General features: G+C 47.6%; 2 protein-coding genes, 1 long non-coding RNA gene and 1 other non-coding gene across 4 annotated transcripts in view; 2 read left to right on the forward strand and 2 right to left on the reverse strand.

The window, feature by feature from the left end:
- Window positions 1-26,484: 26,484 nt before the first annotated feature.
- LOC144138748 (putative cytochrome P450 12a5, mitochondrial) lies at window positions 26,485-85,587 on the reverse strand. Its single transcript, XM_077671162.1, has 9 exons — window positions 85,381-85,587; window positions 60,355-60,592; window positions 52,341-52,531; window positions 44,114-44,315; window positions 40,837-40,993; window positions 35,092-35,261; window positions 29,601-29,679; window positions 28,645-28,884; window positions 26,485-26,698 (listed from the first exon to the last, which is right to left on the reverse strand). The coding sequence occupies exons 1-9, from the start codon at window positions 85,562-85,564 to the stop codon at window positions 26,585-26,587; spliced, it is 1,575 nt and encodes a 524-aa protein (XP_077527288.1). The 5' UTR covers window positions 85,565-85,587; the 3' UTR covers window positions 26,485-26,584.
- On the forward strand, window positions 33,890-33,962 carry Trnaa-ggc (transfer RNA alanine (anticodon GGC)). Its single transcript has one exon. It is a non-coding gene; the product is annotated as a tRNA-Ala (tRNA).
- An 8,827-nt stretch (window positions 85,588-94,414) lies between the features above and the next one.
- Window positions 94,415-105,372, forward strand: LOC144139454 (uncharacterized). The gene is made up of 5 exons (XR_013316214.1): window positions 94,415-94,603; window positions 95,684-95,801; window positions 96,345-96,416; window positions 97,983-98,041; window positions 104,537-105,372. It is a non-coding gene; the product is annotated as an uncharacterized LOC144139454 (long non-coding RNA).
- A 22,943-nt stretch (window positions 105,373-128,315) lies between these two features.
- Window positions 128,316-144,179, reverse strand: part of LOC144138747 (putative cytochrome P450 301a1, mitochondrial) — a 114,811-nt gene continuing 98,947 nt past the window's right edge. Inside the window, exons 6-9 of the mRNA XM_077671161.1 lie at window positions 135,532-135,701; window positions 130,972-131,050; window positions 130,009-130,257; window positions 128,316-128,533 (exon numbers count right to left, since the gene is read on the reverse strand). Coding sequence (XP_077527287.1) covers window positions 128,420-128,533; window positions 130,009-130,257; window positions 130,972-131,050; window positions 135,532-135,701 — 612 coding nt within the window. The 3' untranslated portion in view covers window positions 128,316-128,419. The remainder of the gene's footprint in view (window positions 128,534-130,008; window positions 130,258-130,971; window positions 131,051-135,531; window positions 135,702-144,179) is intronic.

Consider the following 144,179-nt stretch of genomic DNA (forward strand, 5'->3'; position numbering starts at 1 on the left):
AAGTGTGAAGGGGAGCGCGCCCCTCGGCGGCGATGCATGGGCACGGTGTGAGGGTATAGGTAGTGAGAGAGATGATGCCATAGCAGCGCGTGCCGCCTCCACCTCAAGCTTACGCCACACGCTCCTTTCCGTTTTCTTTCTGCCTTCGGTGCCTCGTTCGCTTACATGGTTACGTGGATATCGACGCCGCGAAGCCAAACCACGGTACCGGGCGCAAACTGCTGCACACTAACTGCGCACGGGGAACTGTTTCACACTGTTAAGGACTGGCGCTGATTTGCCTCAATAGGATTTTCTAATCTCGTTTTCTTTGTGCGCTGACAACTCACCAACGCAACAAGAGACTAGCACTATAGACGTTCCGATAATGATTACCCTTACCTCAGCATCGTTATCTTTACCCTCACACTATTATCAGAAATTGCCAATATGACCGAATCACCAACGCTGATGCGGTTCCACTTGTTGAGCGTAGTGCAGGTTGGCGAACATGTTTAGCCAATCTCGGATGTTTATTTCTCGATACATCTGCAATATCCATATCGACGGCACTGAGTGACTGATCGGAAATGTCGACGCTGGGGCTTGGATGCCTCGGACGGTGAGGAATTCGCAGGCGGTCTATACAGACGGCTTTTGAGGCCCACGAGCTAAATGAAGCAATACAAGATCACCGGCCTCTACACAAAAATATCAGCCTCTAAACAGCAGCATAGATTTGAAATCCAAAACTTGGGGACCAGATCACGCGCAGTAGTATAACCGTTCTTATTTCCTCCTTGTCATCCTCTAAGAGGAAAGGACGGGATGGTCCCACATCTTTCTATGACGACAGACACAGCGTAACCAAAGCGTAACCAAAAACATTTGCTAAACTGGAACTTTCCGTCGACAGCTGACTACTTACAATTACGGGCTATATATGGAGATGAAGCCATTAGATTCGAAGGCCTTCTTATGGCCTTCGAAACAGCCATGTATCGCACCTAACAGAGGGTAAAACTCGCAAAAAGTCGTTATAGCAAACAAGCGAGGGCGTCGTAAGTAAACAAGAATAATCAGTAGTTTGAAAGCGAAAAATTGAAATCCTACAGTAACAAAATATAGGAGCACGAAAGAAAAATTAAAGGCTCAGGTTTAAATGAAGTGAAATGAGGCTTATTCTTCCTTTGCTGCGGTAGAGTAAAATAGAGAACGCATGGGAGAAAGCTGCAAACAACGCAGCTTGAAGGCGCCGTACGCCCTAACCAACAGCATGACTTAAATACATTTCAGTTTGTACAATGGACAAACCACAAACTGCCTCATATACTTAATACACCGTTCACTCCGAAAGATAAAAGAAAGTCACGAGAACCCGCTCTAAAAAAAAACAAAAGTAGCGCAATCACAAAAAGAGCACAACATAGAGCACAAGGGGTTTGTTTGCAGTCCGTAGAAACTGGTACCACACACACAGTCTAATGCCGTATCACCTTGACGATTCAAGGCGGTCCGAAAAGGTGGACACTGGTCACTTAGCTTTCTGCCCCTACCAGCCAATGGTTCTTTCGTGCCGTGCGGAACGAGAAAATCCCCACGCGGCTGGGGAGGCGAAGGACGATTTTCACTCACGGAGCACAGTGTAGATGGCGCGGTGATAGGGCGCTATTACCCAGCGTTCCCCGTGCTCACCCCGGCGGGTGCGTCGGCGGGACCCTTCCATCGGCTTTGTCGTCTGCTTTTAGCGACGGTGTTGGGCCTGTTTTGGCGCAGCTTCGCGTCTATTGCGCGGTTACTTCGGACGGCTCGAGTAACTTGTTCGACAGAACCTCCTGGGTAACCCGGACCCGACGAAAGTAAGTAGCCGTATGACAAATATCACGGAGTGTGCAGTAGAAGTCGGGGGAACTATGGCTAGACAGGATACTGGTAAACGTTCACAGGAGACGAAAGATCTAATTAAAAAACGGCAAACCATGACAATCTCTACCGCAGCTGACAGAATAGAACTAGCGGAGCTTTCGAAGTTAATCAATAAGCGTAAGACAGCGGACATAGGGAAGTGTAATATGGAGAGGATCGAATACGCTGTAAAGAAAGGAGGTAGCCTAAAAGCAGTGAAGAGGTGTCTTGGCGCAGGGAAAAATCAGACGTATGCACTTAAAGATAAGCAAGGCAATTTCATCACAAATAGGGAGAAAATAGTCACAGTGGCCGAGGAGTTCTATAGGGACCTGTAAAGTAGCCGGGACATCCAGGATAATTCCGAACGAGACAGTAGTTCAGAGGAGATAGACATCCCACCAGTAACGACCGAAGAAGTAAGGAAGGCTTTGAAAGAAATGAAAGTGGGCAAAGCACCTGGTGAGGATCAGATAACAGCAGACCTCTTGAAGGATGGCGGAGAAATTGTACTTGAAAAACTGGCAAACCTGTATACGCACTGCCTAATGACCGCAAGTGTACCGGAATCTTGGAAGAACGCGAACATCATCCTAATTCATAAGAAAGGCGACATGAAGCACTTGGAAAATTACAGGCCGATCAGCTTACTGTCAGTCGTCTACAAGGTACTTACCAAGGTAATCGCTAACACAATTTCTGCTTTCCCACTCCTATCTCTTCCTCTTCTCCCCCCCTTTTTATTCCCTGAGCCCCATTCCCCCAGTGCAGGTTATCAAACCGGGCTCTACATCTGGTTGACCTCCCGGCCTTTCCTTTCTTTTTTCTTCTTCTTCTCTTCTGCAACCTTAGATTTCAGTCAACCTAAGAACAAGCAGGATTCCGTAAAGGTTATTCAACAATGGACCATATTCACACGATCAATCAGGTGATAGAGAAGTGCGCTGAGTATGCTGAACCCCTATATATAGCCTTCATAGATTATGAGAAAGCATTTGACTCGGTAGAAACCCTAGCAGTCATTCAGGCATTTCGGAACCAGGGGGTAGATGAGCATTATGTAAGAATACTAGAGGATATCTACAATGGGTCTACAGCTACCATCATCCTCCATAAGGAGAGCAGGAAAATACCTATAAGGAAGGGTGTCAGACAAGGAGACACAATTTCTCCAATGTTATTCACAGCATGTTTACAAGAAGTATACAGAACGTTGGATTGGGAACAGGTGGGAGTAAGGGTTAATGGAGAATACCTCATTAACCTCAGATTTGCTGATGACGTTGCCTTGCTAAGTACCTCGGGCGACGAATTGCAAAACATGCTTTCCGCACTGGACGAACAGAGTAGAACCGAGGGCCTGAAAATTAATATGCAGAAAACTAAAGTAATGATCGATAACCTCGGGGCAGCACAGCGGTTTGAGATAGGTGGCGAGGCAGTGGAAGTGGTAAGCGAATATATCTACTTAGGCCAAGTTGTGACCCCAGATCCCAACCATGAGGAAGAGATAATTAGAAGGATAAGAATGGGGTGGGGTGCATATGGCAGACATTCTCAGATAATGAATAGCAGCCTACCATTGTCGCTGAAGAAGAAAGTGTATGACAGCTGCATCTTACCGGTACTCACCTACGGGGCAGAAACCTGGAGGCTCACTAAGAGGGTTCAACTTAAATTGAGAACGACTCAGCGTGCAATGGAGCGGAAAATGATAGGTGTAACATTAAGGGACAAGAAGAGAGCGGAGTGGGTCAGGGAACAAACACGTGTTAAGGACATATTAGTAGAGATTAAGAAAAAGAAATGGACGTGGGCAGGGCATGTAATGCGAAGGCAAGATAACCGCTGGTCATTAAGGGTAACAGAGTGGATCCCTAGTGAAGGCAAGCGTTGCAGGGGGTGGCAGAAAGTTAGATGGGCAGATGAGATCAAGAAGTTTGCGGGGGTAAATTGGTCACAGTTGGCACAGGACCGAGGTAATTGGAGAATAATGGAAGAGGCATTTGCCCTGCAGTGGGGGTAGATAGGCTGCTGCTGCTGCTGCTGCTGATGATGATGATGATGATGACAAATATACGTTAGGGATTGGTTTACAGGGCGGGAAAACAAACTGTAGAGATCACTGAATGACATCTAACCGCTTGAGAAACGCCACCTTTTATGCACGGCTTGATACGAATGGGACTGTGAATACCAATTGGGTTGTTTTAACGGGCATTAGGAAATACAAATGGAGCAACTAGTTCTGATAAATAGCGATTATAAAATTTCCGTCAGCTTTCTCGCAGTTCTCAAAAATGCAAAACTATTTTGTGTAAATCTGAATAAATGGGAATCACTAAGCTCACATGCCGGATTGTTTCCGTGTCTGCGCTTGTGTCGCGCGGTGGTGAATCCACGAGCTAGCACATCCGGATGGCTAGGTTCCAGTGTCTAGGTCGGAATATATACCCCGAGAGAATGATGGTTTGTCTCGAACGTTCTAATTAAAGTTCCCTTTAGTTTCAACTGGGCCGTCAATGCCGATCTCGGTTTCCTAAAATCGAACTGGCGCTCTGACAGCACGGAGTCCTTAGATCAGAAATTGGCCATTATGATGTAAATGACATTTTCCAAGCAATTTGATATTACTATGAAGATAAAAAATGTTCTATATCTAGAAAAAAATCAGAAATGCTTCTATCTTTCTGTATGGCAACACATTTCGCATTTTGTCTAGGAAAAACCGTAGTACCTATTGAAAGGTAATAAATCAATGCCAACACGGTGGCTAGTAGGTCGACGACATAACTATATGGCTGTATTTGAAAACCAATATCTTGAGCCCTGCTCAGTCAGAGATTTTTGACATTTGTTGAACTTCTGTTTGAGAGGCTAAAGACATGAAGAAATATTCTTTTCCACTTAGAGCTTGACAAGCGTTAGTGCATGGAGATTTACATGAGCAGCATAAGGATCGCGTCAGGTTTTAGAATCGTTGAATTCATGTGAAAGTGCTTTACCGCTTTGAACTTAGCCCTCATGTTCAATTGCTTTTGATAGCACTCTTGACCGGAGGTTGAGTACATGAATTTCGGTCGTCTAATTTGGGGGTAGGAAAGAAAACGCTTTTAAAGTATGATTTTGTTTTTTTAGTTATTTGTATTTGATCGCGACATTTCTTGAAAGAGCGTGATTCATGAAGCTCTCGCGACTTCCTTAATTGCGCGTATAATTTCTTAGTTTGACTGTGAAGCAAATCCGTGCTTACCCGTAATTCTTCAACTTTTCCTTTTCGATGGCACGAGAGAGCAATACAGTCTTACAAGCTGATTTAGGTTTCTCAAACAGAGCTTCATAAGCGCTATCCGTGTGCATGAGTGGCAGTACTCCCTTCCGAATCTTTACTCAAATGTGATCTCGAATTCATCCAAGGGTGTTTACGTCAATACGCTGGTAACGTGATAACACAAAAGGATCACTCATATCGCACACAAGCGTGCCGGCAGGCATACCTTGCTTTTCCGTGTTCGTTATGATAAGGTCGAGTACTGTTGACGTTGACAATGGGATTCGTGTCAGCAACTCAATGATATTTTGAAAACTATATGGGTCAAATGAACTGATTAACTGAAGCTGCGCCGAGGAATAGCAACAGACATGAAGATTCGTGTTACCTCAAGATACACAATTTGTGAATTAACAGACACATAATCAAGAAAATCTCTTATCATTGAAAAGAAGGAATGCAATATACCATCCGGAGGCTGGTAGAGTACATCAGTTACATTTCTATCACATTAATTGTCACCATTTTAAAGCCCATCGTAATGGTCAAGCATGTGGTATTTTCTGCTGCAACCACAGTTGTTGAGGTCTGTAAGGATATACCTCCCCTTCGACGGTAAGGTCCGATACGTGCAAAATACGTGTAGCCATGTAAAATAAAGTACCTAGAGCCATCATGATACCATGTCTTATGGGACAAAATAAAATGAAATAATACGTAATAACACTTCCAAATCTACTTATCACAAGCGAAATCAAAGATTATGCGTAGAGTGTTTCGTGAACGTTTGACTCCGCTTGTGATTTCGCAGCCTGTAGTGTTGAAATGTCTGATAGGTAATCGAATTCGTCGCTCCACTTTCGTTAAGGGCATGCATAGGCAGTCCAGCCGGCGCCGGTGCAGCAGCCGTTAACCCCTCGTGTAGTCACGTGGTTTGCTTGCGCTGAAGCGCACGCACAGACGTCCCAGCCGGCACTGAGCGATCAAGCGCAGCGAAGCAGACGTTTCACCGTCACCTAGTCACGTGGTACGAAAACACCTATCCTCCGAACGAGCGAAGTGGTAAACACGGCGCAGCTGAAGGTCACTTGCCACACGATTAATGATGCTGTAAGATGTAGCTTTGCGGAGCTTTAGCTCTAAACAAAGATACAGACATGAACACACAAGGATACTCGCAAGCACCCCATGTTTTAGCCAATGCCAATCACAGCGTTTAGATTCTACAGCATTCAACGTTTACCTCGCGTCGTCTTCTAGACTGGAAATGTCTCATGTGTCAAGGGCGCACTGGCCCGCCAAGATTAAAGGTGATTTAAAAACAAATCATGGGCCACTCCACCCTGTGAAGGTGAAGGACCAGCGAAGCTACATGGAATACGGACTAACGCGTTGTCCCCATTGTGACCAACGGAAAAGGCGGGAAATTCAAAACGGAGGCTGACAACCCGTCTTGATGATGGAACCGCCGCACCGAGGAGCCGGAGGAAACTAGGCACGCAAGCGATCGGAATGCCGACAATGTGCGTTACGAACATAGACATGGCCGACACAAGTTGTACATGGTCACACCTTTGAGACACCTTTGTTATCTACTTCATACTGTGCTCATCTTCAAAATTGTGCCCATTATTAACTAACCTACCCGAAATTCATATCCAAGACCTGCGACGTATAATCCTGAAGTCAAAATCATCATCTCGAAAATTGTGCCCATACATAAAAATCGGCATCAAATGCATATACAAGTGATGAGCCGCATAGACTTGTTGTCAAAATCAATTTTCGTGACGGCTGCGGCTTTGATGGTGACCGACTGCTGTAGGTACACGTACCGGGACGTTCGTTTTAGACACCGTAGTCTTTCTTGTGCCACTGAACTCGAAAGTTTTGGTCTGTCTGTCTGTCTGTCGGTCTGTCTGTCTGTATGTCTGTCTGTCTGGCTGAAATGGTGAAAGGATGTTTGCACGAAAAGAATATATAGTCAAAACCTCTAAGAATCACTAAATCTGGAAACGTGCTTTAAACTTGTCGATATTGTTGAGCAAAAAGAAAAAATTAAACAGTTGGCATACTTGAGGAAAAACATCAATGCACAGCTGTACTCACAGTGTTCCTTTAAATAAAAGTAACTCTGCGTTTTATATTTGCAATAACAAATAACTAATACGCGTTGCAAACAATATTTTGACCAAAAATACAAAAACAGCACGTATGAGCCTGGACCTCGTGGCAGTGTTACAAGTTCGAAAGAAATACAAGGTTTGAGTAGATGGCGCGAGCTGTGGCACAAGAAAAAATTGAATTGACTTGAGCCCCATCCGTATTTACCGTTAGAGGAGTGAAAGGGAGGGAAACAATGAGGGAAGCTCCCACTGAAGCGTAAGACTTGAAGGTAGCGAAGCTGGACGCAACAGTAGCGCGTTTCTTCTTTTTCGCCTCACGGCGTTGTTTAAGCCTCACTGCTGTAGGAAGGACCAAAGATGGATGTTCGTCTTCCTCTATCGCACACGGCCCTGCGCGCACTTATCGCTGCGGCGTCGACGTCCGCGCCTTCCTTTGCCAGGTGGCGGCGCAAGTCCCGCGCGCAGTCTATTCTCATAGACTGCGTAGAGATACGACTGCGACAGGGCGATGGGAAGGCGACATTGACGGAGGCTTTGGGATTTGGTGTGAGGGGTATACCCTCAACTTCAGGGCCATAGAGGTAACGAAGAGGTGGCCGGAGTGGTGGTGGAAGAAATCTCGGGAAGAGAGTGGGACCTAGGGTGAGTAATATACCAAATTAGAATTTAGAACAAAAGGGGGAGAGGCAAACAGGGGTGCAAGGGCAGGAAGGGGGAGAAGCGATGGGAATTTAAAACCGGGGGGGGGGGGCGGATAACCTATTAGGTTAGTGAAGAGTACGGCAAACAAGTAGAATAACACAGGCAAGTCGGTTGGTGACAACCGACGTCCTGATACAAAGGGATGGCCTCTAATCATCAATATCATAATCAGCTTCTCCGTTCCCGCCTCACTATCCCTCCCCGCCATCGGGCGCTGCTCCAATCCGGGCGCTTGCGGAGGGGGGTGTGCTTTGACCTGTCGCTCTCAAGGTCAAAACTGGTCATCCCGAGAAGACTCTGTAGCTTTCGCTAAAAAACAGGAGACGAGTGCGGGGGGAGGGGAAGGGAGCAACATTGACGTGGCACAGGCGACATAAGACCATTATCTTTCGACGACATTTTTAGCGAAGGGAACAGATACGTGGCCCGTTTTTCTTAAACACTTTGTGCTGTGCAACGCGCAGCAGTTTAAATACGTGTGGTTTTAGTTCATACACTTGAAATACTTAATACCCTAATCATTTAAGCTTCTATGTAAATTGGGGTATTACAACTGGAAGCTACACTTAGAGACGGAGGAGCGGGCCGTGGTAGACTACTGTGGACCCCTACAAATAGTAATAGTAAAAGCGTTCTTTAGTTGCATATAATCTCGGCCTCTGCAGTGCGTGAGAAGGAAAGAAATGGGGATGTGGGAACGCTAGCGAGACCTCGCCAGCGCGTCAGTGTCAGTGTACACGGAGTCTCCCAACTTGCGCGCGGCGCAACGAAGGTAGCAGCGCAAAATCATGAATACAGTATAAAATAGTACTGAATTAAAAAAGAGATCAACTCCTAAAAAGAAACAAGTACTATCGGGGATTTGAACCTGCTCATGGTGGCCCACTACATCCAGTGCTTCAAACTGCTCGGCCATATTTTACCAACCGCCCTTACCGTGGAGGAGATATAAGGTGTATATCGTATTGGTTTTAAATGTTCAGGGGCGAAGCCCTTATTGGCTTGGTCTGTCGGCGTCTCCTGTCATCGTAGTAGTTTTATGTAGTCGTGCTTCTAAAACACGGGGACACTCGTTTTTAAACGCCTCGCGCTAGAACAGTTCATCTCCGGGGTCAGAAACGCGTACTAAAACAACACACCCGGAAACTCGTTTGCCAGCGCCTCGCGCCACGACGATTCGTGCTTTCAAAACGCGAGACGTCTACAGCAAAGCTGTGCACCTCTACACGCCAACGGTTTCATCTCCGTGGGAAAAAACTCCAAGGCGCCAAGAATAAACTTATACACTGCATGCTTCGCCCGTCCCCAGGGTTCACGTTAATGGAGATGGCCCGCTTTTTTGTACGTGCAAGTACTCCTGACTAGCATTTAATGAAGCATAACGGGCCCAATAAACCAAGCGGTATGTCCTGCGGTTTGCAACTTTTTTAGTTTCAACATTCTCAGAAGCTCATATGAGGTTTTCTTGAATGACGGTTGTGCGGTAAGTGTCCTCAAATCCCCAAGAATATCGTATCGCTAGCAATTGTGTTCTTTATGGAGGAGAAGCCATCGCAGCTGAGCGATTGTGCTGGCCGTTGTGCTAGTTCGCCCTGCGCAAAAAGGAATTCGCGTTTGTGGGTCTTGTTCTGCCAGGCCTTCGATGGTGTTCACGCCACTGGATTTTGCTGCAACGTCAGTTTTGGCGTATTTTGGAAGACCTGTGACGATTCGCATGGCTCTCCTGCAGGGGCTGTCAATTTCTTATTTTTCAGTTTTTCAAACTGTACTAGGGATCTCGCTCCTCACCTTAGGTGTAAAGAAAGCACATACCCGCTGTCTTGTTTCCTGTTCTGTGATTACCCACCTTTTCTTTGTAACACGCCTTATTAGGTGTAAAATGAGAGTGCATGTGGATTTTTTCCTCTTGAGCCATGTTACTGCTCTCCCATCTTCATCCGTGAAGTGAGCCAATAAACGGATGATTGGTCCCCTCTAAATCTTGTGACAGCAAACCTCTGAAGATTTGTGTTGCCTTATCGTATCCGCCGTTTCCTTGTGCTTTGAAATGGTCACAATACATTCAGTCTTTTTAGGACAGGCCTCCGGGACTGTCTCTTTGAGGAAAGTTTGTACTGTGTTCATGGCATGATGTAACACATCATCTTGTTTCTCTTCAGATACTTTTATGACCTACATATATATATCGTCGGCGTAAACTGTGAAGTGATGCCCTGAATTTTTTTTCAGTCGGTGTGGTAGTCCTGCCAATGCAATTTAAAACAATGTAAAAGACAGGACAGCTCCTTGCGGCACGCATGTGCTGTTGCTTGATTTGGGGCCTCAAGTTTGCCCCACTGGTACTGCCTTTCAGGGAAGATGTGATAAAATTTAGGGTTCTACCCTGAAATATATATTTTTTCTCGTTCAAATACAGCAAGATGTGGCAACAGTCTAACGGTTTTCTTACGTCAGCTCCTTCCCATGCCTTGCTTCTGCCCTGCTGAGGTTTTGTAGGCAGAATTTGTAAAGTTGCGGTACGTCTTAGGCCTTTTCTAATTAAAGCTCACTTGGCTGTGCTGTAAGAGCTGGTTAATTTTAAGGTACCGCTGGGGCCTGGAAATAAACATCCTCACCTCTATTCTGCACACATTTGATGTCCTGGAAATGGGTCTTCAGTTAGGGATTGCCATATGTTTCTTGCTCCGTTTAGCTATCGTTACAACCAAAGACTGCTTACATTGCCTTGGTAGGTATCTTATTTTACAAATTTTAATTTCTTCTAACAGGATCTTTTTATGCTGCTCAGGGAGATTTATATGATAGGTGTATCGAATCTTAAGGATTGACGGTGCACTGATCACATCAAAGGTTAAACTCACATGGGGATCTATAACATGTCCAAGTAAGGCTCCACAGACGGGCATTTCCTCTGTTTTCCACCATGAAAAAAGAAAGTTGGCGCAGCTTGCACGAGTGCTGCAAGGCTGGAGACACCATAGAGCTGGCGGCCTCTTTCCCTTCTTCGGCAGAAATCTGGCTCTTCTGGACTTTCTTACTTGCTGCTAAATGTGCTCGGATGGTTTTGTCCGCAGGCTTTCACATCTCTCCAAAAGTAGACCGCGCTAACACGCACTAGAACTCGCGCCAACCGGCTTCTCCAACTCGGCGTCTGTAGCGCGAACTCGGCGCCTCTGCTCCCCACTTCAGAGGCGAACGCGGGTTAAATGGCAAGTAGAAAAGCACGCGAGAATTCACGCCACGAACGCTGGGCACGATGTTCTAGAAGGTCGAATTCTTCACTGTCGCCCCTCACCAGAGGCACAATCGCATGTGCTCGGTATTTCTTCTTGGTATTTATTGCGAGCTACTCACGTGGCGCAAGCCCACGCGCAAGCCTGGCCGACGCCGGGCGCTGCGCACGAGGCGGACGCGCACCTGCGCCCGGATTTTTTTCTAGGTAGTTTTTTTGGTAAACTAATAACACGGAACGTCATGCTTAAGCAGCTCTTCTGTTAAAAAGAAAAGAGTTGAATGAATTGTTTATTTATTTCACGAGCAAGTTTATGGCCAGGACGGATAGGAAAAAAGTTGCAATCATGCAACTTGACGGGCCCTACAAATCCATTTAAAGTTGGAGACAGCCGCGTATACGCATAAACAATACAATAAAAAAAGGAAAATTAAAAAAAGAGAGTATACACTTCTATGCAAAAGGAGGAGCAGAAATAACGCTGAAGGAAAAAAAGAGCTAGAAGGGGTAACAAAGATAAATGAAGGGGAGGGGGGGCTTCAGGGGTGCAGAACAGAAATCACTGCACTACACATTCTTATGTAGCATTGGAGAAACAATCCAGATAAATTATATACAGCGTTCAATTCAAAAATCGAGGTTTCACAATGCATGGCATTCAATACAAACAACTCTAAATTGTAAGAAAAAAAATATGAGTGCACACATGTGGCGGTGTAACACTGAAATGCAAATGGCTGGTTAGTTTCTTAACGCTAGGTGGTTAATTATGCTAGCATCTGAAAACAATGTTACATCAATTCCATTGAGTTGCAGACTGTTCAGTAATGTCGGAAGGTTGTAAGAAAGCATTTGCATAGCATAATTAGTGCATGGGTGCGGGACATACCAATGTTTGGTTTTCTTGTGGTATAGCTGGGAACATTTACTTTCAGGTTTGCTAGGCTAACAATGAAACTTACTGCTTCTTATTTCCTTGCGGTAAGTGAGCGCAAGGCGGTTGGAAAAGTGGTTCTGTACTTGGAGTACACCGAGATCACTGAACAGGGGTGCAGTGGCGGCATTATACGGGGCGTTGCAAACAGAGCGAATTATTCGTTTTTGTAGGCGAGAAAAACGGATGATATTTGACGCGGTGGTCGTACCGCACAGTAGACAGCAGTACTTAAGTAAGCTGGCAAAAATGGAATTATAAGTTAGTAGTTTCAGTTGACAAGGAAGGTACCTAAGTGAATATACTTGTCCTGCAACCTGGGAAAGTTTACTTGTTAAAAAATTTACGTGCGCATTCCATGACATGGCCTGGTCAAAGTAGACACCAAGGGTTTTGTGGAAGCTACCATTTTTATTTGTGACGAGTTTATTTGGAGATAGAAATGAGCATTTATATGTCTACCTTTTGCTCTGAAAAGAATTGCTTTCGTTTTGTTGGCGTTTATCTTTAACCCATTTTTTATGGACCATACTTGCGTTTTATTTAGCACAGTGTTTGCAAACATGATTAAGTTGTGGGGATTTTTGGATTTAAATATTAATGTGGTGTCATCTGCTTATATAATAAATTTGGTATCATGGTGAATGTTAACAAGATTGTTTATGTACAGTATGAATAGAAGGGGGCCCAAAATACTGCCTTGGGGGACACCAGCAATTAGTCGTGTGAGAGGTAACCGCAGCGGGGATCGAAACGGCGACCTCGTGCTCAGCCACACAGTAGCCACCATGTCACCACGGTCGATATGATTGAAAGCAGCTAACCGTTCCGGCCAGAGTACTAGGTTATGAAGCGAATCTCCCAGAAGAGCCACGACTCCTGTGCACTTCATGCAAAGGCAAATTACATTGGGTCCCCGATGTATAAATACTTGGAGTGCCTGGCTTCCCGCGATGTATATCTGTATCAGTCCACTACACATCCGGACTTGCACTAGCTTGAACACTGGAATTCCTTATGCCATCGCAATTAAAATTTCAGAGGTTCCGGGTTTTAAGGGCAAATGTGACGGCAAATAGAGGCGGCATTTTCAAGTATTTCCATTGTCAACCCCGTACGTTGATGAGAAAATACAAATATGAAATGAAATTTCATGGTACTATCGCGGATTCCGTGGTCCCCATGACCAACAGGAATTACATGAAAAGCGGGAGGTTAGTTTTAGTGCGCAGCACTTAAGCGGCCACTCCTGTGGTTTCACAGCGCCGTCGTCCCTCTTTGTAAGAGAAAAAACCATGGGGACAGCGAAGACAAACCACATAGAACGAGCTGGAAAACAGATGAGGAAAGTGTGACAGAAAGTGTGAAGGGGAGGGCGGTATATGCCGAGACGGCGAGAGACATTTTTTTCCGGCGGCAAGGCGGTACGAGGTAATCGAGACAACGAAGAGGCCACCGATGATGGGGCGATCAGGAAAGCTGAAGATTAAAGTATAGCGAAAGGCGCGAGAGATGGCCCCCCGAGGCGAGGCGCTACGAGACAACGCCAGAGTACTTTATGTACACGATTGTATGTTGACTCGAATGTAGGTCGAACCCCCCCCCCCCATCATCGTACGTCGAAAAAAATTAAAAAAAGACAACAGACGAGCGCATTCCACAACCAAAACATATGGTCGCTTGACGTACATACATATACTTGACATATGGCTTGACATACAGCTCGTCCTCGCCAGTGTCTTCACTAGTGCTGCTGCTGCCGTCACAGCTGTTGCTATCCCACAGCACGTCGCTGTCAAGTCTGAGCCCAGTAATAACAGAAAAAAGTATCGCGAACGAATGTTTGGAATTACTATAAGCAACAGGTACAGTCAGAAAGTCAGCGCACATTTGCAACTACGCCGTTGCACCTCTATTTGTCGTTTGGCTTGCCATCGCTGGAGGTAAAAGTTTTAATTTCGTTTGTAGGTCGACACCCAAACTTTAGGCTTTCATATTTAAAGAAATGGGTCCACCTAAAACCGCATAACGGCGGTACATCATGCGCCTTCGTGCGTTTGCTGATGCGACGACCACTTCGTAATACGCACGAGATATGCGCCGTCACCAGGGTGTCAAACCGGAACCCGAACCGAACCCGAATTTTTGCCCGGAACCGGAACTGAACCGGAACCGTATTTTTTCCGCCATTTTGGAATTGAACCCGAACCGGAACGAATTGAAGGAACCGTTCCGAACCGTCTCCGGGGCCTGAAAACTGCGATTTCTATTTTTTCATTTCGGTATACCTACCTTGTGTCTGAAAATATTTTTACCATTCGCCACACGGCACCACGAAATATGTTGCATAGTCTTCAGTTCCCAAGGCCCATAAGGTTCTCTTATTATTACCCTAAATTTAATGTCAAGTTGAACGTATAAACTATCAGTTTGCGTAAAGTACTGCCAATCTCCCCTAGTTATCTTTTACATTTAGAATAACTTAAATTAGAACGCATATACCAAGGCATTATCCGCATATTTCGAATACCATGGAATGTTCTTCATAGTTTCTATCTGCATGGTGTTTAAAATCGTGGGAAGTTTTCAATTTGTTGTTAATTCGAATGCATCCGTGTCCGTTTGTGAAGGCCTTCAGGGACACCATCAACAATAAATTCACATCTTCCACTTATTTTAGTTTGAGTGGGCAGTTATATACAAACAGCACTGAGACACGAAAACTCACAGTTCTCTACATCACCATTAATTTTTCTTGTACAGTGCCGTTGTATCCTTTGGTTACTGCTCTTAGAGAACATGAGAATTGAAAAAAAATTGGGGCCTTCTCATTTACACGTTTAAAGTAGATGCGCTAGCATTTTCATGTTATCTCGAATCTGCTCAACATGAAGATTAAGAGGCGCATGAATTAACGTCGATTAATGCGGATTAGCGGGTATACTTGGGTGAGTTATTGAGATGAGTGAATGAGTGGAACAGTAAAGGTGCATTAGAGGGTCAGACCAAACATGATAGCGTTGGGGTCTCTGGCATTTAGAAATTTTGCAGCGTTCTCCTTCTCGACCAATCAGGAAATTTAGTGACACACAAAATAGCCGGAAAGTTATGTGTAGACCACCTGAATGCTATAAAAGGTCTTTCTTTATGCATGTTTTGCACTGTTATGTTGTTTCTCGTGTAATATTGGCATCTCGCACTGAAGTTAATAACTAATTGGCTAATCTAATGCATATCTCATATTCATTAAATGATTTTCAAACCGCTTATATATATATATATATATATATATATATATATATATATATATATATATATATATATATATATATATATATATATATATATATATAATCAGAACTCTCATAACAGACTCTTAGCAGGCGTGGCGCAACTTTGACAATGGTCGATTGCATGTTAAACCACTTCGAATGATCAATCAGAGACCACCAACGAGACCAGCCATGATTGTATGGGCAGCAGCTCATACTGGTACCCACCGGCAAACAAGATCACCAACCTCGTGGCTCGAGATTTTTCCCACTTAGCCAGCGCTGGTGAAGCCGAGCCCGAGCGCATGCATCCTGTAGTCACATACCAGGAAATTACTCAGCACTATAGACTCTCCCATAGAACGTGTTCCTCCCAGCACAAATCGCTACCGAATAACCAGGAAAGATTATTCCGTGCCCTGCGGGTTAACACTTTCCCACACCCCACCGGACCTCACCGCTTCTGTGGATAGCCTGGGAACATCATACACATAGTAGGCGGCTGCGACAAGTCTACCCTAGATCCATCCAATCTCGACGTTTCCATAGAGATTTGGGAGAGAGCCTTGGCCAGCTCCGGCCTGGAATATCAGCAGCTCTTGATAGAAGCAGCTGTGACTCGGCCCTCTTGAATGAGGACGCCCCTCTTAAATTTTTTCTCGATTTAATTAAAGTTCATTTTCTCTCTCTCTACGAGGGATCATTACTACTGCTTGTGACTTCAATAAGCTATTATCTTTCCTAGAGCCCATGAGCTGTCACCTGTCGTTGAAGTGACATTATCAAGTTCCTATCTCCGGTTGTTCGATATGCCATCCTATACACGCCGTCCAATGAGTCATTAAAGCCGTCCTTTCTTTCTAACCGGTCTGTTAGCAGATAAAAAATGAGCAGAAGGAAATTGCTCTTAACGCCACCTGCCACACTTGAGAGTCGGAGGTTGACGCCAACGCCCGACTGTTTTCGACTTCTAGCACTGCTAATGATTTCGTGTTAAAGCTAAAGCGCCGTTGAAACAAGGACTACATGAAAATCGTAGCAGACCAAGCAATTTATTTACAATGGAATTTCTTTTTGCGTCGTTTTGCGAAAATAGGGGTGCGTGTGCGCGTGTGTGCGTAGACATTTGATGGATCCAAAAAAAGATGGCGGTCGCGCAGGCAGAGAGACTGCCCGCTTCCCACTAACTACCTGCCCGCCCGCCTGCCCGCCGGCCTGCCAGGAAGACGATTTCTGCGAGAAACGCGCGGGCAGAGGGGTGGGCCAGACGCAAAATCCCGCACCATGGCGACACTCGAGGGTACCAAAAAACGATTGTGCACGGACGGGTCGTCTGCTTAGTAGGACGGGGCAATTGACAGCCGGCAGGGAGGCTGCCATTGCCAGATGATTGTGGCGAGGATGCACCGAGGGGGGATGCGTCGGAGGCGCCGGGCGCTAGCCCACTGCCCAGGAGGCTGCATGGTTGCCTTCCAGAAGACTGTGGCGAGGGTGCATTCTTTGGAGACGATGTGTGGCCCGTCACTGGTCGGCGAAGGGAGTGAATCACAGGGTGGCACAGTGGCGGCTACTATTGAGGCATGCGTTAGAGCGCAGCCGTTAAGCGCCCGCTCGTGTGGTTTCGCGTAGTCCCTCCGCTTTCCAGGTCGCTCAAGATAGAGCGAGCAGGAAAGCGGTGGATGAAAGTATGACGCAAGTGCAAAGGGGAGGGCGGAATTCCGAGACCACGTGCCGTCGTGCATTAGCTGATGACGCGATCACTTCCTGAAACACAGCAGCTATGCGACGTCGCCGAGAAGGCTACAGTTCGCGCAGCACTGAAATTTCGCATTAGAGAGTCGTAATCGTCCGCCATTTTTTTTCTCAAGAAAGCAACTGCGGGGCATAGAACTGCTGTGTTATGAGCCGAGAATAAAAATAAAATAAATTATAAAAATGAACAAAAATAAATTAATAAAGATAAACTTGCAGCCATAAAAAGAAATGCTTTCACAGTCATACAAATTTGCAGCCTTAAGTGTCCCAGCGAATTCTTTATTTCGTTTCAGTTAATGTTGTAATCGTGCACCTACCATAAAAAACATTTTGCAATCATTATACAGTTACTTTGAACGCTTTCGATCAACGCTTTCACTCTTTTCTTCGCATCTGGCAGCACTGGGAAAGCTTTAGCTATTGCCAGCACAGAGCAGCAGTCGGTGATTTGCTCGTCACAGAAGATACGCCTTCCATTTCTGCTTCGCTTTTGTGGCTTTTTTTTAGTCGCAAAGTAAGGAAAGCTGGCAAATAGCCACTACATCGCTGTAATGACGTCATTCTAGCGGTAGAAGACCGCCAAGACCGGCAAAGAGAGAAAAATATTTCAGGCAAGTTTCTAAGTTACCTGGTGGGGACAGGGCAGTAATTTTTCCTAAGGCACTTTGCGGTCCCCTAATCTATAAGTACTGGGTGTGTTGGTTGACTGCTTTCTGCAAGCATTCAAGATTTAGAAAAAAGTTAAAAAAAGTGTTGCAGGGTCGTTTTAATTTGGCAATGAAAAGACATTTCCGCAAGGAAACCTGCATTATGCCTTTCGTTTTGATAAGGAAACGAAAACCGTGCGCAAAAAAATGAAAAAAAAACACGCCTGCTTTTTTTTCTCCGAACCCATTTTAACCCGCTTGAACCGGTTCAAACCGGTTCGAACCGGAACGGAACAGAACCCGAACCGAACCCGAAGAACTTGAACCCGAACCCGAACCGAACCTGAAAAAATTCCGGTTCGACACCCTGCATACTGCACTTCACCCTGAGCACAAATTTACCATTAGGAGGTATCGAATCATCAGACAGTTGTTTGCCTGAGTTAAAATTCTGGTCCCTGACCCTCAGTCAGCAGCAGGAGCTGCGACTAAACATTTTATAGAATTTTTTTTTCTGTTGGCGCCGCGCATGCTGAGGTGCCTGTCTGCCACCTTCTTCTTTTTCAAGCGCCTGACGATAAACTTAAGATTACGTTACCGGCATAAGCCCCCCCCAAAAAAACCAATAAAAGCCGATGATTGTTGGGCCCGTTCCCGGGCGGTGGTCGCTGATGGTAGATCTATTCCTTTACCCCTTACCCCATCCCTTTCCTATCCCAACCACTTTTCTGCCAATACCTTAACCCAAATTTCTTTCGCTTCCCTTCCCTTTCTTTTCCTGCGATACTTCGGTGGTGCAGTCTGGGAGTCTCTTCTCCTTCTCACACACTGTATCCGACCCCAATGAAAGAAAGCCGTTCAACTCAATGTGAAAGCTTTCGGAAGTGCAGAGCAGTGATTTTCCATAATGGGGTGTGGCGCCATTATCCGCTCACTCTTACCAATCCGCATCATCCTCTTCGCCGCCCTGTCTCATTCCTCTCCGGAAGAATTCAACGGAGGCTTTTCCAACGCATTTCAGATTTCGCGCCTTCGCTGTGCTCGCGCACCACCTGCCTGAACCTGCGCCAGTGGGAGTTTTGTTCTTTTTGTGCTTGCTTTTTCTCCCGCACCTGCCGGCGTTGCACTGCCACTTTTTTTTTGCTTACCACCGTAAAAACCTACCCAACGAGCGTTCCTAACTAAATGAAATGGGGGTTCCGGTTCATTAAGTATATTTTGCCTCAAATGTACCTACAGTTTTCTTTGCCCTAAACAACGTGGAGATGGATGACAAGCGCCAGTGGTTCATGAGTTTCGAACGCTTAGACTATAAAAACCACTTGGCTTTCGAAGCCTCTGGGTTATGCCACGACGACGGAACGCCGTGCGGCTCCACTTTTGTACAGCGAGCGAGCTACGACGACGGTTTGTGGTGTCTACAAAAAGGATGGAGGGGATAATTTCTGGGTATTTTAGAGAAATCGTGCTGGCGGTAGGATTTTTGACAGCACGTTTCTTCAGGGCAGTACCTGCGCGATTTTTCCCGGAAAAAGTAGTACAAGGACTTATGTGATAACCTTTTCCCTGTGCCACGGTACAGAACATTGTACAGCCTGTAAAAGGCTTGTCTATAACACAGCGTTCGTACTCTGAGTCCTATCATGCCCCGCCCGAGCGGGATTTGAATAAAACTACTGCGGAATTCTGAAGTCTTAGCCCTTCACTTTTGCCTCCGAAATGTTTGGAATGAGTATGTTCTGGCAGTTTTCGGATGTAGCTGGTTGAAGTTGAAATCGCTGTTATAGACAAGCGTTTTACCGGCTGTACATTGCAAGCCCTGGGCAAGATGTTCTTAAAAGGGTCAAAAGGATGCCAGTTCAGGGTGGGGCAAAGTATGTCTTCTTTAAACTCGATACCGGGACACTCACAGTTCAAACGTGGCTTCAAGATAAGGGGCTTGAAGTTATGTGGGGTACAGACTGCACAATTTGTAAGCAACCGGAAACAATAGACCACGTGTTCATACACTGCTGGATGGTAGTCCACTTTGGGACGCCCTACAGCGAACACTCCCCAAAGAATTTCCGTTGAACCCACACGGCATTCGGTACCTCGCAACCGAAAATGAAGAGGCGTGCCGTACGATATGCTAAAGTTACTGGGCCTGAACAGTATTTGGAGGGTGCGCATGGCATGGCTTCACGGTGATGTGGAAGATAGGCTGGCGCGAAAGTTCTTTGGTAAGAGTGGGACGCTTTATGTTGAAGGGCTTAAAGTTCAAGAGTATGTGCCTAAATTGATGGCACGCGTGGAACCTCTGAGCGCACTGAAATAACTTTTCAACGACAACACCATCCGTAAGAACCGGATTGTGGCTTTGTAATAACTCATGCTGTCTTGTGTTGTAATGTGTTCGTTTTGTGCATGTCGAAGTCCGGAAATAAAGGGAAAAAAAGGCAGTCCCTTAAAGTGGTGTGCACTTAAAATTGCAGCTCCAGCGCACCAGTGAGAATCCACGTAAAAAGAAGCACTGGCCACACCTGCTTTCCTATCCTGCAGCAGCTGGAGGCGGCGAGGAATAACGGCCTCGAAACGTGCCTCCGACTCCCTGAAGGCTGATCGTGTTGTGGAACAATCGCTGAAGCCGGTTGCCTTCCCTTGGAGGTGCTACCACTTCAAGAAACGCTCTGCGTTCATTTGCGGCACAGCTTGCATGCAAGAACCCATATCCTCCCACACATCGCTGATCAAAACCACGATTCTAGCTTCGGACATATGATGAAAAGTATTAATGGCTCCATTACAATTCAAGCACAGCAGACCGTGCCACGAAACTACACTCCCAGGACTGTGGCGCCCCTGCAGATAAAATCACTCATACCAGACCATCATTCGACTAAGCTTACACCTCCAATTGGACTGCTGGAGATGGCGCTTGCACAAATTTACAGATTTTACACTGCACCGACGCACATTTTTACATTTATACTAATAAATCGACAACATCTGAGTGCAGTTCCTGAGGAAGTCCATCATCTGACAAAACATTGTAATATCGGCTTGAGCGACCGACTTCGCCCGCGTCGGCAAAGCAATACGGGATTAGAGAAGCCCTTTGCTGCATTCTATGTCAGCCTGCTACATGCTGGACTGTCTTGTATGATTCAAGGGAAGCTCTTCAAAGCCTAGAAAATGCTAGCTGTTTAAGCTTTCACAAACACGTCCAGCGTGAAGTAAAGTATTTACATCATCTCGCAGGCGTAACCGTCCAGTGGTTTCCAGGCCGCTGGACGATTAGAAAGCGAATGGGTCTACCAGCAGGGGCCTTCAATTGAGCAATCGAAGAAGAATTACTTCAAGAAACATGATGCCTCAACAATAACTAAGGCTCTGGCGGATCGTAACCGTTTATGGTCCTTGCCGGAAGATCATGACGGTTTTTTACATGGCATAGACCCATATATTAGTATCAGGGTGCCAGAACGTCTGCCCCACCATCTGGAGACATTGTTCTATAGGTTTCGTCTCAACGCAGCATTTAGAAATTCTACCCATATCGGATAGGCCAGTCAACAAGCCCATATTGTGATAATTGTGGCTCACCTGAAATTTCAGAACATTTAATACTGGAGTGTCTGCTTATGCCGAATCACGGTGCCGTTTGCAGCATCAGATTGACTGCCTTCACCCTGGACCAATGACACTGAGACTATTACTTGGATTATGGCCCCCTCCCTCAGCTCAGCGCAAAGCCCGGTCCGCATGATTCGTGTTTCTCGATGACATTGATGTATCTACGACATTGTAGCCTTCCCTTCATTGCGAGAAACGTTTAACTCAATGCCCCGACGCAGGACTGTATTTTAGTTTTATTTTATTATTATTATTAGTTCTTTTTTCGGCTACCGTTCTTCTTAACTGCATCTACACCCTTTTTCTATCTCCTTCTTTCCCCGCAGACTGGCTTGTCGGCGAACTCATGTCAGCAAACGCCTCGGCGTTTACCCTTTAAATAAAGAGTCTCTCTCTCTCTCCCTCTCTCTTTCTCTCTCTCTCTCTCTCTCTCTCTCTCTCCCTCTCTCTCTCTCTCTTTCACTCCGGCGAGTGCGTCCAAAACTGCATCACGTAACGACAAACGTTCACGTTTCAGTGTTCAAATACGAGTAATGTTCAAAATTCCCGTGAGAGCGTCGCAAATAGCCCATGTGAATCCACTCCCCCCGACAATCACGTGGCTACTGGCTCTTGAAGTAGATAGTGTTTAATCGCCAGAGCGACACTTACGAAGACGCATGCCGTCGACGTAATACATAAACACCCGTTTGCTGTTCTTTAAGACTACCATGAAATGCCTAAAATCGCCGGGCGAAACGTGCGCATCGACAGCACGCTTTACGGCTACAATCGTATTACCCTTGATCAGTTGGCCCTATGTTGCTACCTAAAGTAAAAGGGGTGGCGTGAAGATAAAAACCACGGGGTGGTGTAATCCCTGTCCGAGCCTCCCTGTCATTGTGCTGCGTTGTAGTTTCGAGTTGTGGTCGCACAATGAAGAGGAGCATAAAAACATTGGGGCAGCTTGCATATTGGTGCAAGGTTGGAAAAACAGCAGAGCTGGCGGCCCCTCTGTCTTCGTCGGAGACAGGGATGTTGCCTCGTCATCATCACCAGCAGCCCACTAGCTCCACTGCAGCTCGACGGCCTCTCCCATCGTCGTCTAACCACTCCTGTCTCACCCGGCTCGAGTGCATTCTTTGCCTCCGAATTTCCTCAATCCAGTAATTGGCTTTCCTTTTTAGGGGCGAAGCTCCTAAAGCCATGGGTCTGTCCATCCCTTGTGTCTCGTGGTACGTGACCGCCTCAGGCTTTCGGAGATGTCGCAAAGTGGGCCGCGTTGCACGGGCAAGAACCGGCTGCAACCGGCAGCGCAAACTCGGCACCGGGAGCACGAGCTTGTCTGTGTTCGCCAACGGAGGCGCGAGCGCACGTGCACTGCGAGGGGGAGATCACGCAAGAGTTCACGCCACGAACGCAGGCAGTCGTTCTCGGAGATCGAACGAGACGCAAGGACCTTTGCTCGTTTCCTCTCGTCTTGTTCGGGCTCAAGTTCGCCCTAAATAAAAGTTCTTTCTTTACCGTTGTGTCCCATCCTACGTGACAAATTGTGGTGAAGGTGCGGGGTAGTCCTCGATGGCGCGGGGTCTTTCACCAGGTCTGGGCCTGGGAGCACTGACTCCGAAAATAAAAGTTGATTTGTACAATGTACGCACACAGTCTTACGTCTTTCTTAATGATGTAATGGGCGAACTTTCACGGGAGAGTTACGGTTACCGATGATCTCCCCCTCTCCAGCTTCGCCCCACTTATCATCATTCATTCCGTGGTTATGGCGTGATTTTTTTTTTCTAGAACCGTCTTTCGCTGTCCAGTCTGTCACCCTGGATGTCCACCGATGGCATTTCGCCTAATTACGGGGCCAGCCCAAGCGCATTTCTTGTTTATTTGAACTATGATATATAATACTCTAGTTTGTTCTGTGATCCAGATGACATTTCGCCTAATTACGGGGCCAACCCAAGCCCTTTTCTTCTTTATTTGAACTATGATATATAATACTCTAGTTTGTACTGTTATCCAGGGAGCTTGTTTCCTGTCTCTAAGTGTTACTCCAATCATCTTTTGTTCCGTGACCCGTTGAGCCGACCTAACTTTGCTTTAAAGTTTTTAAGTAAGGCACCAAATTTCCGCTCCATATGCAATCACCTCACATTTATTTGCGAGCTTGCCGCTGAAAGTTTTTCCTGACTGGCAGGCCTGGCTCATTTTGCCCGCAGGTTGTCCCATCTCTCCCAAAGCGGACCGCGTTAGCATGCGATAGAACCCGCGGCCATGTGAAAAGCTAACGCCAGCGCTACGAACCCCAACGAAATGCTCTGCGCCGGAGAGAAGTATTCAAATGAATGTACACATTGCTCACTCTATATATCTCAACATTTTTATTCGCACTTTGGTATTTAGGCTAATGTAGGTGATGTGCTGTATCGAGGCATTCAGCTATGCTACAGACATTTCATTACACAACTTGTCGTCAATCGCATTCTCTCGAAGCCAGTTCAGATCAGGTCGTCTGTTAGACAGGGCTGTCCTCTGTCGCCTCTACTGTCTGCACCGTACATAGAGCCTCTTTGTCTTAGCATACAACTGAACCAAAGAGTACGTGGTTTCTCTTTAGCGTTGTGTGAAGTTATATCCTTGCGTATGTCGATGACATCGCTAATTTTTGTGTGACAAGCATAGTGTTCAAGCAGCCCTTATATTGACTAAGAAGTTTTGTGAACTGTAATAAGGGGTTTTGGTTTGCTCACTGGGGGACAAAACGTTCGAAATTGGCGGGTATTAGTTGGGACAGTGCGCGCTTCAAAACCATGGCGTGCCTCTGCACCAAATAAGGAACTCAGGGCCACACTGGTCTTCAGCATCCACGCAATTCAAGCGCGCACCGCAGGCATGAATGGGGCGAGAACGGTCTGTGTTTGCTTGTGCGCAAGTCTGCAACGTCTTCTTGGTAGCAAAGCTTGTTTTTGTGCTTCAGGTACTGCACTGTGCTCGGACGAAAGTCCAGGCTCTACACAAGGAATTTCTACCTTCGTGTGGGATCTGAATGGGAGCCAATGCGTAGAGATACTTTGTTCCTTCCTTTGGTGCCAGGTGGTGCTGGTTTATTTACTTGTTTGTGCACGGAATTGTGCCTCCCTTTTTCTTCAGTAAGATGGCGGATCATCCACTTTTACTTACTATACTTCAAAATCGTATATTTTACCATTTACCTTTCCTCATTGTTTCAACGCGTGAGGTTAGCATGAAACCGCCCCGGTGTTTTCTTGAGGAAGTTGTAGATACTTCTTCACTACATGTGTGGTTTTCTTTGGAATATCTGTTTAACCTTTCAAGGAAGGCAATGACGAACACTTTGATTCACAATCTGTTTCCAGTGGCTGTTTAATGCCAGCCACACTTTCAGGACTATCAGAAAAGTGTCTTAGATTGTGTCAAGCGTACGTGTGTGCCGCCAAATGCCAGAATGTTTTTAAGTTAGATTCGCAAACGCTTCCAGTTAAAACAAGACTGCTCGAGAAAGGGACGTCGATCCCTTGGTCAGGCAGTTTCCTCTTGTGTAATCAAGCAGAGACTATTGACCATTTTTCGGTGTTGCGCCATGACGCGGTGTTTTTATGGGACGTTTTACAGCGGACACTTAAAAAGGACTGACATCACCCCGTACACAATCCTCCGCTTCTTGCCCTTTTAAAATGTTAACTGGGTGCCTTATGACGTCTTTTCTGCTGCTTAGGACTGTTTATCTTGTTTAAGTGCCGCATGATTGATCGCAATGCATAACCCCTTACGCCAACCAAGCGCATTTTTCTGGATAAAGGGAGTTGGTGCGGACCTTTTATGCGGCCCAGAGTGAACCCCCATAATGGATGCATCTTTCGGATGGTATCTGCTCTCCTGGGTTTTGAAATGGTGCCAATTTTTATTAGACTGATGTGCTTACTCTTCGCCATCAGTTAGCCTGAATATTGTATTAATTGTCATATCTGAATTTGACTATATTTCCCGTGAATTAAAAGACATGCAATGCTAGCTCAATCATTTAGAGCCGGTATCTTAACGCGAGGGACTAAAGTTCGATTCCGACCAAGGGACACGTTTTTTAACGGCGGAGCTGTTACTGGCCGTAAGTTCGCCATTGCAGGAGAAAATGCTGAGCGCTCGTCAGCGCGTGCATCGCGGAGACCACCGAGTCACCGGCTCGCGCAGTGGCTTTAGCCAGCGCCAACCGGGGACTCACGCATGTAAAAAAAAACTCCAGCGCAAATGCTAAAGTCGAAAAAACTCCGCTTCGGAGAGGTCACCGCGGCTGCCGTATAATCTAGCAGCCATTATGGATAATTGTAAACATGTCTACGAGTGTGCCACTTCTTCTAGAGGCGATTTGCAGATCCTGCCACCGCTGCCTCGAGTCGATGATGAAGTGCGGGTGGAATGGCTTTGCATTCACCACTCGTCGCGAAGAAGACGACAACCCCGTGATGCATATGACGACGATTACTATAACCGCAACTATGCAAATAAACAATGATAGCAAAACTTAACTGTGTGTCCGGCAATGCTCACCTATAACCGCCTTGCCATTTAAGTCTTGCGCGTGATCGCAAGCTTCCCTGAATTTTTTTTCAGTTCAAGTTGGCTGCACATGTAATTTTCTCCTCCGCTGCTAACACGTTCCCATCGGCCCGTAGGGTGGCCCAGTGGTTAGGTTGCCGGTTTCAGCGCGTAAAGGTCCCAGGTTCGATCCCCGGGACCTCGGTAACCACATTTTGTCTTGGGACTTTGGGGTTTTTTTGGCGCTACGGACGAATTTCTGTCGCCCTACAAATCTCTGCTGTGAACAATTGCGTACGAAATTCCTTTTGAGGCTAATCAGCGCCATGCCTGAACTCCGTCAAACATTTTCAATGGCGCTTCATGTGTTCCTGGTTTAGCACCTCTTCGTCAAGGAATGGTGTCACCTTTGGGCGGAGAATAGCTTACCCATTTGTAGGTAAAGTTTTCTCAGATAAGGAAAAAACGCCCAACACATTCTTTTCAAGTTCACACATTAGAGGTATTCAAGGTGCCAGCTTTATTTTTGCTCTTATTATTTTCCATAAAACATTTTGGGAAGCGTTGTAGAAATACCGTAAGAAATGTGCATTTAGCCATAAACAAGCTTTCATCTTTGCAGTTCAACGAAACGAAACCTTGCAGGTTTAGCAGGCTTCCCGGAGAATTCGGTGTTGAACCCGATGTCACCGTGGGGGTTTTCAACCTTGTATTTACTCAGCACCTGCACGCAAAAAGATAATTTAACGGTATAGTTGAGCATAGTTTCACACGTAAATTAGTTAAAGCAGTACAGACACAAAATTTTTGTGTTGCGTTTGTTTTTCGCTTTTATGGGTACCTACGAACTCATAAATCATAGAATGGCGCACTAGACGGTCGGTCGTAGCGTAAATTATTATTTACAGCTTCATTTATTCTTGTTTCATTTCTTGATTAATCGCTTCTATCAACCGCAGCACTACTGTCCTGTCACAAGTTAGTTTGCAAATGCGTCAACGACGGTGCCCGCACGAAGCGTTTTTGCGGCAGCGCGCTCATTTGCACCGGGAACACGTTGTTTCTGGGGGCTGCCATTTAGCCTATCTGGCAACGGAACGTACGCAAAACAGCGGCGGAACAAAGCCTGGCATCTTCCATTGGCGCCAATTACCATTGGGTTTCCAACAGCGCTCGCGCTGCCGCCTGACTCCGGCTAACGTCCTTCAGGGTCAACTGCCGTTCTCGTTAGCGACCATCGAAGTGCTCGTTTAACAGGGGTATAAAAGTTGTGCGCAGTAACGAAGTTGAAGACGAAAACAACAGGAGGACACACTGTGGAAGCGAACGCAGCGGTGACAGCCTGCCTATCGCAAAGAAGCAAAGAAAACAAAGAAATCCAGTGCCACATTATGTAGAATACAAAAAGCGCTCAAAGCCCGTACGCATTTGTGTGGTTGAGTAGGGTAAAAATGCTGCATGAGATAGAATGCTACAACATGAGACAGATACAGCATGAGATGCAGCATGAGATAGAAGCCTACATGTCACCGAGTGTAGGCTTCTACAGAAGCTTACACGTACAGGGGGTCGACTATATATAGTCGATCACCTTGTAATCAAAGAGAGCGCGTGTCAGTAAGTCGCAAAGCCCCGGCTGTGACCGCTAACCCTAACTGTTTGACGATTGTGGTTGGAATAGGAGCCCACATGGCACTGAGCTGTGGCCTCCTTTCAAGTAATAGGCCCTGTCATTACATTTGACTAGAAGGAGGCATGCACAAGGTGTTACAGCTAAGACATTCGGTGGATTTGCCATGACATCGCAATCACAATGGCATGTATTTTAACAAGAACCAAGAATCGTGCAGCCGAAGGAACTAGTCAAAGCTATGCTATTTTAAAACAAGATCAACGTGCACCGCGCCAGCGGCACACTGGTGTTGGAACGTCACTGGGGTGCGTTGGTCAGATTTATGTTGTAGTGGGCTTGTAATTCATGACCGCAGTATGCATGATTGGAGATTGATGTATACGTTCTGCCAAAACGCCTCACTTAAACCGTCTCCCTTCAACTAAACAAGGGATGTACATCTCCTCCAACCTTATGTCGATTCTCCCCACGATGTTCTTGGCGAGTACCTGCCCAATATGCCGTTTTGAAGTTGTATGTGAGTGATCCCCACCCTCCGTCAGCCATTTAGCTACGTGTGTATGTAAGCCCAAATAGCTTGCCTACTCTCAATAAGTCAAAACGATGTGTCCGCGTGTAGCTTGTAGTACTCAAACGTAAAGTAAAAAACTGTGCGATTTTGGACGGCCACAAAAAGGGAGGGCGCACAGGACAGGCGGAGACTTGCAACTAACATTTATTACACCAAATTCACCTACAAGTACATTCGGAAACACCGCCACTGCGAATGCGCAATAGGGTGTTTGATTTGTTGGTTTTTATTATCATTATGCGAAGTCCTATTGGTTTTTGTATTACGCATTCGCAGTGGCTGTGTTTCCGAATGTACTTATTGGTGAATTTGGTGTAATAAATGGTAGTTGCAAGTCTGCGCCTGTCCTGTGCTCCCTCCCTTTTTGTGGCCGTCCAAAATCGCGCAGTTTTTTACTTTTCGTTGAAGATGCACCCACTCGCTCACCAACAAGTTCTTCTAAAATAGCTTGTAGTAGTCCCTGTACCTTCGCCACGAGCGTGCACAGTTCCATCTCGGCGATCCTGCGTCCGATGCACATGCGCGGCCCGATGCTAAACGGCAGAGATGCGAAGCGGTGCAGGGTCCACGCCTCCGAGCTGCCACCGCCACCTTCGCTCTGGTCGTCGTCGCTCCGTCGCAGCCAGCGCTCGGGAAGGAACTCGGATGCCCGCGTGAAGTTCTCCTCTAGCTGCCCGGCCACGAACGGCTCCGTCCTCATCAGAGTCTGCCATGTCACAACGCCATACATAGCTGGTTGTCTATTCCTCCGTTTTGCGCGTCTGTGGAAGCAATTAGTAGTGGCCTAGCTCGGCTATGCCAGGATATACGTGGCGTGAGCTAACGTTCAGATGGTTATTTTTACCTTTCCTGGCTGTCTAGGATTAGCTGGTTATCATGCTTACTGCTGCTAAAACGATTTTCAATCCAATACAATCATGTTTATTCTAACCTAATCCAGTTCAATCCAACCCAATTTAATCCAATCCAGTCGTGGCGGCGGCGGCTCCGGCGCGCCGGCTGTGCGCCGTGAGATGTCACTTCTCCTCCGCATGCACTGCACGGCTCTCCAGGAGCCACGCCAGACTGCTCATCCTCGGTTAGTGTAGCTCACGCTACAAACACGGTGTGTTTGCTGGGAATACTCAGGGTATTTATTCATGGGGTTACTGAGGAAAACCATTTGCACGATAATAGTGAGGTAAGTGATGCGAAAGTGATGTGCTGAGGCACACCCTCCATCCTGGCCGTAACCAATTTCACTTAAAAATTTGCGGCCCCTTGCCCTGGCGGCCAACTCAAGGGTAACCCTAGTATGTACTTTATGAAACATACAGCACCGCAAAAGCAATCAGTTTCAGTTCAGAAATGGCCGAAAACTCTCGAAGTTTTCTCTGAAGGAGTACGAACAACCCTTCTGGTAAAAAAGCAATGGCATCTTACGTTAGCTGGTATCTTGTACCCAGACATGACGACGTCGTGGCTCACTTTCCGGTTGACTCCTGGTATGACGGGATGGAACCTGAATGCAATGCGTAAATCTGTTTTGACAAAAGACCCGCAAGTATACTGACTTCATTCGTCATAAAAATAGATCATGACGAGTGAATCATGACGAGTTGCTTCGCCACTCGTCATTATTTACTTCGTGGAGATGCGTGAATTTTTTTATGTCCATAAATCGCCATATGGCTTTTGAGTCGGTTGTCTGAACATAGCCTAATGTTCTCAGAGGAAGAAAAACCGCGATTTTTTCTTACCTGCACTCTGTATCAAGACGATTTAATAAATCAAGACTATGTTCCGCCCTGCGAAGGTAAGTGACCAGAATACACCTTTATCGTCGTGATGAGAAGACGTGTTGAAAAGCCTTGATTGCATAAATCATCGTAACTCAGCAACGAAGGTCACAACGGCTCTGTTATCGCTATGATATACACTAATTGGCATACTCGCAACAGCATATATCTTAGATAATGCCAAATCGATACACGCACACCGCGTGCTGGTCAGTTACGCCGAATCTGTCAAGTTTAGCCACGGGGAAGCTTGGCCACCTCACGAGCAGTGCAGACGGAAAATCCATCCTAGATAACCTACATATTGACTATCTGCAAGAACCCGAGCCAAAATCCGAACTGGGACGAGAGAGATCATCCTTATTCCGTCTCTTCCTCGAAACATCGGCACCTACCCTTGCATTCTTAATCCTTCCTCTACTCGAGCCTCCAGTCAAGCATATCCTTGAAATCGGTTTCCTCATGCACAAGCACTGCGGAAACCTTTCCTATGCCGTGTTAAGGGAGCGAACGAAGTGAAAGGGGTACTCAGGACATGGCCCTTAATATCATTCTTAAAGAAAGGAGCAACGAGCCCGTGCATTAACGGTAAAATTCCCGATTAACACAAACTCGTGCACACTGCATGTTGATTCAGAGATTACCACGTGAAAAAGTTTATCTTACCTGTAATGCACGCACCCGATTCTCCCCCACTGACGGCCCCCACGATCAGAACCCGTTACCCTTCCCTCTCATTGCCTCCCTCGACCAGTGGGGGATGCAGAGCGGGATTACTCAAACCCGCACCATATATATATATATATATATATATATATATATATATATATATATCAAGGTTGCAGTCGTCATTGCCAGTGCTATTCGGCTTTTTTCGAAATATATAATAGGGCCGAATGACGTGTGCTTGTCACGTTTCTTTGATTCATTGATACATAAGCGAAAATATAAGTCGAGAAAAAATCCGCCGTTTTTCCGGGAGCGGGACTCGAACCCACATCTCCGCATAACCGGTGCGGTGCGTTAACCAATTACGCTATCCCCACAGCGGCTTCCCTCTCGACTTTAAAGCGGGGGTTTATATTTACAAGAGCTCTGAGGCCGGTTAACTAGCGCCGCCCCTCGACTACCGCGGGAGACGTAGAACGTCTTCTTTCCCAGCGGCCGCCATTCTTTCGCCATTCTTTCGCTGGCGGCTGCCCAGCGGCCGCCAGCGACACGTCATTCGGCCCTATTATATATTTCGAAAAAAGCCGAATAGCACTGGCAATGACGACTGCAACCTTGATATGTATCTTTACCGAGTCCCTCGTCCCGTATCTCTCTGTTCTGCTATATATATATATATATATATATATATATATATATATATATATATATATATATATATATTGCGAATCAGAATAGGAAATGAGGGGCTCGTTGAAATAAGACAGAAATAATGGTTGGCTGTCAAGACAGACAGACAGACAAATGTTTTTATTTGGATGGCTCGAGGCCGCAGGCTTAAGGAAGGGGGTTAATAATGTCCGGCCATGGCTGCTTCGCAAACGAAGTGCCACAACGCAGCCAACGTAGCTTGGTGTCGATCCATCCATCGTGGGGTGCAGAGGTTTCCATCGAGGGATGTAGGTTGGGGAGCGTAATTCCGCCATCAAGAAACCACGTCATCCCTATATGCGTACCCCGACCGCGCCCGGTTGAGGAACACCTGAGCACCTCGGGGTAGACCAGGGGGTGTGGGGTCGTCGCATGGGGGAATAGTAGTGGCCAATTCCTGCCTCCTTTGATTACGTCGACGGCGGCGCTCCACATCTGGATCAGTAAGCAGCGTATATGGTCTTTCAGGCAGCATGAACTGGGAACGGTGTAAAGAAGCCTCGCTCGCAAGTTCATGAGCCTTCTCGTTTCCTGGGTGCCCTTGATGGGCAGGAATCCAGCGTACCGTTACCAGTACTCCAGAGTCAGCCCTAAGGTCCTCGCATTTCTGCTTGATAGCGTGGGCGGTGCTGTTTTGCCTGGGTGGACCAATGAGGCATTTCAGTGCCTCAGTGCAGTCAGTCAATATTTCCACCCGGTCGTAACGCCGTTCTGGATGATCGGTTACAGCCTGGCGTGCAAGGTGAATACCTTCCTCTACGGCAAAAAGCTCAAGTTCCGTTATATCGGGGTCGGCGTCCAGCGAAATTAGTCGAATGCTTTGGAGTTCATTGGAGTTGGACACAGCGGCTACTGCCGCCATACAGGAATCGGCCCGCAAAGACGCGTCCACAGCTACCTCGAGTGTTGAACTGCTCCGAGAAGTACCACCGGCTACAACCAGCGAGGTCCGCTGCGACGTGTGCCTATGACGCTGAGTTTTAGAGGGTGCAGGTTGTTACGCTGTAACAAGCGTGTCCTCCCATGGCGGGATATGCTTCTTGATAAGAGGCGTATCCGTCGGGGGAATATGGCCATCAGCGGTCAGTAATCGGCGCCCTTGCGGTGTGAGCTCGTGGCGATCCGAGACTCCTCGGGACCGGGCAAGGACCGTTTCTTCGAGAGTAGGAAGGCCAGCATAGCGGTACAGTTCAGTGACCTGCAGTCAAGAAAACCTCGGAAAGCAAACGGGAGGTTGTAGTAGGTCATTTAAAAAGATAAAGAATTTGGAAAAAAAGAAAGCGGAGAAAAAATGCCCGCCAGGTGGGATTCGAACCCACGACCAGCAGAATACCTTCTTTCCAAATTCTTTATCTGTTTGAGTGACCTACCACATCCTTCCCTTTGCTTTCCGAGGTTTTCTTGACTGCCAACCCTTATTTCTATATATATATATATATATATATATATATATATATATATATATATATATATATATATATATATATATATATATATATATATATATATAGGGTTTGGGAATGAGGGGCTCGTTGGGAAATACAGAAAGAAATGCCGGCAGTCTACAACACAGAAGGCTTAGGGGAATGGTTAGACTATTTTTACCGTATGATGTTGCATTATTTTTTGTAATAGTAATTACGTGAGAAAGAAAGAAAGAAAAACACGCGCCCAGAGTGGGGACCGAACCCACGCCTTTCCATTGCCCTCAGCCTTCTGTGGCGTTGTAGACTGCCGGCATTTCTTTCTGTATATATATATATATATATATATATATATATATATATATATATATATATATATATATATATATATATATATATATATATATATATATATATATATATATATATATATATATATATATATATATATATATATAGAAATAAGGGTTGGCTGTCTTGGTGCCATAGGGAGCTTAAGAGGGTTCAATGCTGGTCGATCACTCTGGACATGTCGTAGACGCTCGAGTCACGGCCCGGGGGTTAAAAAGAAGGTCCCCTTCACCCCGAGTAGTCCAAGTGGCGCTGGCTACCACCCCCAAGTGCAGGAAACAAAAACACCTGAACATAAATACCCCAGAAAGTGGAGGCCAAAGTAGCCCCGCCGGTAGCGTAGTGGTTATCGCACCAGACCGGTATTCTCGAGGTCGTGGGTTCGGATCCCACCTGGCGGGCATTTTTTCTCCACTTTCTTATTTTCCAAATTCTTTATCTTGAGCTACTACATCCTCCCCTTTGCTTTCCGAGGTCTTCTTGACTGGCAATTCTTATTTCTGTCTTATTTTCAACGAGCCCTGCATTTCCTATTCTGATTCGCTACATGCATAGCGAGTGCCGGTTCTGGCAGTCTTGGTGCCGTAGGGAGCTTAAGAGGGTTCAATGCTGGTCGACCACTCTGTACATGTCGTAGACGCTCGAGTCACGGCCCGGGGGTTAAAAAGAAGGCCCCCTTCACCCCGAGTAGTCCAAGTGGCGCTGGCTACCACCCCCAAGCGCAGGAAACAAAAACACCTGAACATAAATACCCCAGAAAGTGGAGGCCAAAGTAGCCCCGCCGGTAGCGTAGTGGTTATCGCACCAGACCGGCATTCTCGAGGTCGTGGGTTCGGATCCCACCTGGCGGGCATTTTTTCTCCACTTTCTTATTTTCCAAATTCTTTATCTTGAGCTACTACATCCTCCCCTTTGCTTTCCGAGGTCTTCTTGACTGGCAATTCTTATTTCTGTCTTATTTTCAACGAGCCCTTCATTTCCTATTCTGATTCGCTACATGCATAGCGAGTGCCTGTTCTGGCAGTCTTGGTGCCATAGGGAGCTTAAGAGGGTTCAATGCTGGTCGACCACTCTGGACATGTCGTAGACGCTCGAGTCACGGCCCGGGGGTTAAAAAGAAGGTCCCCTTCACCCCGAGTAGTCCAAGTGGCGCTTGCTACCGCCCCCAAGCGCAGGAAACAAAACCACCTGAACATAAATACCCCAGAAAGTGGAGGCCAAAGTAGCCCCGCAGGTAGCGTAGTGGTTATCACACCAGACCGGTATTCTGGAGGTCGTGGGTTCGGATCCCACCTGGTGGGCATTTTTTTCCACTTTTTTATTTTCCAAATTCTTTATCTTGAGCTACTACATCCTCCCCTTTGCTTTCCGAGGTCTTCTTGACTGCCAATTCTTATTTCTGTCTTATATATATATATATGTATATGTATATATATATATATATATATATATATATATATATATATATATATATATATATATATATATATATATATATATATATATATATATATATATATATATATATATATATATATATATATATATATATATATATATATATATATATTGTCAAGAAGACAGCCGACAGGCCGGTAGCCGGTTGAGGCTGTTTAATTGCAGGAGAGAAGCCGATGGATAACGCAGATCTGAGCGTTGCGATCACCAAGCGCGTTTTCTGGCGCATGCACGTCCTGGGGTTCATCGTCTTCCCTGACACCTCTTTGGAGCATATCCCCATGTGGGGATTCGGCATAATGCTACATGGGCTCTGCTGGTGAGGCACATACCCCGATGTCTGGATGGCATGTTGCGTCTATTGCATTTGTTCATTACCCTCGTTACATATATATATATATATATATATATATATATATATATATATATATATATATATATATATATATATATATATATATGTGTGTGTGTGTGTGTGTGTTTGATGTATTATATGATATATATCGAACAAGACCGCCTTACCGAAGCGCTTCCTTGATACAAGCTTTCAGGAACGGCAGATGATTCTGATTCTCTGACGCCGCGCTGTCGGAGTCCTTGCATGATGAGGACAGAACCTCTTGCCGCGCTTTTTCCTGGGCGTCGGGGTTGATTGCCAGTCTATACAGCGTGAATGTTGCTGCTCCCGCCGTCTGCGAAGAAGAAAAGGAAAACTTTTACTTAAGAGTGACGAAATAAAAGGAAGTGTGTTGTATGCCTGGTAGGCCATTGAAACAGGAGATACCTTATTGAGCTACTGAACTTCTGGAGAAGTTAAGATATCATTTCCGTTCCCATAATTTATATCTTCAAAAACGCGGCAGTCAAAGCTTTGGTGCCCTACCAGGTCATTCACATGATATGCAGAGTGGCAAATAGACAAGGGGGACTTAAAGAAACAGACAGCCTTCGCCTTGTTCAGGCATTTGTGCTCTAGAGAATCACCTACATAATACCGTATTTTATATTAAGCAAGAAAGACGGCGACAAAATTAGCACCCTCATACGGGAAGCAACAAAGCACGTCCTAAGCATTCCCATTAGCATGTCCACCGACAGGCTGCTGAGAATGGGCCTGTACAATACGCTGGACGAGTTAGTGGAAGGCCATCTCTCAAGCCAAAAGTCAAGACTAGCCGAGACTCAGGCTGGAAGAAAAGTCCCCGAGAAAATAAAATGGGCTTCCGACATTGGAAACCAAGAATTAGAATTTCCTTACCATTGCAGAGCGCAAGTCTACTCTTCGTCCTCTACCCAAAAATATGCACCCCCTTCCACCCCACAGGCCTGCGGGCAGCAAGAGCTAAAGCCTTGAACAAGGTATATAATGACGCAGCAGCTCTCCCTGGACGAAAGGCCAAGATGGCAGTAGGGACGACCAAGCAAGATCTGGTCACAAGTCCTATTGTAAAAACAAGTTCAACTAAACAAGCAGAAGAATTACCCATCGCGCTGGCGCTCACGCAGACCACCTACCGTACAATCATTACGGACTCTCAAGAAGCGTACCGAAGTTACCAATTGGGATGCGTGGCCCCTCTAGCACATCGAATATTATCAAGTCAATCCCCCAACCGAAAGGTGCAAATTGTGTGGACGCCGGCCCACCCCTCAATGGAGGGCAACGAATTTGCTCACCAACAGGCCCGCGTACTGACCAAACAAGCCCTGGAGAGAACGGTAGAGCCTATCCCACTCACTACATTCCAAGAGATTACTCAGCACTACAGGCTAAGTAGGAGAACGTTCCCACTCCAACATCCATGCCTCACAAAGGTTCAGGAAATAACTCTACGACTTTTTCGATCAAATACTTACCCTCATCCCACCCGACTTGATCTAATGTACCCAAGCCAATAATCAGCCGGATGCAAATTCTGCCAGCAGCCAGGGACACTCAAGTACATTATTGCAGAATGTAAAGTTACACCAACATTTCCACCCCTAATATTCCCTTCCCCCCGCCCCAGGAGCAGTGGGAGACACTGCTGTCTCGTCACTCCCTCCCGGACCAGCTCATCCTCGTCGAGAGCGCTGCCGTGGTCAAGATGGCCAATGGATTCCCGTGAATAAACAACCACTCCCACATATCCTAACAAAAGTTGTTCTCTCGCGCTCTCTTTAGAAATAACAGCCTTGAGTAGTAGTAGTAGTAGTAGTAGTAGTACTCGTAGTAGTAGTAGTAGTACTCGTAGTAGTAGTAGCAGTAGTAGTAATAGCAGTAGCAGTAGTAGTAGTACGCTTTTTGTGGTGAAAGGGCAGCGAAGTTCAAAGAGCGTCAACACGTGGTGTGTTCACTTTGAGTGTGACGTTTTGTGTAAAATAATTGTGTAGGTGGGAAGGGTTTAACACTACTTATTATGTATAAGTGTAGGTTGTCACTTTCTCTTGGTTGTCACTTTCTTCTTGTGTCTCATCATTGTTGCGCTGTTCCCCTCTTTATGATTATGCACCAACTCGTCCAAGCATTAACCATTGCAACCTTCATTCAAGACACGGGCACGAAAACGGGCCTTTCAACAGGTGGTCATGAAGATAGTCAAAGTGTGTAAAGGACGAGGTAGGCTGCAAGCTTCCCTTTTTTCGAGGGGCCGTGAGGCTATATGCGGAGGTAAAAAAGATGGGGTTCGATGTCGGTGAAGTCGCGACTCACTGTCACTAAAATTTCCTAAGGTGCCTAGTGCGGGAAATGATGACTTAGAGAACCTTGTTTAGAACAGTATAGTTGCTTTCGGCAACTAAAAGTACCGATAGCCTCTATGTGGGTCATATACTGTTACTTTATTCTCCTCCCACTATCCTGTCACTCGGAATCGCAACACTCGCGCCAGAAGCGGTTCGGAAATGAGGATAACAAAGATTTAAAATGTAACGTGCGTAGTAAAGCATCAAGTTTTAATTTATACCCTCAAAAACAGTGCTCACAGCCAACAGCAGGAGAAGAAATAATCGAAGACTTATTACTGCATTTTTAAAACGTTATCTTGTCGTCCCTCTCGCGGGCAAACTTGAGGCACGCCTTGCTCCTTCTGTTTTGACACCCTGCACTGGGTTCACACTACGTACTCGAGCGCCTCCTAAAGTGGTGGGAGTCCCGGGACCGCTTGAGAAAGCGCCGAGGCAGGTGGCGCACAGCATTTAGACGTTTTCGCCATCCTGACGACGTCGATGACTCTTCCTTTTTCGAAGGCAGCTCTTTCTAAGCGCTCTCCTCACTCGTCGTTCTGTGCACTTCCATCACTCGCTCAGTTGACAGATCGACGTCGCTCTTCCGCCTTCCCGAGTCCCCGGCAGTGCCTATCTATTGTTCGCGCCATAAAAGACAAATTACACGCTCAAAGAGATGGTAAAGCGTAAACATAACCGTGAATGCAAACTAACCACTCGTGGCAACAGCAGTTGCGTATTGATGCAGATAATGCCGAAAGCGTGAAAACGTCTACCGCCGCTCAATACGCTTTCCAGCACTACGACTTGTGACGTTGATAATCATGAGTGGCGAAGCGGGATTGATGAAGTTGGAGTAAACAGTTTCTTGGAACAAATGCGAAAGCGGGCCCATGTATGTGCAAATATAAATGTGTGCGGACCTCCTGCAGACCAAGGACGAACTTCAACCCTTGAGGAGGCCATGAAGACAACACTCAACTTCGTTCAATTAAAAAAACCTAGGCTTCATTCCAGTCACGTACGGTGCTTTTATAACCCGAAAAACACGAAAAATAATAAAACATTCCTACTGATAGCCGCAGTTATGAAATATGGGCTGGAGTAGCGTATTACGGGCCAGCACCAACGACATAGTTATCGATGTGTTAACTGCACGTACATTCAGTTTATACAATCCACACGGAATTGGAGGTTACACTAAAATCGTCCAGTCACGCTTCGTGGCGATGGCTTGGGTCGGGGGCCTCAAGTTGCACAAACAAGAATATGTGACGCCATAGAGAAAATGCCGAAAAGTGACCGGGGAGTCGCCACTGCTTCGTCTGTTTATGACTGCTTGTTTGAAGTTTGCAATGAAATCTGTAATGATTGTTATCAGCGGAGAATGGCGTGATCTTTAGCGGAAACAAAAAGTCAGTCAGTCTGTGTACAGCCACCGAATTTTAGTGGCTGGGGCTTTTGGCATCTCTTGTCGTCGTCATCGTAATCGTCGTCTCATGTAGTCACGGTACTAAAACACCGGGAAACTCGTTAACGCCTCGCGCTAGAAAGTAACGCATACTAACAAAAATCCCCCCACCTCCCCGAAGGGGATCGTGCGGAAATGCGAATGCATTGGGTGCACCGAATTCTTCTTTGCGGTATCGTTGCCGCGAGGGATTCGACTTCACCGACTTCCATCGCTATCAAGGCGCCAGTCGGCGAGCAGTCACGGAGAGAGGCGCGCGCTCCCTGCATTTATATGCGCAGCGAGCGGAGAGGGGTACGCGGAGAGGAGAGAGAGACCCGCGCCAGCCCGCGCGCGAGCTCTCTCTCCGCCCCGAGCTCCGCGATGCGAGCGCCCTCACACGCCGAGAGCGCTCCTCCTCACCTTGTCCTCCGCTACTCCGCACCTGCTCCGGTTGCTAGGCGCGCGCCACAGCTGTTGCTAGGCGCACGCCGCTCAACGACGCAATACAACCTGCGGCTAAGAAATGCCTTCGCATTTAAAAATTGGACACATATCTGCTCCTTTCGTTGCAAATGTCGGCAAAAGACGATAGTCTCTGTCGAGGTTCCCCAAGTAAATACCGCCCTTCGCTTTCTCGCTCATCTCTCATGCTGTTACTCTTGCGTCGCGCTCCTCCCAAGTTAACACGCTAAAGGTCTGCTCAAAATAATTTAAATTCACCGCGTTCCACTGCTCCAGGCAGGGTGCCTCGATGCCAGCGCTGCCGTATAGCAGAGAGGCGCGTGAATCGAGGGGCCCTACTTCAAAGTTTAGAACCGCGTTGCCCTCGTCCACGTGCGTTCTAAGCAGAAATTGGAACCTATCTAGTGGGACCTTTCATAACTGTTGCCGCTTGAATTCGTAAAATGCCGCCAGCAGCTATAGTGGCGCGGGCTGCAGCAGGCGACAGTGTTAATTTTTTTCTGCAGTGGATGTAGTATTTCATTTCGCAAAAATCAAGCATCTCTGAATTTTTTATAAAGGAAAACTGTAAATATCCTTGGTGTATTCATTTTCTGTCTTATATTTGCGCAATGTCTTGTTCTTGTTCACCAATGTTGCCAAGACCGGACTTAGACGTTTAGACTTGGCTGGGAGTATACAAGACCATTGCGCAGACTTCGTTTCACTTTGGCCGGGTGTCTGAATCGAGTCACAGCCAGACAGACAGAGAGACAGACAGACCGACCAAAATTTCTGGTTTTAGGTAGACGAAGAAACACTATCCTTTTTAAAAAACACTGGAACACTCGCTTACGCCTCGCGCGGGAGCGCTTCGTAACGCGTACTAAAAAACATCGGGACGCTCGTTCACGCCTCACGCTGGAGAGCTTCGTTCTTCAAAGACAAGAGACTTTTACAGCAAAGCTGTACACCTTTACCTAAAACGGTTTCATCTCCGTTGGCAAAAACTCCAAGACACCAACAACACACTTATACACTGCATGCTTCGCCCCTCCCCAGGTTAGTGGAGATGACTCGGGATTTTTTTATCTGGTTTCAAGACACCATTTGTTTTAATAATATCCCGGCAGCGTTGACCGATGGGTAAATTAGCGCCTTATCACTGTAAAAAGCGGCGAAACGAGCGAGAATAGATCGCACAGTTCCCATGCTCCGAAGGAACCGCCAGTGCAACCTTCGCATGCTAGGTTGTTCCCACAATCACGACGAAACCCCTCCCCAGTGGTACTCAACCGGCTATCTTCAGTGCCGGTTAGTGACAGCAATTTCTGATGCGATTTGTTCACGGCAGGGAAGATGGCAGTTGATAACAAGCGGGAAAGGGTTGCGTGGTAATTGTGGGAAGAGCCCAGCAGACGTCGGTTGCTCTGGGGGCTTCTTACCCCGCATGCGAACTGCGAACTGTGTGATTTATTCTCGCTCGTTTCTCCACTTTGTGCTTGGTAAGGCGCTGACCCACCCGCCGGTTCACGCTCGCGTAAAAGTAGTAAAAAAAAAGTAGTGGCCAGGGGCCCATGCCAAAGTTATTTTTGAATTCTTGACGCCTTGTGGGCTCTCAATCTTGCGCACAAGTCTGGCCCCTTGACAAGCGAACGTTTCCTCACCGTTTCCGTACCACCGACCACGAAGTCGTGAAGGAAGGTAAACATCTCCTTGAAGTCGACCTTGTCCACGTTGTGCAGGTGGCTCAGGATGGTGCAGTTCTGGCCTTGTTTGGCCCGAGTGGCCTCGGCGGCTTCTTTTATTATGCGAAACATCCTCCTGCGGCAATGAAGGGGCACCCAAATTTGCTATATCAGCAGGGACGACATGAAAACGCGTTGTGCATGCTGAGGCTCACGGCTGTAATTGTGGCTTCATTAACTGCGGCAATATGTTGCGAACAGTAGAAATTCCCCACTAACTGGACATTTTACAAACAGTGCCCGCTTCTTGTAGACAGCTCTTACGGCAGGAGTGTGATCTTAAAGAAGCTATCGATGGTACCGGGAAGAGAGACGCATGGTGGTCTAATCTGCTGTGATGAAAGTTCAATGAATTCATGATGTTTTTTTTTTCAAAACAACGGCCTTTGGGTCACAGATCGACATTTGAATTGCCAGTGCACAGAGTTTATGTTTTTAAACCAGTAGAGTATTTTCTACCACATCATAAAACTTATGATTAAAGGCCAACTGCCCTCAAATTTTTCTCTCTCCAAATTTGATCCCAATAAATAGTCAAGGAGAAATCCTAAGCTTCTTAAGCGCACAGCACACTAGGTACTGTTGTTAAAAGAAGCTCCGTGCAGACGAAGTTTGCACCTGGGGGAGAGTCGCCGAAACAAGTTCCGAGCGGCCTGCGACGGGGGTTGCGGAACTTGTCCCGTAGGGCTGCGCTGCCCCGCGACTTGCACGGCGCTCCACCGGGCGCAGGAACGCGTTCGCCTGGGTTTTCTCTGCTACACCACCGCACTGTACCGCCGTCGCCATCACATTCTTAAACTAACCGCATAGGTAGCAATATCCGCCTTTTTTTCAGTGGAATAAAAGATTAGAAGCCTACAAACTATTCACGCTCTTGCGAACGTTCTGGAGCTAGCAAAACTCTTTTTACTTGAAAATATTATTTCTACTAGAAAAAATAGCGCGACACGCACACTTGCCTTACATTTGTCATTCCTATTGCATCTATCTCAGAAAAAAGGATCTTTTATAAATTCTTTACCACTTGCACTTCCGCGTCCAATATTTGGCGCGTTTGGGCTGGCCCAACGCCGCCACAATCCCTTAGACCTTTCTAAAAGTTTGACCACCTAACTGGAGTTGTTGTACACGCGGATATAAACATTCGGGCGAATTTTGCCTTCCTCGCTAAGGGAACCAAAATCAGCCTTGCTTGTGGTAACAAATACATCCGCACGAATATCAGCCGCCGTCTTGGCTGCCTCTCAACAAAACTGCTCCTCTCATAAACAATAAACATGATTTTTTTTTCAATTCCCAAATGAAGTATTTACTTTTTCAGAGCGCTAGTCTTAGTTTACTTTAAAGTAATATGTTTTCAGCCGCATATGTCTCTGGTGAAAGCAGAAAAGAGCGGTGGATAGGTCATGTTTTCGTGTTTTTGTGCATCATTTAGCTCTGGAAGATGGCTTATAGTTTTACATCCCTTGTTTAATTCTATTCTTGATGTGCAGCAAGGCGAAAAATACTGGGCTGATATTCACGAAGCTGTTTGCACATAATGTATAGTAAAAATAGTGATTAATCTCCGGCCGCGTGTGGTTTATTCCTTTCAAAGTGAGCGATGTGACAGCCGAGGCACCGCCTAACCAAAGCTGATTTTCGATATCCTACGAGCTACTAGCTTTGTAAATCGCTGGCTGGCTTTTTTACTTGCAATGCCAAGTATTGCTACAACCGCCCTTTTTCTGATGTAAAAAGAACTGTCGTACGGTCTACTTCATTTCGATTGATGAAAACGCGCTGTCGGAATTGCGCCTAACTCCATTATCCTGAGCAGACGTTAGTGGGAGTTCTTCTTTGAAAATGGCAGTGCGAAACAGCCGCCCGTTCTTGCGCGGCCGCATCCATTCCATCACGTACGTCACGTCCGGCCGCCGGTAATGGCCCCTTTTTCTATTCACTTTCGGTTATGAAAACGCAAATGTCGGGAGCCGTTTCCGTCGCTCGATTTCATGTCTGAAACGTAGTATTGTGCATTATGCACTCTTTTTATGCGCAGTAATAGGTGACACTATTTTTACTTTGTGCACTTGGCCTTTAAGTTTCATTTTGAAAAAGATGCACCGCTTCTGCAGTAACTCCGTTCAAGCTCTCTATGTCAACCACGAGCAACGGCAGTGTTTCAGTGATAAGAGGTACAATTAGTATTCATTACACATACTCTTTGAGTTCCAACATAGATGTAAATGGTTTATCTAGCTACAAAGTAATTTTTATGAAGGATTCTCAATAAATGTAGTAAAACAATTTTGGGTGGTTGCTATGAGTGCTGGCAGAATATCGGCAAAACTGACCATCTAGTACTTTTGGAACTCTTATTGAGCTGGCTAAGTACCTGCCCAAAAGGGGCAGGGTTCCAAGTGCTGTACTCCGATTCCTTCGCGCAGTATGATAGCACCAAAACCATCAAGGTTACTCTTTAATAAAAGCAAAATGTTTTCAATATAGTGAAAACGTGAGCACCTTAACGCCATGATTTGCGTATTCAGTTGAAATGTCCCACTCCAGACCAGACGGATACGACTCCTGCCAGCACAACGCCCGAATATATATAACTGCCATTCTCCGGGGTGAAACTCAGCTGAGTACGGCAGAAAGCGCCAGAGACAGCCACCTTCTCTTCATCGTGCGACGAGTGCTGCTCCACTCAGTGGCATCTCCTATTTTCCAGCTTCTCACTTGGCTATACATATTCTAGAAGCCTTACGTTTCTCGTTGGGAGAGGCGGTAGCCATCAGGCATGTTCTCTTCCCACATGGTGCCGCGGAACTTGAGGCAATATGTTTCACGACATTACGGTGTTATGACTTCACCGTAATGTCGTGTTACGGTGTTATGACCATCATGAACCGAGCTACACTCACATCACTGCTGTTTTCAGTTGTTGCAGTCCCGTGAAGCAAGAAGCACGCTCATTAGGTACGTTATGTCTACAAATGTTTTACGAAAATGAACCACTGCGTGAATGACGTGGACGAAATATGTGTGTGGACACAGAAGGCCCACATAATGAGCGACCTTCGGTTCATTCGCCTTCTTCTGTCCGCGCCCTTCGCTGCAGGTGTTCATTTTCGTAATTTTGTAATGTAACAACTGCAGTCCACTAATTGTTTAAGCGCAAAGAACTGAGAGAGCCCAGTATACTCCTTCTTACGGGACGAGGTAGTCCCCATTGCGTTCGAATTTTCTGATGGTGGGTGTCGGGAAGTATCGGTAGTACGGAAATCTGGTTGCCAGTTTGTCCATGTTTGCGAAGAGGGAAGCGGTCCCGTGCATGATCTGCGCAGCCTCCGAGTCGGGTGGCAGTGGCTCTTCCAGTAGGCCGAGCCTCTTGTCCAGGGTCACGAGCATTACGGCTGGCGACGAAGAAGAAGTTACATTCCAACGTGACATTCCAATTGAAATGACATTCCAGCATTTACCAGCGTTACATTCGTGGCAATGCATTCAGAATGAACAAAATTTCCACCACATCGTATAGTAACAACTGACTTCGCACGCTGATAAGTCCACGTTTCAGGAGCCGGTAAACGTTAAGCTCCTCATCTCCCCAAACAACCTTGCCGTGTCACCCTTGAGCGCTGTTCACCTATGTCACAAGTAATAGCCAAACGTTCTATTAAATATGGTCTGGCGCAATAAGCGCTTTGTCTCATAAAGCAAAGGCGGAATACATTACGACCTGAATGGTCTGATTGTAGGGTTTAACGCGCCGACGAAACGCAGGCGATGAGGCGCGCCGTAGTGGAGGGCTCCGGATTAATTTTGACCCCCTGGGGGTCTTTAACGTGCGCCGAAATCTCGTACACACGGGCGTTTTTGCTTTTCGCCTCCATCAGAAAAGCGGCCGCCGCGGCCGGGAATCGAACCCGTGACCTCGTGCTCAGCAGCGCAACGCCAAAGCCAGTGAGTCGCCGCGGCGGGTGACGACCAGAATGAAACCCAATAGAATAACCAGAGTCCTTGTATAACAAAAGCAAGCTCCCGCTGGACGCTACGGAAGCTTGGCGCACCCTAATTGACTGGGCCACTCGGTGACCCTAACCTACTGGACCGAGCTTTTTCCTTGGGCTCTTAAGCATACTCGGGAACATCTTCAGATCAACAACCGAGGTCACGCCTTCAGTTTCATTCATCGCAGCTGGCTGTTTCTCCGCAAGGCGCAAAGAGTGCGTCACTGCAAGTTTTTCGAAGCAGACCCAAGTCGTTCGTGTGATCGTTCGGATTAATCTGCTGATAAATTACTGCACCGACTGCAAAAAAATACGTGACAGAAAGCAGAAGATGTCACGCATTAAACGCAATCTTTAAAAACGCGCTCGTGTTAAAGAGTACTGACCCGAAATTTTCGTGTTACGTTTTATTTAGATGCTATGCGTGCCTACCAGCCCACTGATCATAGAATGGCAGATTAGGCGGTCGATCGCAGCGTAAACATTCCTTTATGGCGTCGTTTATTCGTTTCAGTTTTGGTTTCGACAAAACGAACGCCGAGCGGCCGCCATGACAGAAGGTATTGCGTGACGTCACCATTCTCTCCGTACCGCTGCCGCTCTGGACGCGCGCGCCTAGACCGGCCGAGGTCCTCACCGTCCCCACGCGCCCGGGCAGTATAACGCCAGTCCCAAAACGATGACGTGTACACACGCCGGAGCAGCGCGCGCCAATCACAGCCAGCGCGTCGGCTTCGTCACGTGAGCCCCGACGTCTGCAGTTTGGGGCAAGTAGCAGATGATGTCATATCGGCCCGCTGTGGGCTTTCTCGTGCGGGCGAAGATTAAAATGGCTTTAAAATATGTTACGCCGAACGGTCGCTGTTTCAACTTGCTGGGAGGCATCTCCTAATAAAAAGGAAGCATTTTATACAGTTATCTCAGCTTTGAAATTTTGTGTCAGTACTTCTTTAACGTCGAAGTCTATCGCCTCGGCAGAGTGATACACTACATGAGATACTGCCGTTCTCACCTTGGAGCAGAGTTTAGAGAAAACAAAAAATAGCGCGAAAATATTTAGTATACCAAAACAGAGTCATATCGTGACCCTTGTCGTCTTCATAGCTTTTTGAGTTATTATATACCCATCGACAATCTTCAGTAGCATGTGGACTCGCATTTGGAAGCATTAGTCCACTCATCATGAGGGACTTTCACCATCTTTTTACTCATGTGAAAAGAGATGTGAAATTCTTGTCCTGCAGGTGTTCATTCTCGCCGAAGACGCACATGCTTATTTAATTAAAATACTGGTCAGACCAAATTTAGCTCAGGACACAGACAAAGAGGAAAGACGAAGTACAAATGCTGACACTACCAAGTGAGTATTTATTACCCTCGCCTTGTACATTTATACACTCCCCAAGCCCCGTGGTCCCGGCGGTGCAACAGTGAGTGAGTGAAAAACTTTATTAGACGAGAGGCCATGGGGCCCTGGGGGGAGCAAGGATGAGGGGAAAAGGGGAAGGTAACAACTCGCACAATGAACACAGTTGCAGTCTTGGCGTCCTAATCACAAAATGAACACATAAAAGTCAGTCAGTGGCACTAAAATGCACAGCTCACACTTAAATGTACAGTTCACACTGTAGACAACGCGGTTCACACTGAAAACAGTGCAAGCTGCAGTCAGTTCACATTGTAGGTAGAACGGGGAAGTCTACCAGGCCGTTACACTAATTTGTAGAGTCCGTTTTCAAGGGCGTACTCGGTGATTGCTTCTAGTGTGGGCGGATCGTCTCGGACCCGACTAACATATTCCTGTTCAGTCGCAGGGGCGGGACCTAGAGTTAAAAGCTGGTGGCGATTACGGTCGAATAATGGACAAAGCCAAATTAAGTGGTAAAGATTTGGTGTGCCTTCACGACTACAGTGGGGGCATCGGCGCAATTCGGATCCTGCTGGAGCTGTCCATTTATAAATAATGTGGGGGGTGTACGCTGCATTTGCATACACTTTATTGGCGAATACTTCTCCCGGACGCGAGAAGCGCTTGAGAGGGGCAAGGATGCCAGCAGAAGTTTCTGCCTATAAGCGCTTGCAGCTCTCTTTTTTGAGGTGACGAAGCTGGAGTTGCCAGTCTGCCTGGAGACGGGGGACGGGCGTGGCGGGCACCGTGGGAGGTGATTGTAGCCTCTCCCTGGCAGCGTCGTGTGCCATACGGTTGCCTTCTGCGCCTGTAGTGTGTCCTGGAGTCCAAACAATTCGAACTTTGAAGCCTTCAATCTGCAGGTCTCTTATCAAGGTGAGGATGTTTGTTGCCGTATTGCTCGGTGAAAACGGACGATTTAACTCTCGGACAGCAACATAGTAATCCGTGATGATGCGAAATTTCTCCGTGGATAGATGGCCGGAATGGTTATAAATTTGCTGCGGGGCTCCCAGATTTCCTAGAAGTTCTACCTCTTCTACGAGGCCGTATGTGTTAGAAATGTGCCTGGATCCATTCAATTTCGGCAGGTCCGCAGATGTCCAGGCAATAGCCGCCGTCGTTCCATTCAGAGCCGCGTCGGTGTAGATGTCAGCTTCGTCGCATTCCTTGTCATTTGCGAGAGTGCGAACGTATTGTTCGCGTACTTTTCTTTTATCCCAGCGGATCGGGCGTCGACGCAGAATTCCGATGGATGGGCGTTCCCACGGAGGAAATGATGTCGGCAAATCGGTGCTCTCAGACTTACTATTTAAGTGGTCCCATTTTTGGAGTCTTTTTCCTTGTGGCGAATGGTCCAGATGATATTGGAAGCGTAGTTTTGTCTCTTCGATGAGGTTAGCCAGAGGCGGAAGGGGAACTGCATCGTGTAGAGTGTCTACCCTTGTGAAGGCGGGGAGGCCACTGATCGCACGGAGAAGGTGCCGATTCATTTGGTGGAGGGCGTTTACATGTGAATGCCGTAATTCGTAAACCGGGAAGCCGTACGTGAAGCGCCCATGCGCCACAGCACGGGCGCGCTGTTGCACTTTTTTCTTTATCGCTTAGTGCAACTGACGCAGTGCTGACACAATCATTGACGCTTTGTTCAGTTTCCTTCGCTTAGATGATTTCACGCGCAAGCCTATCACTGTTTTTGTGCATGGTAATCACACCATGGAAGTCCACTTCCCACTTAGCGCAGTCTTGGAGGTGCATAGCCAAGTATCCTGGTGCAACGTTCTTTGCTGTGGCCTTGTGCTTTCGAATTCGATTGTTGATACAGCGGCCGGTTGGGCTAATGTAGCTTTTTTCTGGACGATAATGGTAGCCTGTACACCACCCCCTGCTCATATGCTGCGTACCTGGTACGGCCTCTGTCCGTTGCCGGACGCCTATAACCTGTGTCACGACGCGGGCCACAATGATGGGGCCGCTCGCTGAGCTTGTTCCTGGACTGGCGGGTGTCTCCGCATGTCACAACTAATAGAACGCGTCGCTCCCCAGTTATGACAATCACGCTCCCCAAGACATAACGTTGTCCTCTCCCCGACCACCCGAAAGTTCCGGGATTGTATTTGCTGACTACAAGATGGGCGTTATTATCACACGGGACATTTTTAAAGATTTTCGTATCTCGGGATACGGGATAATATCGTCGCGTAGACGAAGATGACGCAGCTGTCTTAAAGGAAAAACAAGTTTATTGGAGCGAACTTATGCTCCCCTAACGACTCAAAGAATACACAGGCGGAGAAGCAGCAATTAACCAAGTGACGTCCGCACGCTAGTGTCGGTGGATCGAATACTGCGGCGTCAGCTCTGCGGGCAGTGGTTAGTTATCCAATGGATCGCTATCATTGGCTGATTGACCGGCGGCACATAAAATACCCTTTATTTGGGGCTGCACAAACCACTGTCAACCCCTCTCTGGCCGCTATCTTCTTATTAATGTTGTGTGTGATTCCATGCAGATAAGATGCAACTGCAAGCTCGATGTCAGTGCCCCCCCACCGGACCCCTCGGGCGTTTTCATTTTATGTTTTGAAGCAAGGACTCGCAGATCGATACCAGGACCGTATTTGGATAGCCTAAATTGCGCAGCTTCGATATTTGGTCTGTGAAGCTGCTCTCCCTCTCGTGGCAGCATGACAGGCTTAACGTTGAGAGTCAGAGCGCTGTTAGCTAATCTGCGGTTGATATTCCTCGTATGCGCGGAGTCCAAGGGCAGAATATCCTTCCAGCGGCACGTATATTCAGCACGTGTGATCGGCCTTGGAGAACAGTGTTACGTCCAAAAACATTATTTCTTGTTCGACTGACATCTCGTGAGGGAGAGACAATGCGCGTTCGAACACGCTCAAAACAATTTCCACGCGTTCTTCTTGGTCCGCTGCTGGGTTCTGCGTGCACAAAACTAAAATGCCGTCCACATACCGTTAGGTCACGATCGCTATCTTTTCACCAAGAATATCGGTGACCTGCCTGCCGAAGAAGGCCAGAAAAATGTCGCACAAATACGGCGCGACTCGTGAACCAATGCACATTCCGCTGCGTAGCGTGTAATGGCGCCTTGGAACGACACAATGGTGGCTCCGAAGTATGCAACCAGAAGTTCAAGGAAGGTAGCGACAGAAAAACTGACAGAATTTCGGAATGGCACCACCCCATCCTCTTTAATTGCCGTCTTCAAAGCAGGTAGCAGACCGTCGTGCACTATGTCCTTAACCGGTATTGATAATCCTGACATGATGCTTGACCCATAACGTTCCAGAAACTTGCATACAGGCGCTGAATTCGCTATCTTGAATGGGTCCTGCGGCTTGACCCTTGCGAGCTGTCTTGACACTGTCTTGACACTTGTATGCCAAGTTTGCCGTTCAGAAATAATAGCCCGGAACGGAACGTCGGGTTTATGCGTTCCGGCGCTGAAGGAAACCGACAGGCCATTCTCTTTGATGGCTTTTACCATGCGGCACAATTTTTAAAGGTTGGTTTTCTTCAAGAGCTTAACGATCGCGCTAAAGAAGCCTCGGATGCGCTCCCCACCTTCTTTTGACATTGAGGCCTCACTGAACATTATGGAAACTTTGTGATCCCCAATTTCAGCGGAAAAATAGGCAAGCACGAATAGGGCAGTAGGGAGTTGAGGAAGAGGCGGAACTGAGGGGAATTCAACTGCTGGTGTGGTGGGGGGGGGTGACAAGTGCCCTTTCCCCCTCGTGCCGACGCTCATGTGCCCCAGCGTCCAGATGCTGCTTTTTGGTGGCGGGTCAAGACGTTGGTTGCAGATATGAGCAGTTTGAAGATTAACTGAAATGTACAACACAGCCGGTCATGCTGCTAGGCCGCCGTATACACTTTTCTGTTATGCGGGTCCTGCGCGTCTATTTTTTTGGTAGCCGCTAGCAAACTTGATAGTGTTACTGTAAACTATGACTTGGCAAATCATTGTATGCCTCGGTGTCGGCTCCTGGAACACTTAAAAAACAAAATGTGAAAATGTTCCGCAGTTTTCTCAAAAAATGTTTTTTATTGTAGTAGTAAAGTGCGGCCAAGTCACACCGATCTGCTTTGTTCTTGTGTGAACTGGCCGTATTGTTACGAATCGGCCAACGCCGCCGTATTTTCCCGCAGAAGCCAGCACGTGTGCCACAGCCGCCCGCGTGTCGGTGAACCATACTTTCGTGTCTCGACATGAAAGGTCAGACACCTCGCTTTGCAACGAGCCTCCGGCGGTTGCCAGCGGCACCCCCAGATGCCAGCGGCACGCCCAGTCATTCTTCACGGACGTGCGCCCCTCAGCCGTCAGGTGCCTGTGCGTCGGTGAGTCACGCCTTGACATGCCCGGCTCAGACGTTTCGCTATCGGCGCGATCAACATTCGATAGCGCGCCCCGGCTCGTTTCAAGGACACTCTCTCCCCTCTCTCGGACTCCACGAGCAACGAGGCTATGAATGACTCACGAACTGTGGAAAGAGCGTTGTGTGTGTCTGTGATGTTCGTGGCGTGTGGCTACTTGTTCGCGTTTGACCATTGTTGCTTTTGGGTATAAATAGAAGCAGAGATAGAGAGAGAGAGAAGGCTCTTTATTGAAAAAGCAGAGAGTTTTGCCGGCATTTGTGATCACCTACATGCTTCTCTGCTAGGGGTCGGGGATGTAGGGAGAACAGGCCCTAGAGAGAGGTGGGCAGAAAAGAAAAAAAAAAAAAGAGAGAGAGAGAGAGAAAAAAACGAAGAAGCAAAAAAAAACACTGGCGTGGTTTGGCGGGCTTGGCGGACTATTTTTTAGATTGTGTTACAGAATTTACAATTTTGAAATGTGGCCAATGTCCTCCAAATATGAAAACAAACTTTTTAGGGCCTGACGCTGCTTCGAGGGGCTAGTCGATGGTCCTAAGATGGTCTTCAAAGTTACCGGCCCTTGATCTAGGCGTTCAATATCTTCAAAAAAAAACGGGATCTTGGTGCCAAGTAGGCTACACATTCTAATAAGATATGTTCGACGGTTTCTATGGAAGAACAGTTATCGCAGTACGGGTTGGTCGTCAGTCCGAAGCGAAAGAGGTAACTGTTGGTGTAGGCCGAGTTCAGTCGTAGGCGATAATATAATGTCTCTAACCCGCGAGGGAGCTCTCTAGGAAGTTTTGATGTCAAATCAGGGTCAATCACGTGCAAAAATACTTCATTATTGGGTTCGTTGCTGCGCCATAGCCGGTTTCTTTCACTTACTGCAAAGGGATGGGCCATGGTGGAAGCGTCTGGTTTTGTAAAGTACACTTTGCGGTATTTCCGGTGGTTAAGGCCCATACGGGCCGCTTCATCGGCTTTTTGATTTCCAATACTACCACTCCCAAACGCTGAATTCATTCTGGTCTGAGCAGCGAATCCATGCGGTCACTCTGCTCGAGTCCTGTATTGTAACCTCGCCCGTCGGGGCATTGTATGTTTTTTTTTGCTTCGGCTCACCTCTCGCTATGAAAAGTAAACAGTTACGTTATCCTACTGCTCTGGACTTCTTCACAGCTGCAACAGCGGCTGGCCGCTCGCATCATACACGCTACCCCTCGTATGTCGGAGGCCACGGAGATCGGATCGGGTGCCCCCGCTCGGTTGCAACAGTATGTACAACCAGTTTATCAAATTCATACGCATCTTCAGTGCTATTTTTGTTCAATAATGTTACACTGTTTTGGTATCGCTCACATAACATAGAAGTGCTCTAATTTGTGCCATTTGGTGATTTTCTTGGCGAGAAGCAGCTCCGAAATTGAAAATATTCTGCTGTTAGCCAGCGGCGTGTCCTGTTTTTTTCTGTCCCCGGTTTTTTCCTCAAAGTTCGAACAACTCGCATTGTACGCCTGCGAGCTTTCACTATTTTTTACATACTGCTCTTAGTTCAGTTAATAACAGCGGAAAGCTCACATTGCCTATTATGGACTGAAAAAGATGGGTATAAGGTTTGAAATGCGAGTACTCACACTCGAGCGCCCATCTCTTCATGATGACATGGCAGTCAGGTACATTGCCGGTGTCGTCTCTGTAAAAGTCGATTAGGCTTACGGTGTCGTCGGCGATCTGTCCCATGGCCTCGGTGTACGCCTGGATGGTTCGAGGCCGAATAGTGCACGGCTGGGCCATGGTGCGGATGCGGCGCCACACTTCGCCCTGGCTGTACAGAAAAAGGCCGACTATGCATGTCACTGGACACGGCAACTTCCAAAGGGCACTAAACAGAGCCATTAGCAATGAACACGACACACTGACGAAGAGGACTGCATACAGCGTTCAAAACTGATGGAGCGCACGTGGCCACCCCGAAAAAAAATACTGAAGACAGCAAAGTCTGCTATGGGAGAAGTGTAAAAACATCGTAGGCGTGCTCCATAAGGAGAGCAGTAAAATACCTATAAGGAAGGGCGTCACACAAGGAGACACAATCTATCCAATGTTATTCACTGCATGTTAACAAGAAGTATTCAGAACGTTGGATTGGGAACAGGTGGGAGTAAGGGTTAATGGAGAATACCTCAGTAACCTCAGACTTGCTGATGACGTTGCCTTGCTAAGTAACTCGGGGGGTGAATTGCAAAGCATACTTTCCGCACTTGACCAACAGAGTAGAACCGTGGGTCTGAAAATTAATATGCATAAAACCAAAGTAATGATATATAGCCTCGGGACAGCACAGTTGTTTGAGATGCGTGGCAGTGGGAGTGGTAAGCGAATATATCTACTTAGGGCAAGTTGTGACCCTGGATCCCAACCACGAGGCAGAGATAATTAGAAGGAAAAGAATGGGGTGGAGTGCATACGGCAGACATTCTCAGATAATGAATGGCAGCCTACCATTACCACTGAAGAAGAAAGTGTATGACACCTGCATCTTACCGGTACTCACCTACGGGGCAGAAACTTGGAGGCTGACTAATAGGGTTCAACTTAAATTGAGAACGACTCAGCGGGCAATGGAACGGAATATGATAGGTGTAACATTAAGGGACGAGAAGAGAGCGGAGTGGGTCAGGGAACAAACGCTTGTTAAGGACATCTTAGTAGAAATTATGAAGAAGAAATGGACGTGGGCAGGGCATGCAATGCGAAGGCAAGATAACCGTTGGTCATTAAGGCTAACAGAGTGGATCCCTAGAGAACGCAAGCATTGCAGGGGACGGCAGAAAGTTAGATGGGCAGATGAGATAAAGAAGTTCGCGAGGATAAATTGGTCAAGTTAGCACAGGACCGGGGTAATTGGAGAATAATGGGAGAGGCCTTTGCCCTGCAGTGGGATCAAGAATCCTGAAGACAGCAAAGTCTGCTATGTGAGAAGTGTAAAAACATCGTAGGCGTGCTCCATAAGGAGAGCAGTAAAATACGAATAAGGAAGGGCGTCACACAAGGAAACACAGATAGGCTGATTATGATGATGATGATGGTGGTTGTGTGCGGTGTTTGTGAGATTCATTTGCCATTTGACCACATATTTTCTTGTAAGAGCTACCGCCTGTGCCTTCTATGTCGAAGAAACGGTGGGTGTGAAATCAGTAGATGTCGAGGCAGGGAAGAAGGGGAATGGCTAGAGGTCAAAGTTAAGTGTAGGGCATGCTAGAATAATATGTCCTTTGAACGTGAAAGCCAAGTTTAGCCCTAACTTCAGACGGGCGCATATCCGCCCCTTCTACTCATGCTGCGCAGCCAGAAGTTGAGCTGGCTCTTTAGCAACGATGACTTCGTTGCGGACGGTCCTTCAAAGTGCTAGGTCATTGTCAGGCTTATCATGCGAAAACCCAGTAGTCATTAAAAATCCACAGCCGAGAAAATGGCAGCGTATGTGCTCCTTTTGTTTCAAATTTCGCCGAAAGACGATAGTCGGCTGGCGTCCCTGCCAAGTAAATGCCTCCCTTCTCTTTCCCGCTCACCTTTTATGCTATTTCTCTCCCGTCTAGCACATCCCAAAGTAAATACGCTAGTGGTTTGCTCAAGTTCGTTTAAATGTACCGCGTTCCACTGTTTCACGCCGGGTGCCTCGATGCCAGCGTTGCCATACGGCACAGACGCGCGTGAATCGAGGCATCCCACTAAAACCCCGTTGCCCTACTCCACGCGCGTTTCAAGTGTAACGTGGAACGAATCTAGTGGAACCGTTCGTTACTGTTGCCGTTGGATGTCTGAAAATGCAGCCACAAGCTACAGTGGTGCGGGCGACAGCAGGCGATAGAGGGAATTTATTTTCAGCAGTGGGTGTAATTCCTTTGCAATCACAAAAATCAGGCATCCAGAATTTTTTTATTAAAGGAACACTGCAAATATTAATTATGTATTGATTTTCTACCTGATATTTGCGTAATGTTTTGTTCTTCTTCAGCACTTCAGTGCTGAAGTTTTGTTTTGTTTTGTTCTTCTTCAGCACTTCAGTGCTGAAGAAGAACAAAACATTACGCAATTATCAGGTCCAAAATCAATACACAAGTGACATTGCAGTGTTCTTCATTAAAAAATTCTGAATGTTTGATTTTTGTGATTGCAAATGAATTACACCCACTGCTGAAAATAAATTCCCTCTATCACCTGCTGTCACCCGCACCACTAAAATGGGTTATCGATTACTTTTATTTTCATATTTTTTTCCCTTTTCCCACTCTCCCCCATCCCCTTCAGAGTCTTATGACCTCCTCCAATAAACAGCCAATCAATCAATCTTCTTCAGCAATGTTGACAAGTATGAACATTGCCACTGGACTTAGACGTTTAGATTTCACTGGGGGTATATAAACCTATTGTCGACATTCTGTTTCAGTTTGGCCGAGTGGATGAATCGAGTAACAGGTATACAGACAGACAGTCAGACAAACAGACCAAAACAGGAAGTAGCCCAAGAAAGACTGTCGTCTTTTAAACTTTAACAATGTGATCACATGACATACAAAAAAAACCAAGAACACGGCACTTGTCGAAGCAAGTAGATGCGCATGAGCGCAAGTCCCCCAGCTTAAAGCGGCCATGAATAAAAAAATGCAAGTTTCGTTGATTTGAAAGACTGCCTCATTATAATAACTTTGGCGCCCCATTTACCGTACACCTCACTGAAATAAGCTGTATAATTAGGAAAGAAGAGAATGGCCGTGCGAACCACTAGCTCATTTCCCGCACTAGAACCTATGATGTTTCATGAACAGGTGTGCGATTGCCTGAGGCCGGCAAAAGCAAACGCAAGTAAGGGAAGACTTATAAGCTTGCACAACGAAATACTTGCGCTTACGTTTAGTGCGTATTCTTTTTATGGCAGCAACAAAGTTACGAACGCACAGAAAACAGAAGCAACAGTGCGTACGGCGCGCTATTCCTCGACAGCCGTCGGGTACGCTGACCTTACACTGGCCCACTGGCATGAGGGACATTCTCTTCTGTGAGTCTGCCGAGCATACCCAATGTTTTGCGAAACAGTTACTCTGAACGGTAACAAAAATTACACCGGTTAACATCCGGCCAAAAACAACGCCAGGGCGGACAGAGGCCCTCTCCACTATCGTGGAACGATAGTAGGACGAACGGTAGAGGCAATAAAACACTCTTGGTTGTTCTCTGCAGCCCTAGTCGCCATACTCGCAACAGTTTCAAGTATCTGCCCTGAATACGTCATTGCTGACGTCAGAAAACACAATTTAGCGAGAAAAGTCACATTTCGGCTTAAATTTTAAAATTTCTCAGTGAATAAAGCATCTTGTGCTGCCACCCAAGTAGTGCGGGCGCTGTAAAACGCCAAATCTTTCGAACAAAACAAACTTGTATTTTGTCTACATGGCCCCTTTAAAGGCCCTCTGCAACGAAAAATTACCTGCCCCAAATTCTGCTTCAACGTGTGCTGTATACTACTAAAGTCTCTAGTGAACTAATTTTAAACTCCACACACGCGCAGAATTTTTATTAAAACCGTTCGAAAACACGCCACTTCAGCCAACGCATCGCCTAGCGGAGCGTCGCCACAACTTGTCGCCACTGAGGACAACTTGCGGATGTGACATTGCAGTCAGGACTCCCGTGCGGCCGTCGCCTCTCCTCAGTAGCCTTTTACGTGAGGCCTCGCGCGAGTGAGCAGCTTAATTTGTGCATCGTGCATGAAAATGGCAGCACCTCCACTCCGTGGTTGATGGCTAGGGTGCGGAGTACGGGGACTCGAAATGACATCCAAGTTGCGCCCCGAGTGACATTCGATTTCCGCCCCGACCGTAATTCGATTTGAGCCGTGAGTTGCACCTTCATTATTCCCTAAATAAAGCTGCAACACACGGCTCCAATCGAATTTCGCTGGATTTTCGCTGGATGGTGCTGTGCGCACGAATGGACGCGGGTGGACATTGGGAGGTCCTAAGGTACTCAGCACCGTTACAGGCGAGGGAGTAAGCCGTTTGAATTTCGGGTACTAACTCACGGTCGTAGCCCAGTGTGTAAGACGACTGACACTGACTCTGTCTGGTCTACCGGACATAGGCTCCAATCCTGCCGGTGCCAGTGGAATTTGTTGCGATTGTAAAGGCTATGCGCACGGACGCGGACCGACATTGTGCGGTCCTAAGGTACTCCGCACCTAATAATTGCTTTCACACGTTTCCGTAATGCGAGCAGCTGAAGAAGCGCTGGGTTGCCGAGACATAAAGAGCAAATTTGAAATGCGCCGGGGCTCGTGGTCGCGAGAGCGGCAGGAGGATCTCGGTCGACTCCACGAGCACACGAAACGCGTGTACGGCCTGCGGGAGACGATACGCCGTTGGCGCGGTTGGTTAGTGTGTCGGCGAGAGAATGACTACGGCAGGTGTGCGGCGCACTGCAAGCTCGCGGCCGGGTGTCTGTACGAGTGCGCAATACGCAAAACGGCCAACGCGAGACGATACGCTGTTGTCGCGGCCACTCGTGGCGCGAACGAGTGCAGCAGGCAGACAGACAGACAGACATTGAACTTTATTAGGTCCGGAAGGTCAAACCTAGCGGCCCAGAGGACCGTCTAGAGTAGACGCGGGCCGCACCTGCGCAGGTGGCGGGAGGTTTAGGACCTCCGCCCTAACGCAGGCCTTCTGGACAGCCCGGAGTTGTGTGTAGTAATCTTCGCTGTGGAGCGCCATGGTCCATTCTTCCTCTGTGATGAGTACGGCGTCCTCTTGTAACGCCGGGCACTGCCATAGCATATGGTCTAAGTTACAGTAAGCTGCGTCGCAGAGAGGACAGTGAGGGTCAATTTCCGGGTGAAATAAGCTAAACCGGCTCCTGGTTGGGAAGGAACCGGTCTGAAGCATTCTAAAGGCTGCTGACTGTGGGTGTGTGAGAGCAGGGTGGGCCAGCGGGAGTGTTCTTCGCGTAAGTTGGTAGTGTGTGACTACCTCGTTGAACGTGAGTAATGCGTCTCGGAACTCTCTGGGGGCCTCGGGAGCTCGGCCTGTTCGATCGCCGCGGCTGACGGTTTCTCGCGCGCGATCGTGAGCGAACTCGTTGGCGTTGGGGAGGGTGTCGTGGACTCCGTGGCCCATGTGGGCCAGGAACCATGTGATGTTATGGAACGTCTCTTGTTTTCTTCCCTGTAGAATCCTGGCTGCCTCTTTGGCAATAGTTCCTTTGAGGAAAGCTCTTGCCGCCGAGCGGGAGTCCGTGTAGATTTGCTTAAACCGGGTTTCCGTCATGGCGATAGATAAGGCGATTTGTTCGGCCGTAGTGGCCTTTGGTGCATAAAAGGACGCCGAGGTGACGAGGTTTCCTTTGACATCCACCGCTGCCATGCCAAACCTGCCCGAGCGGCCGTACTGGGCGACATCCACGAGCAGAGCTTTGGCCGATCCTGTATTTGCGAGCTGTAAGATGGTTCGGGCCCTGGCTCGCCTTCTCCCCTCGTTATATTGGGGATGTACATTCCTCGGTAACGGGTCTACCTGGAACGTTTCCCTCACCGTTATGGGGATCTGTGCAGTGTGATCCACAAAATCTTCGTTCAGGTAGCCGATGTCTCCAAGAATCTTCCTGCCGGCCTTGGTGGAAAGCAGCCTCTGTTCTTGCGCGGTTCTTTGCGCTTCTGCCATTTCGACCAGTGAATTGTGGATGCCCAGTTGTTCCAACTTTTCCGTGCTTGCGGATAAGGGGATACCGAGTACCCTCTTTATGCTCTTCCTCATGAGCGTATCGACTTTACTCTATTCCGTGCGGGACCAGTCGAGGGCACCCGCCACGTAGTTAATGTGGCTCATTAGGAAGGCGTTGTACAGTCGCAGGAGGTTGCGCTCGGAGAGGCCACCCCTGCGGTTGGAGACGCGCATCATGAGTCGGATCCTCGCTTCCGTTTTACTGGTCAGTTTCTCGATGGTCTTGGTGTTGTTCCCTCGACTTTGAATGAGCATACCGAGTATCCTTATGACATCAACCTTCGGTATGACGGAGCCGTCTCTCGTGCACAGCTCGATGGCCGCTTGATTGGGGTGCGGTTGCCCCGCTCCGCCCTTACGGTTGGACCGGTATAACAGGAGTTCCGACTTGCCCGGCGACAGTTCAGATACCTCTGCGGCCCACTGCACGATCGCGGCCGGTCGACTCTCCGAGAGAGCGAGTACGGCCGAGGCGAGGCGATACGCTGTTGTCGCTGTATTCGGGCCGGTCGGGGCGCGAACAAGGACAGCATGCCGCGCACTCCACGGAATCGATTCAGTTCAAACAACTTCGTCAAAAAATAAATAAAAACTAGCCGATGTTGGCAAAATTGCTGTCACCACTTAGAAAACAAACATAGAAAAGGGGGCACATTAGGCAGCATTGAGCCTCAAGAAAGGACACTGTTTCACAATGCAAGCGAGGACACCGCAGTGCTTTCGTCGCTGTATGGCATCATTATCTAAAGATTTGTAGCGGGCACTCTGCTATTACATGCCCGTGTAAACAGAAATAATAAAATTCTAGATTTTAACTTTGATAACATGCGCTTTAACCGAATTCTTATACGCTAGCCAGCATCTTCCGGTGCTGTCCTCCCACGGTATCTTATTTTGTTTTGTTTTTCTGTCAAAAACACGGGATGGTTCGAACGGCCCAGGGCATACTGGCTGTGTCGGCGCCCATCTAGCGCTCAGCACTGCCTCAGCATCTAGCCCTCAACACTGTTCGTGTCCTGTGTGTGATTACAGCGCCGACGTGAGCCTGAGAGAATTACCGAGTCTTTTCGAAGGCCCGCTTGTTGCGCCGGTAATTGGTGACCAGGTGTCTTCTCGCCGGGATTTGTTTGAGAATGCTGTTCCGGTAGTGGATGGGCTTTGTTTCCGTGTCAGCATACGCAGCGTGCACTATGATTCCTCTTTTTTGTCTAAGCTGCACACGGTGGGTGAGAGCCATACGAGAAACGCAGGGACGGAGACTTCTAGGGAAGGAGCCATGCATGCGCGTCGGGCTGATCTTGATTGTCGTGAGGGGGGAGGGGCGTGAATGAGATGCACGCGTTCTTTAATGTTCCCGATCTCCCAATTTTCTAATTGCAGAGCATTTCTTTAACTCATGATGTCACCCGTTCTAGGCGTCCGTAGTAAAAATACTTACCTGCGCCTGGTTTCGATCCAACGACCATGCGGGCGGAACGCAAGGTACATGGTGCTCTACCCACTGCGCCACAAAGCCGACACAAAATGGAAGGCTACGAACGCGCCTTATATCCTTGACTCATTCAAACTACGTCAAGAAGCTGCTGATACAACTCATTCACTACCTGTGGGCGGAACGCGAGGTACATGGTGCTCTTCCCACTGCGCCACAAAACCGACACAGAATGAAAGGCTACGAGCGCGCCTTATATCCTTGACTCCTTCAAACTACGTCAAGAAGCTGCTGATACAACGCATTCACTACCACCAACTCCCCAAACACTAAACGTCAACGCAATACACCCACCCCCTATGCGACGCATTTACTCGAGTCCCCCTCGCGGGGAGATGGGCCCTTTTTTTTTACTAGACCCCAAGGTAAGTCGGTGCTTACGCGTTCAGGATGCCGGCGTTAGCGAAGTAGTCCGGCCTGTCGGTGTGGTAGAGCTTGATGGGCAGTGCTCCGACGCGGTACGGCGTCCTCCCTTCCTCCTGGTACAGCGTCCGGATGTCGTCGGCGCTGAACAGATGCACCAGCACTCCCCTTCCCGGTAGCTGCTCGGCCACGATGGGACCGTACCGGCGGTACATATCGAGGGAGGCCTCGCTGGAGTTTACGATGTTGTAGCGCCCTGCGGAAAGTGAAGGGTTGTCTTTGTATATGAATAACGACACGACTAGTTCAGCCCATATTGGCGAACTGTTCGTGGTCAAGGGTGTTCCCGAGAAGTGCGTTGTGGAGGGCATGGAGGAGCGAGGAAAGGGACTGTCGTAAGGATAGGTGTTAGTTTAAAAATAACAAGTTCCCAGTATTTACATGTGAGAGTGAAAATGGCGTGAAACAGTGAACGACAACTCAACTACTTTAATCACACTGTCAGCGGCATCTGTTGGAAGAGGTGGATCAAACTGGTAAACCATCTCACAAAACGAAAGACCTTGTTGAGAAACACAGGAATATCCATGTATCAACAACGGCAGAGCGAAGCGCATTTGCGGATGTGTCGAAATTAAACGAAGCCGCTCAGTGATGTTTCTACGTACAAAATGACAAACTTTGTGAAAATTTTAAAAACGCAGGAATCTTGAAGGCAACTAACGGCACTTTTCTATCGTCAAAGGTAGAATGTGCGCACTCAGATACGAAAGAGGTAAGGTTACGCGCAGCAAGACTGTGGTACTTAAAGTGGCGGAAAGATTTTATGCCTAGTTCGAGGCGAGCAGCCTCTGGCCAGGGTTCAGTGCGATACCAATTAACTTGGTTGACGGAGCCCTAACAGTCACTACAGACGAAGCAGAAAAGGTGCCAAACGGGATGTAGGCAGCAATCTACAGTAGACGATAGAATAACTGTGGATACACATACTAAAGCATAAAAGGAACACTCTACTAAATAAGCTCGCAAAATAATTCTTTGAATATTTCAGGACTCTAAAAGTGTCCTTGACATGGAAAAGTGTCGACATGATTCGTATCCGCAAGAACGGTAATATCAAAGTGCATAAGAATGCGTTGACCATTAATGCTAAGAAAACCAAGTTCCTCACCCTAGCTCCCGAAAAAGACCTGTTGCCACCAACGATATTGCACTATGTAGAAATAACCTAAGATGAAAAAAACTACATCAATTAAATATCTGAGACTTAATTTAAACAATCATTCACACCTGCAGGATCGCGTTCATGCAACCTGCCAAAAATTTGCACCAAGTGGCCACGCCCTGCTACAAGTTCGAAATATGGCTCGAGATCGGGTCACATTTCTTATTGTATAGAGGCTTCAGGAGGAACATAATCACATCCTATCAGGCAGCTGCAAAAACAATCGCTGAAAATTTTAAAACATTTTAATAACTACAAATCCAAAAACCACTCTTCGAAAAGATAAATACCATGTCTTTGGAATGCTTGCTGTGCTAATTTTCATGGTACATTACGTAGCCCCAAAAATCTTTCGATGAAGAATTTGAACCTTCCGAGAGTTTTTCAAGTGCATGGTGAGCGGTTACACCAGCTTAGCGGCGTTAAGACATGGGATTATACATTGTACGTTATCAACCAATCACACAATTTCTTTCTTGAACCTTTAACACAATTTTCAGAACAAGCCTAAAGACTCTGTGAATTCTACTGTTTTTTTTCCTTGTTATGTCTGTATTGAATTTTATATATATGTGTTTCGTGCCTAAGCAACATTTAGTTTATCTGTGAACATGTAGGGATTGTGCCATATTTGTCCACATGCCTGTGTACCATTTCATGAATTATTTTTGTAATTTGGACTAATATTTTTATGTCACGAATTTTGCAGGTGTCTTTCAGACATGACAGCTGTATGTAATCATTTCGTTGGACCCGCGACAAGCTTTTGCTTGTCGCGGGTCCAAAGTTACTTGTTCCTTCTATATATATATATATATATATATATATATATATATATATATTTATATATATATATATATATATATATATATATATATATATATATATATATATATATATATATATATATATATATATATATATATATATATATATATATATATATAGATATACACAGTAATACCTCGTTAACTCAAACTCGCATATGTCGAAAAATCGGCCAAGTCGAAATTTTCCGCGGCACCGAACATTTTCCTATACGTCCCATGTATATTTTCCCCTTCATGTCGAAGTATTTTTGGGTCGGATTGCGGATAACTCGAAATCTTGACTGGGAGTGGAACGAAAATACCGCCGCCGGACCATTTCACAAGATTCGCGCGATGCTGCCACGCCTGAAGTTCGTCGATTTTTTTTTCTTATTTAGCCGCGCCTGCCATACGTCGATGCTTTCCGCGAACGCGAAGTGCGGGAAGTCTCAGTCCAGCGACATATCAACTTTGTCAAGCAACCCTGTGGCACGTCATGTGACACATGCGCTGAGCAGGGAGGCCCTCCGCCCACGCTTGGCGTACTTTGTCTCGTTCGCTTTGTGCAGTGCACATGATTTTCCCTGAGGTGTGATTTCCGTTCATCTGCGCAAACCGAGCGGTACAGATTTTTCGCTGACTGTGAGGAGCGGCAACTTAGCGTGAGTGGGGCAAGTATGGCGTCAAAACAGTGCAAGTCGCTAACGCTAGAAAAAAAGGTTGCCCTAATTAAGGAATGGAGAAAGGAGGCCGAAAGAAATCGAGTGTTTTTCTCTTTTAAACCTGCACGAGAAGAAAGATTAGAAACTGCCGCTGAAGAGCCGGTAAGTAGTAGGGATTTTTCTGAAGAGCGCTCATTTTTCCCGGCGATTAGCGCAACTTTGCTTATCTCGAAAATCCGTTTATCACGAAATTTTCCTGGTTTTTACGACTTCGAGTTAACGAGGTATTACTGTATATATATATGGCCTAGAGCCTAAGCAACATTTAGTTCATCTGTGAACATGTAGGGATTGTGCCATAACTTTCCTCATGCCTGTGTACCATTTCATGTAATATTTTTATGTCACGAATTTTGCAGGTGTCTTTCAGAAATGACACCTCTATGTATTCATTTCGTCGGACCTGCGACTAGCTTTTGGCTACGGATGAATCCGCACAGTGTTAGGTGTATTTTTGTGTTACTTCTTGCTGAATAAGCTGAAATAAAATAAAATATATTACACATTCATAAGCGTACTCTCGCTTGTAAAGAAGTTATTTGCTCAACAAGGCAACAATGGCCTCCGTAAGCGGTACCTATAAATTTCCAACAACCGAGAGAACATGCTGGATTTTTGAAAAGCTACTCAACAATTATTCGCGATCATGTCGCAAATTCAACAACAGACCAATCTTCCTAGTATAATGAACTCCTTTAGATTGCATTCATCGGCTACGAGAAAGCCTTTGATTATGTTGAGAATGCTGCGGTACCCCCAGTACTGGAAGCAATGAAGGATAAAGGAGACGTACATAGGGCTCTTGGATGGCATATACAAACGAATAATCGAAACGATAGCCTTTCACAAAACGACGAGGAATATTGTAGTCAAAAAAGGGGGGGTAAAAATCTCTACAAATTTGTTTACAGCCTGTGTTCAGGGTTATTCAGAAAAAAAACGGAAGATTTTCGGAGTTGGTATATTTTCAAAAATAATAAACAGCGCGAGAACAACGACACACAAGGAACGGATTACGAACAGACAAATCGCTGATTCCCAACAAACTTTTTTGGACGGAATGCCGTGCATTCTTATGGCCGTGCCTTCATCTAGCTGAAAAGAAAAAAAAACAATATCGACAGGCGATTTCAAGGCACTGGCACGGAACAACCGCACATGTGAGGATTGTTGGTCCAGGTTAAAAAGATTACAAATCTGGGGGGCACGACAAAAACAGGCGCACACTTTTGAGGTGACTATAATAGGCGACTAGAACCGATTAATAGTGAGTGCTAAAGGAAACCAAGGGCGTTCGAGGCACCAACCACCATGTTTGGTGCCTGATTGCATGTTCTGACTAAAATAGTAAGATATGGTACATGGCTTTTTGTTTCAACGTGAAGGATATTTATTATTCCCTACCCTGTGACCAATTGCTCTTTTGAATAACGGACAGCGAACCGGCGTTCGTATCAGTGATAATCAGTGATTTGTCCCTTGCTAGCGCGAACATCGTTTTGCATAAAAAGCCACGAGGGAGCAAGTTGGCGAACTTTTTTAGGTACGGGGACGACTACTTTGTATTGTTCGATACTGGTGGCGTAGGACTGGAAGAAGAACAAACAAAGCTGCTTGAGCTATTTCTGAGTTGTTTAGCATATCTGTTTGTAACGTGTTAGGTACCAAAATTCCCCGCATTTCCCCGAGGGGAAGAATGTGAAAGTGCGAATGCACGAGTTGAATTTGCGCGGTTCGGTAATGTTCGCGAAAGAGAGATCACACACACACACACACAACTACAAAAAAAGAAAGATGCATTTATTCACAGACACCTATTTGTGTTGTCGTTGTACTTGATTGCTAGAGCGGATCTCAGCTTTGAAATTTCGTGTCAGTACTCCTTTAAGCGGGTGCATTAGCCCTTCTCACGCCCGATTCCTGGCCAATCCCCCACGTGGGTATGTGCCATGTCAGCGGCCAAGCAGCGCGCGCCCATCTCCCCCCGTTGCCAAGGAAGACGAGGAGATTCCTGGCCAATCCCCCACGTGGGTATGCTATGCGGACATCGCCGGTGGACGCAGGTTCAGGGTCGCTTAAGAAGTGCATTCGCACTTAACTGGCCAATCCCCCACGTGGGTATGTTATGCGGACATCGCCGGAGGACGCAGGTTCAGGGTCGCTTAAGAAGTGCATTGCACTTAAAAGAGTCGTCCATCTGGCATCAGTATTTGGAGCTAACTTTGGTGCCTGGACATGTGTGCAAGTCTTACAGGTTACAGGTCAGTCCCGTCTTTCCATCAAAAATGCACTACCCCACTTTTCTGAAGCGCACGCTCTATTTTGTTTAATAGTCTGAGCTGACATAAACCTGCCCTAAAGGCTTTCCAGTACCCAACGTTCACCATCGCTCTTTTTACATCTATATACTTCAACCTCGACGCTTGCTAGAACACGCCAGCAGGCCCCATTATTCGAACTCCAGCTTTCGAGCAGCGGATGCCGCTCTGTGCAGCTAGGACCCAGACGACCAGCAACAGTTTGTGGATCGGGCGCGCAGTGCTGAAGCCGCCGCAGGATCTCTGAAGGAGGTCTTCACATGATTTCGAGCACGAACCTCCTCTCACTTGAAATACATGAAGTTTCACCACCACCACCACCACAATGAAGCATTGTACCGCGCCAGTCGATCTCGCCGTTTGCAGGGATGATGGCCTTCTTGTGCGCGTTGTGGACAACCTCTTCAACGCTTTAAAAATGGGTACTAGCGAATCTTCGAGTGTCGAACTCAGATCCCTAACTCCCTCTTCTATATGATTGCCAAGGTCTCCCTACGCGCTTCGTAAGTTCCACCGTGATTACATGGGCTCAACTGGCCAATTTACCTCTTTCTTTTTTGCATCACAGCTTATATCGTAGAACCCAGAAAGGGGCAGGCCTCAACACACCTGCGTCATTTTACATTTTCTACTGCAGCTGCGGAACACCCAGCCCCCGGGAGCGAATATGCTATGTGCAATCATTTTGTCCATCTGCGTTATCTCCAGCCTTGACTGTCTGTTCTGGGACAGTGCGGGCACGTGCTTGTTGTATTTGGAAGGAGTGCCGGGGAAGAAATGTCGACTGCTTTCAGGGGCACCGCTGCAGTAATCATTATAATCACGAGGATGGGCAGTGACCCGTTGAGGACAATGATTTGAAACGTTGCTTGGCATCAGGACGATGCACGTGTACGACAACTGCAAAGTTTCCAGGAAATATAGGTCATGATCTCAAAGAAGCGGTGCCGTGAACCCGGAAAAAACGATGAGTAAAGCCTAGACAACTGCGGTGTATCATCCATCAAACCATCGCACAGGCCATTTATTCCACTGTAATGTTCCAACAGCATGCTGTTCGCCCCTGGTTTCAGCTTCACCTACGAATGAGGCTGTGGCCATGCTGACGAATTACTCTTGTTCTGAGTGTTTGCTAGCTACCTGGTTCCTTGAGCCAATTTCTCGTGCGCAGTGTGCACAGGATCGCGCCCCTGTTGCGTGCTGCCATTCGATGTAGGAGTCGTTGTTCGTTGCTCAGTAATAAAGATCGAGGATTTAACGCTGCCGATGAGGCGACTACCTCACCCGGCCATGAGGCCTACCCAATTGTCGACACTGTGACGCCTTTAGCGTGGTTTTGCGGTACAGGCTGGGCTAAATGGGCGAAACAGCTGAGCTTGGCATCCCGCGCCATTATTTAGTGTGCGTAGAAGCGCGTAGCTGTGTCTCGTTGTGCGGTCCGTACATATATATGAGACCGTACACGTATGAGACAATGCCTTTCCTTGAGCATCTAAACTCTTGTGTTCCAAGCATCCAGTTCACCATGGAACAAGAAAATAATGGACAGATCGCCTTCTTCGACGTACTTGTGACACGGTCGGCCAAAGGATTTACAACCAGTGTGTATCGAAAGCCGACCCACACGGGTCGATACCTGAGGTTCGACTCGGCGCATCCTATAGGCCAAAAACGCTCCGTCGCCGCTGCACTCTTCTCACGCGCATCACGAATCTGCTCTAAGCCTGGTCTGCGGAAGCAAGAGCTAGCCGTGGTAAGGAAGGACCTTCGCAGCAACGGCTACCCTTCAAAGCTTCTGAGGACGCAGCAATTGCGGGCTTCAGTTGCCTCCTCCGAAAGGGTTCCTGAAGAAGACAGGCAAAAACGTGCTGCCGTCCCCTACACGCAAGGCATCAGTGAAGCTCTTGCAAGGGTGTTTGGCACATATTGCATTAAAATTGCACACGTGTCAACGAACAGGCTTAAGCAGAAGCTGGTACGTGTGAAAGACCCTTTCGAAAAATCAAGATTCCCCGGAGTTGTCTACAAAATTCCATGCAAGGATTGCGACGCATCCCACACAGGTGAAACTGGAAAGTTTTAAAAGAATTCAATGGCACCAGAACGATGTCAAAAAAGGCAATGCAAGCTGAAATGCCTTGGCGGATCATCACCTGGCTACTGACCACGTCATCGATTGGGATTCCGCAAGCATAATCGCACCAGAGAAGCCCCTGTCGACACGACTACTTTTAGAATCAGTGCATATTCAACCAACTAAAACACGATTAACCGGTCGCGGGGCAATCTCCCTGAGATATACATGTGCACTCTGCGCCACCGAACCTATAAATAGTCGTGACCTTTCACCCCCCTCTTCATTGTGAACAAGAGACCAGTAGGGACCCCAAAGCATCTTTATTTGTTTATTTGTTTTTGACCAGGCGAGTGCCTGCTTGTATTTCATCAACACCGAACTAACCCGCCTGAATCACCACTTTATAGACATTAAGCAATTCTTTGAATTGGTTTATTGTAGCAAGCTGTCTTGTTTATTTCCTTAATTTTTATTGGCATTTCCTGTCTCATTTGAAATTGAGAGACCAGATAGCTTTTACTACGGGCCATGCACTGGTGACAACAAATATTTGATTTCACTTTAAACAATTTTCCGTTCTGTTTAATTGCTCACCAGCCAATGGCCTGAAATATCAGAGGCTCTTAAACCATATGTTGGCATTTCTTTCCTGCACTGTTGTAAAACTAATCATGACTTTTATTATATTTTTTCACAAATTGTAATATTTAGAAAGTATTCAGCTGAATGAAAACGTTATTTCAGAAGCATGCGCAATCAACAAGGCCTCAATGACTCTTACCACGTGGTTCACTTGTTTCCGTCACAAATAACCTGATTGCAGCCACATTCCACCCAAGACGAAGGTAACATACCCTCTGGGATGGTGAATATTTAAAATGCCTTACGAGTAAGTGCTCAGCACATGAAATTGTGGCATTAAAACAGAAGATCCCTCTGCAGCATCCTTCACTTAGGGCAGCGCTTCGAGAAGCTGAACAAACTTCGAGAAGCTGAAAAATGCTCCATGCGCCGCTCCAGCCAGCAGAAACAATGCAGGACGCAAGTTGGTAGGTGGACCGTTGGCATTCTGCGATTGTGAAGATATTTTTATTTAGTAGATGCTCTTCTTTTGTACCACTGTTCATTTCTCCTTTTACAAGCAGCTGAACTCCTGCACGTTCTACGAATCATACGAGTATAATAAAATGCAGTAATGCAGAACAATTGGCAGGGTTACCTCAATTTTTCTTTTCTAGGAATGAAAACAATGGTGGTAATCTATACACAACTAGACTCAAACCTTTCAATTCTTACCTACTTCACTCCTAACAAACACACATACACGTTAGACATGTGAGCAATCTGCTAAATTTATGCCCACAAACTTAATCAGGCATCAGAAATCGGCAGGGAACGACGTTTCACCTTAAAAGGGCACTTTTTTCGTTCAAAACACGTAAATGGGCGAGAAAGACCCATAACTATGATTTGGTACCCCCATCTGGTATGGTTTTCAGGCAATGCTTAAATCTCACTTCAGTACTTTCAGGTGGTGGAGATCTTTGAAAACTCATTGCGGGCAAGTGGCTTGTGTTCAAGCTCTCGTATCTTGCCAGCATATGCTGGATTCCACCATTCCCAAATCAACGTGACGACTCGAATGTGGTGGGTGCAAGAAAGAATAAGCACACGCCAGGGGCGTAGCCAGGGGGGGGGGGGCACAACGGGCCCGTGCCCCCCCCCCCCCCCCCCCCCCCCCCGAAATGTTTCATGCCAAGGCTGGGGTGCGGTTTAAGCAGCCTGAAAAACCGCCTGAAGTTGCCTGCAGGCGCGGAACCTGCAGTTTTAAGGACATTCTTGCTCATATAAAGCTGAAAACAAGGGCTACGTCAATGTCTGATCCCTGCGCCCGCTCCAGATGCTGTACCTGTCAATATATACAGCCCGGCTGCATTTCGCGCCAGATACACCGACAAGAGCCGGGAACCTGCCGCGAGACGATCCAAACAGCCCCGCTGTTTCACTGGCTGAACAGCACGGCCGGGAAAACGCCAAGACTGGGTGCTTCATCATGTCGTCTCGTGTCGCTGTCTCGTGTCCCCTGTCCAGCGCGCAGTCTCGTTCGCCTCCTCTGTGTCCTGTCCTAGTGCTGATATCAAACTAATTATGTGCTAACAAGCCCGTATTAACACCCTTTGAGTTCAAAAGGGTGTTCTAATACCGGCAGAACAGTAGGAAAAGCCTCATATAGGCATACATGTGGTCGGGAGCGTGTCATTCCTTGTCTTCACACTGGTACAAAGTATAATCACATGACAGAGCATGTCGCTGTATTTTGCTCACTCATCTATCCATCCTTGATATGTTTATTTTTCTACCAACATCGCATTTCATTGACTATTGCAGATCCATAATTTCTGCTGCATGAAAAGCATTGCTCTGCCCATCTTGTATTTCCTCCACATCAACAAAACTACACAATTCTCTTTATTGCGGAGCTTTGTTTTTTTGGCACTATTCCACTGTTTCCTTGACCTCCCTCTGGGTAGAATCAGCATTCTGTATTTGCTTAACCGGAATTTTACTGGAGCCATGTCTGTTCCGATTTAACAAATAGAAATATAATGAAATTTAAGAAACGTGCAACAAGCTCAACATTCAACAGCAGTGCAATAAGGTGTTCCGCTAAGCGCAAGTTTACTACTCACGTTACTAGCACAAAAAATGACAAAAGGCGATCACTTAAGGACGAAGACGCACGTTTGCTAGCTTCACCGCCATAATATACGAATGCGCCGCATGTACAGCCGGTAAAACGCTTGTCTAAACAGCGATTTCAACTTCAACCAGCTACATCCGAAAACTGCCGAAACATACTCGTTCGAAACATGTCGGAGGCAAAAGCGAAGGGCTAAGACTTCCGAATTCCGCAGTAGTTTTATACAAATCCCGCTCCGGCGGGGCAGGATAGGGCTGAGAGTACGAACGCTGTGTTATAGACAAGCCTTTTACCGGCTGTACAGTCCACTGCGATTCGAAGGTTGTCGCGAGAAAGCTATTCTTTCAAACGAAGCAGAAAGAACACCAGCTTTAGCAAATATTCCATGCAAGTTTCGTTATCGTCGGCGTAGATAAAGGGCAACCAAGACCAAGTCTGTGCTTGATAACAACGAATGTACAGCTTGAAACCCAAAGGGTGGCAAGTCAGTCGTGCGGGCCATTGTTGTATCATGGAACAGCCAACAAGGGAGCGAAGAGTGCGAAATCTCGATTTTCATGGTTCCGAAACGAAACCGTGGGCTGGTGGCACGCTTGGCCGCTCGATGCGGGCGCGATAACCTTCAAATCGTGCTCGACTGTACTTCATAGCTGACAAGAAAACTTATTAGTCCCTTTTCTAAAGGAAAATCTAAAACACGAGAATCTTGATAGTAAACACCCAGTGTTGGCCTCCACTTCCGCCCGACGAACTTCGGAGACCGCGCGCCACTCACGAGCGCACTCATGATCACGCTCACGAGCGCGGGTCCGCCTAACCACCTGCTCTGCGGACGAATGAATCGCCCGTGGTGTGCCCATAGACCAGCGAACAGGAATTTAGATGATCATCATTATCATCACCATCTAAGCTCCTTAAAGTGGGCTTTACAGTTAAAGTTGAGCATACACAAATCGCATGTTAAAGTCAGTTATTTGAAGTTTCGTTTGAAAAACAACGCGCAAGATGCCTTGCCTACATATTTCCCCGTCCCATCTTTTGGTCGACCGCGGGCCTCCCCCTCCCCGAAAAAAATTCCTGGCTCCGCGCCTGGCAGACGCCCAATCAGGAGTACGTTCAGCATGCACGTCGGCTGTTTAAAAAAAAAGGTGTAATGTATTGCTGAGCAAACTCAATGCTTGCACGCATCTTGGAGCAGCAACAGCCTTGGCAGATGTGTTTTCCTCTCTCATAACATCCACAGTGCTTTCAGGAAAAGCCCCAGGCCTTGCAATTAGCATGTTCCAGTTAAGAATAATGCAGCTGATACTTTACACTTTCAAATCTTTTTCTTTGTGGAAGGATGCTTCTTTATTGGCGTTACAGCACTAGCGTGCATAAATCGCAGCCTTCAGAACCCCAATCAGGCCTCTTTAGATGCTACAGGCAGTTACATAACTATTTCAAAAAGTGGACTGCAAGGACTGTCAATTCACATGATAAACATCCAAAAAATAGCTGAAAACAGAACTGGTAAGGCTTTATCGAAGACTAAACTACAAAGGTAATAACATTTTTGTGTCACCACCTAAGAAATATGGCTTCACCGTAAACATGACTAACACCAGGAAATTCGTATACATGGTGATTAACTGCTACGCCCACATTATGATTTTGGGTGAAACTGAGTTTTCCGAAATTAACAATAAAGGTTGCCATTTAGCAGCTACATATTAGGTTATGCATGAAACACCAATAATTGTTACGGGGGCGAGAACTTGTACATTCAAGTGATCGAACATTATTCAAGTATGGTAGCCCACTGTGCTACCAAAACTGTTTGAAAACTTACGTTCTGGCGGCCAAACACTGTTGACAATGGTTGTGGCTCTTGTCCGGTTGAATGGAGGGACGAGATGTGGTCAGACCGTCCAGAGGTCTAAAACAGGATGACACATTATTACCACACAGGCAAGAATGGAAATGATTGGGTGCACGAATGTTACAACTCGGGCAACACAACATTCAGCCAAAATCAATGCCCGCGCACAGCGGCACCGTTCACATGGTGAGGTGGCTCGCCGCTAACGCAACGAAGCTTGCGAGGCGCACACATTCGCTCGCAAACGATTCTCCCTGGGCATTCCCAACACGGCACAAACGACAGCGGTGATTAACGAAGCCGTAAACGCTGCGCAGCACAGTTTAGAGGAGTAGCCGCCCATGTTCTGATAAACTACGCGTAAGACGTGGTTCGCAGTGGTGAATTCTGAAGCTGTTCAATATAGTGCTGCGGAATGGGAAACGTTACTGAGTTTCTGAGCGCCACTGCGTTACTGAGCGCCAGTGCGTTTAGCGCTCAATGCAAGCACCACAATCTTTCGCACATCGCCTTTCTAGAGACGAGCCCTCTATGTTCAACCTACCCAGTTCAGTTAAAGGAATCCTTCAAGCGGCGATGACAGCTACAAACGACATCCTGTGACAAGAAAGGCAGCAAATGTGACGAGACAGCTTACCTCACAGGAAACGACGCAGAAGAGCGAGCAACGTTCAGGGGCAAGCGCCAAACGAAATTAGCCGTCTTCAGGTGGCAAAGTTGTTCTCAAATACTTCTTCGCGAAGTCGAACACGACAGCCATAACCGAAAACGACGAGGGACCCAATTAACCCTAATAACTGCGCTTGTTTAACGGCACGACGGCACACCACAGATCACAATCGACGCCAGACGGGTCACGGGACGATTCAACGTAACTGTTACAGCTGCGCCGCCACACGCCGTACTCAGGGTGTCGGTCATAAAGATAATATACTGGCTCTAGAGGGAAAGCGCGCCGCTGAGCCAATGCATTGGAACCGTACTAACCGTACGACACACAGTGGCAGACATGATACAACGATTTGAAGGTTGCCAGCTGAGCTTTTGCTTACTAAAAACGGCGAAAGTGATGGGTTGTAATCTGGCAACTTGCTACTGTGACGTTTCCGCGTCCGGGTAGCAAAGCATGCCGGGATTAATAGTAACATGGCGGACCGCTGGCCAGGCGGATTTTGTGTAGGCGGCCTCGACAGCATTGCGTAGTTTATCTCCTGTGGGTAGGTAACCGACGTGTTTTCGGTTTAGCGTACGTGTGACCTATATGTACTGAGACTTTTTGAGCAAGATGTGGCAACGCTCAAACAACACTTGCGCGCAAGCTCGAATGCGACTGATCGCATGCGCGAGGACGCCAAGGAGTTAGCTGATCCGTACTGGGCGCACAGAAAAATGAATCTCCGTATGATCTCCGTGCATTTTTGCGCTGTGCCGCTTTATTTGCCATTCTGTGACATATTGCGAGTCGCTCAATGCTTTTCAAACAAAGTGAAGTGAACTGTGGCTTTTTAGCTCAATGTAAAAGCTTTATTGACACACACAAAAAAACATCGCGTGGGCAAACGCTGATATTGCCGGTGAGTCGCGGCGCTTTGAAGCACAGGGACGAAAGAGCGCTGTCGATCGCAGGCCAACAGAGTGGAAGAATGCATGCCAAGGGAGTATGCGAGATACAGTCCTCGGCGTGTCCTGTTTTCCTTTCTGTCTGTATTCGTCAAGTTCTAGCTGCTTTCCCCCACTTCAAAGGGAAAGCTTGCGGGACTGAATGCGCAGTATTGAATGGGCAGTAATTTACCGCACAGAGCGCCCGAGGAGAGAACACTGACTTATTGATTCATTGTGACTGATTACAAAAGAAACCGCATTTTGTTACCTATTTTTTCGTTCTACCTTCACGAACGATTGCGCGAAAGTTCGAAGCACGAAGAGCTGTAAGAAGTTCTATGAATAAAACAACTGGAACCGAACGATTATAAAAGCTCCTTTTATTTCTCTTCCAACGGGAACGATCGCTGGCTGCCACTCCGTAGCCTGTAGTGAACTTGCGGTAGTCAAGGTCAGATCGGAATCGCTGTGCCGGCGTCAGTTCAGGGGCAATAGATAAGGTGGTTAGCGTGAAGAAAGAATGACAGCCTCGCAAGCGCCCGGGGAGGCACTTGCTCAGCGCTGGCATCCGTGTTGTATAACTTGTATACGTTTTGCACGCACGCATATCTGAGCCGGAGACTGCACACACACACTGCGCAAGTCAGGCGCAAAGGCCTCGCCACTTCCTAGCACACTTAAAAATAGAAACCAAAACTGAACTACGCACTTACTGTTTCTCCGCTAATTAGAGCTTAATTACACTAAAAGTTTTTTATGAACCTAGTTTTAAAAACTGAGGCAATTATTTGTAACTATTTTGCTTCAGTTCTTTGTTTTAATTAAATATTTACGGCAAAACTTTTTAGAAGGGTGAATACAATTGATCTGGCAACCATGAAAATGGTATCATGTTAGCGCCCGCGATTTGTACGGTCTCGGCCAGGCGGGTAAAGCTGGCTCAAAAATGTGTCTAAACATAGCTGCCGCCATGATGCCACGCTGTAGTTGCCAGATCAGTAGTTGAAGATATGGCTAACAATTTTTCTTGAAAATGAGGCCCAAATTTAGGGCCCTAAGCTAAAATTATGCAACTTTTATGGCAATAACTGAGTTTTTTGGCGAGTTTGTACGCTTTTTATTAGTTTTCTCGAAGCATTCATGCTTGACGAGCAAAAATAAATGAAATATTAAGCAAAAAGAGGACGTCGGGCTGTGGCGCCAAATTCAGCTTCGGTATATTGTGAGGAGCGTCACTAATGTGGGGGTAATTTACAAAGGTTCACTCTAACACGCCTTAGTGTCTGCTGTGTCACTTCGCTGCTTGCGAAGACAAGCTTGCGAAGACTGCCGACGATACGGAATAAAGTCGCCGCCGCCTATCTTCAAGGACACCTTCTCTACATGTCCGTAGTGGCTGCTGCCGATTTGAACTCGCCGTCAGCCGGTCATATCATGTTACGCGAGGAATTTCTGGCCAGATCGGTTATTTTGAGCGTATATGATTCGTAAATTAAAAACAAACAAATATACGAAACATTTTACCATGCCTGGCGTATAACTAGGCTCTTGTTTACGTGTGCTGTTATACTTTCACTGAACAGTGTTTTACTTGAGTGAGAGATAAAACAACCGCCAACCAATAATAATAATGGTAACTTTATTTGCACAATAAGGTGGTTTTCTAGAGGAGGACAAGGCGAAGCCGAAAGGTTATCCCGAATGTAGGTGCAGAAATCTCCTGTATGCGTGTGTGCGATTGGTGCATGCTCCTTCGATCGCTGAAACACGCAATCTCAAATTTTCGAGAATATATTTGATGCTTTGAATGACACATTCCTTAAACTCGGTGGGACAGCGACGTTGTTTTATTACCTCTACTTGCACCTCTACTCTCATATGGCCCATGTATATACCTGCACAGAGGAGGAAGCGAAGGAGTAAACTTCCTTCATGTGAGATGGGCACCCGTGTGGTGGGGCATTAAGCAACATTATTCTGTCCTTCCCTGGGTGCCTTCGCAAATGAACGGAAACGGCCACTTCTGTTCACGCCCTATCAGGACCACCCCGCCTGCTTGCGGTTTTGCCTTAAATGCCTGCGTGTTCGGCCGGAAATCTGTCTGTCAACAGAAACCGCCTAGAAAGCATGTTGAGGTAACACACTTATGCGCTTTCTTGGGTCGCGATGGGACTGTCATGTATTTTGTGCAAGGCGAAGTTGACGAAGGATATACGTCTTCCTTGAAAAGTAAATTAATTTGAGTGTACCTATAAATTGTTATTGCCCCTCATTAGTTCAATCATAGTGGTTAATTTTGAAACAGCTGCCAAACATAACTATTGCAGGTGAATCAGACTGCCTAGCATGAGACTGTAGGCTGGGCTGGCCGTCGCGTAAGGAGGCGGGCCGCCCGCGCCCACAAATTCTGCACGGCGCCTGTGGCCGACGGGCCAGGGCCGCGGAGTAAGGAGACGCAGACACAGTGCTGGCGCTCGAGCCTGCGAGCCAACTTCGTTCTCTCCTTCGCTCCTACAGCACCACAGCCTACCCATGACGATAGCGCTGCTGCGGATGCTGCTACAGATGGCGTACAAGTTATGTGAGAAGAGAAAGCGCTAGAACTCTGTACAGATATGTACACGCAGTGTCCATGTCCATACGAAGGCAATAGGTACAATGTCCATGTCCAGTCGTCGCCGTTGCGGCCCCGGCAACCACATAGCGAGTTCGGGAGGTCTGGGCTGGGAGTGCCGCTGAGGTCGGGTCGCGTGATGGATGATGTAGTTCCGCGAATTCCAGAGGCCGCAGTGCGTACGTCTGTGAACGGGGACTCTCGGATGAGTTGGAGGGAACATGATGCGGGTATGCTCTCGAGAATAGGCAGGTGGAAGGAGAATCCTAGGTTTGGGATGGTGCCGCTGACGAACGTGCAGTTAAGAAGCAGACAAGGACGTGAAGATGGAGTGACGACGTGGTGGTCGACCACGGCGTCGACGCCACGCGCTGCGCTTCGTGCGTCTTGCTATCTCTCTAAACACTGCCAGAGCGAATGCCTTCTTCGCGCCACGGCGATCAAAGACTGGGGCGAACCTCGCATGAGAACCATTTGTCTGATACGCCGGGAAATGGAAACCGCTGTTGCGGAAACGAAAACCAATGGCACTAGTTCTACGCTGGCCTCTGGCAGCTGAAGAGGAATTGTGGTCAGGATCGTCAGAGGCACACGGCAGTGCATCAAGCAAAAGAACTGGAGCTGAGCAAGGCAACTCTGTTGGTTCGTTTTGCGTTTCAAGGATTCTAGGAACTGTATGAGACACTGTGGAGTGCACATCAGGAGTGGAGAACGGCTGTGCAATTTCAGGGGCAGAATTGTTTGGCTGAAGATGAGTGAGCGCGCAACCAATGATGCAGGGTCGTGTCAAGGAGGCGCTTGTTGAAGTGTCACTCCCGTGCAAGGGATTGGGCGTCTTCGCTTCGGCGTGGATAGAATGGGCCTCGACATCTTTGCGACAATTGACGGTCACTGGAAGTGACTGGGAGTACAAAGGGGCTGGTGACGACGTCTTCGTAGGCACGCCGGTGTCATTGAGGTCGGATGATTTGGTAGGAGGCTCGGTTTTCAGCGTAGGGGCTGGCGGTTGTGCCTTCGAAGTGGATGCGCTCGGTTGAGTAGCGAGCGGCTGAAGACAAACCATCGGTATGCCGAAACACTCCAGCACCGCTCCCTTTAGTTCGCTGTAGGGTTGTGCGCTCGATGGTACCGTGTGGAGCTGGGTAAAAACTTCACTCGGGAGAGCGCGGCATGTGATGCTGTACCTTGTGGCTTGGCTGAAGAAGCCGCGGATGAAAACGTGGCTCTCCATGAGCGCGAACGCTCCGGGTCCTTGGGGTTGAAAGGTGGCATGGGAGGGAATGGCGAAGATGGCGGCTCGCTGTTGAAGCCTCGCTGATACCCCAGCGGTGAATGCATGGTTGGGTTGAGTCCGGTGTCTCCGGGTCACCACTTTTGTAGGCTGGGCTGGCCGTCGCGTAAGGGGGCGGGCCGCCCGCGCCGTCAAATTCTGCACGGCGCCTGTGGCCGACGGGCCAAGGCCGCGGAGTAAGGAGACGCAGACACAGTGCTGGCGTTCGAGCCTGCGAGCCATCTTCGTTCTCTTCTTCGCTCCTACAGCACCACAGCCTACCCATGACGATAGTGCTGCTGCGGATGCTGCTACAACACTATCAATCGCTAATGTAGAGTATTCAGACACTTAGTGTGTATTGCATATGGCAGTCATTACGAAATCGGACAATAAATTGAACTCTGAATTTTATTATTTGCGACAGTTACATCTGCAAGTATCGGTTCAGCCAGTGCCACCTGGAGACGTTCTTCAGCTGTATACACCAGATAAAAGGAAGGAATGCGATATGCGAATGCGATACGCGATAGAAGGAAGGAATTCGATATGTCTAGCACAGCCTTCTCATTCATGCCAACATTAAACCGGTGGCCGCAAAGGTGTCACACCAGACCTTGTGGAATTTCCACGCTTCCTTTCCAGCGTGCTCACAGCAACAAGAATGATGACGAAGTTGCATTACCGAAGCTGTGTTCCAGTAATGCTGTAGCTGATTATGAACGTTCTGGCTAATGCTCATTCAGATTGTGGTCACCAGCATTGTTATTTTCGTCAAAAATAATGGGCCATCACAATGCCATCAGCCCGTGTATCATGCGCTTCACACCATAGAACATATTCCGTGTCGCAATTACGGCAACGAAAAAAAGAAATTTGACATTGCCAGCATTACCTTCTCATCCTTCCACCGGTTTTGTTTGAGGTGTGCGAAGTTATTTGTGCAAGCTGAGCCCAATAAAATCTTACACACAAGTTACTTTGCATACGTACATTACTCTTTGGCTGCCAGAACAAGCAAAAATAAACACAGAAAAAGCGAGAGGGTCATATGTACAAGCAATTCTCATCCAACAAATTTTATTTGACCACCATCAATACCGCCAGACCTCTAGGGAAGTTTGTGATGGTAAGAGCAAGGCTAAGATGGCATAATGTGTGACTTTAAAGAAAAGAAGAAACTGTAGAAGAAAGCTAGGGAGGTTAACCAAGGAAAGAAGAACTGCTCAGCTAGCTGTGCTACATGTGGAAATGGGAACAGGAAACTTGAAAGGAAAGGAAAGGACTGGCATAAAATAAAGGATAAAAAATTCTGGAGAAAAAAAAAAACGTGGCGTGGAAATGGCCAGTACAAAGACAGCACCATGGGCGAAAAAAGAGGGGCATAAAACATGCAGGCAATACAACAAAATGGCCGAACGAAGGATGCTGCATGCAGTTAACACCCCTTCAGCACCTGTGACTGTTTTTCCTCTTGTTCACTTCAATCTGCTCTTCAAGGAAAGAACTGATTTGGCTACTTCAGCTCCATCTTGTCTAAAACCACTGAAATATGCCTGATTTTCTGTGTACATGATGTAAATAGGGTGCATAATTTCTAATTTTTTAAAAATTCTCCTGAAGTGTCTGTTCCTTCGTGGCAAGCTTTCGTGACTAACTGCCTCGTAGAATCGCATTTGCTTTGTACATTTTTTGCTCTTTTATGCTGCCTCTGCTTGTATTTTTTATTTCGTTCTTCTCCTCTTCTCCAGTGGTTGAGTTATTTTATTAGTGATATTGTTTTTTCTTCAAAAAGGATTTTGTCTTTTAGCCCCGTCTGTTTATTGGCTTTAAACCTGCCATAGCTTTGCTAGAAATAGTTAATCACACAATTTTCCTCTTTCTGTATTCTGGGAGAGGGGGCATGAAATTTTAAAAGGTAACCAGCCCTGCAGCGACTAATGAACACTTGCACTACGTTCTTTGTGGTTGGAAGCACTGAAAGCTATAGTTCCACAATCCCTTGAGTGAGTTTCATGATGCACATAACATAGTAATATTAGGCTTGGGTATTTCACGGTTATTGAATCTAAGCTAATGCAAGGGCCACTACCTAAAAGCATTTCAACTGGAGAAAAAAGTTGACACACGTGCTGCAGAGGCCTCGAAGACAGGCACAGGCACAGAAAGCGTGTTTGTTTAGCATGAAGTGCAGTCACAAATACGATTTCCATTTACAAGGATTTCTTGGAAGCTTTGTCCAGTTTGAACTTCCATTCGCTAGAAAAGCAAGTAGTTGTAAAGAGCACCTCAATAGATTGCGAAAACAATCAGCTCACGCATAGAGGGGGGGGGGGGGAAAGGCATGTGAAACATGTTGAATTAGCGCTGTACAGACGGGACAACCACGAAAAGACTACACAGGACTAGCGCTGCATATAAACTGAACTGTTTTACCACACACAAAAGGATATATACACAAACAGCGCATGCGCAAATACGGGGAAAGGCACCAGGAAAAAAATCAGGGGGAAAAAGCAATCAGGGGGAAGTGATTTCTTTTTAAAGGAAGAAGGAAAATATATGAACTGGGGATATTATTAAGCTCTCATGGGAGCTCACCTGCACTTAACACAGTCCAGAAGCGGGAATTGTGGGGGAAATAGGATAGGAGAGACAAAAGTAAAGATTAGAAAGGTGAGGAAAGAGTAGAGAAGAGTAGTTCCACTGTGGTCGATTGCGTCGCACACAACACACCACGAACACTGTTGGCTGGCGTAATGCTGCGTCCGGGAGACAAGAAGCCTCGAATGGAACGGTGAAGCGCGGAGGAGAGCTTGGTGCGACGAAGAGCAAAGTCTGCGGCGGTCCCGATCGCTTTTGAGTTCGCTGGATAGGAGTGCTGCCGACAGACGGGTACTGGGGGAGCGGGAGCTGGCACTCGACCGCCCACACCGGCAGAGCGAAAGCCGGGCGACATCCAACGGCCCGCGGTTGCGACAGGCCGCCGAAATGAAGCCCCTCCGAAGCACAGGAGCACGAAAACACTCGTCCGCTCAACTCCGAAGCGACGACCGAGCTCCCCTGACGCACCCGCAAAAGCTGCCTCTCTGAGCGTCCGAAGTACCCGCTAATCTATGCGCTATCCTTCTCAGTTGCGGAGAATGCAAAACTGCATCTAACGCGGCAGCACGGCACAAAAGTTCGCTACCTACCACAGGAAAAGCTTTACACAACGTTTCTGCACAGCAAAGTTGTCACGGCGCACACACAGCAACGGTGGCTGCCATGATGGAATGCGTATGTTGCTAGGTGAAAACCCACTACTGCCGCCAACTCTAGTAGGCAAAATGACAGCGGGCAACGCTGTTAGGGTGGCATCCTGTCTGCGCCCGGTTGTAGCACGGTTTCAATGCACGGGCTGGCCGGGCAGTTTTTCCTCTAGAGTCAGTAGTATTAACACTATGGTCTCGGAGCTCGCTTTACTCCCCTGGTGTCAGCCATTTGCAGGGGGTTGCGTAAACAAATTAAAACTCCAACAATAAATAATTGCCTCTTTTACTGAATATAACAGTAACTTTAATATTTTTTGTGTGTAATATAATAAAGAAGCTTAGATTTTTAGAGTTTGCAAACACAAAACGCGAACCGAGTTTTTTGGCGCTCCATTTGAACGTTAAAAAAGCAGCAGATGGGAAGATAACACTGCGCAATGAAAATTGGCAGTGTTCTAGTGTAAGTAATCGTATTATTATTTGGCGTCTGTTTATTTAGCGCCCGATTTCATGCCCTCTCCCTCCCCAACTTTTGTTTTCTTTTGATTTCTTCCTTGTTCTCCAACGTTGTTTGTGCAGCAGAAACTAGGTGGTCTGTTTATTACATTTGTACACAATATTTACGGTCGCTAACAACAAGAATGGAATTAAATTGTGACTGCTAGTACGTTATAACTCCAGTGAGCGACGAGAATGACTGTTGTCAGAGGGGGCTATGATTGTGCTGGTGGGACAGGAGAGGAACAGGGAACGACGGAATGATGATACAGATGTCACAGTTCAAGTTTGTGCTGTGCTCCATGCAAGGTTGTAGAAAACAAAAAGTGGGAGGGGGAGTGTTATTCTGTCGATGTCGTAATAAGCAAGGGCTGATATTTTTTCCTGTTTCAACGTTGGTGCTGCCGCTGCTTTATATTGAAGTTGGCAGCTTTTTTTTTTGCTTCTGAACATTTTTGACGAGGTTGGAAGGATGGTGCAATGGGATGTCTTTTTGAAATTATATTGCATGCATGGCCTCAATCAATGAAGAGCTGAACACCTTTTCCACACCCTTTCAACACCCTTCCAAAGAAAATGGTGTTGAGGTTGCTCAACACCCTTTTTCTCACGCAAGAATGGTGTAAAGCTACGAAAAAGGGTGTAAGGGCCTCCGAACACCCTTTTTTCAATTATCTTTCACCCTTTTTGTCCAAAAGGGTGTAAAACAGTTTAGTGTGTTCTTTGGTTGTCGTCTGAGTTTGGACTGAGTTTTGACCACGTTAAAATGGAGCGATCGGATAGACGCTGGCTTCATAAGGCGGGTAAGCCAGGTTCGACTCCGGCCACCGCTACCGTTTCCTTTTTAACTTTGCCCACTATAATTCATCTCCATCGTCATAGAACGTTGGCTTTCCTGCTGAGCATTTTCGTGTTACCGACGCCATCAGTGAGGACGCTGAAGCTTCGCTTTAAAATGCACACCCGTGATTTCCAAGGCTACTGATATTATTCTATAGATTATATTCCTCTTCGTGGCTCTGTTAAACTCACGCATGCTATTTTCAGTGCCATGTCTCCAACGTTTCATGAATTCTGGGATATTTTAAGTCTGTAATGCGCGCTGAGGAACAGCGCCTTCTTTCTTAGCTTTTTAAGCTCTTGGTGCCTTATGAGCACAATGATATACAGCTCCCATGCACCTCTCTTAACAATCAGCAGGATGTTTCATTGGGATGTTCGTAAAGAACGGTTGCTCATACAGTTTCCCCATGGTGCACGTCTCTCTGAAAATTTGTCACCGAAGCGGCTTGCCGATCAAACAATGAAGCTCTAAGCGCTGCTTGTAAATAGGGGACAAATGAATGCCTTCCGAAACACAGATTGAAGGAGGACCACTTGGCGATTAACTGAGTTATAAAACAGCGCGGGAAACGGGGCTACAGAAAGACGGGACGCTGACAGCGCCCTGTCTGTGTGCCCTTTGTGTAGTCCGGTTTCCCACGCTGTTTTATAACTCAACCTTCCGAAACTCTGGGCATGGCTCTGGACGAAGCAGCTCATGGGCGTTAAAAAAATTCTGAAAATCCGACGCCATTTCACGTAGTGCGACTTGACATGTGCGACTTCCCTATCAGGCAAAATGGAGCGCGTAAAGCAACAACTACACAGCATAACGGAATAACTGAGGTCTTCTTGTTGAATGGCCCTTCATTCCATTTTTATTTGACTGTGGGGTTTAACGTGCCAAGGCTACACAGGTTCTGATGCACGCCGAAGTGGAGGGCTCCAGATTAATTGTGACCACCTGGAGATCTTTAACGCGCGCCGAAATCTCGTACACACGGGCGTTCTTGCTTTTCGCTTCCATCAGAAAAGCGGCCGCCGCTGCCGGGAACCATTGTTTAATGGTTCTAACAGCGCCAACAGGGACACGACAGAGGTGATTTGTAGTTCGCTTTCGTTCGAGTCATAAACATAGTGGGAAAGAGCGTCCAGTATGGACCCGTTCTTTTCAGGGGAGGGGGTCGACCCTATCGAAGCAGCCGTTCTGCTTTGTCGCGTGGATTTCTCGCCAGCAGGCTTGGATGACCACGGCCGCAGTTCGCCTCCGGCGCCAAACATCGCTTACGTCATGCCGAAAAAGCAGGCCCTTCGTCATCGCCTGATGCAGGACCACCTTCTGCTCGAGTCACGTTTTCGTAGTCGGATTCAACGAAACTATCCTAAAATCGCCGCAGGGCTACTGAAATATTCTGGAAATGAGAGAGAGTCGCGTTGCCAACGTAAGGGTCGCAACAGGGCCGCTGGGACGCCTCCAAACCAGGAGTCGCATCGCGGAAGCCAAGGTCCCGGCAGGGCCGCTGGTAAGTCTCCAAAACAACAGTCACGTTGGCGACGTAAGGTTTGCGCAGTTACTGGAGCCCCTCTCCCTGGCTGAGCACCTAAGGGTCTTCCTAGGCGTCGTTATAAGGTGCAGCGCCCTCGTAGTTTCCACTACCCGCGCAGCAGTAATTACCCGGACGGGCAGAACATTACCCGGGACCATTAGGCCGGGCTTCCGAGGGATGTGAGCAGAGAGTCGAGTTTGCGATGCAGGTAGTAAAAAGCGTCGCATGAGATTCAGGGGCAGGGCTTGCGGACGAGGTTTTTTCTCACGGAGAAGCGTACGCGCGTTCGCAGGAGGCAGATGCGTTCGCCGTAGTCGACCGTGTCCCAAATGCCAGATTCCAATTGTTCGTCCTTCAAGTTCGCCTGCACTTGTACGTCGAGTTTGTGCACATTCACCTGGTCACACAAGATGAAGTCGAGGAGATAGTGTCTGTGTATGGCCGTTGCAGCCCGACTACGCAGCAAGGCGTCGAGGACTGTCCTGGTCGTGGAGAGGGCTGCTCGAAAGAGATCTCCGAGAATGCGAAGAACGTCCATAGCACCAGCCGGCGAAACCCGCCGCGGGTTCTTTTTGAGTACCTAGAGGACGAGAGTGGCTTGGGCACAAGCCTTTTTGAGGGAAAGCGGTCTAGGGCGACGCCTCCGGGGCAAAGCAGCGCGAAGGTATTGGGGCCTCGTGTGCCTCGAAGCCGCTGCGCCATCGAACATAGTCCGGTCGTGCCTCGATTGCCCGGTTTAACGGCATCATGCAGCAACTGTGCGGCAAAATTAAGAAGAGCAGCATGCGGCTTCCAGAAGGGTGATGGTGTCGAATAGACAGAGCCAATGGACTTCGGCCGATCGTCGTATTCCTCATTTCTTGCTGATGCCCCGTTCCTGTGAATCTTTACTTGTCAACAGTAAGGTTAGAAAAAACACTCTAACTCTTCTTTTATCGAAACAATCGCCAAACAAATTATGTAATACTGATATGGTAAGACGACTTCGTCATTACGCCGAGCTTTTTGGATGTGACATTCAGTTCACATTGACGTTGTAAACGTTACTGTATTCCCATCTGCTGCTAATACAGGGATTTATGCATCACGAAAATATACAAGCCATTGTTTTTCCCCCACAGAATAAAACCGCAGTCCTTCCAAGTTTCCTTCAGGAAATTAGGTAGGAAGTATACTTCCTAGCTAATTTCCTGATACTTCCTAGCTAATTTCCACGTTTGTCGGTAATTTGCGATTGAGAATATATTCTCAATCGCAAATTACTGACAAACGTGGTTTGCTTCGCGCACTCCATGGAGTGCGCTCAGCCTCGCTGGTCATCTTTCTTCACAGAGTGGAACAGGTCGATGAAATTTCTCGTTCGTTGAACCTGATTTAAGCAATTAGATGAGAGACAGACTCCCCGCAAGTTGTCCCGTGTCGCACGCCGCAGCACGCTAAGAATTATGCTTTACAGGAAAAAACCCAGCGTTTGAAACCAATATCGAGACAAAATTTAACAAATTACTGTTAATAATGCACATAAATCCTAATAATCTCTGTATTTTAAATTAGTTTAACTTATGTTAGTTTATTTTGAACCGGTTTTATTCATTATACACTTGTTTTTTCACAATCTTTTGGGAACTTCATTACCGTGACGGAATGATACGATGACGGCGGGAGACGCCGACCGCCCGAGCCCCTATGGTGCTTCGCCCATAAAAGAAGACCGCTTTGCTCACCTATAAGCGGAAAATATATCCACGAGCTTCCCACCAACGGCAAGGCCGGAATCTTGGGAACCTCCGTGAATGGTTTAGCGAAAGACAGATTGTCGGCATGGCAGGAAACGCTGACGCTTATTTGCGCTGCTTGGAAAACCACCGACTTCAGGGGGATACGCCGTGCTGCTGTGGCTGTAATCATGACTGCTTGCTGTGGCCTAAGCAACGCCAGCGACCGGGGAGCGGACGGACACAAGCATGCGCTTAGCCGCATACCTGGCATTACGAAAGCTGATGTCCAGGTGCTGTTTACGTGGATCCGCAGGGAACGAAAAAAAAAGAGTGCACCATGTCATTTTTGCTCTCTAAATTCGCTGGTTGGGATCGGACGGACGTGGAAGACCGATAGAATGCATTAAAATGGTGTTTATTTTTTTCTTTTCTTACTTCTAATTGCGTCACCTTTTCCAACTGATTGTCTCCATATGAGTTAGTTGCTCACATTCTGGCACGTGTTTTTCTATGGCTGTTCGCGCCAATCATTCGTGGCGCTGATTCCTCAGCTATGTTACTTCAGGCGACCTCTGGAAGGCTGTCACTGCTTGTTTGCTCTTCAACTGCCAAAACGCACGATAACCTTACAGAGTTTTAGCAGTCCGGCCATTCCGTAGCGTGCGTAGCTAGCGTGTTGACCGGGACCCGTCTGGGCACTTGAGTATTCGTCACGGTAGGGGGATTAGTTCCACGGGCCTGCATTCGCCATGTCCGCGCCTCCTCGCCCTTCCTCGTCGTTCTTCCGCGCGCGCAGGCGCAGACCGGTCCCGGCGACCCGGTAGCAACGTAACGAACGGAACGGACGGACTGCTAAAGCTCTCTATTATTTCGGGACACTTAAGCCTGCTGACGTTCCTTGAACGCGAAATTAGGCGTACTATTTGGCCGGGTACCTTTTTTTATATACGCGTCCACCCGTCGGCACAGCAGCCTTGCAATTTTATTGTGCTTAATTAACCATTAATTTTCTGTAATTTAACGTAATATGTCTTAATTTTTATTCCACTCTTAACTGGCCTTATTCCACCTGCATCATCTTAATGCACCTCAGTAGCTGCATTAATCAATCTCAACTTACCTCATTCAACTTTGTTTACCTTATTCGACCCGCATCTTAACCCGCGTGAATTCGTACTACCCCACTTTGATTCCAGATTACGTTTCATTACTATCAATCTGTATCAATCATCACCTTCTCGTTACCTCTAATCACGTGTCCTTAACTGTCATTAATTGTTTCCCGACATATTCTCTGTTGACACGCACAAGGGTACTTTGTTCCCCCCCCCTGGCAAGCTGCCCAGTTAGCGCGGTAGTGACGCACTTGGAACCTGCCCCGTAGAGACGGGTTCAAATCCCACACGATCCTAAATGTGTTTTCATTTTAAGGGAAGAGCGCTTTAAGCGCTTCCCTTGTCGTCGTAGCTCGCTCGCTGGACCCAAGTAGAGCAACAGGGCGTTCCGTCGTAGCGGCTGTCATCGCGGCGTAACTCAGACTCTTCGAAAGCCAAGCTGTTTATATAGTCATTAGCATTCAAAGCTCGTGAACCGCAGGCGCTTGTCATACATCTCCCGGTTTAGCGCAAAGAAAACTATAGGTACATTTCAGGCAAAATATAAGTAATTAAATCGGCAACGCACGCATTCGTTTAGTTAGGAACGCCAGTTGTGTCGGTTTTTTACGATAGTTTGCGGAAAAAGCGGCCATGCAAGAAGAAAATGGCGCGTTGGAAATGCCGCAGAAAGGCTCCAACCTGAAAGAAAAAAGTAGCGCGTTCAAAACGACGCAGAAAGCCTCCAGCCGTGCAAGAAGAAAGTTACGCGTACTAAATGACGCAAAACAGCTCCAGCATACGAAATTGAAGCAAGCACAAAAAGAACAGAACTCCGCTGGCGCAGTTCCAGGCAGTGGGCGCGTGATCGAGCACTGCGAAGGCGGGAAATATGAATTACAAGGGGTAGTAGCAGTGACCGCATAACGTCGGTACGGCCCATTAAACACAATCACGGCTCTGTACTTCCCACAGCTTTCACATTGAGTGAACGGCTTTTATATTTTTTTTCTCTTACAACGGCGGCGAGTTTAGCACCAGTCGTGTTGACGCCGCCGTTGACTAGGGTCACTTCTCGCGTGTGATGAGACATCTAAGCTTTGCCTTAAAGACATTGTGTGAATAAATTATTATGAATCCATGGCTAAAACAGTGCAAGCCCTATTGGATAATTTTGGTTAACGGGTCCTATTATATAAAATTATGGAACAGGATCCCGTCGACCCGTTGAGACGGGCCCTACGGGGGCTCATTCAGACGGGCCGTACGGGAGCTCGTTCAGACGGGCCTTACGAGGGCGCGTTCAGACCAGACCCCGTACAGATGGACCCATTTCTACCAGACTTGTGGAAGCTGAACCTGTGTGAACGACCTGTTTAGGACCCATCATCAACAGATCGACACCTTTTGCTTGTCTTGTGCAAGTCACTTTTTCCATGTCCAACCAATAGATAGGCATTTGTAAATTGTCATGCATCAATCATTGTTTTCATGCAGCTGGCAACTATTTGGTGTATAGGTTTGCATTTAAAAATAGTATTTGAAGAGAAGCATTTTGCAGTTGCAGAAGCATCCGAAGACAGGAAAAACATTTATTTTTTCGCATGTCCTGTACAAGCTTTCCAAGGTAATAGTTGAGCCGCTTGAGGCGGTCTGCTGGCGCTGGCTTCTGCATGGGGTGCGTACAAATGAAGTGGTTGAAAGCCCCTTCAAAAACAAAGAAGTATGTAGTGACGTGCTTCGGTTTGCCCTATACATAGAAAATGTTTCATTCAAAGCATATACCTACACCCCAGCGCATCCACTTTCTGCGCAGTCATGGCCAGCTTCGCGGGGTCCCTTCCATGGCGTGCATGAAGCGCCGGCAGGGCAGCCCCGTCAAGCTGCGCACTCGAAGCTCCGCTGGGGTCCAGAGGGACTGCGCCCCCTCTTTGCAAAAGAGGGAGTCGCGAGGATACGCAAGAGGTGCTGACACTTTTCAGATGGCACGAATTGCAGGTTTTCAATGTGAACCTGCATAGAAAGAGCACAGGATTGTGGAAAGATAATAAAGGCCGAGCAACGCTTGGTAAGTTGAAGAAAACAATTGTATCTTGCATGTTCTCCTACATATCACGCCTTCAATGTCTGTGAAAAGTGACGGCCCCTCCTGTTCCCTCTCGCTGCTTGGCTCCGAGACAGAGGGCTGCTCATCATTTCAAAATATGAGAAGTAAATAAATGTGCAAGTGTTCTCAAATTTATCAAAAAATCTGTACAAGAAATTTAATTGAGAGCCAACATCACCAAGTCTATGATAGTTGTACTTTGGAGCCTTTTTATAATGCTGTGATCAATTGACAAAAAAGAACATATTTTGATTTCAAGCAATTGTTAAATCTTAACTGTGAATATTGGCCAAAAAGGTATGCCCTGTTTCCAAGCTACAGCAAATAACAAGTGTGTTAGATGTACATTTAATGACTACCAAAGTTGTGGAAGCAGGTTTCTAGGTTGGCTTTTTTCCGGTAATGTAGTAAGACCTGAAAACCTCTAACTCTTTTGTTACCACGCCTATTCAAATCGATCATCGGTGATAGATGATTTATATTGCCTATTTCGACATGTTGTAGTCGTTTCTCGCACAGCCAATGCGGCCAGTGGTTAGTCTAGGCACTGCACTTGTGCATCAGTCTAGTGCAACAGTTTAAATTTTTCCGCTCCGGCGACATTGAGATTTTTGACGGCGTTTTTTGTGACCTGAGGTGCGTGTTTTTTAGGAAGGGGGCGTGGCTGCTGCACTTAAGAAAAAAGCATGGCGCTTGTGTTTAGGCTGCATTACCATAAAAAGGCTCCTGGCAATCCAAAGGCTCCTGGCAAGCCAAGTACGAAATAATGTTGCCAACTTTGTAATCCAACAGCGTTGAGAGGTGATAATTACTTGAAAATGACACCACCTATTCACTAGTAATCTTTCGTTCGGAGAAAGGGTAGCTTTATTCTGCCAAAGCTTATTTGTGATGGTCCCCCCAATGTCTAGCATGTGTGCCTGGCCTTTTCAGCCAGTTTCCAGCAGTTTTGGTTTCGTTTTTGCGTTGCGAAATTCATATTTGGAGCTACTACGCAGTTACCCAATTACAAGGTCATTTGCAATGGCACCTCCGTTGCCCGCTACTGTTCCTCGAAACAAGCGTGCCGCTCCTACTTCCACTTTACCCACGCCCTATCTCATCGATAACAGCTTCCACTGAAAGTCGAAAGATAACACCGAGTCTTCGGATATCAGTTCAGACGACGACAGCACTTCCATTTGGCCTTGAACACTGCCAGCTGCTCACCAGCCAGTTTCGTTTTTGTCCGAGGGTATTTCCCGAGGTCTAGTGTCGCTTCTCAGCAGAACTGTCTATTCTGACAAAGTCTCCAACAGCCTTGTAATTGTTTCTTGTCGAAATTGTTAGGTGGCACTGCAATGTAGTAGGCTCGTAGTGCTGAACTCGCTTCATAGCGCGACAGTGGCTGGGTGAAAGCTTGCTGGGCACGATTCTAGCGCATAGTACCTTATTCCTGCGAACATGGCTCTCATAGAGAGCCAGAACATGATAATAAACCTAAAATGAAAGTCCTGCATCAACAAGCATCCAACACAGAATTTGGCATTAAACTCCAAGCGAATTTTTTCTCCTCGCTTGCTTCCCTTTATTATTGTGCTTGTCATAATCATTGACAAGGTGTTTTTACATCACGTGTAGGCTAACTGGGGCCTTTATTGATGTCAAACCACCAAATCTCTAATGGTGTCAAACCACCATATTCCTGGGCCTACATCTTCAGGCCAACAGCAAGAGTGACGTATTCTTGCAGCGCCTCAAACACAGCATCAATAAAATCATGCCCATGATCACGCGAGTTGCCAACAAGAAGCGAGGCCTCAAGGAATCCGATACCTTTCGATTAGTTCAAGCTTTTGTCCTCTCTAGGATCACGCAATGATGCTTTATATAATGAGCCGCTTTATGATACTTTATATAATGATTAGAAAGGCAGTTGAGCAAGCCATTGGTCCTCCCATGAGTGCGCCCACAGAGAGGCTGCTTAGCACGGGGCTCTACTACAGGGTGGAAGAGCTGATAGTGGGGCATCCTTCTATCCAGAAACTCCGAATGAGCTGAACTGCGGCGGTCCCCGCATTCTTCCCCAGATTGACTGGGCAGCACAGAATGTCACCCCGCTTGATGTACTCCTGGACTTTTGGCGACAAGATCTAAAGATGCTCCCTTTGCTTAGAAATATGACAAGCACGGGCTCAAGCGCTCAACACCACCCTCGGTGGGGATCATGCAGTTCGAGGGTAGCAGTACGCCATCGAGGGCAGCAGTACGCTATCATCGTGGCTACCGCCAGAACCAAACTCCTTGCTTGTGTTTCACTCAAGACCGAAGAAATGATGGCGGCAGAAGAGGCAGCCATCGTCTTGGCTCTCAAGCAAGGGTTCGTAAGGTAGTCACCGATTTCCAACAAGCCTATCGGAATTACAAGCCTATCGGAACCGACCTATCGGAACAAGCCTATCGGAACCGACCTGCACTGCGTGTGCTAAAAAACCCCTCCCCAAACGGTTCCATTCAGCTCATCTGGACACCCGCTCACGCTTCCATGGAGGGCAACGAATACGCCCACCAAGCCTGCACTTTTACCCCCCGTGCTATGGAGCTGCACGAGGACAGCCACCCGCTTGTCTCGTTCAGGGACATAACCCTGCTTTATCGCCATCTCATACAGACCCCACCTTCGCGTTCCCCTGACTATTCAATAGAGCAACAAACTACCCTACGGCTCATACAATCCGGCTCCTCCCCCCACCCAACGCGTCGTTCCTACGACGCTGAAAGTAAATTTTGCTCAGAAGTAGGAACACTCTGCCACATAACCAGGGTGTGTGACTTTAGCCATGAGCACCCTCCTCCCTTTCCGTCAACTACCGAACAAGGGCAATGGGAGATGCTGCTGTCCAGCCCCTCTATGCCTACCCACCTTTAGCTGGTGGACAGGGGACAGGCAGCGCGGACTGAATATGGGCTACAGTGGAGAAAGAACCACTCCCCTGGGCCGCACTTTATGCTGTTCAGAAATCTGAATAGAAGTATTTTCTCCTGCTCCTCCGTCTCTGCCACCGATCTCGTCGACTGCGTCCATGACGGCACCGATGGAGAAGTGAGATCGTCTAACACCGGGTTTGAGCTTTAATTTTACAGAAAAGGGGTTACCACTCATGTGCTACACCAATACAACACAACCAACCACCGTTCATGCATCATGCATTAATTTAAGCTTACGAAGAATACCTTTTTGAAGTAATAGCGGGTGTGGTTAAGTGCATTACACATCTCTCTGGTTCCACTATTTGTAGAGCGACGTGAGAGAATTTAGTGACGTCGCATGGGTAATCGTTGTGGCTGGCGTTTACAGCTTTGCTTTCAAACCACATTCGCAGGGTGGATTGGGGCGAATTTTTTTTGTCACCCATTCTAGAAGCAACGGTGACACGTTGAGACGTACAGCTTACACCAGTATCTAAAATAGCATGCCAGTTTACCTGAGCAAAGCCGCTCGCCGATGGACTGGCTGCCACGTGCATTTCGGGAGGTCACTAGGCAGGAGACTGCATGGGGAGTAACGCAGGACACACAATACACAGCTGTGATCTGACTTTGGAAGGTCACAGAGGAAGCTGATTGAATTGCTTTTATTTTCTTATTTTTTCACTCAATAAATATTTATTACTACTCAGTGCAAGAACACAGACGGCTCTGAGGGTTACGTTTTTCTTTTTTTTAGTGCGGGCTCTTGAGATGACCCAGTAGGCATCAAAAGCCATAAACAACGTGTGCACTTTTGTGCAAAATTCCAGCTTTGCATTTTTTTTCGGATATGTCTTAAAGAAAAACTACTTGTCTTAGGTTTTTCTTGTTTACGACGCGTTTGAAGCCTTTGCCTCTGGTACACAAAAAGCTTTCAATCGACAGTGGAGCCATGGCCTTTGAAACTCTCGATAGGGTTCCAGTCACGGCTATAAAAGGTTGGCAACTCAGTCGCTTTTACTGTGCACCATGTAGAAGGTACAATTCAGAGTTGACACAATACAGCGCATTCAGAGGCCTCCACAACACCTGTGTAGCCTATCTTGCTGCTGTTACCACTTGCTTCAGCGATACTGCTTTAAAAAGTACTTCCATGAAGAATCCTTCAGCTGCAAGGTTTGTTTACTACTTAAGAGAAAGAGAACCAAGTGGCAGCAACTAGGCTTTTTGAAGACGTCTGCGTGATTTGACATAAACAAAGGAGCTCCAAATTTTCATGCAATACTTTGAGGAAGGGTTCAAGCACATATGTTTGTGAGAAGTTAAAGACTCCCTCTCAGTATTTATAAAGGAGCAATGAATGAACCAATGACGCGTCAAGTCTAAAATTATGGAGTTCAGGGCTCTTCAAATAATGGCTGACTGCAACAATCCCCACTTCCCTTTAAGCCCAGCACGAGCTGCATTAGCAACTTCATGCAGAGCAAGGTATTTTTGTCACCATCACATGCATCAAGAATGCCTTTTGTGAGGCACATGGTGTCGTACCTTTTACATCTGTAAGGTAGAATCGGCATCAAATTATCTTTTGTAAGAATCCTAACTAACCATATCTGCACGTTAAAATCACAGGCATGTTAGGATTGTACAAATATGGTGACACACGGTACAGTACACTGACAACATAACATCGCATCTAAAACAGATTAACCAATGGGGACAGCACCAAGTCCTTTGAATAGCAACTAGGTCGAGAAAAGTACTATGCATGCATGCGAAAAAAATTCCCCCGCATTTCCCCGAGGGGGAGAATGTGAAAGTGCGAATGCACGGTTGTCGGCCCGCTTGCGGCGCTTGCGCTCGGCCCCCGCAGCCCACCGCCTCGCCGCCTTCTCTTCCATCTCTTCCATCGGGTTTGTAGTATCACGTGTACACCACGCAGTTATCAAGCCGCTATAACGCCGCTGAGTCGCCAACGCACGCCGCTGACGACGTAGTTTGAATGCGTTAAAGATATAAGGCGCGTTCTGACACCGATATCAGCGTCGCGTCCGTGGCTTGGTCGGTAGAGCGTCGCGCTGCGGCCGCAAAGTCCTCGGATCGAAACCTGGCGCCGGATGCTGTTTCTTTTATAATATAGAGGAGCACTGCGGACGCCGCCGACGCCGCCGCCGCCGGCGGTGGATGGTTTGGGGTCGCTTATAAAGTGCATTCGCACTTAAAAAAACAGTACAACAACTGGGGGCACATTATCAGTTCGTGTGCGGCCGCGGCCGCAAGAACTGTCGCCCAAGCCAGCGGGCTCGGCGTTACTCGGGTCAGCTTGGGTGTTGGGAACTTCAGGCTTAGTATCGTGGCGAATATTTGATCGCGGTATCTGTAGAGCTGCGAATTACCATCCCTTACACAACTTTTCACCACACTATCATTCCCTTTTTCGCATACTGAGCTTTATTTTGGCGATGATTGCCGTTTCAGCGATCGGTGACCAAGACATCTGCCGTGGCCTGTTTTGATTCTAGCGCGCAGGTGGCGCCATCTTTCGGCCGCTCGCCGCACCGCGGTGCCGGCAGTGCCAGAGCCTGCTATACTACTAAGAGTTCGGCCATCAATGTATTTCTGCGACCGGACGCTCAGCACGAGTAGTGGTGACGTCATGCTTATAAAACGTGACGTCCCTCATAACAACCTGCGAGACCCGCGCGCTTTCGGCACCGGCAACGACGCCCACGATGCGGCCAACGCGGCTTGCTACACGCCGGGGTGGCCACGGTGACGCCGGCCAAAAAATACAGCGCCTGTACGTCGTATCAGCGTGGGGGATTTATCAGCGTTTTTGCAGTGCACGGAGAGTGAGCCGAGTGGCTTGCACTTAGGATACGCCGAACTACCGCCGAGCTGCGACACTCCGACGACGCTGTGTTTACTTGCGATCGCTGGCTGCTTTGTTGGAGCAGCAACCGCAGCGCTTACGATACCTCGCCTGTTGAGGCTTCCAAAATACCCAGAGAGGAGGCGCGATGGTTACAGAGCATCATCGTAACGACTGGGAGGCTGGAAACGTGCGGAGCTTTGCGAGGTAAGTGCGCAGTTAGAAAATAAAATATTTTGTGTGTGTTTCTACCGCTTGGTGATACGTATAACAAGGTAACCCCGCGCGCCTATGTCGAATTGTTAATATGCGAACTTTGCACCGCTGAATTACAGTTGAACCAAACTGAACGATGTAAAACACGCCTTTCGGGAGTTAATAAAAAAACGTAATTCAAATCAATCAGGCTCGTTCGTAAGATTCTGTGGATACGAATCTTAGGGGGCTCGCACCGCGCTGTCACCGAAATTTAAAACAATTTAAAGCAAGCATCATGCCGAAAGTTAAAAGCGCACTAAGCGAAATTCGAAATGTCGCTCGCTAGTGGAAACTGTCGAGGCATTTTTTTTACGTGCATGCGGGCATCGCTGGCCGCTCACGGAGATGTCTAGAAGGCTCTGGGGGATGTCAGAGGACCTATTAATTGGACTTTTAAAAAGTATGATAAGTGATAATTGCTCTGCTCAGGCCTCTCGCAAGCAAAGCTTTCCAGACCAATCGCAAAAGCCTTGTCTCCGCTCCCTTTGCATAAGCAACACATAACGCATTGCAGACGGCTGAAGGAAACTAAGGCATGTGTTCCAGCAGTTTTTGGGCACAAACTCGAGGAAACAAAGATTACACAGCCCGAGACAGCGCGAACATCTTTACGTGGACGTAAATAAATATGCATATATCTGAAGTATGCATTTCGAGCCAAACATGTAATTCAGACAGTAATGAGCCACCCTTGCAATGTTTTGTTTCACCTGTTCCTTGGGTCAGCAGCATTCATAAGATTGGATACTCATGCTTTTGGTGTCACATACAACTAAATCGACGCTTTTTGCCAGACTGAGAGGCCCCTGTTGCAACCAGCAGATGTGACCACAATGTTTGTAATTGAATTCACTAACAGTGTGCCACCGGTTTCGTGGGATGCTCAATCCTGTTTGTTTTGTTTGTATTGCTGTTTGGTTTGTTTTATGCTCGCAGTGATATGGCCTGCAGTACATACCTCTGGGTTGCTGCATGTGTACTGTTGCAGACTGGGTGACATAAGCTGTTAATGCCCTTTTTATCTTACAGTTTGATCAGCAAACCAATGCTCCACTGCAGCCGACATTCCTATGGCATTGCTACGCCTCAAGTACCAGTGCAGAAGGGGCACCATCAACATTTTTTCACGGCTAGAATGTCTGTAATGGTAAAGCGTCTGCAGAAGTCCAGCAGAATTTTGAGCTGTCTACAAAGCCCATCGCCGTGACTAGCTTGGTTCATCTGTCCATTGGCAAGCAGACGTGCTGCAACAAATTTATTGAGGCACTTGTGTGCTGATATGCGTTGAATGCATCTGTTTAGTTACTTGTTGAAGACTTTTATTCCTACATTGTTCCCTTCTCTTTCCCCGTGTTGTTCCTTTCTTTGACTTTTGACTTCCCTGCTCTGCTTCTTCACTTTCTGTGCCATTTGAGTTTCTGAGGCAACGCTCTCTTGCAGGCTTTGACGCTTGCTGGAGCCATTATGACCACTTTGCTAGCTCTACGCACAAGCACAAGCTCTACCTTGATACATGGAAAGAACATTTCTATGTTGTTAATGTAAGCAACAGTAATTTGCAGTGTGAAGCAGCCGATAGTGCGTGGCTGTCTTAAGCAACCTTTTTGAGAGTGGGTTTGGAAAAGGTCTCAAATGGTGTTAAGCTGGTTCGTAACCGCACAATCTCTAAGCCGTTTTTACTCTGCCGCAGCCTGACCCGCGTGCAAGCGCCCCTGGGGTCAAGTCGCAAGTCAAGGACAGCTCCTCCTCCAACGTAGATGTCGTATGCACACTTTTTATGGAACCTCACTAACCATTGTGCCAGGTCTGAGTATCGTCCTAAATGGATGGGGCAATAAGTAAGCACAGAGGCGGGGAACTTGCCTTTGTCGAGGCAGTTGTTAGGTTGTTCCATCCTGTTGAACAGTGGGGTCGCACAGTGATAGAAGCATCACACAGCATTTCTGTGAACCCGTGGTGCTAGGGCATCCTGTGCTCCTCACCAATAGAAAGACCAGCGTTAAAGAGCGGAGTAACTGCTTTTTCACCCTTCTCATGCTGGCTTAAAGGTTAAAATGGGAATCGATATTGTCCCCGTGTTTTTGCTGCCCTGTGGCAAAATGATGCAATATTAAAAAAAAGGGTGGGATGTTGCTGCTCACTGACATGAAAAACTGTGTGAACTGTACCAGGTTCCTGATTAAGTATACTAGTCGTATCTTCACAGAAGTGGGGAGTGTCCTCATCAGAGGCTGTGACGCCATTCCATCCTCACTAAAAAAGGTCTTCAAGGAGGAAGTATGATGGTTGCACTGGTGAGGTATGGTTTTGGAATGACTGGAGTGCAGACGTGAATGAGCGGTGGGACATTACCGACCGGGCTGGGCTCACGCAGGCACAGATTTTGGAACAAGAACCCAACAAGAACCTTGCATTAAAATACAAGATATGGCAGGCAGCAGAATGTTGCCAAGCTCAAATGACCTAACCAAACTACCATATGAGCTCTGCATGTGTTTTTTTTTAATTGAGAGTAGGTATTTCCATCAACAAAATAAAATATTGCAAATAATACCACCTCATACATAGAGTTCAACTTACTCCTTTCATGTTTCGTGTAAAGAGCTTACACTGTATGGTGGAATCACATTTTTTGCATGCCTCGGAATGGACAAGAAAAATTGTTTCAAGGAGAATAAAGAAAATTGCAATAAACTCTTTGCACATCACAAAATTTGTAATGCATTGTGCACCAGTACCAATGAGGAACTCGCCTTCCTTTTTTTCCCGAGTTAACTGCAGCAAGGCCCCTTATCAAGCAACACAGGTGGCTGAGAGGCTTTATTTTTTTACTGTGCAGGTTAACTTTAACGTTTATCTGTATTTTATTATCTGATATTGTCTTTTCTATTAAATTTTCTTAATGCACTTTAGTTTCTGGGTTAATCTCATAAACAATTTCAAACAAACAAAACAGCAAGCTGTGCAGTGAGGGGTGGTGACATTGAAAGCCTGGGGCCTTTGTGAGAGTAATTTTTTTAAAATCTCGCAAGCTTGATTTAAAACGTAGCAATGGTTGAGTTAAAATAATACATAGACAGCACAAGTGGTGATTGACTTTGTGTTTTGAAAAGCTGTGTAGGTTCCCAGAATTTTCAAATCGGAATGCCCTGTTGATTTAAACAACCTCTTGTTTGTCAAATTTGGAGGGGGAGAGTGAAGAAGCTTGGCTAATGTATTAGCCTCCAACTGGACTTAACAGTGACCAAGTGCATGTAAATACATTCTGTGCCTGCACTTTGTGCCTACTCCTTGCAAATCTTTGAGCTTAAGAAATTCTCTGCTGCAGGGTGCATCACTACTTTGGCCAGACCCCAAGGTACAGGCACCTGCACCAGACCCAGAATGGTATGCTTTTACGGTGTCTTACTAAACCGTGTAATATAACAATACGGCTGAGAGCATGAATATTGGCTTGCTTTTTCGTCGAGCAAGATCTGATGCGACATTAAACTGTTGTTTTGAATTCCTTCTTTCTGATATTATTGCGTTGTTAATACTCTAAAGTCTGTCCTATAGACCTGTCAACTGATAAAATAGAACGACATGCACAAATAATAGAGTGGAAGAGGACTTTCGGCCCATAACTGCTAGTCAAAACAATCTGCATTCCAAACATACTTGCATATTGTCTTCCTGCATAGTGCTTGGAAATCTGAGCTGTGGACGTTTCTTGTGGAACGCAGGAACACCAGCAGCTCACAAAATGACCGGGAAGGGAATTTCTGGAACCCTTATGTGGGAATTCTGCACCTCTATAAGGGAATTAGTTGTTTTATTTATAGTGCAAGTAAAACATCAGTCTCTTTCTGGCGCTCAGCATCAGGCACCTTCCCCACCAATTCTGTAATTATCATGGGATGTTGAAGTAGTGCTTCTCAGTTTTGTGTGATAGCATCTTGATCTTTTAACTTGTGGGTGTTTTTTAAGTTTGTGGTGTGTGCAAGTTCCAGAGCTGCCATGCACCCACTTTTGCCAGAGTAGGTGTGGCACAGCAAACAACATAGCATATGAAATGTACATGACCATCAGTGACTTTTCACACCATTATTTACCGAAAGACAAAAGAGTCCCGCACCTTTTCGGGTACACCATCGAACAGAAGGTGTTTATTAACACATAACCAAAGGCAAAAGCAGAAGATCATGCTTACAGTCAGGCTATTTGGAGGACAGCTTCTGGGCCAATCTTCTGTGCGTGTATGGGCCCTTGTCTGAGGAGTAGCCAACTAACTACTACTTTTCTCAATAACCTCCCACCTGTGGCAGCGTTTACACAATTTGACGTTGTGCCGTGAAAGAACAATGTAGGTCAATTCGTGAACAAGTGAAATTATCGCATCACATTGGCCTCTAAGTGTAATATACTCCTTGTTGCTGAACTCCTTTCACCGTCTTTCTAAAGGAGCTCGATAAGTCAGTCCTCTGAAAGGTTGAAACTTTGTCTGCAATGGCTTCTTCACTGCTCTCTATTTTCCTGAGTTCGCCGTCCCCAGTAGTCGTGTTTTCTTTGAATTCTTCGGCAGCTCACTTAGACTTGTTTGCCTCGATTGTTCTGACCCATCGTGCGCGTAGCCAAGGTCATATCCTCTGTGGGAACCGGGCAATAGTGGCGGGGGACAATCCCACGGGATGGACATGTGCCGGGTGAGCATGAAGGTGTGGCTCGAGATGAGCCAGGTTAGAACATGGCGGACGGGGCTGGGCTAGGTGTGCGCATCCGGATCGGCTGAGCAGTGGACCTTGGCGGAGCGGGACTCCCAGTAAAGGTGTTATTGAGGGGGCTCAGTGTCTCTCTGGGGAACCGTGGCCGGGTGCAAGAACCCCGGTACCACATTTGGCGCCCTGAACGTGGGGCCGGCCGTTGGTTCTCGGGAAAGACATTGTGGTCTTCCTCTTTGTTCTAGAGCGTTCGCTGTTCGCGTCGCTGGTGTCTGGGGTATTCCCTGGTAATTCTCTGGAGATTTTTGTGTCGCTTTTCTCCTAAACAGTGGCATTTTTCTTGTGATAACGCGGCGGCGGTAATCGCTGTGTGTTTTCTTTTCGCTTCGTGGTGCGCGGGATTCCATCATGGATTTTAAGCTTCGACGGGGCGCAGCCACGCCTCCTGCTCGACGGAGCCTCTCGGCCGATTCTCACGGTGCCGGAATTGGATCGGATGCCTCGGCGGTCATCGCTACCTTGGGCCCGATCACCCACTTCTGCGAGAATCTTGTTAATCGCTTGGAGAATTTGCAGGTGGGGCCCGATGGTTCCGAGCATGCGCCCCCCACGAGCCTCGAGGCACCGCAGCGCGTGCCGGCGTTCCACCCGAGCCTCGCAGTACCACGGTTCACGCACTATGACGACTCCAAATTCATGGCGGACTTCCTATGCGATCTCAATGTTTACAAGACGGCGTCGGGTGCTTCAGACGATTTCGTCTTCACCCGTGTCCTGCCGGTTGCCCTGGAGGCATCGGCTGGTCGCTGGTGGCGCCTCCAGACCCCGTTCGCGTCCTGGGCCGACTTCGAAGCACGCTTCCGGGCGGAGTTCTTGCTACCCGACTACGAGTATCGCATCCTCCGTGAGTTGGAGGCACGCACACAACACCCGCGTGAGGGCTTGCTCGAATACATTCGAGCGATTCAGGAGCTTTTTAAAAGAGCTATCCCGGGTGCGTCTGACGCGGAAATGGTAAAGCACGTCTTGCGGCGTTGCTACCCGCGCTTCCGACCTTTCCTTCACGGTCGTGAATGCTCCAGTTTGGAGGAGATGGCGCGATCAGCTCGAGCAATCGAGGACGCTCTGATAGGAGAGCTGAGTTATGCACCCCCTCCGCCAGTAGGGGAGGCACTTGAGCCAGCTTGCGCATGGAGAGACACCTATGTGACTTCGCCACAGCGAAGTCCACAGCCGTATACGGCAGCGGCGGGCTTGAATTCCCCCGGGGCACGAGGTCCCTCTGCCCTTGGCGACAGGCAGTTGGAGCGCGGAAGACCACTAGATGGTGCAGCCCACGGCGGTGACTCCCCGCAGCAGTTAGAGCCAGGGTTCCTGCGTTGGAAAAACAGGACCTCTTTACTGGCAGGCTCACCTCTCCCCGACCCGAGTCTCTCCCTTGGGGGTCGGCAACGAAATCCTCTGAACTCCAGAGGTCCTTCTCGTCCGGTCGTCGAGACGGGGGGGTCGCGGGGCTACGTGCCCAATGGAAATCAAGCTGGCGGCTGTTACCGATGTGGACAGCCTGGACACTTCCGTCGTGAGTGTCCTGAGGTGATGGCTCGTCGCCAAAATATCAACAGCCATCAGGGAAACGAGTACGGCCCGCGATGCTAATGGCCACCAAAGCATCGCTATGGGCTCCGGATATGACGAATGGCGAAAACTTGTGTTTTTTACCCTCTGGTTGTCGTGTTGAAGCGCCGCTACAGCCCATAGCACCGTATGTTTCTGTTTACGTGGTTGGAGCGGACATTGACGCCTTGATTGACACTGGCGGCAGTTTGTCGCGAATTGGCGATAGTGTTTGAACTTTGCCGAGCACTTGGTGTTAAGTTGCGCAAATGCAGCACCCGTTTGCAAGTGGCCAATGGTACTGTGGTTGAAGCGCGTCGGGCTGTGCGCTTGCGCATTTCTTACGCAAGCAGAAGGTGTCGGCAGCGCTTTACGTACTGCCCGGGTTTGGCGGTGCCCATGATTTTGGGCAGGGATTTCATTATTCGCGAGGGTCTCCTGCTTGACTTGGCGGGTGGTGGTTACAGATTGGGCAATGACGCAGAATTGATATCTTTTGTGGCGTCAACGCATATCTGTACCTTGCCAAGGTCAGCCCCAGTCGCAACAAAATCGGTGTTGCCTGAGCGAATCGGGCAGTCGCTTGAGGAGTGTCCTTGCAGTGACTATGAGAGGGAGCAGCTCGCCTATGTGCTGGAGCCGTTTGCTGAAATGTTCACGGAGGCCCCTGGGCGGACAACCGTCCTCCAACATTGCATTGTCACGGGAGACGCCCCTCCTTGGAGCTCCAATCCACGGACGCTCAGCATCCAGAAGGCGAAACTGAACGTCGCCCTCGAGGAGATGGTGAACACGGGGGTTGTGCGGCCGTCGCAGAGTGCCCATGCATCTCCGGTCATGTTGGCGCCAAAAAAAAGACGGCAGTGTCAGTCTCTGCGTGGACTACCGTCGTCTCAACGACGTAGCTGTGAGAGACGCTTATCCTTTTCCTGCCGTAGAATCCATCATTTCCTCGCTTGGTGGGGCACGCGTGTTTACCTCTTTAGATTGCTCAAGCGGCTTTTTGCAAATTGAAATGCACCCGGATGATATTCCTAAAACAGCCTTCACGTGCTACAGGGGTCCTTTCGAGTTCGTGCGCATGCCGTTTGGGCTGAAGAACTCCCCGAGCTCGTTTCAAAGAATAATGGACATCGTTCTTGACGATGTACGTTATAAGTGCGCGATGGCCTATATGGATGACGTTGTCGTCTTTTCGCGTACCTTTGAAGAGCATCTCGTGCATCTCAGAGACGTGCTTGAACGCATAAAGGCGCAGGTCTCGCCATCAATCCCAAAAAGGTTCAACTGGCGTCAAGCAAGTTTGACTTGCTCGGCTTTGCTATAGACAACGAAGAGCTTCGTCCTCACAGGGCCAAACTGAAGGCAATCACAGAGTATCCATGCCCGCGTGGCGTAAAGAGCTTGCAGCGCTTCTTGGGCATGATCGCCTTTTACCGTACCTTCATCCCTCATTGTGCAGAGCTGTCACGTCCGCTCAACCAGCTACTACGGAAAGGCGTGAAATGGCAATGGGAGGAGGCTGAACAGCAAGCTTTTGAAGCACTGTCTCGCGCAATCGCGGAAACAGCGGCTTTAAGGATACCGGACCTTAACAAACAATTTGTCTTGCAGACCAATGCTAGCCACTATGGACTGGGTGGAGTGCTGATGCAGGAGTTTGATAGCGTTCTCCGTACGGTCGCACTTGCTAGCCATACGCTCACTCCGGCTGAGCGCAATTACACGGTCACACAACGTGAGTGTCTAGCAATCATGTTTGCACTGAAGAAATTTGACATGTATCTAGACGGTGCCTCTTTCACGATTCAGACAGACCACATGGCATTAACGTGGCTGCAGCGTTTGCAGAACCCTGCTGGTCGTCTTGCGCGCTGGGTGCTTGCGCTTCAGCGCTACGATTTTACCATCCAGCACAGGAAGGGTTCGCAGAGCCAAGTCGCTGACGCGCTATCACGCGCCGCCCCTGCCGGCATCTTCGAACGCGGAAGCGCCGGCGCTGGTGGGTGCAGTGGATGCTGACGCACGGTGGGATACGCTGGTGAGCAGGGCACATCTTCTTGCCGCGAAACGTGCCGACGAACTCTGCCGTAAGATTATTGAGCACCTTGGGCACAGGGCGCTGCTACCACCAGCAAAAGCGGTGAGTTTATTTTTATATGCGCTGGCGGAGGACAGTCTCCTGCTGCGGTATGTTCCGCAGGAAGACGACGAAGCTAATTCACCATTCCGCGCTGTTGTACCTCGTAAGCTTCGGAGGGCTTTCGTTCGTTACTTTCATGATTCCGCACTGGCTGGACACAGCTCCAGCAGCGAAACATACGAGAAGTTATGTCGGACTGTCACGTGGCCCGGGATGAGGCAGGATGCGCTGATGTACACCAGGAGCTGTCACGTGTGTCATACAGCGAAACCCCGAGTTGGTTGCCCGCCCGCACTGATGCAGTCTGTTGAGAGTAAGAGCCCCTGGCAAATCGTTGCTTGCGATGTCATGGGTCCTTACCCCCGCCGCCCGCGGGGTAATTGTTATTTATTTGTGGAGACGGACCATTTCACAAAGTGGGTAGAGCTGTTCCCACTACGTACCGTCAATACACCGAATGTATGGAGGTGCCTAATAGAAGTGTTTTCGCTCTTTGTGTTCCACGCAGAGCTCATAATGGATAATGCTACGTATTTCACGAGCAAGTTGTTTGAGGACAACTGCCTAGCTGTAGGAGTGAAACAAACGTACGACCACATATCACCCTCAGGCAAACATTGAGCGTGTGAATCGCAACCTCAAGGCGATGCTAATTGCTCATACGGAGCAACACAAGGTTTGGGATGCTAAGCTGCCTGAGATTGCATTTGCCACTCGCACCACGGTCAATCGCTCAACCCGGTTTACGCCGGTATATTTGAAATACGGTCGGGAGATGCCATTTCCTGTCGACAGAACACTTCCAGAAACGGACGCGGGTTCTGGTCTGTCCCCCATGCGGTGGCTGTCCGCCAGCGCCTGCGTGACGCGATACAGGCTGCCCAGGAGCGGCTTGACGTTGCTCGTCTCCAGCAGGCGGAGCAGTACAACCGGGGCCGTCGAGATGTTCAGTTTGCGGTTGGCGACATGGTTCTCCGGCACATTCATCCGCTGAGCGACGCTTCACGCAAGTTTGCCGCGTCGCTAGCTCCTGAATGGGAGGGCCATTAGACCGTAAGCGAGAAGCTGTCTTCCATAACGTATCTTTTACGCAACAACAGGACAGGTGAACATGCAGGCCCGGTTAATATAGCCGACCTTAAACAGTACCATGCGGACTGATCATGTTTTCTCTTTCCAGAGGACGCCTTCGCCTAGCGTTGCGTATGAGCGCTAGCGAATTATTAACAGAATTAGTTTTTTTTTACCATCCACTTTTTATTTTTCTTCTCTGTTTATTCTTGATCGATCGTTTCTGTAAAGCCTTGATCAGTCGTCTATAATTCTTGTGGGGTTTACCTTTTCCGTAGCACCAGCTTGGCTTCCTTTTTTTTGTTCCCTTTCAATATTTTTATTGTTTGTATGTTCTTCTGCACGCTCTCGTAGATGCCTCCGCCACCACGCAATCTTCCGGGGCCCTCTCGGGGATGGGGTCATTCTGGCTATGCACGGGCACGTTTTCATCCCTGGCTTCCCCGGGCGCCACGTCGTCGCCCTGCGTCAACACTTCGCACCGTGGCCACTTGGACGGTCGTGGAGGCAGATCGCTAGGTTGGCTGGGTGTCCCGCCACCCCTGGGAACTCCAGCCCTGTCCTGAACGTGGGGATCCAGCGACCGATGTGCCAGAGCCTTCCGTTTACTCTCGGACCGGCATCCCCAGGAGCCTCCGTCCTTCTACACGGCTGAGCAGCTCCGCCAACTTTGCCCTTACTGCCGGGTGCCGCAAATCCATCTGCCCACGCATCTGGCAGGTGCTCTACACCACGACCGCATGACTACCGCCATTGCTGCAGCATCTGCTTCCGCTGGACCCCAAACTGAAGATTCCTTCGCGGCCTCCTTTGCCCTGCTTCTTCAACACCGGCCGGACCTCCTCCGCAACCCTCTCCCGGCCGACCATGTCATCGACAAGGGGGGAGAGTGTGGCAACTGCGCGTAGAAAAGGACGAGAAAGCGGCGGTTTGGGGCACGCGCAGCGTGTGCACGCTGGAACGAGACGAGGGACTGGGGCAGTGCGTGCCTGGCCTTGTGGGAAATCGGACGTGTGAAGACAGGCTCGGACCTGACTAAACATGTGCTCTTCTGGGACTCGGTGTCTTTCTTGGGGGCCGCGGCCAGGCGCTAAGACCCCGGAACCACACCCTCAAGGTCAGCACTGGTCACCCCGCGAAGACTGCCCGAGGCAGCGTACTGTAGCTTTCGCTACAAAAGCATGCGAAGAGTGCGGGGGGAGTGGGGGGGGGCGGAGAAGAGACGTGGTACAGGCGGCATAAGGCTATCGTGTTTCGACGACATTTTTATGGAAGGGAACAGATACATGGCCCGTTTTTCTTAAACACCTCGCCCTGCACAACGCGCAGCGGTTCAAATACGTGTGTTTTTTGTTCACAGACTTGTAATACTTAATACTCTAATCCTTTAGGCTTCTATGTAAATTGGGGTATTACAACTGGAAGCTACACTTGGAGTCGGAGGAGCGGGCCGTGGTAGACTACTGTGAACCCCTACGAATAGTAATAGTAAAAGGGTTTGTTAGTTGCATATAATCTCGGCCTCTGCAGTGCGTGAGGAGGAAAGAAATGGGGATGTGGGAACGCTAGCGAGACCTCGCCAGCGCGTCAGTGTCAGTGTGCACGGAGTCTCCCAACTTGCGCGCGGCGCAATGAAGGTAGCAGCGCAAAATCATGGATACAGTATAAAATAGTACTAAATTAAAAAAGAGATCAACTCCTAATAAGAAACAAGTACTATCGGGGATTTGAACCTGCTCATGGTGGCCCATTACATCCGGTGCTTCAAACTGCTCGGCCATTTTTTACCAACCGCCCTTACCGTGGAGGAGATATAAGGTGTATATCGTATTGGTTTTAAATGTTCAGGGGCGAAGCCCTTAGTGGCTTGGTCTGTCGGCGTCTCCTGTCATCGTTGTAGTTTTATGTAGTCGTGCTTCTAAAACACGGGGACACTCGTTTTCCAACGCCTCGCGCTATAACATTTCATCTCCGGTGGCAGAAACGCGCACTGAAACAACACACCCGGAAACTCGTTTGCCAGCGCCTCGCGCCAGGACGCTTCGTGCTTTCAAGACTCGAGACGTCTACAGCAAAGCTGTGTACCTCTACACGCCAACGGTTTCATCTCCATGGGAAAAAACTCCAAGGCGCCAAGAATAAACTCATACACTGCATGCTTCGCCCCTCCCCAGATTTCACGTTAGAGGAGATGGCCCGCTTTTTTGCATGTGGAAGCACTCCTCACTTGCATTTAAGAAAAAAATAACGAGCCCAATAAACCAAGTAGTATGTCCTGCGGTTTGCAACTTTTTTAGTTTCAGCATTCTCAGAAGCTCATATGATGTTTCTTGAATTACGCTTGTGCAGTAGGTGTCCTCAAATCCCGAAGAATATCGTATCGCTAGCAATTGTGTTCCTTAGGGAGGAGAAGCCATCGCAAATGTGCGGTCGTGCTGGCCGCTGTGCTAGTTCGCCTTGCGCAAAAGGTGCTTCGCGTTTGTGGGTCTTGTTCTGCCAGGCCTTCCATGGTGTTCACGCCATTGCAACGTCAGTTTTGGTGTATTTTTGAAGACCTGTGACGATTAGCGTGGCTTTCCTGCAGGGCTTGTCAATTGCTTATTTTTCAGATTTTCAAGCTGTACCACGGATACTCGCGCCTCACCTTAGGTGTAAAGAAAGCTCAGAACTGCTGTCTTGATTCCTGATCTGTGATTACCCACCTTTTCTTTGTAACACGCCTTATTAGGTGTAAAACGAGAGTGCATGTGGATTTTTTCCTCTTGAGCCATGTTACTGCTCTCCCATCTTCATCTGTGAAGTGAGCCAATAAACGCATGCTTGGTCACCTCTAAATCGTGTGACAGCAAATTGTAGAAGAGAAGTGTTGCCTTATCGTATCCGCCATTTCCTTGTGCTTTGAAATGGTCACAATACATTCTAGTCTTTTTAGGAGAGGCCTCCAGGACTGGCTCTTTGAGGAACGTTTGTACTGTGTTCATGGCATGATTTAACACATCATCTTGTTTCTCTTCAAATAATTTTATGACCTACATATATATATCGTCGGCGTAAACTGTGAAGGCATGCCCTGAATTTTTTTTAAGTCGGTGTGGTAGTCCTGCCAATGCAATTTGAAACAGCGTAAAAGACAGGACAGCTCCTTGCGGCATGCATGTGCTGTTGCTTGACTGGGGACCTTCAGTTTGCCCCACTGGTACTCCCTTTCAGGGAAGATTTGATAAAATTTAGGGTTCTACCTGAAATATATATTTTTTCTTGTTCAAATACAGCAAGATGTGGTACACAGTCTAAAGGTTTTCTCACGTCAGCTCCTACCCACGTATTGCTTCTGCCCTGCCGAGATTTTGTAGGACGACTTTGTAAACTTGCGGTACTTCTGAGGCCTTTTCTAATTAAAGCTCACTTGGTTATGCTGTAAGAGCTGGTGAATTATAAGGGACCAGTGGGGCCTGTAAAGAAACATCCTTACCTGTAATCTGCAGACATTTTGATGTCCGGGAAATGGGTCTTCGGTTAGGGATTGCCGTATGTTTCTTGCTCCGTTTAGCTATTGGTACAACCAAAGACTGCTTACATTGCCTTGGTAGGTATCTTGTTATAAAAATTATAATTTCTTCTAACAGGATCTTTTTATGCTGCTCAGGGAGATTTACATGATAAGTGTATCGAATCTTAACTATTCATGATGCACTGATCGCATCAGACGTTAAACTGACATGGGGATCTATAACATCTTCAAGTAAGGCCCCACAGACTGACTTTCCCTCTGTTTTCCATTATGAAAAAAGAAAATTGGTGCAGCTTGCACTAGTGGTGCAAGGCTGGAGACACCGCAGAGCTGGCGACCTTTCTCCCTTCGGCAGAAATCTGGCTCTTGCTCCTCACATGGATTTCCCAACTTGCCGCTGAATGTGCTCGGATGGTTTTGTCCGCAGGTTCTCACATCTCTCCCAAAGTAGACCGCGTTAACAAGCACTAGAACCCGCGCCAACCGGCTTCTCCAACTCGGCGCCTTTAGCGCGAACTCGGTGCCTCTGCCCCCCACTTCAGACGCGAAAGCGGGTTAACCGGGGAGTAGAAAAGCACGCGAGAATTCACGCCACGAACGCTGGGCAGGGTGTTCTCGAAGGTCGAACTCCTCATTGTCGCCCCTCACCAGAGGCACAATCGCATTTGCTCGGCGTTTCGTCTTGGTATTTATTGCGAGCTCCACACGTGGCGCAAGCTCACGCGCAAGCCTGGCCGACGCCGGCGCTGCTCACGAGGCGCACGCTCACCTGTGCCCGGTATTTCTTCCAGGTATTTTTTGGTAAAACTATACCGCCGAACTTAAATCTTAAGCAGCTCTTCTGTTAAAAAGAAAAGAGAGGCGGCCGCAGTGGGGACCGAAACGGCGTCCTCGTGCTCAGCCGCAGAGTACCCGCCACGTCACCACAACCGATATGATTGAAAGCAGCTAACCGTTCTGGCCAGAGTGCTAGGTTATGAAGCGGATCTCCCAGAAGGGCCACGCCTCCCGGGCATTTCATGCAACGGCAAGTTACAAGACGTCCCCGCTGTATAAATTATTGGAGGGCCGGGCTTCCCGCGAAGTATTTCTATCTGAGTGCGCTGCACACCCGGACTTGCACCAGCTTAAACCCTGCAATTCCCTAGCGCAGGTTTAACGGGCGTTGTTATGCCATCGCAATTAAAATTTCAGAGTGTTCAGGGTTTTAAGGACAAATCTGGCGGCAAATTTTCAAATATTTCCGTTGTCAATCCTGTACGTTGATGGAAAATAAATTAAATTTTAGTGTACTACCGCGGATTCCGTGGTCCCCATGACCAACAGGACCTAAATGAAAAGCAGGAGTTTACTTTTAGTGCGCAGCTCTTAGGCGCCCGCTCCTGTGTTTCCGCGGCGCCGTCATCCCCCTTTGTATGCAAGAAAACCAAGGGGACAGCGAAGAAAAAAACCACATAGAACGAGCTGGAAAACAGATGAGGAAAGTGTGACAGGAAATTTGAAGAGTAGGGCGGTATGCCGAGACGGGGCGAGACATTTTTCCCGGCGACGAGGCGCTACAAGGTAACCGGAACGAAGATGCCAGCGATGATGGAGCGAGGAGGAAAGAGGAGGATGAACGTATGGCGAAACGCGCGACACATGGTCCCCCATGGCGACGCGCTGCGAGACAACGCCAGGGTACCTTATGTACACGATTGTATATCGACTGGAATTTAGGTCGAACCCCTCCCCTCCCCCCATCGCACGTTGAAAAAAATAAAGGAGACAACACACGAGCGCATTCCACAACCAAAACACAAGGTCGCTCGACGTACTTGACATATCGCTTGACGTACAGCTCGTCCTCGCCGGTGTGTTCACTAGTGCTGCTGCTGCCGTCACAGCTGCTGCTATCTCACAGCACGTCACCGTCAAGTGTGAGACCAGTAATAGCAGAAAAAAAGCATCGCGAACGAGCGTTCGGAATTACTATACGCAACAGGTAGAGTCAAAAAGTCAGCGCATATTTGCAACTACGCCGTTGCACCTCGATTTCTAGTTTGGCTTGCCATCGCTGGCGGTAAATGTTTTAATTTCGTTTGTAGGTCGACCCCCCCCCCCCTTTAAACTTTCAAAATTAAAGAAATGGGTCGAGCTAAAACCGCCTAAAGGGGGCACATCATGCGCCTTCGTGCGTTCGCTGCTGCGACGATCACTTCGTAAGACGCACCGGATATGCGCCGTCACCTAGAAGACCGCACTTCACCCTGCGCACAAATTTACCATTAGGAGGTATCGAATCATTGAACAATTTTTTCCTCGGTTATAATTCTGGTCCCTGACCTTCAGTCGGTAGCAGGAGCCGCGGCTAAACCTTTCATAGAAAATGTTTTCTGTTGGCGCCGCGCATGCTCAGGTGCCTGTCTGCCATCTTCTTATTTTTCAAGCGCCTGACGATAAACTTAAGATCACGTTACCTGCATAAACCCGCTGTATCCGCCCCCCAAGGAAAGAATTAAAGCCGTTCCAATCAATGTGAAAGCTGTCGGAAGTGCAGAGCAGTGATTCGCCATAATGGGCCGTGGTGCCACTAGCCGCTCACTCTTACCAATCGGCATCACCCTCTTCGCTACCGCCCTGTCTCATTCCTGTCCTGATTAATTCAACGGAGGTTTTTCCTACGCATTTCAAATTTCCCGCCTTCGCAGTGCTCGCGCGCCCCCTGCCTGAACCTTTTTGTGTTTTGTTCTAGTTTTGTTCTTTTTGTGCTTGCTTTTCCTCCCGCACCTGCCGGCGTTCGACTGCCACTTTTTTTCGCTTACCATCATAAAAACTAACCCAACGAGAATTCCTAACTAAACGAAATGGGGGTTCCGGTTAATTACGTATATTTTGCCTCAAATGTACCTACATTTTTCTTTGCGCTAAACAACGTGAAGATGTATGACCAGCGCCAGCGGTTCACGAGTTTCGAACGCTTATCACTATATAAACCGCTTGCCTTTCGAAGCCTCTTGGTTATGCCCCGACGACGGAACGCCGTGCGGCTCACCTTTGGTCCAGCGAGCGAGCTACGACGACAGTTTGTGGTGTCTACAAGAAGGTTGGAGGGGATAAATTTCGGGTATTTTAGAGAAATCGTGCTGGCGGTACGATTTTTGACGGCACGCTTTTCAGTGCTGTACCTGGGCGATATTTCCCGTAAAAAGTTGTACAAGGATTTATGTGATATGGTACAGAACATTGTTCATTGCAGGCCCTGGGCAAGATGTTCTTAAAAAGGTCAAAAGGATGCTAGTTCAGTGTGGGGCAAAGTCTTTCTTCTCTAAACTCTATACCGGGACACTCACAGTTCAAACGTTGCTTCAAGATAAGGGGTTCGAAGTGATGTGGGGCACAGACTGCACAATTTGTAGGCAACCGGAAACAATAGACCACGCGTTCATACACTGCTGGATGGCAGTCCACTTTTGGGACGTCCTACAGCGAACACTCCCCAAAAAATTTCCATTTAACCCACACGGCGTTTGGTATCTTCCAATCGAAAATGAAGAGGGCGTGCCGTACGATATGCTAATGCTACTGGGCCTGTACAGTATTTGGAGGGCGCGCATGACATTGCGTGACGGTGATGTGGATGCTAGGCCGGCGCGAAAGTTATCTCGTGAGAGTGTGAAGCTTCATGTTGAAGGGCTTAAAGTCCAATAGTATGTGCCTGAATGGCTAGCACGCGTGGAACCACTGACCGCACTGAAATAACTTTTTAACGACAACACAAACTTGAAGAACCGGATTGTGGCTTTGCGTTAACTCGTGCTGTCTTGTCTTGTAGTATGTTGGTTTTTTTGCACTTCGAAGTCCGGCAATAAAGGGGAAAAAAGGCGAGCCCTTAAAGTGGTGGGCACTTAAAATTGCAGGTCCAGCGCACCAGTGGGAATCAACGTAAAGAGAAGCACTGGCCACAGATGCTTTCCTTTCCTGCAGCAGCTGTAGCTTACATGCAAGGCACAGCTGGAGGCGGCGAGGAATAACGGCCTAGAAGCGTGCCCCGGACTCCCTGAAGGCTCATCGTGTTGTGGGACAATTGCTGAAGCCGGTTGCCTGCCCTTGGACGTGCTACAGCTTCCAAAAACGCTCCCGTTTATTAGCGGCACAGCTTGCATGAAAGAACCCATATCCTGTCACACATGGGTGATCAAAACCACAATTCTAGCTTTGGACGAACGATTAAAAGTACTAATGCCTCAATTACAATTCAAGCAGACCATACTGTGCCATGAAACTACACTCCCATGACTGTGGTACCCCTGCAGATCAAATCATTCATACCAGACCTTCATTCGACTAAGCTTACACCTCCAATTGGACTGCTGGAGAATGCGCTTGCACAAATTTACAGATTTTACACTGCACCGACGCACATTTATGCATTTATACTGATAAATTGACAACACCTGAGGGCAGTTTCTCATGAATTCCATCATCTGACACAATATTGTAATATCGGCTTGAGCAACCGACTTCGCCCGCGTCGGCAAAGCAATACGGGATTAGAGAAGCCCTTTGCTGCATTCTATGTCAGCCTGCTACATGCTGGACTGTTTTGTATGATTCAAGGGAAGCTCTTCAAAGCCTACAACGTGCTTACTGTTTAAGCTTTCACAAACACGTCCAGCCTGAAGTCAAGTATTTACATCATCTCGCACGCGTAACCGTCCAGTGGTTTTGAGGCCGCTGGACGATTAAAAGCGAATGGGTCTACCCGCAGGGGCCTTCAATTGAGCAATAGAAGAAGAATTACTTCAAGAAACATGATGCCTCAACAATAACTGAAGCACTAGCTCTGGCGGAATGTAACCGTTTATGGTCCTTGCCAAAATATCATAACGGTTTTTTACATGGCATAGACCCATATAAAAGCATGAGGGTTCCAGAACGTCGGCACCACCATCTGAAGACGTTGTTCTATAGGATTAGTCTCAACGCAGCAATTAAAAATTCTGCCTATATCGGATAGACCAGACAACAAGCCCATATTGTGATAATTGTGGCTCACCTAAAATTGTACAACATATATTACTGTAGTGTCTGCTTAAGCCGATTCAAAGTGCCGTTTGGAGCACCAAATTGATTGCCTTCACCCTGGACCAGTGACACTGAGACTATTACCTGAATTATGGCCCTCTCCCTCAGCTCAGCGCAAAGCTCTGTTCGCATGATTCGTGTTTCTCGATGACATTGATGTATCTACGACATTGTAGCCTTCCCTTCATTGCAAGAAACGTTTAACTCAATGCCCCGATTCAGGACTGTATTTTATTTTTATTTTATTAATAATATTAGTCCTTTTTCCACTACCGTTCTTCTTAACTGCACATACTCCCTTTTTCCATCTCCTTCTTTCCCGCAGACTAGCATGTCGGCGAACTCATGTCAGCAAACGTCTCGGCGTTTTCCCTTTTAATAAAGAGTCTCTCTCTCTCTCTCTCTCTCTCTCTCTCTCTCTCTCTCTCTCTGTCTCTCGCTCAGTCGCTCCCTCTCTTTCTCACTCTGGCGAGTGCGTCCAAAACTGCGTCACGTAACGACAAACGTTCAAGGTTCAGTGTTCAAAACGAGTATTGTTCAAAATTCCCGTGAGAGCGTCGCCAATCGAACATGTGAATGCACCCCCCATGGCAATCACGAGGCCACTGGTTCTTGAAGTGGATAGTGTTGAATGTGCCCAGCGACACTTACGAAGACGCATGCCGTAGACGTCATACATGAAGACATGTATACACCCGTTTGCTGTTCTTTAAGACTCCCATGAAATGCCTAAAATCGCCGGGCGAAACGTGCTCATCGACAGCACGCTTTACGGCTACAATCGTATTACCCTTGATCAGTTGGCCTTATTTTGCTTCCTGAAGTAAGGGCGGCGTGAAGGTAAAGACCACGGGGTGGGTGTAATCCTTATCAGAGCCTCCCTGTCATTGTGCTGCGTTGTAGTTGCGAGTTGTGGTCGCACAATGAAGAGGAGCACAAAAACATTGGGGCAACTTGCATATTGGTGTAAGGTTGGAAAAACAGCAGAGCTGGCTGCCCCTTTGTCTTCGTCGGAAACAGGGATGTTGCCTCGTCATCATCACCAGCAGCCCACTAGCTCACTGCAGCACGACGGCCTCTCCCATCGTCGTCTAACAACTCCTGTCTCGCCCGGCTCGAGTGCATTCTTTGCCTCCGCATTTCCTCAATCCAGTAATTGGCTTTCCTTTTTAGGGGCGAAGCTCCTAAAGCCATGGGTCTGTCCATCCCTTGTGTCTCGTGGTACGTGACCGCCGCATGCTTTCGGAGATGTCGCAAAGTGGGCCGCGTTGCACGCGCAAGAATCGGCTGCAACCGGCAGCGCAAACTCGGCACCGGGACCGCGAGCTTGTCTGTGTTCGCCAACGCAGGCGCGAGCGCACGTGCACTTCGAAGGGGAGATCACGCAAGAGATCACGCCACGAACGCAGGCAGTCGTTCTCGGAGATCGAACGAGACGCAAGGACCTTTGCTCGTTTCCTCTCGTTTTGTTCGGGCACAAGTTCGCCCTAAATAAAAGTTCTTTCTTTACCGTTGTGTCCCATCCTACGTGACAAATTGTGATCGAGGTGCGGGGTAGTCCTCGATGGCGCGGGGTCTTTCACCAGGTCTGGGCCTGGGAGCATTGACTCCGAAAATAAAAGTTGATTTCTACAATGCACGCACACAGTCTTAAGTCTTTCTTAATGATGTAATGGGCGAACATTCACGGGAGAGTTACGGTTACCGATGATCTCCCCCTCTCGAGCTTCGCCCCACTTATCATCATTCATTCCGTGGATATGGCGTGATTTTTTTTCTAGAACCGTCTTTCGCTGTCCAGTCTGTCACCCTGGGTGTCCACCGATGGCATTTCGCCTAATTACGGGGCCAGCCCAAGCCCATTTCTTCTTTATTTGAACTATGATATATAATACTCTAGTTTGTTCTGTGATCCAGGAAGCTCGTTTCCTGTCTCTAAGTGTTACTCTAATCATCTTTTGTTCCGTGACCCGTTGATGATGATGATGATTGGAGTTTTTTGGCGCAAGGTCAGCTGGGGCAAAGAGCGCCAAACAAAAGTATCTAAAAGAAAATAGTGGCTACTAACGCCAGAATAACCATAAAATCAATTAACGGCAATTGTGATGTCTGGTGTATAGGGCCTGTTTTGATTAGGCATGATAGGAAATGTGGTTTAAAAAGCTAACATCAGACAAATATTTAAAAACGCGTTGCACAGAGACCATGGCATTGTCACCCAAAAACAAGGAAGGGTGTAGCGGATGTGTTGTCTGTATAGTTCCTTGAAGTGTCTGTGTCTTGTTGTGTCGAGTTTCTTGCATGTGATTAGGATGTGGACTACGGATAAGCCCTCCCCACACCTGCTACACCCAAGTCTTGGAGAGCTAGTGAGCAGGTGTGAGTGTGTTACATGTGTGTGGCCTATCCGCAACCTAGCTAAGGTAACTTCAATGTGTCTGTTGTGTGAGTCAGTAGCGTATGGTCCGAAGTGTGGTTTTATTACGTGTAACTTGTTATCTCTCTGTTCAGTCCAGTGTGTTTGCCAAGTGTTGTGAAGTTGGTCTGTGATGTGTGGCTTCATATCTGCGTACGGCAGTGTTGCTATGCCCACTGAATTCAAGAGTGTAGCAGCAGTGGCCATTTCATCTGCGGTTTCATTCCCGGCTATTCCACAATGGCCAGGAACCCAACATATTGTTATGTCAAGACTTGATGCGTATGCCGCCATAAGGACCTTAAAAACAAGATTGATTACATAATTTTTTGAGCGTTTTCTGGACAAAAGTGCACGTACAACACTAAGTGAGTCTCTAAACACTATGGACTTTGGAATTTGATGTACGACAATGTGATCTAAAATAAGTAAAATGCTGTGTGCTTCAGCTGTAAAAATGCTGTTGTGGCAGTTCATTCTTTTTGCCACGTTAAAGTTCGGTCCGTGTGCTGCGCAAGACACAGCATTCGCTGTCTTTGATGCGTCGGAGTAAAACTCTGCACTCTGGTACTTATCCTGCAGGAAGAGGAAATGCTGTATAATAGCTGCCCTTGGTGCCCTGTTTTTGTCGAACAGCACAAAGGACAGGTCACAGGAAACATCCCTGGCTTGCCATGGTGCAATAAAATCAAAGATGGATGTCTTGTGGATGTATGAAAATGACACTGCTAGCTCAGAAGCTTCTGCTCTCCCACTGAGAGGGAACGGCATGGGAATAGATGGACGGTTTAAAAAGAGCTGCTGTGAGGATGCATCATGAATAGTCGAGTTAAGAGGATGATTTGTCAGAGACATGATTTTAGAGGCATACAACAAGTCAGTGTATATCCTCTGGTGATACAGGGACCATTTGTGGCACTCTGCATAGAGGCTTTCAACAGGGCTGGTGCGAAAGGCGCCACAGGCAAGGCGAAGCCCCAAATGCCGAACTGGGTGAAGCATTTTAAGTGCCGTTTTCGTTGCAGACCCATATACGACGCTGCCGTAGTCCAAGACAGATCCTACCAGTGCAGTATAAAGACGCAGGAGTAGCTGCTTGTCTGCACTGTACGATTGGTGAGAGACAACTTTAAGGATATTCATAGTTTTTATGCATTTTTGCTTAAGCATTTTCAGATGAGGAAGAAATGTTAGTTTGTTGTCGAATATAAGGCCTAAAAACTTGTGCTCCTTTTTAACAGGAATTGACACGCCGTTTAGAGTAATGTCAGGGCCCACATGGATCCCGCGAACACGGGTGAACACAACGCAAGTACTTTTTACAGGGTTCAGCTTAAAGCCGTTTGTGTCCGCCCAGCCAGCAAGTTTGTTCACGCCGAGCTGGACTTGCCGTTCACAGATTGACATATTACATGATTTAAAAGATATTTGGACATCATCTACATAAACTAAACAAGAAATGGTTGGTGGCAATGCCTTACGGAGTGAGTTCATCTTCACTATGAAGAGTGTGCAGCTCAAAACACCTCCTTCAGGCACGCCATTTTCCTGAACATGTACATTAGAAAGTGCACTACCAATTCTTACACGGAAAGTTCGTTCAGACATGTAGCTAGAAAGAGTGCTAAGCATGTTGCCCGAAACACCGAATGACTTCAATTCACTCAAGATGCTGTATCGCCATGCCGTGTCGTAGGCCTTTTCCATATCAAAGAAGACTGTAATGCAGAACTGTTTGTGAATGAAGGCATCTTTTATGTAGGATTCCAACGCAACAAGCTGATCATTGGTGGAGCGCCCCGCCCTGAAGCCTGCCTGGCAGCCCTTGAGAAGATTGTTGTACTCAAGGAAGTACACGAGCCTGCGATTGATCATCTTCTCGAAGAGCTTGCACAGGCAGCTCGTGAGGGCTATAGGACGGTAACTTGAGAGGAACGACGGGTCCTTTCCCTCCTTCAAAAAAGCCACTACTATGGCCTCCCTCCAAGACTTTGGAATGTGCCCCGGAAGCCATATTTTATTATCATCATCATCAGCAGCAGCAGCAGCCTATCTACGCCCACTGCAGGGCAAAGGCCTCTCCCATTATTCTCCAATTGCCTCGGTCCTGTGCCAACTGTGACCAATTTATCCCCGAAAACTTCTTTATCTCATCTGCCCATCTAACTTTCTGCCGCCCCCTGCAACGCTTACCTTCTCTAGGGATCCACTGTGTTACCATTAATGACCAGCGGTTATCTTGCCTTCGCATTACATGTCCTGCCCACGTCCATTTCTTCTTCTTAATTTCTACTAACATGTCTTTAACACCAGTTTGCTCCCTGACCCACTCCGCTCTCTTCCTGTCCCTTAATGTTACACCTATCATTTTCCGCTCCATTGCCCGCTGAGTCGTTCTCAATTTAAGTTGAACCCTCTTAGTGAGCCTCCAAGTTTCTGCCCCGTAGGTGAGTACCGGTAAGATGCAGTGTCATACACTTTCTTCTTTATTTTATTATATAGATGTAAAAGTGTTTTTCGTGTGTGTGCGTGTAAGTGTTGCAGTATTGTGTATGTGATGTTATCTGCGCCTAGAGCTGAGGGTTTACACGTGCTCAGAGCTGCCCTCAGCTCATGTAGTGAAAACAGGGAGTTGTAAGAAGTCTGTGATTTGTTGTTGTCGTGTAGGGACTTATTTTCACTAGAGTCTTTATACTTGAGGAAAGTGTTCGGGTAGTGTACTGAACTGGACACGTGTTGGAAGTGTTGTGCGAGTGTGTTAGCCTGGTCTTCCAGTGTGTCCCCTGTTGTACTGACCAGGGGCAGGCTGTGTGTCTGTTGTCCTTTGAGTTTGCGTATACGTGTCCATACCTTGCGTGTGTTTGTGTGTGAGTTTATGGATGTTATGAATGAGCGCCAACTATCTCTTTTTGCCTCACGGCGCACACGTTTTCTGAATGCCTTGGCCCGTTTGAACAAGACGAGGTACTCCACGTCGTCTTGTTTGAACAAGACGACGTGGAGTACCGACGGAGGATACACCACGCCTTGTGCTGGGCCTCTCGCGCTCGCCTACAGTCCTCATTGCACCACGGCCTCCGCTGGTTGCGCGGGGCACCAGAGGCGTGGGGAATGGACTTTTCGGTGGCGTCGAGGATGTGCGCCGTGAGGAGTTGAGCGGCTTCATCTACGTGTAGGTGTCTCATGGTTGTATAGTGTAGTTTCGATGTCTCTGTAAATGTGTTCCAGTTAGCTCGTGCTTCATTGAACCTATTATGGGAAGATGAACTGCTTGGGCCTTTACCTATGTATGTTAGTGAGGTGGGGAAGTGGTCACTGCCATATGGGTCAGTGCCCACACCCCACTCGAGAAGAGGAAAGAGAACTGCGGAGCCAATAACCAAGTCAAGATATGAGTATGTGTTGGGTCCTATGTTATGGTATGTAGGCCGTTTATTGTTGAAAAGGCGTGCTCCAGAGGATGTAAGAAACCTCTCAATCAGGCGACCCCAGGCACACGTACGAGAAGTGCCCCAAAGAGAATTGTGAGCATTAAGGTCACCTGTTAAAATGTATGGTTCGGCCAGCTGGTCAACCAGCTCCTCGAAGTCAGAGCTCAAAAGTGCAACATCACGAGAGAGAGAGAGAGCGATCTTTAATGAAGTCTGACGATGTTAGCTGGGCTAAAATACCTAAGTTGCTAGGCCAGTTGATGACGTGATGAAGATGATGGCGATGATGTTCACGAAGTTGATGCGTACATATACGGCAAGTTATTGACAGCGACTGGTCTAGACCTGTGTGTTGCAGGTACTCTATCAGAGCTTTGGTAGCCCGTAAAGCACGTTTTGGAGAAGCCCATGGTCCTAAAACGTCCTTTAGCTGCATGTCCACGGAAAGCGGCAGTCCCAAAGTCACTGCGAGGGATACTCTTTGAGCACTGAATCGAGCACATTCACGGAGCAGGTGCTGCAGGGTTTCTCGCACATTACAGTGTGGGCAGAGTGGCGACGTAGCCTGTTTTATCTTGAAGAGGAAGTTGCGCGTGTATGCGACATTCAATCGCATGCGATGTAGAATTGCTTCGACCCGCTTGGAGAGTCCTGGTGGCATTTTAAATTTGCACTTGGGATCGATGAAAGATAATGGCGCGTAATGACGTGATACGTCATCCCAGGCTGCACGCTGCACACTGCACGCTGCATGCACGCTGCATGATACGTCATCCCAAGCTGCAGGCTGCAAGTATAGATGCATCTTTCCTGGAGAATGGTATAGCTATTGCCGATGCACGATGATTATGCGCAACGGATGCAGCAATGTCCGCCTTCACATTGCCAGTTATCCCACAATGGGCTGGAATCCACTGAAGTGCAATGTGATGGTGCACTGATGGGTACACTGATGGGTCGGTGTCATCAACATCATCCACTATCGTGGTGTGGATACCGTCATCTCGTACTACCATCAGTGTCATGCTCAGTCACAGAACGTCAACTACGGCTACCGAACTTGCAGCTCTGAGGGTGGCTTTCGCTCATATCGTCAAGCAACCCGCTCGAGAGTGGGCCATCTTCGCAGACTCAAGGGCTGCCCTTCAATGTCTAGCATCTTTTCCAAAAGACCAGTTTGTGTGTGACATACACGCTTTACATCTCCAAGCTCTACAAGCAACATCAGGAGGAATGTATATGGAGAATACCGTTATCAACCAATAAATATTATTAAGCGTATTGCTACAGCCTCAAGGGTAGTGTTTAAAGTGACAGGGTTGCATGCTAAGGATTTCCGGACGATTATGGCCACACCGGCAGAAGAGTGTGTGCAGCCATCCCTGTCCTTTCTGTATACCAGGTAACTATTCAAGAAATTTCTGTGTTTGGAATTCAGATGTGTTTCCTGAACACACATTACACTTGGCTGATTAGCATGCAGTATTTCGTATACATCGTCAAGATTTTTAAGAAAGCTTCTACAGTCCCATTGAATTAGGTTTTTTCTTCCCATTATTTAGTGTGAGAGCTACTGGAGTGAGTAGCTTATGTTTATGTGTCATCTTTTGGGGCTGTGACTCTCGCCTTTTTTGGCTTGTCGGGAGGCTTTGGCGTGGGGACGCGTTCCTTGCGGTGCACCGCAGACAAGAATGGTCCGACGTCCATTTCATTCTCGGATGTCCTCGGAGCGCCTGAGGGATCAGACTCCTTGGACCGCGGACCCTTTGGGACGCGCTTTTTCTTGCCCGCAACTGCCGAAGGTTTCAAAAACGCCTCGGGTGGCGCAGGCGGTGCGGGGGGGGGGGGGGGGTGGGAGCTGCCGCTGGCTCCGTCATCTCCATCTCCGTGCCCTCGCATGTGGTTTGGGACGGTGGAGCGGAAGTGGAGGATGCAGCATCATTCCCACCAGACATGGTTGTCTCCACAACCGCTGCTGGCTCAGCGAGCGGTGCAGAGGTGGGTTGGGCCGCCAAAGGCAACCCAGGGGGGGGAGGGTGAGGAGGGGCCAAGTCCGACTCGCGGTACTGGGTCTCCGCCGAAACCAGGCGCCGCTCCGCCCCAGGCGAGCAGCGTCGGCGTACCTCCCCAGGGGAAAAGAGGCGAACCTCTTTCGCGCCTCTGGGAAGGTGATGTTTTCTGTTACCTTGAGATTGATTATTTTCTTTTCTATTTGGAACTTTTCGCATTTCCTCGAGTAGGCCGCATGTGGGCCCCTGCAGTTTGCACAAGTTAAGATGTCAGAATTACAGTTGTCGGTGGGGTGGTCCTGCGCGGCGCATTTCGCACACGTTGCTTTGCCGCGGCAAGAGGTTGTACTGTGCCCGAACCGCTGGCACTTGCAGCAGCGGCGCGGGTTCGGAATGTAAGGACGAATGGAGCATCTAATGAAGCCTGCGTTGATATGTTCAGGAAGTGAGGACCGGTTAAAGGTCAGGATAATAAGTTTCGTGGGGATTATGTTATCATCCCTGCGCATCGTGATGCGGCGCACTGCTGTGACGCCCTGATCCTTTAAACCTTCAAGCAGGCCGTCATCTGTTTCCGTAAGATCTGCCTCAGAAATCACACCCTGGGAGCTGTTGAGGCTCCGGTGGGGTGTGACCCTGATGTCCAGATTATGGATGCGGTTTGTGCAAGAAGTGTGTGGGCTTGTTGTTCGGCAAGGAGTTCTACAAGGATTTCTCCCGTCCTAAGATTTTTAGCTTGAAACTTTCCACCTATTGTTTATTGCAGAAATTTCGAAACCAGGAATACAGACAGGGAAGCGACAGGTCTTGCTGAGTCAGCTGACTCTATCACAAGGAAACGAGCATAGTTATTCACGGTTGTTGAAAAGACAGTTGTTGGAAGAGGTGGGAATGAAACTTCGGTGCGGCCCATTTTCAGGGACCGATCACGTTTGGGGGGGGGGGGGTGCGGTTTTTAAATGCCATATAGCATAGTATAAAAGCAGGACACGGTGGTACTTTCTTCTTTGACCTTACCCTGGTAGTCAAAGAGGTCCCGGAGCTCCCTGCCTGGTAGACAGGTAGGGAGCCGATCGGCCGGAGCTTGACCAAGGCTCCGACGGCCAACGTTTACGGCTTCTACCCTTCACCTTTAAACACCTCGCCACGGTTGGACACGGCTTGTGTATGGGAGCTCGGGGTCCGCGATGTAGCTGCTCACCGTCACCATGAATACTCAAGGTGCCTCGTGCGGGGCCGTGACCCGTAGAGCCGACCTAACTTTGCTTTAAAGTTTTTAAGTAAGGCACCAAATTTCCACTCCATATGCAATCACCTCACATTTATTTCCGAACTTGCCGCTGAAAAATTTCCCTGACGGGCAGACCTGGCTCATTTTCCCGCCGGTTTTCCCATCTCTCCCAAAGTGGACCGCGTTAGCATGCGCTAGAACCCGCGGCCATGTGAAAAGCTAACGCCAGCGCTACGAACCCAAACGAAATTCTCTGCGCCGCAGAGAAGTATTCAAACGAATGTGCATATTGCTCATTCTATATTGGAGTGCGGGTCTGCTGCGGCTGAACAGGTGCCATTTATCCAAATTTTACATTGCGAAAGCATTTTATCAGGTGTCTGAAGATTTTTATTCGCACTTTTGTATGTAGGCTAATGTAGGTGATGTGCTGTATCGAGACATTCAGCTATGCTACAGACATGTCATTACACAACTTGTCATCAATCGCGTTCTCTCGAAGCCAGTTCGGATCAGGTCGTCTGTTAGACACGGCTGTCCTCTATCGCCTCTACTGTTTGCACTGTACATAGAGCCTCTTTGTCTTAGAATACAATTGAACCAAAGATTGCAAGGGTTAAGGCTTGGGCGGGTTGGTGCATGATTACTAAAGGGGAACAGCGCAAAGTCAGGCAAAAAACAAGAAGAATGTGACAAACACGAGCACTGACTTACAACTGACTTTTATTCCTTGGGTTTTCACATATATATGCCAATAGTCAAGAAACACAAGAAAAGCAGAAACTTTCACGATAGCGGGAGATACCAAAAAAACTCGTCACGCTTCACCGAAGCCATGCGCCACAAACACTTGCTCTACTACTGAGGGGCAGATAATGAATCTCTTTCTGCGAGAGGGACAAGGAGGAAACGCTTACACATTTATCTTTTCTGCGCAATATTTCCGCGGCTTCAATTATTTTTCTTGTTATTTTATCTTTGTGTCTTGGAATGACCTGCATTTTTTGAAACATTGGAGCGCAGCCACGGCAATCCCGACAGTGGACACCTATGTGGCCACTAATCACCGTATGTACGTTATAGTTATGTTCTTTTAATCTTTCATTGAGGTATCATCCAGTTTGGCCTACGTACGTTTTCCCACAAGACAGCGGAACAGAATAGACGACGCCCTTAACACATTCAACCAACCGGTTTTCGTGCTTTACGGAGCAAGACTGCATAGTTATTTTGAGTTTGGTTACTCTTGAACACATGGAGGAAAGCTTGTTGGGAGCAGAAAACACAACTTTTACGCTGGCTCTTTTTCCTATCTTTTTTAAATTGTGCGCTATCCGGTGCATGTAAGGAATAACACTAAGTTCATCCCATTTGTTGCTTTCTACATCTGCTTCACTGTCTCGTCCCTCTCTTTTTAATCTCTGCATCATTGATTCTGCTGCCGATTCAAACAGCTGCTTTGGGTACCCCGCTATCAGAAGCCGATCAACCTGTTCATGAAAGCTTTCTTGTATCAAGTGAAAACAGGACTTGTTAAGGGTATTTGTAAAACACATTGTTCTGATAGACCTTTTCACGAGTTTCGAATGGGATGAGTCAAAAGGTAGAAGTGGTTTGCTGGCTCGTGGTTTGTACGCCCAGCAGAAGTGATTGTGCGAAAAGTCAAGCTTAAGATCTAAAAACCGGATAGTTCTGTCCACGGGAATTTCAAAAGTTAAATCCAAAGGTTTAAAACATTGACGGAAATGACCTAGAACCTGGAACATTAACGATTGCAGACCTGCTTCGTCGGTGTTAAAAACTATTAAAAAGTCGTCGACGTAACGGAAAATTTTGGTTACTTGTAGAATCTTCAATTGGTAATGCAAATTGCGGTCGAGGTGCGCTAAAACGAGGTCACTTAAAATTGGTGCGATGCAGGATCCGATACACATTCGGTTAGACTGAATATAAAGCTTATCGTCCCAAGTTGCGAAAGTTGAGTTAGGTACACCGTCAACAACTCTAAAAAACCTTCAACTGACACACCTGTGGTATTTTGAAACGCAACGGAACCGTACTTGTAAATGCATTCCTCAACGCAAAACAACAGTCCACGATGTGGCAAAAAGTAATATAAATCTTTTACATCAAAAGAGCATGCCATATAGCGTGTCACGTCAAGGATTTTTAGAGTTGTTGACGGTGTACCTAACCTCAACTTTCGCAACTTGGGACGATAAGCTTTATATTCAGTCTAACCGAATCTGAATCGCATCCTGCATCGCACCAATTTTAAGTGACCTCTTTTTAGAGCACCTCGACCGCAATTTGGATGACCAATTGAAGATTCCACAATTAAACAAAATTTTCCGTTACGTCGACGACTTTTTAGTAGTTTTTAACACCGACGAAACAGGTCTGCAATCGTTAATGTTCCAGGTTTTAGGTCATTTCCGTCAACGTTTTAAACCTTTGGTTTTAACTTTTGAAATTCCCGTGGACAGAACTATCCGGTTTTTAGATCTTAAGCTTCATTTTTCGCACAATCACATCTGCTGGACGTACGAACCACGAGCCAGCAAACCGCTTCTACCTTTTGACTCATCCCATTCTAAACTCGTGAAAAGGTCTATGATAAGAATGTGTTTTAATAATGCCCTTAACAAGTCCTCTTTTCACTCGATACAAGAAAGCTTTTGTAAACAGGTTGATCGGCTTCTGATAGCGGAGTACCCAAAGCAGCTGTTAGCATCGGTAGCAGAATCAATAATGCAGGGATTAAAAAGAGAGGGACGAGACAGTGAAGCAGATGTAGAAGGCAACAAACGTAATAAACTTACGGTTATTCCTTACATGCACGGGATAGCGCACAATTTAAAAAGATAGGAAAAAGAGCCAGCGTAAAAGTTGTGTTTTCTGCTCCCAACAAGCTTTCCTCCATGTGTTCGAGAGTAAACAAACCCAAAATAACACTGCAGTCTTGCTCCGTAAAGCACGAAAACCGGTTTGTTGAATGTGTTAAAGGCGTCGTCTATTCTGTTCCGCTGTCTTGTGGGAAAACGTACGTAGGCCAAACTGGACGATGCCTCAATGAAAGATTAAAAGAAAATAACTATAACGTACATACAGTGATTAGTGGCCACTTAGGTGCCCACTGTCGGGATTGCCGCGGCTGCGCCCCAAACTTTCAAAAAACGCAGGTCATTTCAAGACACAAAGATAAAATAACAAGAGAAATAATTGAAGCCGCAGAAATATTGCGCAGAAAAGATAAATGTGTAAGCGTTCCCTCCTTGTCCCTCTCGGAGAAAGAGATTAATTATCTGCCCCTCAGTAGTAGAGCAAGTGTTTGTGGCACATGGCGTCGGTGAAGCGTGACGAGTGGTTTGGTATCTCCCGCTATCGTGAAATTTTCTGCTTTTCTTGTGTTTCTTGACTATTGGCATATATAAGTGAAAAGCCAAGGAATAAAAGTCAGTTGTAAGTCAGCGCTCGTGTTTGTCACATTCTTCTTGTTTTTTGTCTGAGTTTGCGCTGTTCCCCTTTAGTAAACCAAAGAGTACGTGGTTTCTCTTTAGCGTTGTGTGAAGTTATATCCTTGCGTATGTCGATGACATCGCTAACTTTTGTGCTGACAAGCATAGTCTTCAAGCAGCCCTTATATTGACTAAGGAGTTTTGTGAACTGTAATAAGGGGTTTTGGTTTGCTCACTGGGGGACAAAACGTTCGAAATTCGCGGGTATTAGTTGGGATAGTGCGCCGCTTGAATACCATGGCGTGCCTCTGCACCAAATAAGGAACTCAGGGCCACACTGGTCTTCAGCATCCACGCAAGCCAAGTGCGCACCGCAGGCATGAATGGGGCGAGAACGGTCTGTGTTTGCTTGTGCGCAAGTCTGCAACGTCTTCTTGGTAGCAAAGCTTTTTTTTTGTGCTTCAGGTACTGCACTGTGCTGGGGCGAAAGTCCAGGCTCTACGCAAGGAATTTCTACCCTCGTGTGGGATCTGAATGGGAGCCAATGCGTAGAGATAATTTGTTCCTTCCTTTGGTGCCAGGTGGTGCTGGTTTAATTAACTTGTTTGTTCACGCACTTGTGCCTCCCTTTTTCTTCAGTAAGATGGCGGATCATCCACTTTTACTGACTATACTTCAAAATCGTATATTTTACCATTTACCTTTCCTCGTTGTTTCGACGCGTGAGGTTAGCATGCAACCGCCACGGTGTTTTCCTAAGGAAGTTGTAGATACTTCTTCACTACATGTGTGGTTTTCTTTGGAATATCTGTTTAACCCTTCAAGGAAGGCAATGACGAACACTATGATTCATAATCTGTTTCTAGTGCCTGTTTAACGCCAGCCACACTTTCAGGAGTATAAGAAAAGTGTCTTAGATTGCGTCAAGCGTACGTGTGTGCCGCCAAATGCCAGAATGTTTTTAAGCTAGATTCGCAAACGCTTCCAGTTAAAACAACTGGTCGAGAAAAGGACGTCGATCCCTTGGTAAGGCAGTTTCCTCTTGTGTAATCAAGCAGAGACTATTGGCCATTTTTCGGTGTTGCGCCATGATGCGGTGTTTTTATGGGACATTTTGCAGCGGACACTTAAAAAATTCACCCCACCTCCCCGAAGGGAATCGTGAGGAAATGCGAATGCACCGGGATCGGTCCGGCGCTGCTGCCGCTTGGTCTCGGCCTCGAGCCTCTTCACCTGAGGATCGACCGAGCGAACAGGAGAGTGGGGCGAGCGTCGAGAGGAGAAGCACCGAAGCACCGCGCCTACCCTCGCCTACACTCTCCCACACACGCGGGAGCTCCGGCGAGCTCCCGCGATGCGGGCGCCCTCACACGCCCGAGCACGCTCCTCCTCTCCACTCACTCGCCGCTGATCCGCCCGCACCACCTGCTCCGGTTGCTAGGGGCGAGGAGGAGCGCGCGCGCTCGCAGCTGTTGCTATGGGAGAGGGGGTGAAAGCGGAGAGATAACACCTGCGGGCGCGTGGACGCCGCACGGCGCCTGACATGGCTCGACTAAGAAATGCATTCGCATTTAAAAGGACTGACATCACCCCGTACACAATCCTCCGCTTCTTTCCCTTTTAAAATGTTAACTGGGTGCCTTATGACGTCTTTGTTGCTGCTTAGGACTGTTTATCTTGTTTAAGTGCCGCATGATTGATCGTAATGCATAACCCCTTACGCCAACCAAGTGCATTTTTCTGGATAAACGGAGTTGGTGCGGACCGTTTATACGGCCCAGAGTGAACCCCCATAATGGATGCATCTTTCGGATGGTATCTGCTCTCCTGGGTTTTGAAATGGTGCCGATTTTTGTTAGACTGATGTGCTTACTTTTTCCCATCAGTTAGCTTATATATTGTATTAATTGTCATATCTGGATTTGACTATATTTCCCGTGAATTAAAAGAAATGCAATTCTAGCTCAATCATTTAGACGCCGGTATCTTAACGCCAGGGACTCAAGTTCGATTCCGACCAAGGGACACGTTTTTAACGGCGGAGCTGTTACTGGCCGTAAGTTCAAGGTTGCAGGAGAAAAACCTTAGCTCTCGTGAGCGCGTGCCTCGCGGCGACCACCGAGTCCCCGGCTCGCGCAGTGGCTTTAGCCAGCGTAAGCCGGGAACACCAGCGCTGTCACGATGCGCTACCGCGCATGTAAAGAAAGCTCCAGCGCTAATGCTAAAGTCGAAAAGACTCTGCTTCGGAGAGGTCACTGCGGCTGCCGAATTCTCTAGAAGCCATTATGGATAATTAGAAACATGGCTACGAGTGTGCCACTCCTTCCAGAGACGACCTGCAGATCCTGCCACCGCTGCCTCCAGTGGATGATGAAGAGCAGGTGGAATGGCTTTGCATTCACCACTCGTCACGAAGAAGACGACTACCTCTTGATGCACATGACGACGATTACTGTAACCGCAACTATGCAAATAAACAATGATAGGAAAACTTAACTATGTTTCCGGCAATGCTCACCTATAACCGCTGTGCCATTCAAGTCTTGCGCGTGAGCGCAAGCTTCCCTGAATTTTTTTCCGTTCACGTTGGCTGCACATGTTATTTTCTTCCCCGCTGCTAACCCGTTCCCCTCACCGCGTATGGTGGCCCAGTGGTTAGGTTGCCGATTTAAACTCGTAAATGGCCCAGGTTCGATCCCTGGGACCTCGAAAATCACATTTTTTCTTGGGGCTTCGGGGTTTTTCGGCGCGATGGACGAATTTGTGTCGACCTACAAAGCTCTGCTGTGAACAAATGCGTCAGAAATCCCGCTTGAGGCTAATCAGCGACATGCCGGAACAGCGTCAAACATTTCAAAGGGTGCTGCGTGTGTTCCTGTTTTAGCACCTCTTCGTCAAGGAATGGTGTCGCTTTTGTGCAGTGAATAACTTACCAATTTGTAAGTAACGTTTTCTGAAAGAGGGAAAAAGCGTCCAACACACCCTTTTCAAGTTCTCACTTTAGTGCTAGTCAAGGTGCCAGCTTTATTTTTGCTCTGATGATTTTCCACAATACATTTTGGAAAGTGTTGTAGAGAGAACATGGGAAATGTGCATTTAGACCTAAAGAAGGTTTCATTTTTGTAGTTCAAAGAAACGAAACCTTGCAGGTTTAGCAGGCTTGCCGGAGAATTCGGTGTTGAAGCCGATGTCACCGTGGGGGTTTTCAACCTTGAATTTACTCAGCACCTGCGCGCAAAAAGATAATTTAACGGTACAGTTGAGCATAGTTTCACACGTAAATTAGTTAAAGCAGTACTGACACGAAATTTTCGTGTTACGTTTTTTTTTCGCTGTTTTGGATGCGTACGAGCGCACCACTCACAGAATAGAACATTGGATAGTGGTCATAGCGTGAATAACTATTTACAGCTTCGTTTATTCCTGTTATTTTCTTTAGTCATCGCTTGTACTAACCGCAACGCGACTGTCCCGTCACAAGTTAATTTGCAAATGCGTCAGCGACGGTGCCCGCACGAGCGTTTTTGACGGTGCCCGCACGAGCGGGAACACGTTGTTGCTGGGGGCTGCCATCTTGCCTATCTGACAACAGAACGTACGCTAACAGCGGCGGAACAAAGCCCGGCGTCTTACGTTGGCGCCCATTCCCGCTGGGTTTCCAACGGCGCTTGCGCTGCCGCCTAACTCCGCCTAACGGCTCATAGGGTCAACTGCCTTACTCTTTCATGGCCATTGAAGTGCTCGTGTAACAAGGGTATAAAAGTTGTGCGCAGCAACAAAGGTCAAGACGAAAACAACAGGACACACTGTGGAAGCGCACGCAACGGTGACAGCCTGCCTATCGCAAAGAAGCAAAGAAAACAAGGAAACCCAGTGCCGCAATATGTGGAGTACAAAAACGCTCAGAGCCCATACACATTACTGCGGTTTGGTAGGGTAAATCTGCAGCATGAAATAGAACGCCACTAGCAAAGGGTCTGTGACTATCACGTCACCGAGTGTACGCCTCTATAGTCGACCACCCTGTCATCAAAGAGTGCGTTAGTCCCAAAGCCGCGGCTGTGAACGCTAACCCTAACTGTCTGACGATCGCGGTTAGATTACGATCCCACACGCCACTCAGCTGTGGCCTAATTTCAAGTAAAAGGCCCTGTCATTCCACTTGACTAGAAGGAAGCATGGACAAGGTGTGACGTCTAAGAAATTCGGTGGATTTGCCATGCCATTTCAAACACAATGGCATGTATTTTGACAAGAACCAAGAACCGTATTGCCGGAGGAATTAGTTAAAGCTATACTATTGCCAAACAAGATAAACGTGCACTGTGTCAGCGGCATGCTGGTTTTGGAATGTCACTGAGGTGCGTTTCTAAGATGTACGTTGTAATAGGCGTGTAATACATGACCGCAGTACGCATGATTGGAGATTGATGAATACTTTCCGCCAAAACGACTCAACTAAACAATCTCTCTTCAACTAAAAAAGTGACGTGCATCTTCACTTCCAACCTTATGGTGATCTCATCCCCTATGTCCTTGGCGAGTACCTGTACAACAAGTCGTGTTGAAGTTGTATTTGAGTGATCCCCACTCTCCGTCAGCCATATACTATGTGTATATGTAAGCACAAATAGCTTGCCCACTCGCAATAAGTCAAAACGATGTGTCCGCGTGTAGCTTGTAGTAGTTCGTGTACCAACTACCTTTGCCACGAGCGTGCACAGTTCCATCTCGGCGATTCTCCTGCCGAGGCACATGCGTGGCCCGATGCTGAAGGGCAGAGATGCGAAGCGGTGCAGGGTCCACGCGTCCGAGCTGCCATTCCCACCAGTGCCACCTTCGTCCTGGTCCTGGTCGCTCCGTCGCAGCCAGCGCTCGGGCAGGAACTCGGAAGCACGCGTGAAATTCTCCTCCAGCTGGCCGGCCACAAACGGCTCCGTCCTCATCAGAGTCTGCGCAAGAATGTCACAGCGCCATACATAGGTGGTTGTCTATGCCTGCGTTTTGCGCTTCTGTTGAAAAAATTAGCAGTGGCCTAGGTCGACCTAGCTAAGGTTCAGCTGGTTATTCTTAGGTTTCCTGGTTGTCTAGGATTAGCTGATTATCATGGTTACTGGTGGTAAAACAATTTCCAAGCCAATACAATCCAATTCAATCACATTTAATCCAATCCAATCCAATCTAATTCAACCCAACCCAATCCAATCCAGTCGTGGCGGCGGCGGCGGCTCCGGCGCGCCAGCTGTGCGCCGTGAGACGTCACTGCTCCTCGCGCATGTGCAGCACGGCTCTCCAGGAGCCACGCGAGACTGCTCAACCTCGGCCAGTGTAAGCTCACGCTACAAACACTGTGTTTTCTCGGAGTACCCAAGATATTTAGTCATGGGGTTACTGAGCAGACACCCCTTACACGATAATAGTGAGGTAAGTGATGCTAAAGGGATGTGCTGAGCCACACCCTCCATCCTGGCCTCAACCAATTTTACTTAATAATTTGCAGCCCGTTGGGCTGGCGGGCAACTCAAGGGTAATCCTAGTCTGCACTTTATGAAACATATATCACCGCAAAAGCAATCAGTTTCAGTGCAGAAACCGTCCAAAACTCTCGAAGTTTTCTTTGAAGGAGTACGAAGAACCCTTTTGGGAAAAAAGCAATGGCAACTTACATTGGCTGGTATCTTGTACCCAGACATGACGACGTCGTGGCTCACTTTCCGATTGACTCCTGGTATGATGGGATGGAACCTGAATGCAATGCGTAAATCTTTTTTGACAAAAGACCCGCAAGTATACTGACTTCATTCGTCATAGAAATAGATTTACTCATGCTGACACCGCATCATGGGGCCTATGCGACGTTTAACGCTACGTGTGCTATCACCGTCTCCGATTTGTTTAGTAAGAAGTTTACTTACTAAAACGTTTGCAGCGTCGCTCGTCACCCGCCATCCCAAGGCGGAATCGCCTTGACTTTTTCTTGTTTGAAACCATTCGTTACTCGATAGATAAAAAATTTACCGTGTGTGTCCTAGGAAATGGTCAACGGCTGAAAGAATAAAATACGCGGCCAAAAATGTTTGCATTGACGCCGTGTCTTTCAATTTTTGAGTTAGTTTAACTCCCCTAGTTTCGTCAACTGCTGTGATTCATTTTACCAATCGCCACTTATTTCTGCAAAGTTGATACATCGAAAACTACTGGTTTCTTGGGTATGGCTCTTGCTTTTGTGTCACAGTAAGGTAAACAATTGAAGCTAGAATATAAAAGGGCCTCGATGCAGTGGTAACGGCCTCAGTGAAATAAAAACCGTGAGTCCTTCTTATCTGCCTTTGTCTGCATACGATTCAGTAATTCAAGACCATACTTCGCCCCGCGGAAGGGAGTGACGAGAGTAGCTCTAAACGTCGTGCTAAGAAAACGTGTTGTAAAGCCCTTATTCCATAAATCATCGTCACTTAGCAACTACGGCCGCAACGGCTCTGTTATCGCTATGATATACTCTCATCGGCATACTGGAAACAACATAAATATTAGATAATACCGATGATGATGATGATGATGATTGCTATTGTTCTCCCCTTTGAAGCGGGGTGATGAAATGTCATCTTACCAAACAGGACTAACGTAATCATGTTTTACACTGTTGGTTGAATACTAGCGCTGCTTAGGGCAGGCAATAAAGGCAGGCTTAGTTGCCGAAGCACTACAGCCTTTGCCACCCACCAAGCTGCACTCTGTTGTGAATATATATATATATATATATATATATATATTCGTTTGGTTTGAGGTTTAACAATACCGCTCTGATGCAAAAACCTGCCCTTCTTTGCCTCTATCACAGCATGTTAACACTCCTGGTCATTCTTTTGACCAACTGAAGGCCACAATTCTTGAATCTAGTTTCAAAACGCATCACGATCGCGAGGTTCGTGAGTCCTACCTCATCTATAAGTTTAGGTCAGCGTCGTTTGGCATCAATGAAAGTTATGGGAAAATGACGTGCGAATCCTCGGATTGAAATTTCGGCTGCATTTCTCAGGCTAGTGTTATGCCTGTTCATTTGTTTCCTTCGATAATATTCTCCCATTAGTTGGAGAACCCCCGTAGATGGTTATTGTTTCGTGCTAGCACCGCGTTTTTTAGCACAATGGCTTTACTAAACCAAATTTGACAAGCAAGTCTGGACATTATATTCTGGGTAGAAGGCTGCAGTACCATTGTTAGCTTTGACACTCTCACCTTGTAATCAATTTGTGCACGGTGATTGCTTTCCTCTACCCCTTTCTTTTCGGGGCGAAGCTCCTTAGGGCGTGGGTATGTCCATCGTCGACGTATGTATGTAGGCACCTCTAGTTTAGTTCTTGGATTGTTTACTAGATGGCGTGGCTACCTCTAGTTTAGTTCTTGGATTGTTTACTAGATGGCGGTACTTGTATATGATGAAAAGATGCGCTTGGATTGTTTACTAGATGGCGTGGCTACCTCTAGTTTAGTTCTTGGATTGTTTACTAGATGGCGGGGAGCGTTGTAATAAAATCCGTTCGCTGTTGGCGCGCGCTCGGAGTCGCCCGATGGATAAGGCTGCAGATGTGCGAGCCCGCGAGGCAGAAGCGCTCCGTGAAGCTGCGCGACGCCGCCGCCAAGATCCTGCCGTACGAGAGCGGGAGGCCGAAGCGTGTCGTCTGGCTGCGCGACGACGCCGCCAAGATCCCAGCGTTCTAGAACGAGAGGCCCAAGCGTCACGGCAACGGCGCGAGGACCCTGCCGTACGCGAAGCGGCACGGCTGCGGCGCGAAGAGGATCTCCAAAACGTCAGAGAACGGGAAGCGGCGAGAAAGCGCGCGTATCGGCAGGCAGACCCCGATGCAGTGAGAGCTCGTGAGGCGTCTGCAAAACGCATCAGGCGAGCTCAGCCCCAAGGTGCCGACGCGCGGTTTAAGCGAGACTTTCTAGACGTTACGTTCGGACACAGATGTAGTGGGCGAACTTTCACTGAAGAGTCACGGTTTTACCGATGATTTCCCTTCAGGAGCTTCGCCCACTCATCATCATTCACCCCGTGGATATGCTGTGAATTTTTTTTTTTTGTATTGCTGTTTTCTAATATTCGTTGCTGACCGCCCCGGCGTTCCCTGAACTGGTACCATGCACCGGCCAGATGCATACCGCCCGGTGCCGCGTCATACGCGTGCACCTGCCTTCTGATTTCTTTCTTTTCTTAACTTGTTTGACCCAGTTTTTTTTTTCTGCTCTTTGTATACCAATGTCCACTCATTTCCTGTCAAAACTGCCTGTGCTACTGTTTTTGGGCGCGACCCTTTACTCCCACACACCAAAGCCAAGTGTCTCATGTTTCAATCACCTGACCCTGATTCTTAGAACGCGTGTGTATGGGCAGATGTTCGCCCTTTGTGTGCATGGGCATATCTTCTTTGAACCTTCTTCGTTCCGCGTGACTGATTTTTTTGCCGATGTCAAACTGATTAAGGCGGATTTCTGGGCAAGTTGGTATTCCATTGCAAGTCCGTTCAAAGCGCAAAACGTAAACGAGGGACGACGAGAGGGCACAGGGACACGCGCCCTGTGTCCAGCTGATCCAGCGCGTGTCTCTGTGCCCTCTCGTCGTCCCTCGTTTACGTTTTGCGCTTTGAACGGTCTTGCGATGTCAAACACCTGGATGGGCATATCTTGTTTTGACCCCTCTTTCACCCCTGTTGCCACAGGGGAGGGGAGAATTACCTTGTTATTTTTTTTCCCTCGTTTCTTTTCTTGTTTGGCTCTTTTTTATCATGTTCGTACGGCGTGACTGTGGGTTCTTATTGTCCTTTTTATAATATTGTATTTTTAGTTATTTTAGATGCAAAGCATCTCTTCGTCGATCCTCCGTCGTCCGGCGTCCACACCTCTCCTCCTCTCCACAACAGCTGTGATAACACCGCTCTCTCTCTCTCTCCTCCACCTCCCCACACCACCTGTGCGCAAGCGCGCGCTGCTCCACCTCTCCACACCACCTGTGCGCTACGCGCGCTGCTCCTCGTCTCCCCTCTCCCCACCAGCTGTCCAATAACGCGCATGCGCGCTGCTCCTCCTCTCCACTCCCTCTGCTCTGCAAATAAACCCCGTCCGCGCTCCGCTCAGATGCTTCTTCGGTAGTGCGCCGTCCGATGACTGGAAATTGACGCCAACGATTCCGTCAGCGAACTGGCTGGCAAACCTTCAACTAGCGCCAGCCAGCACACTGTCAGAACCGCGAGCACCTCCGAAGACAAGGCTGCACAGAGGAGACCTCGCGACGCCGAACGTAAACGGCAGCGTCGAGCAGCGGATTCCTCGCGTCGAGAACGAGAAAGCCGCTTTGAAACGCCGGCGGCGAGTAGCTGATCCAGATGGCGTTCGGCTACGTGACAACTCTTCGAAACGGCAGCGTCGAACAGCGGATTCTTCGCTTCGAGAACGAGAAGCCGCAAAACGTTCCCCAGTACTCGATAAATAAAGAAGACATTTATTACGCTACTACACGTGTCTTTACTCTAACAACCAATCAACACGCTACTACTCCACGGCTTTACATCCCCTCAGGGTTCCCACGTGGGAAGATGGTGCAATTTTTTTCCCTCCCTCTCCCACTTCTCTCATTCTTTTGCTGCCCACCAACCATGATCCCATTGTACAAACTCTCCCTTCCTTTGCCCTGCCCTCGCCCTTGCTACATTTTCTGTATATATATAACCCTGAAATCAACTTATTTTGTACTCTGAAGAAAGGAAGTCCTCTTCCTGAAACGTCAGTGAACGTTTATTTTTATTTTTGTCTTTCTCGTGGGTCTCTGTCTCTACTTGCCTTATTTTTTAGCGCTCTGTGTGAGTTTTTATATTTCCAGACTATATATATATATATATATATACATATATATATATATATATATATATATATATATATATATATATATATATATATATATATATATAGTAGGTCTCGTTGGGGAAATACAGAAAGATAAGTGGGCAGTCTACAACGCCAAAGGAGGCATAGGGGTGTGGTTAGGCTCTTTTTTTTAGTACGGTTAATGAAGTTAATATTTTTTTTTAATATACGGAAGAAAGAAAGAAAGAAAAACACGCGCCCAGAGTGGGGACCGAACCCACGCCTTTCGATTAGATCTCGAATGCCTTACCAATTCGGCTATCTGGCAATTCGGCTATATATATACAACAAGGTCACCTTACCGAAGCGCTTCCTTGATGCAAGCTTTCAGGTACGGCAGATGATTCTGATTCTCTGACGCCGCGCTGTAGGAGTCCTTGCATGATGAGGACAGAACCTCTTGTCGCGCTTTTTCCTGGGCGTCGGGGTTGATTGCCAGTCTATACAGCGTGAATGTTGCTGCACCCGCCGTCTGCGAAGTAGAAGAAAAGGTAAACGTTTACTTGCGGAGTGACGTCGTAGAAAGAAGTGTGTTGTATGTGTGGTAGGCCATATTGATTGATTGTAGGGTTTAACGGGCCGACGCAACGCAGGCGATGAGGCGCGCCGTAGTGGAGGGCTCCGGATTAATTCCGACCTCCTGGGGATCTTTATCGTGCGCCGAAATCTCGTACACACGGGCGTTTTTGCTTTTCGCCTCCATCAGAAAAGCGGCCGCCGCGGCCGGGAATCGAACCCGCGATCTCGTGCTCAGCAGCGCAGCGCCTTAGCCACTGAGCCACCGCGGCGGGTGTGGTAGGCCATATTAAAACAGGAAATACCTGGTTGAGCTACTGAACTTCTGGAGAAGTTGGTATGTTATTTCCCTCCTCATAATTTATATTTTTTTTAAATGTACAATGATACCTAAGCACTTCTTATGGGTTGTGGATGCCAAAGCTATAGTGTCCAGCTGAACGCCTCAGGCGCCTTGTTTCGCCTCGCGTTGTCGACGAGCTTTGCAATCTTGCCACTGCGGACGCTTTGCATTGCGTAGAGTTCCGTTTTAACGTTCCCAAACGGCTTCGATCTTTTTTCTACGCTTTGCGGCGCTGCTAGCTCTTGCCACCGTGTTGACGATGATGGTAAATTTCCCTTCTTCTTCTTCTTCTTCCTGATCTTTCGTCTGCGGTAAACTGGCCGGGACGCGTATAGGCGTTTCCTAGTCAGCACAGCCAAACGACGCACGGCGCCATCTAGGGGCATGTTTGAAGCTATGTCCACGTGCTTGTGGCCCTCAATTTTAACGCTCAGAACGGCTTGGTCTTGTAGTGTAGGAGTTCTGCCTCTGCGGAAGCGAACATCCGATCGCGGTTTCAAATCCTCTTACCACTTTTTTTTATTTTCAAGTGTTCGTTATATTTGAATATCAGCATTGATTGATTGATTGTAGGGTTTATCGCGCCGACGCAACGCAGGCGATGAGGCGCGCCGTAGTGGAGGGCTCCGGATTAATTTTGACCACCTGTGGATCTTTAACGTGCGCCGAAATCTCGTACACACGAGCGTTTTTGCTTTTCTCCTCCATCAGAAAAGCGGCCGCCGCGGCCGGGAATCGAACCCACGACCTCGCGCTCAGCAGCGCAACGCCTTAGCCACTGAGCCAGCGCGGCGGGTTATTACCATTTGTTATAACACATATAATCCATTTATGACATCTTTATGCAGTATAAATGGGATTTCGGGTATTTTCGTTGCCTTTTCGTCAGTTTCAGGTACTCCTTCTTGTACGTTTTTGCGGGTATTCCCCTTTTAGGTCAGTTTCGGCCATTTCTGTAGGATATTTTCCTACACCGCGGTTTCCAACCATTGCAGGTACGTTTTGGCTGTTATTTATTTCCGTTCGGGTGGTTTTGCATACTTCAGGTACGTTCGTGCTGTGATATAACCCCCATAAGCAAGCTCAGGTGACGGCGTGCTGTACTGACTGGGAAACGCATATACGTGGCCGGCGTCACCACCATTTGTTACCGCTCAATTTGAGCTGGCACAGTGATTTAGAGCGCCGCGTGCAATGCAACGTTTCCGAAAGAGCCGTTTTCTGTGGCGAATGCCGGACGCCGATTTTAAAGCGAAATCCTGCGATCACTATACGCTTCATGGAACGCGAGAGGTGGAAAAAATCCCAGGCCATGTCCACTAACATGAAACCTGGGGAGGGGCAAGCATGCAGCATATCAGTGTATTCAAAGATTGTAAGTCTCTCTGTTGCCACACGGCGCGCACTGATTGGGGGCCGGATAATTAAGCGCCGGTGAGAGCAGCAATCACACGCTTGCTGAGGACTTGGCGCCCTCCCTTGCGTTCAACCGTATTTAAGCAATTAAATGAGCTGTTGGCAATTAAATTAACTTGTCTTTGTGTCACACGCCGCAGTATGATAAGGGGTATGCTTGACAGGGGAAAACCTCGCGTTTGAGACCAATTTCGAAACGGAATGCGAGTGGGAATTTCGAGACGGAGAGTATGAAATGTTTCTCGTCGTCACTGCGCGCTTGTCGCTTGCGCTCGCCTAGCGTTACTAGATCCTGCCTAGCCTTCAAAGGTAATTTGCAAACATATTCATTACCAGGAACACGTGCTGGGGGTGCCATTGTTATCAGGTGCCTTATCACACATAATGCGGTTTCGGTGCTGAGTGCTCGGCGTATTGCGTCTTCGAGCTTTGGCGTTTTTGCCTACGGAGATGAAACCATTGGGGGTAGAGGCATACAGCTTTACTGTAAAAGTCTCAATTCCTTGAAGCACGAAGCGTTCTAGCGCGAGGTGTCGGAAAACGAGTGTCCCGGTGTTTACCACCATGACGACATGAGATGACGACGACAGGAGACGCCGACACCCCGAGCCCTTAAATAAGGCGTTGTGGGGTACACTCAACCATACGAAAAATCTGAGTGGGAGGAGCGATGCCTGAGGCCGGGATCACGCTCCAAGCAAGGGTGGGGTGGTCAGATGAGATGAAGCTACGGGCCTCTGAGAAAGCCCGACGCAGCGCTCGCTTGGTGAGGGTGGACAGCTGCCATACGGGCAAAACGCGCTGCTTTGAAAGGCAAAGGTACCCACGGGGGCGAATTGGAGGCTCTTGGCTACGGCGAGCGAGCGTAACGATCTTCGAATGGTGCCGTCCAAGGGGCTGGTGCAGTGGTAACGGGCGTGGGCACAAAGTTCAGTGGACAGCTCAGCAGCGGTTTAAACAGGATGCCGGACTATGCCTTGGCCATTACATTCTCAGAACGTTCTCAGCATTCCCCGTCATTTTCCCGCTCGAAAGGCCATTTAAAGTTTTCCCCTTAATAACCGCGCACGTTTCAACATCACGAGTAGCCTGTGGGGCGCCCAGAGAGTACGTCTTTGCGCCTTGGATGATCTATTTGTTCACCCATGATTTGAGCGCCTTGGTGCTACGAACCCCTCAATCTTGTGCGTATGTGGACTGGCGTTCACAAACGGCCGGGACATGGCATCAATGTTCAGGGCTATGGACCCCCCATCTGCACATTCACTGAGTGCAACATATGCCGGATGGATGTTTAAAAAATTGCCTTGAACATTCAAGCTGCACTGGGGCTACACGGTACGCCATTGTGGAGCAGTACAGATTGATTTATAGTAACTGGGTATCTTCGGGCCCGCCACAATATCGACACACAGGCGTTCTCTTTTTTCACCTTTACCAGGAATTAGGTCGCCGTGGCTGGCATAGAACCCGCGTCCTCGTGCTTAGTCGCCGCTCAGTCGCGTCAGTAATGTTGTTAAAAACGTACAACTTTACTTGGCTATCAGTGTAGTAAATGGGAATCATTAATAAGGACTTGAGGTGTTATTTATATCTGCTGTTTTCTTTACAAAATTACTTAGCATACGAAAAAAACTAATCATTAGAGGCCTGCTGTTCGTGCAACATGGACTTCTAGCCTTGCAGTGACTTATGCAACCTGCCCTTACTGAACTGCTTCCGCTGCGGAGGCGACATCAGACCACCTCCTGGTGACATGTCCAGGACTCCGACCAGCCTGAACCCGACACATGGTAGCCCCAGGACATCGCCCAGGCCGTCCGCCCAATATTCATCGGTGGACGCATGGTCCTATTTACAAGCAGCTGTTGGACTTTATAGCTGAGACTGGTCTATACGGCATTCTGTAGGGCATGAAGCCGCGTGCATCCCGTCACTTTCCTTTTTTAACTTTCCATTCCTTTGATGCCCTGTGGCAAAATAGCGCAATAAAAAAATTAGAGGATACAGATCACGACGACATAAAAAAAAGACGCACTTTTCAAAGAAAAACCGAGTTTCGCTCGGCGGCGCTGTGCGGCTACAACCCGTTGCACAAACACCTCGCAAAAGAGCGACGCGTTGAGTTGGTGTTTTGGCTGTCCGATTAATCTATGTTGTTAATAACAGGCAGGTTAATCTTTCCACTGGTCCGTGGACGTCATCTCAACGCACACCACGAAACCAGGCAGCACATTGAACAGGTGTTTGATCACCACGACGCTCTAGAGGCGTTTAAAGATGGCGATGCCATCTCTACTGCTGCCTGGGCCTGCGACCTGTGAGGCACAGGTCCACATGCACGGAGAAAACATCATTCACGCTTTCCTCCTCTACCCTCACCGGGGTGCGCGGATCCCTTCGGCGAACACGCGCCAATCTAAGCTTTCTGATCCTACCCAGGAATAACAGTGTGAAGTAGTAGTTGTAGTAGTAGTAGTAGTAGTAGTAGTAGTAGTAGTAGTAGTAGTAGTAGTAGTAGTAGTAGTAGTAGTAGTAGTAGTATAGGTTGCTGTGGTAGTAGTAGCGGTAGTAATAATAGTTGTAGTAGGGTCATTCCATGCCAAATGTCCCAGCCGTAAAATCGACCATCACGGATTGGCTCAGTAAAAATTGTGGGTCATCCTCGCATGGCCCACAATGCTCCCTGAAAGTGTTTATGTCCAAAAAAATTTTGTTCTTTTTCTAGTGGTCCTTTTACCTCCAAGGTTTCAAGCAAACTTACGTCAATGAAAAAATTTATGAAAAGTAACTTCTTCTACAAGGGCCACCATTTTTTGTGAACGTCATGTTTACCCTCTGGGCTGCTCTATGCCGCATTTTAAAAGTATTTTTTTCTTTTTTTCTTTGCTGTGATTACGCCATTCAGAAAATACACGATGTCGAGCATTTTCAAATATTTTTAGCAAATACGAGCACATTCTCTCAGTCAATGAAGCATTTGTACCTGTATCTCAGCATTGTGGCAAATTGGTAAAAGCTATATTTACACTGAAAAAAGGTGAAATGTGCGAGAAAACGTTTGTCATACTTTGGAAAATCTCCTTTCTGGCCCATACTCACCTTGAAAGTGCGCATTGTAGTGCTCGTAGTAAAAATATAAAATACAAGCCATTCACTAGTACAAATGATCGCAGTTTATTTCAGAAAGCTTAATCAGAACAGTTTTTCTTTTAGCAGAGAAAAAAAATTTCAATTTGCACAGCGACACTACTTCACCCCGTTGTTCCAAAGAGCGTCTTCTCTGCACGGCATGCACCTGCCTGCATGAAAGAGGCGAGAGGCAGCGGGTTCGCGCTACAAGAATACCTTTCGCCGCAATGTTATTTGCAGCGCCAGTACAGGAAAAAGTAATAATTCGCGTGTTAGTGGGAAAAGTACAACGTGGAGCTAGCGGTGTTGCGCCCATTCCATGAGTACGGGTAACTCAACGGCTGGCTGGACATGGACGTGCATTTAAAGAAGCAGGGTATGTTATACGCGGTATCTTTTAAGTATGCCGAAAATTACGAAATAAACAGCGGCGGAGTCATCGAGTCAAACGGATTTATTGTTATGCGTTAGCGGGAATTGCATAACACGATGCTTTAAATGCACATCTGATGTCGAGCCGTTGAGTTACCAGTACTCATGGAATGGGCTCACCACCGCTAGCTCCATGTTCTACTTTTCCCACTAACACGCGAATTATTCTTTTTTCTGTACTGACGCTGCAAATACCATTGCGGCGAAAGGTATTCTTGTAGCGCAAACCCGTTGGCTGGCGCCTCTTTCATGCAGGCAGGTGCATGCCGTGCAGAGAAGACGCTCTATGTAACAACGGGGTGAAGTAGTGTCGCTGTACAAATTGAATTTTTTTTTTCTCTGCTAAAACAAAAACTGTTCTGATTAAGCTTTCTGAAATAAACTGAGATCATTTGTACTAGCAAATGACTTGTATTTGATATTTTTACTACGAGCACAACAATAAGCAATTTCAAGGTGAATATGGGCCATAAGGGAGATTTTCCCAAGTTTGACAAACGTTTTTTCGCAGATTTCAGCTGTTTTCAGTGTAAATATAGTTTTTACCAATTTTCCACTTATGCTGAGATACAAGTACAAATGCTTCATTGGCTGAGAGAATGTGCTCTCATATGCGAAAAATGTTTGAAAATGCTCGACATCGTTATTTTCTGAATATCGTAATCACAGCAAAGAAAAGGAAACATATTTTCAAACTGCGGCCTATAACAGCCCAGGGCCTCAAGATGATGTTCACAGAAAATCGTGCCCATTGTAAGAGAAGTTACTTTTTCATAAATTTGTTCACAGACGTAAGTTTGCTTTAAACCCTGTAGGTAAAAGGGCCGCTAGAAAAAGAACAACATTTTTTTGGACAAAAACACTTACAGGGAGCATTGTGGGCCATGTGAGGATGACCCACAATTTTTACTGAGCAAATCCGTGATGGTCGATTTTACTGCTGGGACGTTTGGCATGGAATGACCCAGTACTAGTAGTAGTAGTTGTAGTAGTAGTACTAGTAGTACGTCTTTAATGGCGCATGGGCAACGAAGCTCGAAGAGCGTCAACACATGGTGTGTTCATTGTAAGACGTTTTGTGTGAAATAATTATGTACGTGTGATATGTTCAAAACAGCTTACTGTGTGGATGTGTAGGCGTTCATTCAAGTCACGAAAATGGAACTTTCAATATATGATTACGAAGATGGTTACAAAGTGTAAAGGAGGAGGGTACACTGAAAGCTTCCATTCTTTTGAGGGTCGCTGAGGCTATAAGCGGTGGTAAAAGAGGTGGGGCCAGATATCCGAGAAGTTCCGACTCACCGTCACCAAGATTGGTCAAGGTGCCTCGTGCAGGAAACGACACCTTTGAGAACCGCATTTAGTACAGTTCAGTGGCTTTCAGTAACTACAAGTACCGACGCCTCTTGGTGGGGTGGGTCATAAACTGCCATTTTATCCTCCCTCGCCCCCCCCTATCCTGTCACTCAGAATCGCGATACTCGTGCCAGCAGCGGTATGGAAACAAGGAGAACAAAGATTGAAAAGGTAACGTACGTAAAGAGCACCACGTTTGAACTCATGCACTTACAAACAGCACTCACAGCAAACCGCAGGAGAAGCAATAATCGAAGAGGTACTGGTGGGTTTTTAAAAAACGGGATCTTGTCCCTCTTCCGCGCAAACTTAGTCACGCCTTGCTCGAAGTTTCTATTTTGCTGCTTTGCACTGGGTCCATGATGATGATGGTGGCGGTGGTGGTGCTGGTGGTTTTGGTGTGGGGATGATGATGATGATAATTGTTAGTGTATCCCTTTTGTAGATGCCGTGTCACCTTACCAAAAAAAGCTAATATACCCGTGTTTTATACTTTCGTTATACTAGCGCTGCTCTTAGGGCAGGCACAAAATAGTTTTTTTTCTGTAATAGGGGCTACCTATACTAGGCAGTATTTCCCTCTCCCCTTTTCGCCCACCAACATTCTAATCTTCTTTTCACCGCAAAAAGAGCCCTGAAGGTAACTCCTTTTGTGCTACCCTTAAATCCTAGGGCGTTTGGAAGCCGAATACACTCCATACGAGACTCCGTACTACATACTACTACTTCACGCTCCGTACTACAGCGCCTCCTAGTGGTGGCGGGTGTCGCGGGACCGGTTGAGAGGGCGCAGAGGCTGGCGCGCCGCATATAGACTTTTTCGTCACCCTGACAACGTCGACAACTCCTCCTGTTCCGGAGGCAGCTCTTTCTACGCGCTCTTCCCATACCGTTGTTCTGTGCAGTTCTATAACTCGCTCTGTTGGCAGATCGACGTCGCTTTTCCGCATTCCCGAGTCCCCAGGATTGTTGATCCCGCCATAAAAGACAAATTACACGCTAAAGCGTAAACACAACATTCCATGCAAACAAACCACTCGCGGCAACACCAGTTGCTTATTAACGCAGAAAACGCCAAAAGCGCTGCAAACGTGTACCGTGACGTTGTTCGTGACGTTGCTAATCACGAGTGGTGAAGCGGGATTGGTGAAGCTGGTGTCAACCGTTTCTTGGAACAAATACGAAAGCGGGCACATTTAAGTGCAGGATAAATCTATGCGGTGCTTCTGCAGACCAGGAACAAACTTCAGCTCTTAAACAGCTCATAAAGACAACCCTCAGCTTCATTCAATTTGAAAAAACCTAGCCCTCGGTGACCTCCTCTGCTCCATTCAAGCCACGAAGGGTGCTTTTATAACCCGAAAAACCCAAAAAATATTAAAAACATTCCAACTGATAGCCACAGTGATGAAATATATGGGCTAGAGTAGAGTATTACGGGCCAGCACCAGCAACATAGTTATAGGTGTGTTAACTACACGTTAACATTCAGTTTATGCAATCAAACGGAACTGGAAGTTCCACTGAAATCGTCCAGTCACGCTTCGTGGCGATGGCTTGGATCGGTGGCCTCAAATTGCACAAACAAGAATATCTGACGCGATAGAGAAAACGCCGAAAAGTGACCGGGGAGTGGCCGCTGCTTCCGCTGTTTTCTTTAATATCTTGATTACTTTTTTGAAGTTTGCTATGGGATCGGTATGATTGTTATCAGCTGAGAATGGCGTGATCTTTTGGTGAAACAAAGATTTC

Source organism: Haemaphysalis longicornis, unplaced genomic scaffold (assembly GCF_048455015.1).
Source record: "Haemaphysalis longicornis isolate Haplotype H1 unplaced genomic scaffold, Haemaphysalis longicornis Haplotype H1 scaffold_5, whole genome shotgun sequence".
Classification (NCBI taxonomy): domain Eukaryota; kingdom Metazoa; phylum Arthropoda; class Arachnida; order Ixodida; family Ixodidae; genus Haemaphysalis; species Haemaphysalis longicornis.

Coding starts and splice junctions, on each gene's coding strand:
- LOC144138748 (XM_077671162.1), bottom strand. CDS start 85,564: ATGATTACAGCCACAGCAGCACGGCGTATCCCCCTGAAGTCGGTGGTT. Junction 52,532..60,354: donor AACGCCGGCATCCTGAACGC/GTAAGCACCGAC, acceptor TTTTCTGTACAG/CCAGGGCGAAGTGTGGCGCC. Junction 26,699..28,644: donor TGTGCACGCTCGTGGCGAAG/GTACAGGGACTA, acceptor TTTTGCGTGCAG/GTGCTGAGTAAATACAAGGT.